Genomic DNA, 144,179 nt, shown 5'->3' on the forward strand with positions numbered 1-144,179 from the left:
ACTGTCGGGTTATATTTATGCCCTTTCCAAATATCACCTGTTCTCTCAAGCATCCAGTCCAGCATAACCTTACATAACCTTTTCCAGGTTGCTTTTAGAAAACACTATGTGTCTGTTCTTAGCAAAAAATCCTCCCATGTGTCTGCTTCAGTATAACATCCTCTCATAAGACAATTTCCTGAAGAGCATCACATGATACAACTGTGTGTCCAAAGAAACCAGAATTTTTCACTTCACCTGATTTTCCCCAATCATTTCATAATCATAAGACACTCCTAACTTATTATCTCTCCTTATCATCGATGAGCCCAATTTAATTTTTCTATCCTGCTGATAGAAAATCACCATGCTTTCTATCATTTATAAGACTATCTGAAGTCACTTTAGTCATTGTTGATTTAAATATCTGATGCCTCATCACACTAAAAATGTCATCTCTGGATACTGGCTATCAGACATAGCTTTGTTAGGAGAGTTTTGTGAACGTATGAAATCATTATTAGTAGAGAACCAGCGCTAGATGTGCTCGCTTTAAGAAGGAGAAGAAAGGTAGCCCATTTTCTGTATCCGTTCTCTCCCTGAAGGACATCTGGGTTCTTTCCAGCTCCTGGCTACTATAATTAAGGCTGCTACAAACATGGTGGAGCATGTGTCCTTGTCATATATTGGAGCATCTTCTGGATATATGCCGAGTAGTGGTATGGCTGCATCTTCAGGTAGAACTATTTCCAATTTTCTGAGGAACCTCCAGTTTGATTTCAAAATTGTTGAAGCAGCTTGCAATCCCACCAGCAATGGTGTCTCTCCTTCTCCACATCTTCTCCAGCACCTGCTGTCACCCGAGTTCTTGATCCTAGCCATTCTGAGTGGTGTGAGGTGGCATCTCAGGGATGTTTTGATTAATGACTAAGGATGTTGATACTTCTTTAGGTGCTTCTCAACCATTCAAGATTCCTCAGTTGAGAATTCTTTATTTAGCTCCATACCCTATTTTTAATTGGGTTATTTGGTTGCCCCAATGAAAGGGGATGCTGTAGGGGTGAGTGGAGGAGTAGGTGGGTGGGTGGGGAGCACCATATTAGAGGGAAAGGGGATACTGGGAAGGGGGACAATATTTGAAATGTAAATCAATAGAATAATAAAAAAAATAGAAAGGAAAAGAAAAAAGAAATGCATGCATACAAGATCTGGAATAAGTAGGTCTCTGATTGGGAGCCCTGACAGGGAAAGCACTTGGGTATCAGGTTAAGATACTGACCTCTAGAGCACCATCTAACAGCCAGTGCACAGGAACAAAACTGACCTAGAGAGTATAAGGAAACAGCATGTAAGAAAATATGATATTATGATATTTTAGATCCCAAGTGAAAATGTGGTTCCCAGTTAGTAATTTTGGTGTAGGATTTGAAGAAACTAGTCATTTTCTGATTACGTTTAGAGGTGATAGAAATGTATACAGACCACATAGATGTTAACATTCAATCCTTTTTTTTTTGTCTTTCATTTTTATCTAAAAGTAAGTAATAATATGTTTTTAAAAAGACCTGTAAAGTAGTCCCTCTTTGCCCTAAATCAATCCTTTATAGTTTTCCATTATGGATCTTTTAAATACAAATTTTGTCTCTTTCTTATGGAAAACTCATGTCCCACTGTTTTACAATTGTATTCTATAATATGATTTTAACTATGGGGGCACAGAGAAACACAGCAACCCCATTAGCAAGCCTTTGGGGAGGTAATTACTGATGTAATCAAATGAATTTCTATTGTTTTGTTTTTGTGTTTTGTTTTGTTTTGTTTTGTTTTGTTTTTTGTTTTTTGTGCTAGGGATCAGTCTCAGGGGCCTTGTGCATGGCATGGTATTGCTCTTACCAATGATTTTCATCCCTATCCTTAAATATTTTCTTTTCTTAAATAAAATGTATTAACTCATTAAGTTTTAAGGAATTTAGTTTTGAGAATTGTTACCCAGCTAGACATACTTAATGAGTAGCTGCCAAAAGTTTTGTAAATAAAAGAAACACAATTTGGCAAGATTACTTTAAGAATGATATACCCAACTCCTGACTATTTGAAGAAATATTTTTGAATCTATTATATGGATTTTATCTAAATGCATCTTGAACATGTGCAAATATAATTATATGCAAACGTATTATCATCAATATGTTCTTAATTTATTGTATGTAAATAAATGCAAATCATAGCATGCAAAATTTGGAAATCACTTGATTGTTTAGCTATTCATGATGAAACACTCTGGGTCCAATATTTCACATGTAATATTATTATCTGAAGCAATATAACAAAAGGACTATTTACAAACTACCATATTAATTCAAGCTGTGAGCAAGGGCTGGGAGTATAGGCCAGTAGTACAGCATTTGCCCATTATTAATAATTCCAAGCATTTGATCCTTGGGACTGATAAAAGAATGACAGAGGCAGAAATTACTATAGAGCATCAGGGTAAGTGGCAGCTTCATTGAGGAGTGAGGCTTTGTCTCTCCTTCATTAGAATGACAGATTTACTTATTGCTTTCTCCAGGTAAGAGGCAGGAGGGAAGGGAGGCAGGAGGCAAGAGAGGCAAGAGACAGAAGTGTTTTGTTGGTTTGTTTTTAAGAGTGGCTACACACATGATAGACAAACACTTAGGAAATCTAGGGTTTCACCCGTAACTGCAACCTGCTTTGGGTTGGCTGAATTTAAGTGGCTATTTTTCTTACACATTTTAAAGTTCCTTCTTAAAGAGTTTTTTCTTTCTTTCTAACTTCTGCTTTTGCCCAGGCAATCTGCCAAATGTTAATAAATTTAGTGAGGTCTGACAAGTCTGTTTATATATTTGTGAACTATGAAGATCAGGGGGGTCCTGAGGCTGATATGAAAAGAGTGTAAGGTGTCACTTCAGTAATTTAAAACACATTACCCGATAGTTATTTTTGCTCCTAATGCTATTGTAATTGAATTTTATTCCTGCTGAAAAACAAGAATTTCTGGTTTTGAATGTGGATAAATATTTCAAATATTTTTTTCATGTATGTCTTTGTAGAGTTTTTTCTTTCCTTCATTTTTGTATTTTAAGCAACTCTTAATGATATGTATCTTTTCTGAATTATTGTACACTTCATTTTGCATGAACAGCCAAAATTTGTATGATGAAGTATTTACCTGTTAGAGAGACATAAATGAATCACATGTAAATCTACGAGCTAACATAACTTTGTAAATGTGAGTTAAAGAAAAGATTACATGGAAAAATCACACTTTAAAATTATTACATCTATGAGGATTTATTATGTGGGAATGGTTTTACTACACTGCTTTAATACTACTATAAAATATATTTATGCAATTTATACTTTATTACTCATAAATATCCACCAAGTAGGTAGAAGGAGTGTCATGAAGCTGCTGAGAGAGTGGTACTAGTGGGTACTGAGAGACTGAGACACAGCAGTGGCAAAGTGCAGAGAAGGGCTGTGTGCATCTCGATGGAAACAGTGCACTGAACCACTAACAGGGTTAGTTCATTGGCTTGTTATGGGGATAAAATGATACAGTGTTATATAACGGTCTTTCCAAGTTCTTGATATATAATAGCTTGCCAATAGATGGTAGGGTCAGCATTGAATCTAATTGACACCACTATGGTTTTTAGTTCATAAACAGAGACAAAGTAAGTTCTACTCTGCCTGTTTGTAGGTACACATGTTTACACAAGTGTGCACATTGCGTGTGTGTGTGTGTGTGTGTGCGTGTGTGCAAATGCGTGAGTGTAAGTGTGTAAGCCTAAGGTAAAAGTTCCTATATTCTTTAACCCTTCATTGCTTTACTTTTTTGAGATAGGGTTTCTCACTGAACCTGGAGCTCAGGAATTCAGCCAGCTAGATTGTGCAACAAGACTCAGAGATCCACCTGTCTTTCCCTCGCCAGCGCTGATTGGGATGTGTGTACGATTCCCGACATGGCTGATGGGATGCTGAGCTCATTTTCTCTTGTATGACACATGTGAAGGCCACGTCCCTAGCCTTCCTTTCTTCCTCTTCTGCTCTTCCTTTCTCTCCTTCTCCTCCTCTTTTTCCTGTCCTTTCCTTCCCTCCTTCCCTCCTTCCCTCCTTCCCTCCTTCCCTCCTTCCCTCCTTCCCTCCTTCCCTCCTTCCCTCCTTCCTCCTCCCTCCCTCCTTCCTTCCCTCCTTCTCTCCGTCCTTTACTTTTTGTTCCTCCTGTCCTTCCTCACTTCTTTTTCCCCTTCATACGGTTCCTCATTTTCTTTGTCTTCTTCTCTTGCCTCCCCCCACCCCCAGATCGCTCTCCTCTTCATTTTCACTTCTCTGGTGCTAAGAATGAATCCCAGAGGCTCACCCATGGTAAACAACGCTTTACAATGGAACTACATCCTCAGTCCTTAGATTGTCACCGTTGATAGACTGGATCATGTTTATGGGGCTGTATTTTCAGCTAGACCTAGTGGTTTGAGAAGCCATGTGAAATAGACAAGGGCTAAGAATGGTTAGTTACAGAACTGCTGTTGTACGTATGCTATGACTTAGTAATAGGTTTATTTGCTTATGTTTGTTTATTTATTGATTGATTTCGGAAAACAGAATTATGATGGAATTTGAGGTCATCATGAGGGAGGATTTTTTAATGGTACAACAACTCAACAACAGACAAAATTGTACAAAATGATAATGATTTTCTTGTCTGTGAAGAAGAAATAGCAGAAAAACTATGACTACATTGGTTGAAGGCGTCAAAAGCAATGGATTAACTAGGATGCTGCATTCAATATTTTATTTCAGTATCTAAGCAATCTGTGGAACCATTTACAGAATTCTTGAGAAAAACCTCAAGGTGACAAAGAACGTTGTGAGTGATTGGGCAACCAAATTATTGACTAAGACAAGGAACACTTCTAACCACCTAAGAGATAGAATCTTTCTTACTATCAATGCACATACTTCTGCCCAATTTCTACTTTCAATTCAAGTTCAGAATTGAAGAAACCCCCTCCCTCCCATCTCTAGGCTGCAATGCTCCCATCTCTAGGCTGCTGTGCTCCCATCTCTAGGCTGCTGTACTCCCATCTCTAGGCTGCAATGCTCCCATCTCTAGGCTGCTGTGCTCCCATCTCTATGCTTCTATGCTCTCATCTCTAGGCTGCAATGTTCCCATCTCTAGGCTGCTGTGCTCCCATGTCTAGGCTGCTGTGCTCCCATCTCTAGGCCTCTGTGCTATTTTTTCCTTCATTTACAGGTTCATAGCTTGGGTGTTTTGAATTTTTATCTAACTTTATTTGCGTTATAATCCCAGATTTGCTGTTTGTAGTCAAAGTCAACCCTCATGTTAACTGGAGATAGAAATAGCACAAATCACACAAGCTTGTTATAGAGAGTAAAACCATATTGGAAAACATGATATACACAATGGGTTCAGAAAAGAATCTGAATTGAGAAGTTTTTATCTATCATCTAGAATTGATTCAACTAAATATTTCCCAAAACTTAATATGAGAGGTAGCCCAAGAATTTCACATACATATTTCTTACATAAGTGAAAATGGCATTTTTAGCTAAGGAAAATAGTATAAATATAAATAAGTGGAAAAGTATGGATATTTGGCTATTATTGAATGACAATGTTTGAATTCTAGGAAAGTTGAAGAAGAAAGAAAGAAGTATAAACCGAGCTATAATTACTCAACAGTTAAAGAAAATAGTAACACAAAATTTAGAAAAACCTTGAAATAGTAATATGTCCATATGCATATATATTGTATACACACTTTAAAATCTCTACTCAAGTTATCATGTCTTGGTAGAATATATTTTCCTCTGTGAATGGGGATTGTGTCTCCTATGTCTTTAAATGACTTCATATCTATTAGTACATATAGTACACAGTAAATACAATTGTCATTTCCGGGCAGGTGCAAAAATTGGAGAATGATTTATGCTTGTAATAAGATATATAAATACAATAGTCATTTTAGGCATAGTAAATGGGACAATAAGGATGGAGAGGGGGAAAATACTTTCAATTACTTTGCACCCACAGGTCCTGAAGGACCCGACAAAGACTATTTTTTTAGCTGTGCTTGCCAGACTTTATCCAATTGCTAAAACCACTTTTTCTGTTCTTTTTAAATAAATGATATGTTCTTTTTTTTTTTCTCTGCTACATCAACTTTTCTATTACATTTTGCACAAGCACTTTGGAGCTACATCCCAAAGGAGGCTCTGGGAAGCCTTAGGGTATCAGATAAACTTGTACTGGAGGAGTGCCAGCAGCATAAAAGTGTCTCCAGCTAGGATAATACAAGTTGTAAATTCCTCCTTCCTAAGGAATCTCAATAGATAAAGGACAAGTTAGTTTTGCAACTTCCCTTTTCAATGATACAGATCTCTGTCTTTCAAAATAGCACTATTGTTTGCTAATCTTCTTACAAAGTCAAGTGTAATTTTGGGGCTTTCTCCAGATCTCTTGAATAAACAGCACATTGCAACACGTTTTTTCTCAGAGAGGCTAATGCATCATTGCACAGGCAAGGAAGAGAATGCTGGGGGCAAAGATTGCCATCAGAACCAAATGAGGACAAATCATTTCGTTAGAAGAAACTTCCTCAGTGTATCAACCACTCAATTGAGACTACATTTAGCACTAAGTATATAGCATAGAAATTGCTAAAATCTGGAAAGGTACAAAGAGACAGACCACTCAGGGAGGTAGGGCATACACATTACGTTTCCAATGTTGTGGGTACAGACAGCTACAAATTTGGTGTCCAAAAGGAACACAACTATATCATCTTTGAATTTTTTGCTTTTAAATCTGATGCTGTTTGTATCAGGATAAAGTCAAGATGATTTCCAGAGAGAATTCATTCCTGGAGGGTGTGTGTGTGTGAGGGGGTGGGGGTGCGGGGCGTTCCCGACTCCCTTCCAGCCTTTAGAAGCCCACAGCATTCAGTCTGTGGCTACCTGAATGGGCACACATGGATTGCATAGGTGCTAGAGTTTGGTCCCTGAGTAAACCTCAAAAGTCTTATGTTAAATTTTTGATCACCAGGCCAGTGCTTTGGAGAGATGGTGGAAGCTTTAGAAGTACAGTACAATGTCTTTAGTTCCCTGGGAATGTCTCCTGTGGTGGAGGGAGTCATGGGGCCTGGCTCTTCTCTGTTTTTCACATGCTCTCCCCTGCAATGTGCTACATTGCTTTTAGGTACAAAGCAAAGGTCAATGAACTGGAAGGTTAAAAATTGTCAGTCATTTATTTAAGGTGTTTTTGTTATGACAACGAAAGCTGGCAAACACATAAAGATCATTTCACAACTGAAGTCACCTCTTTTCACATGCATGCGAAGTCATTTTTGGTGTGTAAGGTGTCATCATTTGGGAATTAGGGCATGGGTTCCTTTGGGAGGCATCATCTAATACAACATGCAAAACTCCCTGTGAAACCATTAAACATTGGCAGGGTACTCCATAAATATTTTGAATCCGAATGAATATAAAGATGTGTGAAGTAATAAAGACATAAGAAGAGTATGTTTAAGCTCACGTACACTGTAACACTTGTAGAAAACCATCTGACTCATGTGTGGGTTCAGAAATATCATAAAACTATTTCAAGTCCTAAGATATAATGATTTCATTGTAGAATTTGTAACGTATGTGTACATGTTAATGGCTTTGGAACAATCAAAATGAATTCTAGTGTCCAATATTAATATCTTGTAAGTTTTGGTATTATAAGCCACAGGCAAAGGAAAAATCAGTCTTTTCAACGGATTGTCAGTGGGTGTATTACCTACACTCAGGAGAGGTACTCATGTCAAGCGGGAACTGTCCAACACACAGTGAACTCTATGGCTTTTATTATGGACATGGATCTTGGATTCTGCCCCGAATCTACATAAGAAGACAAGTATCAGAGAGTCGGAATCTTTTAGAGTTCTAGGAAACAAAGACTTTTTGTTTTTTTTTAATTAATTAATTAATTTATTTATTTATTTTTGCAAACTGACAGATCTTAGGTAACTTAAAGACCTAGGTGTCTACTTTCTGGTAGCAGGCTACCCTTAGAGTCATTTTTGATATCATCTAAACAGATTTTATTTAAACACTCGTGTGTGTGTGTGTGTGTGTGTGTGTGTGTGTGTGTGTGTGTTTGCCTAAAACTAAATAGTAAATTTACTGTTTCTGTTTAGTTTAAAGTCTCAACCTTCCTAGTGTCCGTTTAGTTCAGTTCCTCTTGTTGTGGTGACCCCCAACAATAAAATTATTTTCATTGGTACTTTATAACTGTAATTTTGCTACTGTGATAAGTTGTAATATAAATATTTTTTGAGATAGAGAATTGTCAAAAGGATCATGACCACATGGCAGGTTGAGAACCATTGGTTTAAAGACAAACACAAAATATTGAATAGGTGCCTACTCAGGGTCTACAGAGTTGTTTTAGCATTCTATTGCTATGGAGAGACATCATGGCCATGGCAACTCTTATTTAGAAAAAGCATTTAATTGAGGCTTGTTTATAATTTCATAGGTTTATTCCACCCATTATCACCATGGTGAGAAGTATAGCTGTATGCAGATTGACAAGGTGCTGAAGAAGGAGTTTAGAGTTCTACATCTGGATCTAAGGGGAGCCAGGAGGTGAGAGAGCAAGAGGGAGAGGGAGAGGGAGAGGGAGAGGGAGAGGGAGAGGGAGAGGGAGAGGGAGAGGGAGAGGGAGAGGGAGAGGGAGAGGGAGAGGGAGAGGGAGAGGGAGAGGGAGAGGGAGAAGGAGAGAGAGAGGGAGAGGGAGAGAGACAGGATCTAGTACTGGCTTCTACTTTTGAAAAGCTCAAAGCTCATTTGCACTGACACGCTTTCTCCAAAAATGCTACACCTCCTGATCCTGTAAAATAGTGCCATTCCCTCATGACCAGTTATTTGTAGTTATAAACCTACATTGGTATAGTTATGAACCAACACAATAATTTTTGGTAGTTGTTAAGTTATACTAGACACTGTTCTAGGCTCCTGATTACAAGATAAAACATATTTATTCAATCACATACTCTATAGACAGTAGTGAGTTGATGTCTTTTGAATTAAAAAAAGTTAACATTTTAGCAATGTGAAACAATATGAATGTTTTGGACCAAGCATATTATTAATAAGACTGCATGGATGGAACAAACACAAACATTGTTAATTTCTCAATACCCTATTTTCCTTAAATAATTTCAAGAAAATAATTTTAAATTCTGGTATAGTGTCATATACCTTTAATCTTAGCTCTCAGGAGGCAGAGGAAGGTGGAATCCTGTGAGTTCAAGTCAACCTGAGCTACCAAGAAAGTTCTAGGACAGCCAAGACCACAATAGTGAGAACCTGCCTCAGAATTTAAAAAAGAAAAGAAAGAAAGAAAACATGATGACACTCATCCAGGAAAGAGGTCAAAACAAGGTTGGGCATACTCAAAATGTTATTATGTTGTAAAATTATCTACTTAATAAATTTTTCATTAGCAATATTTCATATAATGGATTTTTGTTTCTTTTCTTTTCCTTGACATGAGTTAATGTATGGACACATATGGAAAACCTAAATCATACTTAATTTCACGTAAAATTTATTATAATATTAGCAGACATTTTGGATTAAATAACTGTAAAACACTAAGGGATTTCCCAATACCACTATGCCAAAATCATGTCTTCACTCTTTATTTTAAATTAGGTGTTTTTTACTTGAGATATCTTAAATGTTTTAGTATTTAAAATAAGTCTAATAACTAAAACCGAGTGCATCCTAACATGTGTCTCTTGTGTTTTGTGTGCCTATTCTTTGTAACAAAGAATTACAATTATATTTTTATATTATAACTATAACATGCATATCTCTTGCAATTGCTGTTATTGTAACTTTTCAAAAGAATACAACAAATTAATCTTTTAGATTTTCTAATTAGTAATTGGTATACTTATAATTATGATTTGAACCATCTAGTGTTGTTTTTACATTATCTTAGTATGTTCATTAACCTGTAAATAAATCTACAACAATAATCATTAACAGACAGGAGTTGAAACTATACATCATGGAAAAATCCTAAATAAAAAATTAAGTAAAGTACTCTTTTTTGATAAGTAACACTCAAGACATCCTGACTTGAAGTATGTAATAATATTGAAGAATTAACTACACATGATAGACCCTTAGCACAGCTTTCAATGTGAGATATGCCTGAGAGCTTCATGGCTTGAGTTCTCAAGGAGAAATCTGCAAACTTTCATATGTATATCAAAATGATAATTTATTTAATCAACTATGCAACAAGAGGTTGTTGTGCAAATTCAATTAAACATTTTGTTTATCCAGGCAACGAATTTTTTTAACCCAAGTGTGTGTGTGTGTATGTGTGTGTGTGTATGTGTGTGTGTGTGGGGTGTGTGTGTGTGTGTGTGTGTGTGTGTGTGTGTGTGTGTGTGTTTGTGTGTGGTGTGTGCAGGTTTGTTTCTGGAGTTAAAACACAGCTAAAATAGGCACTGAACTACCGAGCCACATCTCCTGCCTCAAGAAGGTTTTGTTTTGGTTTTGAAGAAAGTTATAATCTAGCCCTTTTCGTAGTGGGTGTTCTGCTTAATGTCATTGCCTATCCAGTATACAAGGCGTGATTCTGTGTTAGAGGTATGGTGTGAGAACATTTGGCTCAGTTTCCTTTTTTTTTTTTTCTCTTTTCTTTCTGGATTAGATTAAAGCTTTGGGAAAGGTACCTCATCTGTCCTTTATACTTTACATTTTCTAGAATTTTGATATTTCCCCATAGCTTTATTGTGACTTGTAAAACAATGTGAAAGGTTAAATTGTTTAACCATAGTAAAGTTAAATAATTAAAAGGCACAAGAGTTTCAGATACCATGGATTTCTTTTTCATATCCAATGTCCCATGGCTAGAGAAAAGCAACGTTTCCAGTGGATTTGATAGTCCCTCGGTTCTCTGCAGTCTCCATAGGTCCAAGGAAAGCCAATAACCTTGAGCTCAAGAAAAAGGTAAGAAGTTTGTCTAAGACTCTATCACTTACCATGAGGACTTGAAGGATTATAGATTAAAGGACCCTTGTGCAAGCTTTTTATAAACCTACAGTACTGCCATGAATTATAAATCAAATGTAAATTCAGCCATTTAAACATGTACAAATATTAATATGTTATATAGGACCACACTCCACACTGTCATCACATGAAATAGGTCATAAGTAATTGCAAGTGCAACCAATATATCAGATGAATTATGTACAGTATAACATAGTGTCTCTCTCTGTGTGTGTATGTATGTGTGTGTGTGTGTGTATATATATATATATATATATATATATATATATATATATATATATATACATGTGTGTGTATGTCGAGCCTTTTCTCTCAAGTTTGAAACATAACTCCTGGTGCCTAGTGCCATCTGGCAAATGGAGTTGCCCTCAGATATCCCCAAGACCACAATAAATATGCAACATGTACATATAGTGAAAGAGAAACCTCAATTTTATGACATGGCTTTTAAGATGGAAGATGAATGGATTAAACAGTTGCTTTGAAAACTCCCTCACTGCAAAGACCGCATTTTTAAAAAAAATTTTTTTTCTAATCTTCATTGGATTCTAAAGTCAGACAAAAGAAGGCAGTTTTCCCCGAATTCTTGTGTTTTACTGATATTCCTGGGTTCACATGCCAGGTGTGGTGTGCTTAGGGTTTATAACATTCTGGTACTTCAGATTTAACAAAGCAACCAACACCTGGAAATACATAAAAGCTGGCCTCTAAGCTCAAGGTGATGAGTGTTAGTTAAACTAGGCCCTCTGGATCCAGGGAACAGTCCCACGTGGCTCAGAACACAAAACCTAAGAGGCAGCATCAGAGTTTAGTTTCAGCTCAGATTTCCTTGGGCTCTCACTCCTGTCTTCTCTCTACTCCCAAAGGCAAGCAAGCCTCAAGCCATGCCTGTTTTAGAACAACCTCTCCATATGTACTATGGTAGCATTGCTTCGTAGGTATTAGTGAGTCATATGAAAATTTTCCTGCTTAAGTTTATTTAGCACATTTCTAGAGAAACAGTGAATCTTCCATTTTTATGAACGTGACAATTGCTACCCTTGATGACATACTCCAATTCTTCCTGTCATTTTCCAGGAGGCTATATTGTGGTCTCACCACAAATTCTGCAACAAATTTCCTGAGGGTGTGGCCAAAGTCATCGGGGAGTTGGTCAGTGTATGAGTTGATTGAGTAACCAGTAGAGTTCTTTTAGAGATTCATCAATATTGAACTAATTAAGAATATCAACTTTGCTTTAAGTCTATAATGTGTCCTAAAATCCTGTCACTTGTTTCCAATTATGCCATGTGTTTCTTCTGTAAAGCACAAAGACTTGCCATGTTCTTAACTCTCAGAGACTGCTTGACTCTAAGCATTGTATCACATTCCTCAGTAGGCAGGTGTTTTGTGAAAAATAGCTATTTGAAAACATTTCTTTTCTTGTGACTATGTTCCCAAGGCTTGTATCTCAAATGAAGAACTTGGCATAACTTCCAAACAATTTGTTCTTTTCTGTCCCCGTATCTTGGTGTTGAGTAAAACAGTTATCATTGTTCCTAGTATCTAAAAATATGACAGTAAGTATTGGATTTCACATTACAATGATAAGACCAAACACTTATTAGTATTTCTGGGTTGTTTTTATTTTGATTGTTCCTGTGATTTCCCATCTTTTCTTGTCATAGGCTGGTTGAGCCAATAGTCACATTTAGACTGTATTTAGTGAACTATCCCAGAATTATCAGTATTATATCCAGGGATTCTATGAAATGGTGAGTGTGCTGGTTCATTTTTTTGTCAACTTGATACAAATGTATACATATTTGGGAAGATGAATCTGAATTGAGAAATTGTCTCTATTAGATTTACTCATTGGTAAGTTTGTTGTGCATTTTTCTTAACTAATGGTTGCTGTCGAGGGCCTAGTTCACTGCTGTCAGTGACACCACTTGGCAGCTGGTCCTGGGTGGTATAAGGAAGCAGGCTGAGCAAGCTATGGAAAGCAAATTGGTCAGCAGCTTTCCTCCATGACTTCTCTTTAGTTCCTGCCTTGAGTCCCTTGGATGATGGACTATAAGCTACAAGCTGAACTAAATCTCTTCTTCCACAGTTGCCTTGGGTTTTTATGTTGATCACTGCAGGAGAATCTTAACTATAAGAGAATATTCTATAACCTTATCATCTACTATCTACTATGGAAATTGTTAACCATACATGTGGCCATCGTACATGATTGGAGAAGCGTTTTCTTTTTTCCCTTAATTGTTACTACTTAAATCTAAATCCTAAACTAGCTTGTATAAATCCCACAGGACTATCTACAGCTGGAGAGCTGGAGATACTTAACTAAGTCTCTGCATTTCAATAATTTCTAATCGATGCAGCATTTCACGTGCCTGCATCACGTGCCTGCATCACGTGCCTGCATCAGACTGATTTATCCTTTGGCTAAAAATGTTTTGTGATTCAGGGTCGTAATGAGTTTTGTAATGTTTCCTACAGCAAGAGTGAATCAACAGAAGTTATCCAACATTGAGGTGTAAGTGAAAAACAACTCCAAGTGGCAGGAAAAAAGTAAATAAATGAGAAACCAGAGGGAAGGTGAGCAGTGCCACATGTATGTGAGCACATGAAAGAATTCACGTGCGTGCAATGGTGAGACTTTAAGGCTGGAAGGAATGTTGGGAATCTCTTAATATAGAGTCTCTGTTGTTTTGCTTCAAACCATGCTTTATAAAATATTTAACCTAAACTGAGTTGCTTTTCATAACTAAGTCTGTTTCATTATTTGTAAATTAATGACATAATTAATATGTTTCTTAAATATACATAACACCTGCCCCCCCCATTTTCCCTAAAAAGAAGGAAGAGTAAGATAATAAGTAGAAAGTGCTTAGTTAGTCCCTATTAGTAATATGCGGTTTTGGTGATAGGGAGGCTCAGTATTAGACTAATTGTAATTATCCACTAATAAATTTAATAAGTGCACCAACTAGAATTTGAAACTAGTCATATGAATCTAAAGAGGGCCAATCAAAACATGGTATACACCTGACTCTTATTCAGTGGGATGAGTTTGTTCATATTCAGGAAACACAGTAGTGTCTGAGACCACAGGATCCATGACATCACAAGTCTAGCTTGTTGAGGATCATCTTTATACACAAATCACTTGTGTTGACAAAGATGGCCTTTCAAAAAAAGATGGCAGCATGTGTGAATTGTTGTCATTGCCCGTGCTCCAGTAATTTGAATTAGGACCTCACACATACTAGGAAATCACTTTACCAAAGATCTATACTCCTATCCCAGGCTTGTGTTCAAAAAGCGTAGACAGCCTGTAAAATGTGCACTAGTATATACTTTTTCTTTCCATCCATCTAAATTACATGACAAACAAGAGAGCTCAATATCAGGAGAGGTTTAGAATAATATTTTATGACAATAGGTATCTTTCATGTATTTAAATAATTTCACAAACTATGGCATGTAAGTTGTTATTTTAGAAACTCTCATTTTAATGTAAATAAAGAAAATATCCAATAAAGTAAAAAAAAAAAAAAGAAAACCTCATTCAATAAAAAAAATCACAAATTTGAGGGGGTTATAAAACTATGAACAGTTGGCAACTAGCATGGAAAGGGGAAGGCTTTATGATTAGAAAAATGGTAACCTGGCAGGCAGAAGAATGGCAGTAGTAGTAATTTATTACATTTAGGTAATCCATTATAGATTTAGAGACTTTTATGTGATTTGTACATGTGTTGAAAGGTTTTTTTAGATATGTGATCTTACTACGTTCAAAGGCTTGTCTTGAGCGCATAGCTTCCCATGAGGCTGGGACATTAATATGGCCTAGAATGTCTCCATGTGTTCAAATATTTTCATACCAAGTCCTTATCTGGGGACTGCTTGTTAAGAATTAGGAACTGAGTCTTTGTTGAAGTAGATGTATCTCCTTGGAGGAGGGGTACAACTGGGGGTGGGCTCTGAGCTTCCAAAAGCCTACATCAGGTCCAGCCTCTCTCTGCCTGTTGCATGCCTATCAGGACTTAAAGCTCTCAGATATTGCTCCAGCACCATGACTGTGTGCTTCCTGCTCTTATGATAATGGAATAGCCCCTGAAGCTGTTAGCAAGTCTTCAATTAAATGCCTTCTTTTATAAGAGTTCTCTTATAAAAGAAAAAATTATCTCATATTAATGGTAGCACATGCCTTTAAGCCCAGAACTTGGGAGGCAGAGGCAGGTGGATGTCTGTGATTTCTAGGGCAGCCTAGTGTACAGAGTGAGTTTCAGAATTATCAAGGCTACATAGAGAAACCCTTCCTGGAATGTCCCTCTCCCCATAAAACTTTATTGGATATTTTCACAGGAATAGGCAGAACTAGGACAGCTCTGTACCTTTTGTAATTTATTATATTGAACGCTTCTTATATATACAGTTTTAGGCTGAATTTGGTTATTACAATCTTGATCATGAAATCCTAGCTACCCATGAGGCCAAAATAAAGTTATTTTTCCTATAGATTATGGTCGATCTACTTGAAACTAACACCTGAGTATTTACTACTTTGTCACCTTGGACAATTCACCTGAATATAAACAGCTTTCTTAAGCTTCGTTGACTATGATATGGAGACTATAATGGACCGTCTTATGTTTATCCCAAGGTTTATATACAACAATATGAGGACTTAAAACGTTTAGCATGTACTAAAAGATCAATGAACATTAGCTAAGATTTCAATGAAGAGGAACCAATACCTTGTCAGAATAAAATGAAAGGAATAGGTAATTTAAAATAGATGTGTGTTTACTGTACTTACTGACAATTAAATTTATGAAAATATACATGTTGCTCTGTCTTATTTCAAGTTATTAAGTACTAATCTTTTAAAATTGATTTTATTAGTAGATATTAATTATATATAATTGTTTTCATTATGACATTTTGACATAGTATATTCTGATCAAATTTACTGCCAAATTATCATTTTCCTGTCCCTTTCCTTCTCTTACTTTTCACCTTTCTCTTCCCAGAGAGTCATCCTTCTACCTCTCAAGGTTTGTTTTGTTTTGTTTTGTTTTGTTTTTCTCTTTTTGAAGTATGGGGTGACCTAATGAGCATCATTAGCATGGTTCACAAGAGGAGTGTGGGCAACCACAGAAGAAAATGTAATTCCTTCAGCAACTATTAACTGGCCATAGACTGACAAGACCCTGAGGGAGGGCAAAGTCCTCATGAGAGAAGAGACAAACAGAAACACAGATCACATCAGTCCATTCATTCTACCTACACAATTTACGGGGAAACTGCTTCCTAAAAATCCCCTTTACTTTCCAACAAAGCTCTAAATATGTTATAGGGCAACTCAGAGTTGTGGTCAGCAGTATATTGAAATTGAGATGTTTTAGCAAAGGTCCATGCACTCATTAAAAAGTAAACTAGATAATAGGAAAATGGGCGGGAACCTTTTTTTTTTTAAAGCGTGTTTGGATTAGCTTTTGTATGCAAAAGTGGTGAAAGGATAGAGCAATGGGAAACAGTTAATAGAAAGTATATCCTTCAGCACTGATCTATCTTCCAATGTTCCTGGGTTCAAGGACAACCATCTGCAACTCCAGTCTGTAGGCAATAGGCATGCAAGTGGTATACAGACATAAATGCATGCAAAACACTCATACACATAAAACTAAAAATCCTTCAAAGAAATTCTCCTTCATTGCTAGATTCTCCATAGTCCCAAGGACTTATCAACCTAGCTTCTTTCTTTTCTTCCTTCTCCCTCACCTTCATTTTCTCTCCTCTTTCTTCTTCCTACCTCTCTTTTTTCCTTCCTTTCCCCTTTTCCTGCCTTCCCCTTCTCTTTCTCCCTTTCCCCGAACTTTCCCCTTTCTCTTGTCTCTGCAGGTGGCTGTAGCTATGCTGGAGGAGGGTGAAGAGATCTGCCTTTGCTGGTGGAGGTGGAGAAAGGCCACCCTATTACTGACTTTCATCTTGCCCTTGGGTACCTCTGTATGGCAGCAGGCAACTCTCCAGTAGACAATGTCTCACATTCTGTCGACTTTCCCTTTCTCTAAAGAGGTATTAGTTCCTTTGGGTATCTATCTCAGAAATACAGAGGTATCTATTCCTCAAAATCTATTAGAGACACAGTACTCTATCTCTGACACATCAGAGCACCCTCCTGGTGTTGTAATAAAAGGAGAAGTCTGGACAATGATCTCACCAAAACGTGATACTCATGGATTTGAGCACCCCCTGCTTCCTCCCTCCCTGAAGACTGTGTGATGCTGTGGGTGTGTGTAGGAGAAAAGAGGTTAAGACGTCATTTAGGAATTAAAATAGTCCAACGGGTCTCAAGTGAAAGTCTTAGTGCATACATACTGACGTGTGAACATGTGTAACTGTACACAAGGTCAGAAAGACCATTATCTATTTGCTTGTCAGGGAGATGCAAAGTGCCATGTCTATCCCTTAAGAGAAATTATCAACACACACATCAGAAAACAGACATTTGAAACATTTATTTGGGATCCTTTTGCAGTGGTTTGGGGTAGCTCTTCTGAGGAAAGCTGCCATGCTGAGCCCACTAGACTGGGCAATTTTCTGGCCTGAAAACCAGGGTGTTTTTGTTTCTGGTGCTATTTCTTCTCATTCGTCAAGGCCCCACGCTTTTCTTACCTGCCCTCTTTCTACCTGGGCTCTGCCACCCCTGACTTCCTTTCTCTGCTCTTACTGTCTTTAAAATCCCGGGAAACTGGGGTCAGTGTTCATCCCTGAATCTCTCCAGCACTGCAAGCTCGCAGACTATGAGCTGGGGCTCATTTGGCAGAAGGGCTGCTCCGCTCTCTTCTTATGCTGCTTCCCCTTCCTCTTTTCCCAGATAGATATGTAAACACATGCATTTTCCTGTTCAAACGGGGCGAATTGGTGTTCTGCCTGTGCCTTGACTTAGCGATTGGGCTGAGCCTTGCTCCTCCCTTCCCTACTCGGATAGGAGCCACAAGGATCTGGAGCTCCAGCTTCCAAATTGCAGCTGGCCTCGGGCCAGGTGACCTTTGCTTTGTAAGTTTCTTTCTGGGAGGGGGAGTGTGTGGAGGGGAGAGCTGGGATCTGTTGCTTGTTGGGGGGGGGGGGGTTGAGGAAAGGAAGGGGCTGGAAGAGAGTAAAGGGCTGTTGTTAAACAGTTTCTTACCGTAAGAGGGAGTTCAGACCTAGATCTTTCCAGTTAATCACACAACAAACTTAGCTCATCGCAATAAAAGCAGCTCAGAACCGACCGGTTTGCAACAGGATTCTTTCAGCCCGGCATCTCCTGCAGAGGGATCAGTCTGCTCGAACTGCAAGCATGATGTGGGGGACCAAACTTCTGCCGGTCCTGTTGCTGCAGCATGTCCTCCTGCACCTCCTCCTGCTTCATGTCGCCATCCCCTATGCAGGTAAGTTTACTTCTGCTTCATGGAGATTGGGGTTGCTTTAAGTCTCCTTCTGACCTTGCTCTTTCCTTCCAAGAAGCTCTCTGCCCTATTTCCAGCATCCTTTCTTAATTCCATGTGTGGTGTGGGCTTTCAAACCTCTCATTATGCTTTCTTTTGACATTCCTTTTCTGTTTGAAAAACATTTAAAATAATTAAAATCTCTCAGTGATACCCCCACCCCCCACCAGGCCCCACCTCATTTAGCCAAACAGTCCAAAATTATGGGATAGGAATGAAGTGCTAACACTGGCTGGAACTTTGCTGGTTTGGCCAAGTTTAAAAACGGAGACAGATTCCGAATTGAAGAGAGGAGAGTGATGGTCAATCTAACCAGGGACTCATGATTTCCCCAAAGGCGAATTTTCTGTAAGTGTCCATCCAGTCAACCTTCAGGTCCAAATTTTGACATTATGCAGGTCTTCATTTGGAGGAGACAGATTAAAGCTCTGAGTACATGCATGTTATAAAAATGAAACAGAAAGCTTTCCTTCCAAGCTCCCCTTCTGGGGGTGGGGGTGGGGGTGGGGGTGGGGTGGGGGTAGGGGATGTAAGGATGATCTCTCTTGCTGCTGCAGTGCAGGGAGGAACACTTATGTGATTTGGATTGATGCAGCAGAATTGTCCCCCTGTCTTCCTGGGATTTGCAGATCAAGGAGGAGACTCTTGGACTTGTTCGGATTTCCTGGGCATTTAGGGATCTCATCTGCTGGTGTAGGAAGTTATCTCTTATTATCAAGAGTTGAGGAAACATCTGTATTTAGTTGTATTACTATTGTAGTGGCTGGCCTGGCTTGCCAGTCTGAGAAGGCAGTGAACTTTGGGTAGACACGGAAATAAAGATTGTAATAAATGCACAGCTAGCAGATAGGTGACCTTTTAAGACTGGGAAAATAAAGAAACAGCCTCATGATTTGAGATAAGTTAACTATAATATTTATCACACCTCTGATCGAGTATCTGATGCAATACAAGAAGTAGCTAGTGCTAATAAAAATATTGAACACACCTGTTTTTCTGTGCTGGGAAGTGATTCCTTGTAGAATAAAAGACACTTTGGAAAGGGTCCTTTGAAACCATGTAGGCAAAGATTCTTGAACAAGTGGAAAATAACTTAAAGATATGTCATATCAAGGTTGATATTTACTGTGGCTTATTTAAGAGTGTCAGTCTAAGTTTTAATCTTGGTCCAGTTTGCTGGTTTCCCTTTCCAAAGATTAAAGTGCTATTCCATTGAAGTATGGTTACCTGAGCTGAGCTGAGCTGAGCTAATGTAAGATTTCAGTTCGGAAAACCCAAACAGTAGATCGACCATAGACAATGTCTATTTATTTTTTGGCGTGCGTTACACAGTTTTGGCAGGAGATATACATTTGTAATTGTATTTCACTTTGGCTAATGTTGAAATGACTGCGTTTCCTGAGTGTAGAGAGAGTGGCCTGAGAGTATGCTGGCAGGCCAGGGGAGGCCCATTGGGAATTACAGATAAATGTTATGAATAATTTCTGAAATGGATAATGCTAAAATTGTCATCAAAAGAGGGGCTGCATTTGCTGTGTTTGCAACCATGTTTTAACAGTTTTCATGTTTTAAATAACTCCCATAAAAAAGACAGGTAGCTTTCTTAGAATATGTAATGAGAGTGTGTTGTTTGAATTTTTGTTTACTATTGAACAGTTTGTTGTTATTCATATTCTTCATATAGTAAAAGAATGCTCTGTTATGCTAACAGTCATGAATAGAAGGCATTAATTATATAAATACATTGTTAGGTTTTTTTCAGAAATATTTGGTGTGAACAAGCCCAACAGTTTAAATAGTTGATCTACTATATAGTGTTATTCTCCTTTCACTCACACTAAATGTTCTAAACAAATATTAAATACTCTGCTAAATAAAATTAAGCATTAAATGACTACCTGATGTATATATAGGTCTTGAGGGATGCAAGATTGAACAAACGAGAGAGCAACCTGCACATAGTGCTAAGAGAGACGCTGGAAAGTACAATTTCCAACTTCTGATTAAGACCCACAGTTTTTGATTTATTTGACACACGAAAACTGAGGTTTGAACATCTTAATTTTATCTTTGGTACTGAACTGAATTAGTTCAGTTAATTAAGGAACAGAATTGAAAGGTTTATATCCTAAGTGAATGAATTATGTAATTTTTTTCCTTATACCGAAGCTGGCAGCAACACTGCACTCATCTTAAGCATAATTTTGAAAACTTGTTTGACTATGTTTTAATAACTAACCAACATTTTCAAGTAGCAAAACAAAACAAAATTTCAGTGTTAGAAAATGTCCATTACTGCATATTTGAGAGTTTATAAGTTGAGTGTTCAAGCCACAAAAGGCTAAGAGGTGTGAGGTACCCAAGTCAAGTTTGAGACGATTAGTCACAGCATGAGTGGCACCCTAGTCAGGAGATGGCACGTTGTCTGAAATGCAGATGTAACAAAGTTCAAGAGAAGCCCCAAGAAGATCTACAGATAGCAAGTAAAGGTCACCTTTTAGGGCTGGTTTACTGGTCCCTAGTGTCAGGAGAGACTGTGGTAAGAAAAGTAAGATGGGAGAAAATGGTAGCACTGAATGCCATGCTAAACCAAGTGGTCTCTGTAGTGAGTATTGCAGGCAGCATCTGACTGTTTTGTAGAAACAGGACACTAATAGTTCCACTCCAGGGTGGTTGCTTTCCTTGCTGTGTGGTAAAGAGTTGCAGGCAGAGAAGGAAAGAGGAGACACTGAACAGGATGGGGCATCTACAATAAGGAATTCCAGAAAAGGAAATAGAAAAGGGGAAGACTTCAAAGCTCACCATGATCAATTTATTCTATATAATATCCTAGAGAGAAAAATTATGTTGCTTCTTAGCTGCCAATACTTGATCTAAATCTACCAAGTCTCCTCTGTGTCATTGTCTTCACTTACCATGAGGTTAGCTTCTCCTAGGGGGAGTACATTACTGTCAGAGTGAAGTCTGAATCCTAGATAATAACAGTGGAAACTGCAGCATCTTTTAGGGATCCTTGTCTTTAGGGGTTAAAAATCTCCAGTCACAAACCATTGCCTCCTCCCTTCAATTACTTGTAGACTTTCATCTTAACATCTTGCCAGTTCAAACTGTTAATCACGAATCATGTGGGTAGTTTTTTCAGTTATGGGGAACCAGATTCCTGCTTTTTCCACACCGTGCAAATCCTTGCTTTGCATGAATTTCCTTTGAAGTCCATGGTTCTTCCACACAGAAGAAAATATATGAGGTACTGAGAGAAGCGAGTGTGAGGCCCAGGGACCAGAGGGAGAAATGTGTCTGTCTTCAACCACCTTGATATGTTTGACCCTGTTTTCTGTTTATAGCTTTTCACCAGAATCCTGATGGTCTCAGTTCTAAAATAGAAGACTTCAGGTTCTTCGAGAAACATAATTCCAGAATGTTTTCCTAAGCTCGAGAAGAGAAAGGAACATAATTTAAAATATTGGATAGCTAGACAAATTTACAGTGCTTTCTTACCCTTTGATTTTATTTTAATATTCTTGTTTATAAACTTGAGCTAACAAACACATTAAAAATAGTTGACACAGATCTGACCCAAACATACTTCTGATTTTTTTTTCTGCAAATTAAGATTTAATTTCTTAATTGCAGTAAAGCAAGCATCAGTTGACACTGGCTGAAGAGATAGTGAAATCTATTTTCAGCAAAAGAGTCTTTTTCAGATGCTGACTTTGAATGACTTCTATTTTGATTTTTTTTTCTCTTATTGAAGAAGTAATTAGTTTTATAGATGCATGAATTAAATGATGTATAGTAACTTTGAACATTATAGTTTTGAGTCATTAGTTACTGGTCTAGTATAAAGTACTGAGTTACAAGGGGAAGCTCACATGTCCCAGTGTGGAGGGATGCTTGGTATCTGGTTGTGATTGGTCCATATTAGCTCTGAAGTGCTGGCGTTTCTACTTACTATGCAATAAAGGGAGATTAGGGATTTATTTAATTTTCTGAATGTTTTTTGATCTTTAGTCATGGAACACTTATTAGCAAGCAAGAGTAGCTTGTTTTATGAGGCAAAACCATACATTAACACATTTCAATAGGACAACTGAGGATCTGTGAAACTAATCAGAGCCAATAACTGCAGAGGCCTCTTTCCTAGGCAACAGTTTTCACGCTCACTTTTATGGCTTTGACTGGAGGCTCTGTTTTGAATGATAATTACCAAAATGCCTTAGGAACTTAATGTTTATCATTAATAATTTTGAAATTATTTTTATGTTCTTATTTTACACTTAGACACATACAAAAACATACATAAGACCAATGCCTATTCTTAGCTGGCAGAATGGCAGAATTCATCTATCTATTTGTCTGTCTATCTATCTATCTATCTATCTATCTATCTATCTATCTATCTATCATCTATCCATCCACCCATCCATCCATCCATCTATCCATCTATGTATATATATATAATATATATACATATATGTATAAATTATATGTTTATACATATATGTATATGAATTGTATATATTGCCTATATTGTATATATACAATATTGTGTCTATACACTATGCATATATATATACAATTCATAAATGTGTTAATATTATATATGTTATACACACATTATATATATATACATATATATATATATATATATATATATATATATATATAGTCAACTTTGGATAAAGTTGTTTTAAACATAGATTTTTCTCAATGTATGCTCCTATCACAGAAAATATTTAAATTTATAAGAAATTTTCATACTGTGAAATATTTAGGAGTGCCAAGGAAGTCATGAGATAAGGTCACAGAAAGAGAAACTCATGAGAGAAATTTATATCCCTCTTTAACAAGATTTTGTGACAGTCATGCCAATCTTCAAAATATGCTTTCCTCTGTTGTAAGAAAAACAAGTTACATCAGAAGTTAAGTGATGAAACTTTAAAAATAATACCAAAATTCTAAGAAAAGTCCATTTTATTCCAATTGCTAATTGTATATTCAATATTTACTTAAGATTATAGTTCAAATAATTCTACTTAATCTAACTTTTCTTTTACAAATGAAACAATTGATACCTTGAGATTTCATGTAAATTAAACAAAGTCATTTGGCAAGTCAGTATAAATGCCATTTTACTATGATTTTCAGTGATATGGAACAATTTGGACCCCACACTTTTTAATATACTACCAATAACACTTAAGGACATATTACAAACTATTAACAACATGCCTTGAATAAGATTAAATAACATAAATAACATAGGCTAGTTGGTTAAATTTGTACGTCAAGTTTTTTTTAAGTGTAATCTCTTATATCATAACAGTCGTATCTTATAGGCCAAGGACAGGCATCGCTCCAGGGATTGGTACCAGACTTTTGGAGACTCTGTTATGGAGTTTTGCAAAGAAATAGGAATTTAAAGAGTTGCGTGTTTTCTCTCTTTTATTGTGACTTCAGGTTAGGATAGACATTAATGAGCAGCATCTGCATGCCTAGTAAACTAACTGGAGCCAGTCGTGCCTGGCAACCAGAGTACAATGCCATTCTTGATACGTATTTCACTCTGGTAGCCATGTTTCCCACTTTTCTGCACAGAGAGCTGCCTTTCCTTTTCTTGACACATTTCACCACATGTAAAGACCAGGAATGCATTTCCTGCTGTGGCATCCAAGCTTCTTTTCAGCTGATAGCTCTGAAGCAAATCTTCAGGAAATGTTTATAAATCACATTTCCACATACATTCTTAGCAATTCTTAGATACAAGATGACATTGCATGTGGTGATGAGTGTTAGCTCCAAAGCCGGGTCTCTGCCTTTCCAACCTGAACTCACTGGAGTGGTTAATTAATTTCTCCCTATGTCTTTACTTACCTCTGGTTGAAAATAAATGTATCAAACCACCATCGTGACAAGAGCCATTATACCAACTGACATGTAGATGTGTGGCTCCATACTTGTTATACAATAGCTGCAGTCTAATAGATAATTGATCATTAGGACTTTGAATAGAATTACATTGGGGTGCCTTTAGGAAATTGAGAATAAGTGAACATGTTCTTGTTACTTTCAAATTATACATAAATTGAAAAACTTTAGGTTTGTTGTTTCTGTTTTGTGGTTTTATAGTAAGTTTCATGCTACCTAGGGTTCTTGTCCATTCATGAAGAAAAATGGTATTGCTACATTAAAGGATAAAGCTTTACATACATTTGATTTACAATGTTTAGCTTGATCGCAACACAGTTTTATGAAACTGAGAAATAGTGTCCCAAACACTGAATAAATTTTTGTACAAAAATAAAAGGAAAGGAACTAAAATATGTATAGTGTGTTACATTTAAAGAGCAAGCCAGAAGAATTTGTCCACTGAAGAGCTTTAAATGATGTTTTGCACTTGTCTTTGGATAGAGTTACCTAGTTAGCACTGTAACTTGCATAAGAAACCACTGTGGGGAATGAATAGTTTAATTACAAAGCGTCGTATGCTATGCTTCTGGCACTGAAACTTGATTCTATGTTGTCTGGAGAACAAAATTTCTTTAGGGTGATCCTTGTCCTAATTTAAAAATAATTATTCTTTAGGGTTATTTATTCTTTGGGGCTGAACCTTGTCCTAATTATTCAATACATCCTTCATTTGAAGAGACATAGATTAATGAATTTACATAGCAACTATCTGTATTTACATAGTTGTAATGCTCATCTCTCTTGCTCTTATAAATCCTCACCCATATCTACCCTAACCCCCGCAGAGGTATATTGTGTTGTCCTATGTCCTATAAAATCATTATCTTAAAGATGTTCCTTAAGGATTTTTCTCCTCTGTAATCATTAAAAAAACATTTCTTTCACATCGATTCTTTAATTTTTGTATTGATAGAAGGACAGAAGAAAAGAAGAAATACACTTCATGAATTTAAAAAGTCAGCAAAAACTACTCTTACCAAGGAAGACCCATTACTGAAGATTAAAACCAAAAAAGTGAACTCTGCAGATGAGTGTGCCAACAGGTGTATCAGGAACAGGGGCTTTACGTTCACTTGCAAGTAAGTCACCTCACCGTACTTACTGAATGCTTCTCACATGAAGTAAGTATGCAATGGACATACTTTCTCTTCGTTTTTGGTAGTCAACACAACCAGTCCTTTAAAATAAATTTGAGTCTAGCTTTAACTCATTAGAACAGAGACAGAACTCACTCACATGGAGTGAGTATGGAAGGCTCGGAAAACTGTCTTCCAAAGTACACAGTCACTTTGGCTATAAATGGGATTGACTTTCATCTTTATCATCATCATCATTATCATTTTTATTATTATAAAATATTGTGTCTTTTGTTTCCTTCTGTAGCAGAGCAGTGCAAGTGTTTTCTGGATAGGAACTGGGCAGCAGCCAAAAGCTACTGCAACTTACATCATCTCTGTAGGGATTTCAATAAAAGGTGTTGAGAGAATTATATAAAAACCTAGAGTGACTGGTGTCAGCAGCAGAGACTGCTTCAAAGAGGTTAGGGCACAGTGATGGGAAAGGCTTGCTGGGAAGTGATGGAGCCATCGAGAGGCTCCAGTGGCTTCAGGAAGTGAAGTTCTTATCATTTGATAGCTCCCCTTACTACCTTGCCATTGATCTCAGAGGGAAAAGCTTCCAAGTTTGAAAGAGCAAGGTGAAAATTTCATCCTAGTATTCTTCCAAATAGCCATAAGAACATATGTGTCCTGAACTAGGTATGGTGGTGAATCTTATAATACCAAAAACAGTATGCAAATCAGTAGGAGTTCAAGATTAGCCTGGATTACAAAGCCCCCCCACCCCACCCCGACACCATCCATATTTATTCTTGGTTTATTTTCTATTTTCTTTTGTCCCTTAAAAATAACATTGTGTATTTGGGTGCTGGAGAGATGGTTTGATGGTTAACAGCACTTGATGCTCTTGAAGAGAAATGAATTGGTTCCCACATCAGGGACCTCATCACCACCTGTAATTAGTTCCAGAGTATCTGATGTCGTCTTTTGGCTTGCAGAGGCATCTATGCACATGCTCTTACATATACTCTTGTGATAATAAATACAGTGTTAACAAAAGATTATGTGGCTGAAATATATCAGAGTGTTGGGTGTTTTCTTAGAATGTATGAGGCCCTAAATTTTACTCATAGTATTTAAAAATGAGCTTTTTTGTAATAATTTTATTAGTGTTTGATTTTTGCATATTCTATTTTCACAGTGGCTTTTATGAGGATATAGAATTCAGTGATTTTATGGGGAGAGATTCCCATCTAGTCTTCTGTCTCGAAGAAATGAGGATTATGGGTTTGTAGGGAAGGACATGGTCACAGAAGGTCTTCAGAAGGCTTAGGCAGAAGAAAGACTATCTTGTTTCTATTTTTAAATCCAAACTGTCCCTCTCAAGAAGATATTTTCTGGCAATGGCAGTGGGAATTGGATTTGTAAGCTTATCCCTAGGATAATTGTGTTTCATTCTGACTTTTGCGTAAAAGCCTTGAGATTGGCAAAAATAAAACAGGAAAGATTTCTCTCAATCACCATTGGAGCTATGTAAATTTATGGAGACATTCTGTTGGCAACTGGGTTGAAGTTGAGACTTCCCTCCTCTGAGTTTAAGGGTAAAGGGAAAGCAACAGGAGAAGTACAGTTGATTATGGATTTCAGATGCTGAGCTTAAAAATTAGGCTAAGGTAAATTTAGAGAAAAACTGAACACAGGGACTGTCATGGTCCTACACACTTCATATAGAAGTGTACATAATTTGGAAAAATACATTTTTTTCTTGAAGGACTATGCTTTTATATTGTGAAGAAAGCAAAAGTTCCATAGTCTGGAAATTGGGCCCACTTTTGTGGTTGAAATTTCTTAAAAAACAAAGTACTTTGGGACATTTGTCAGTTTGTTTTGGAGAATACTTACAGGGATGGTGGGGACAATGCACATTGACATCTTCCACGAGAACATATGTTACAAACATATTTTTTTTATTGATAATAGCTTTTGAAATAAAATGTGTATTCAGATTAGCTTATTTAGGGAACATAGCATCCTTACGGTTGGATTTCCATTCTTTTTATTAACTTTCACATTCTATGACTTACCAAACAAGGGTATCTATCGTATAGTATGTGACAGTTTCAGATTTTTCTTTCCTAAGATACTTTTTTTTAGGGGGGGGGGGTTGAGACAGGGTTTCTCTGTATAGCCCTGACTGTCCTGAAACTCACTCTGTAACCCAGGCTGGCCTCGAACTCAGAAATCAGCCTGCCTCTGCCTCCTGAGTGCTGGGATTAAAGGCATGTGCCACCACGCCTGGCTCCTAAGATACTTTTTAGGGGTGGCGATTTGCCTAATACATTTTTTTTTCTTGAAATTTTCTTCTCTGTTTACAATGTATCTTGGTTATATTGAGTTCCAGGACTTCCCGGCTCTTCTCAGGGTCCCCAGGCATCTTCCTGCCAAATTAATTTCATTAAAAAATAAAACCCACTGAGGTCAATTAGTGGTACTTATCTATGGGCATGGCTGTGGAAGCATGGTCAATCTACTAGTGACCACACTCCTAAAAGGAAAATGAACCTTTCTCCCTTGTCAGCCATCAACTGGCAATAGTGCCTCAGGTAAGGGCACTTTGTCAGGAGTTATCATTCCATGCTGGACTTGTCAACTGGCTTGGTCTTGTGTAGGCAGGAGCAGGAGCTGCTGTGAATTCCTGTGTGGACAAGCCAGGTTGTGTCCGGGGACAGCATTTCACATTCCTCCTCCTCAGCCTTCTCCTCTTACCTTCTCCCCTCCTTTTCCAGGATGTTTGTTGAGCCTTGTGGGGAGGGCGGCCAGGTTCCTGCAGTTCCTTATTCTCTATCCTTTTGAGTCTGTGCATGGACCACTGCCTGCTTCACTAAGAAGCTGCTCCAGCTGAGAGTGAGAGCACCACAGAGCTATCTGTGTTCAGAGCCTGGGTACTCGTCCTAATGCATAGTAAGGAATACCACTGCAGCTATTTTATTTTATGGTAGGATCTAAGTCCTTATCCATGCTAGGAAATCTCCCCCATTGTCACATATTCCTAGCCATTTTACATTTTGATTTGAGGCAGTGTCTTGTGAAGTTGCTCATGTCTGCCTTGAACTTACTCTGTAGCCTATACAGGCCTTGAATACATTTCTCCAATCTCAGCATCCCCATAGTGGGGATTACAGGAGTACATCACCAAACCCAGAAGATATTTCATTTTAGAATATATTTGTATGCTTAAAAACTTTGGAAGCTACTTATGATAACTCAACTAAATCATTTGCATATAAATACAAACTTCCAACTAACTGGGACCTTTTAAAAAATAATAAAAGCCTTTAGAAAGAATCTAGGTGGTTGTTGTATGTAATAATTTACTTGTTGAAACCTTTATTTTTTTCTATAAGTCATTAAGAAAATGTCAAAACTTCCCACAGAGTCTTGATCTCGTTTTCTAATCTTTACCTACAAAATCTTTAGTTTGTCTTTCTTTGCTCCTTTGAAATAGGACACACACACACACACACACACACGCACACACACACACACACACACACCACCCTTCACTGTATTTTCATATGTAATAATGCCACATTCTATATGTCTTCCTTGGAAAACCATGTACTCATTTAAAAAAAACTGTTAGGTTATTATATTCCTTATTTTCATTCAGCTCTCTTTTTCAGGGCCTTCGTTTTTGATAAGTCAAGAAAACGATGCTACTGGTATCCTTTCAATAGTATGTCAAGTGGAGTGAAAAAAGGGTTTGGCCATGAATTTGACCTCTATGAAAACAAAGGTAACTGCCTTCTTCCTAAACATTCAATAAAGAAATGAGGGATAAGATATTCTTGGTACTCCTTGCCACCCAGGTCTTTGCTGTGGATGTTTTGGTCAGATTCTGATTTGTGCCACAGTCATTGAATAAGACTGAGGAGACTGGAGCCTTGACAATATGATGACTGTCAGTGAAACAACTTAGAGAAAGGAGATGCTTTCTGGACTTCCCTTCAATTAGTTCCCTCTCCCTCGTCAGCTTGTCTTTTGTGCATGTTCTTCATATTATAACATGTCATTTAGGCTACTAGATCAGGGTACCTCATAATGTGGCAAACTGTAGGATTAAGATAGTATTTAAGTTATAATGACTTAGTATAGCTCATGTCATAATGGTTGTTGATAACAGAGCATGGACATTTGGAGGGAATAAGTTAAATTCATATAAACATGCTTAAAAACTGGTTTGAATGATGAGCTGGAATTGTTAATTTATCAGTTACATGGTGTCATATATGAATGATTTGGTATATGAAGTATTTATATAATTTAATAGCAAAACTATATTAATGAGATAATTATAGAATAGTAAATATACATTTTACAAATTAAATATTTTACCATGTGAAATAGCAATTATGAATTGAATTTAAGACAATAATCCTTTCTTATTTGTTTTCTTATAAGAACCTATTATTTCCCATTGAATTAGAATATAGATGCCAAATATAGACATTTTATGCCAATTGCATGGATATTTAAATAGAAGCTAATAGTAGAAAATAGGAAAATTTTACATATCTAAACAATCCCACACATCTGAAGTCTAATTAGTGATCAATCATGAGTCCTTTTTAATTCAGTCTTCTTGTTGGCTAGCTGCATATCCTATTGTCTGGTAGCTAACATTCCCCTGGTTAGAATTTACATTATGAACTAACCAGTACCCTGGAGCTCTTGACTCTAGCTGCATATGTATCAAAAGATGGCCTAGTCGGCCATCACTGGAAAGAGAGGCCCATTGGACACACAAACTTTATATGCCCCAGTACAGGGAAATGCCAGGGCCAAAAAAAAAAAGGGGAATGGGTGGGTAGGGAAGTGGGGAAGAGGGTATGGGGGACATTTGGGATAGCATTGGGAATGTAATTGAGGAAAATATGTAATTAAAAAAAGGTGGAAAAAATAATTTAGTTACTTTACAAACTGAGCTGTTAATAGATTAGGGGGAATAATAATCCAATGTAGTTATACTATGCACACACACACAGAGACAGAGAGAGACAGAGAGACAAAGAGAGACAGAAACAGAGAGACAGAGACAGAGAGACAGAGTCAGAGAGTTAGAGTCAGACAGAGACAGGGAGATAGAGATATATTGAGAAAAAGAGAGGGAGACAGAAAGACACACACAGAGAATAAAAGAACAAAAGAAAACACACCCACACAATTTTACTGAGCTAGATAAGACAAATCAGTCTTATTTTTTTTATTTCAGAGTTTAAAATAGATTTTAAAAGTTACTTACATTTTGTTTTTAACATTTTCTTAGGTTTATTTATTCAATCAAGTCACCATGGCTTACCCGTAGCTTAATCCAAGTTAAGGATAAAGAATAACCTGAAGTTAGATTGTATCATGTATTCAAAATAAGAATTTGTGTCTATGTGATGTGTTTGTTTTGTATTATTCTGAAATGTGTTATGTTAAAAATACTAGGAGAAGCTTTAAGCCAGAACTTTCAGTGTTATTGGAAACCGTTTACATAAGTTAATGACTTACAGGCTTAAGTGGATTCTTATTTTATTTCTCCACTAAGAACAGCATGTGTTTCACATAGTTCTAACATTTTTCTCTGTTATTCAATAGACTATATTAGAAACTGCATCATTGGTAAAGGAGGCAGCTATAAAGGGACGGTATCCATCACTAAGAGTGGCATCAAATGCCAGCCTTGGAATTCCATGATCCCCCATGAACACAGGTAAGAACAGCATGAAGAAAAGAGGGTCAGTCAACCTTACCTGTCTGCATATGAACAGGCACGCACTTGTTCTCTAGAATAGCACTTAGCCATCACCACTTAGTCAATAATGTTGAATTACACGAGGCCCAAACTTGCATGAATGCAGGATTGATTGGTATAAGCAGATTTTAACAAATATTATTTATATCTGGTCTAACATTTTTAACCTCAATGTCTCAACTTGTAAATGTTATTGGAAATGAATCTTTTGCCTTTGAGAGGGTACTATGACTTCATAGGGAAGTGATAGACCTGTGATCTCACAAAGGGTGTTTTTAAACCTTGGTAGATCTCAGCTTTGGCTGCTTGTTAAAATGGCCCAATGCAAATCTTGGAAAGTCCTACTACCCAAGATACAAACAGACCAATGAAATGAGAACCTCCCGAGTAGGGGTTGGAATAAGTCTCCAGGATATCTAGGGCTCCTTGATTCCTTCTAAAGTGCCAGTAAAGCTGAGACCCACTAGTCCAGACTCTTTTAACACAGGTTGACCAGTGGTCTCATTTTTATTCTAACCTGTTGCCTAAAGTTTTGAGAAATACTTTTTTCTTGGACACTAGAAAAACAGAATACTTGAAGATCGAAAAAGACAATATCCATAGGCTTATGATATTTTAAACATCATGGAGAAAATCATAAACATTTTATAAGCATTAGCGAACTCAATGTGTCCATGGTCTCCAGATCTACTTTCCTAATCATTTTAGTAAGAACTCAAATACTTTAAAACAACTTTACCTGGTTAGAAGCTTGATTAGAAGGTTTAGTTTACCATGTTCAAGGACGGAGTAGACAGTTAAATGGACTAGTTCCTGCATTCCTTAAAGAAATAGCACAGTGGATAGTTTTATGTTCTTAGTTCTGGGTCATACAGTGGTGGTAAGGGGCATTAACTTAGTACAAGTCTGGTGAGTTTCATACATCCAGTGTGTGTAGCAACCTTTCTTCACGAGATTGTGCTTCTATTCATAATATACACGCTGTGATATTGTCTGTAATAGAAAAAGATCATATTCATTCCTTTCTACTTTTTCAAAGCATATATTTGCAAAATGATTGATTTTGTTTTAGCAAGCAGATATTAATTAACCAATTGACTCGTGTATAAATAAAAGTTAAGTTCTTCCATGCTGTAATGAAACCTTTGGCCTTTACCTTACGGAACCTAGCCAGTGACTATCCAAGTTGGTGAGTTCTGTAGTATTTCAGTAATAGAAAGCAACATGTTTCCAATTTGTTAGAACAGTTATAAATAATACCCCTGAAACATTGAATTATATCTAGCTTAGAATGCAAATAACACAACTAGTTTTGTTCTCCCTTAGGGATGTGCATACTGAAGAAAACCCACTGGTTTCATAGGTAGACCTAAATTTTCAAAAACAAAGGAATACTACCAAAATGAAACATGGAATTATATCTAGCTTAGAAAGCAAATAATACAACTAGTTTTGTTTTCCCTCGGGGTTTGCATACTGAAGAAAACCCACTGGTTTCATAGGTAGACCTAAATTTTCATAAACAAAGGAATGCCACCAAAATGAATCCTCCCTTACAGCAGGAGAGTGTGCTGGACTCCCTAGTACAGGTTTCATTTCAATCCAAATTCACTACCAGATTATTAGTAAATGTGAAATAAATCTCCCTGGGAACTAGCTTTCCTATCCAATCAGGTATTTTGCCAAGGAACATTTTCTTGTAATTTAGAAGTATACAGTGGAGAATATCTTGTATGTTATTTAAATACGTTTTTATTTAATGAGAGCAATATTTAATTTTCATCAATTAGCAGTTATATTAGAATAGCTTCATAACAGTTTAACTTTTAAATTAGGTGCTAACTAAAGATTAATTTTATGGGCAATGGAAAAAGAAACATGTTTTTGTCTAGCAGAGTGATTTATTGTTGACTGTCTAAATAGAAATATTTTATAAATGGCTTAATGGAAAGATGATGATAGATGTTGAAATTAGTATAAAGCTTAACAGAAAAATCAGGTGACCCGATACCTGCATCTATACCCTTCACTGGCCTCCTAGCATTCATTAGTGAAGCAGATGATAGAATAGATCAAGTTTCCTACAAATACAGTTTATATTAAAATAGAGAAAAAAGGAGGGGGAACACCCAGAAGATCTAGTTTATGGTTTAGAATATATTTGGATATAACCCAGTTTTAAGTATTTTTTTTCACTTATCTCTCTTAAAGTTTGCTAACAGCAAGGACAGAGATAAAAATAGCATCTGTGTGAATAACAGCTCAGTACAGGCCCCACAGCCTTGCACAAACCCTTTGCGTAACACATTCTCAAAACATTTGTCTAATGAGCACCAAGTGGAAGAGTGAGCGAGGCTTCTTGCCCTGGCTGAACATGGGATATTGAAGATAATCAGACTGAACACCTTGCATGTAAAAGAAAGGCAGCTGGTTTGAGGAAAAGGTAAAAAACACCACATAATGAGACGAGAAGCTGTTTAGCCTCTTTTTCCGAAGGAAGAATTTGATGTGAATTGATTCATAATTAGAAAAGCAATCATATCTCTTCTCTTCATTTTCTGATTTCACCTTCAGTGAGAATTTATTTATTTTTCTTTTTTTGGTTATCTTTGGTTTAAATTTCTGTTTTTATTCTCTGATTCTTCCTACCTATATATTTTTAAAACAAAACAAAACAAAACAAAACAAAAAGAGGAACAAAAAAACTATGGCATTGCTTTTTCACAACATATTTTTTTTCTACTCTAAGTCTCACATGTAAATCCTACCTCCATCTCTCACTCTCTCTGGAACAATAGTCCTTTAAAACTCTAGATAGCGAATAAGGATATATTAAACATGATCTTAGTCACTATTTTATTTTTATTTTACTGGACAATTTCATTTTATGGTTTGAAAGTTTTTTTCCTTTTATTGAAAAGAGATGCTTATTCTCACACATTATATTCTGATTAAGCTTTCCCCCTCCTCTCAGTTCCTCCTCTTCTTCCTCCATCCAGTTCCACACCCTGTCTCTCATTGGAAAACAAACAGGCTTCTATGAGATAATAATAAAAATAACAAAATAAAATATAATAAAGTAAAACAAAAATTATCACATCGGAGTTGGACAGGGAAAACAAACAGAAGGAACAGAGCCCAACAGAAGGCACACAAATCAGGGATCTACGTATTTGCACATTTGGGAATCCCATAAAACACTAAATTGGAAATATGTATATGTGGAGATCCTGGTACAAAATTGTGCAGGCCCACTGCATGTGGCCTCAGTCTCTGGAATCACTAGTGTCATAAGTAAAATAATTTTAATAAATAGCTGTCTGGGGAAATTCATTCTCACATCAGCCAGGTGATGTATCCATATGAGACAATGATTACGACTACTTTCTCTGAATAGATAGTTACAAGAGAATTTTCTTAAATAACTTTGACTGATGAGTTACTTCATCAAATATACAAAGCAAATGACAGATTCATTTCTGCTAGAGAAGTGTCCTGTTACAAATTTATTATAACATTTGGGAAAGTGCCAAAAAATGAAGTAAAATATATTTTAGGCAATAATACAAACACAAGATATATACACAAAATTCTAAATGATGTGCTATGGTAAAAAAAAGAAAAATGGCTTATCTTTTAAAAATTGATTCTTCTTACACCTCTCAAAATTATCATCCTAGCTTCTGTCAGTCACACGACCTAAGGTGAAAGACTCTTTCACCTTTTGTCTTGCGCTAGGATACTTCTGTGTCACAGAGTTATATTAGATTTTCAGATATTTTAGGTGTATATATTAGGTTGATCTCAATACACCCCGTGACCACATGACCTAATGCTTTATTTCTATGTCTTCTATTTAAAATGCTGATGAAGCAAGGGTATAAAAAACTTTATTGAGATATACTTTACAGTTGCTTAATTCTTACAATGCTAGTGTGGTTCCTTGCACATGTTTAGTAATATTGTAGAATTGACTATTTAATTTTGATCACTGATTTATTTGTTGAAAAAGTCAGAAAGTTCCTTAGTGCTCTGACAATAGCTTTCCCTTGCAAAATGTTGCTTGGACTATGATTTCAGTATTCCTTCTGTGGTTTAGCATCTCTATTTTTAAAAAAAGATTTTCTTCTTATTTTCCTTTTTGATTAATATATCATAACTTTAAGTGTAGCATGCGATATTTTGATCCACACATATGACCAGTTCAGGATAGTTAGCATATCCATTTCCTAAATAGAATGTCACAGGAAAGAAAACACATTTGAAACATCTTTACTGAGAGATCTTTTATCTTTGGATTCATGTAGAATTCTGAGGCTAATAAAAGTAAAAACAACTTTTAGCAAAAACCCAATTAACTACTTAATATATGATTGGGTTCAAAAGTTTTACCTGTATTGCCTATTTCGGAATGCTCCTCCCTGATGTTTTTGTAGCAGAGAAATATAGCATCCAATATTGCAAAAAAAAAAAAATAAAATAAATAAAAGACGTTCTTTCACCTTTTCTCTTGCTGTAGGATACTTCTGTGTCACAGAGTTATATAGATTTTCAGATATTTTAGGTGTATTTATTAAGTTGATCTCAATACACCCAATGACATACACTTGTGTGTTAAAATTGAGAACACCAAATCTTGATCTCAGCCATCATCAAAAATTTTTAAAGAAAACAAGCCATTTGTTTCTTTGTTATGATAATAGCAATGGGTAGAGTGTGCTTGATTATAGTTAATATGGTTGGCATTTGTCAAGTGACACCTACTCATCATCTCCTAGTCCTTTTCAAAACAACCATATGAAGTCTAAGTTGTTACAAGCTCAGGGTTTTCCTAGTGAGCTAAGGCTTTGGGGCAGTTAAAGTATGTGCTGTGGTCTCACAAGTCATAATGGGAAAGAACTGAGAGTGGTTTTTAGGCTTATTTTGTTCCTGGGTCCTTTATGCATTCTATATCATAATCTTTTTCTCAGTTGTGAATATTTATGTGTGTGTTTGAGGGGAGAGAGAAAGAAACACACACACACACACACACACACACAGAGAGAGAGAGAGAGAGAGAGAGAGAGAGAGAGAGAGAGAGAGAGAGACAGACAGACAGACAGACAGACAGACAGACAGAGACAGACACAGAGAGTTCCTCATGAGGAGCAGAGTATACAAGCATTAAATGTGACCCTGGATCATCAGTGTAAGGGTGATGTGGCGAGCCAACTGCAGAGATGGCTCAGTGTTTCCTAGGTAGCCTTGTCTGAGCATGTGTTGGTTGTGATTGGATTGTTGAACTAGTACTTTATAAAACACAATTGTATTTCAGAATATTTGGTATTGAGGAAATTCAGAGGCTAGTAATTATTAATTTGACTTGGGATATAGAAGTAATCAGTGAGCTAATGCTTTGGAGGGCTTAAATTAAGGGCTGGGTAAATTAGAATAAAATTCAAGTATTTTAAGAATATTGGATAATCGAAGTACAACTACATGAGATAGAAGAGTTTCTCTACTTTTGGGAAAAAGCAGCTAGTATAATTACTAGGTCAACACTAACGTTGCATGCTCTTATACTGTGATGATTATCATTTTAAAACTAGCTTTTTGCCTTCGAGCTATCGCGGTAAAGACCTACAGGAAAACTACTGTCGAAATCCTCGAGGGGAAGAAGGGGGACCCTGGTGTTTCACAAGCAATCCAGAGGTACGCTACGAAGTCTGTGACATTCCTCAGTGTTCAGAAGGTAAATGAACCTGAATATCACATGGGGTGCTACCCCGACGTGTAGAACTGTAACGTGTATTAAAGGCTAACAACTGTGAATCAGTTACAATGACTACGCTGTTCATTCAAGTGCAAGTATGGCTAGTTTTGGCGTGTTCTCTCACATTGTGTCACAAATCTGTGGTCGGCAGATTCATGTAAGATTATAGAGCCAGTCACCAATGTGAATGTCACTTGCAGCTGGGGTCATGTTTCTGGGAAAGGAACTATGGGCCTGTACCTTAAGCAAGCCTACCTCTCATTCTGCCCCCATAGACCGCCAGGGAGGACCTGGAGTCTAGGCCAACCTTTTGGGGTCACGTATAAGATATCTTGCATATCATATATTTACATCGCATTTCGTAACTGTAGAAAATTACAGATATAAACTTTAATAATTTTACGGTCAAGGATTCCCACAACATGAGGAACCACTGACCTAGATAAAATAAGTCATTTTGGTGCTGCTTATACAGCATCTGCCTCTGAAGAAATGGGATTAAATCAGCTCTGATGTGTCACAGCCCAGGCTGTATAGATTCAAGAGACAATATGTCAGGGCTCATTGAACTCAGCATTTCCCTGTGATTTTGGTGAAATGTGACTGCAACCAAGGGTGAGACATGATTGAAATACAGTACCATTCAAAACGATATCTGAGGAGATTAAGGCTTGGATCCCAAAGTGCCTGGAAAGCCAGCACCTGAGCCACGTTCTCACCTCTTGCACATTGTTTTCAGTGTGAAAGAGTTTTATATTTGCTTTTGCACTGGAACACTGAAAAAAAAAAAAAAACCAGCAAGCTGCTAGAGTGACCATTTTGGCATTGTATACAGTTTTATTTTTCTCAGTTATTTGGCGGTGGATTATGCTGGGTTTTTCAGTTCTGTGGAAACTCCTATGATCTCACAAATTCAAATGAAACACAGATTAAATTATTTTCAGATTTATTAGGGTGTTGAAGTACTTGGGGAAGAGGCTTCTGGAACCCTGTCCATTTTTACAATAGGATATCATACCTGTTTATTAATCAAGTATTTTCTATATCTTCCATGAATATCCATTTCATATCATGTTTCTATTTATCCCTTAACAAGTAAAGGCATTGTTAGCTAATTATGGAGAAGCTGATTATGTTTGTCATTGGTTAAGTTAAATCCTTGACCTCATGTGCTACAGATAGTTTGTCTCTGTAAATTCTTACTCTCCACTCCATGTCATATTCTGTTCCCTCCAACACCTTCATTGTTTTCTTTTCTTTTAAAAATAATAAACTTATTTGTGATAACATTATGAATAAGTCTGTTTTGTATGACTAAGTCTGTAATTCATATTTGACTCAAAATTACACATGAAGAAAATAAACCCTTACTTTCAGGGAAATCTCTACAATCATGATTTTCTGAGACTGAGAATCTTTGGCAAGTTTATTTATTGGTTTTGTTTGGCGCGAGAAAGTATTTCTGAGGGCAGGCAGCTTTTAAAAACTATACAGCCCAACTCCTACATTACCTTCACAGTTCTTAATGGGTTGTGATTTCAACACTCCTTTTTTATGAAATACATTGACATTTATTCTCAGAGGTAATGTTTAAAAAAATTTCTAGAAAGAAGTGTTTTAAAACACTCCCATTTTTAGTTATCCTTAATAGAATGTATTTCCTTAAAAGTCTTAATAATTTGAGGTCATGATACATCTTGTAGAGGAAAACATTGTTCATTAGTGTGAAAGACATGTGATACTCTTGGTCACCCTGTCACTAAAAGTTGCAGATAAGCACAGAGTTCTGAGAACAGGAGAATAAACCTTTAGGAGAAATGAATAGATAACTGCCCCATGGGCTAATCACATTCCAGGCAACAAGAGTTGAACGGTAGAGTTTTAAATTTGATCTAAAATGAGGCAGGATTTGTATGTATTTTAATGAAGGGAATTCAAAATAAGCAGCATTGTCAATACACCCATGAGCAATAGGGATGTTACAAAGAATAAAAACAATATACATATGATGTGAATAGAATTAGGAGAAAGAACTCAAAATCCATTGCTTGGACAATATGATGAGTTGGCTGTCTCTGTTATTCAGTTAAATTTATTAATTATGAAGCAGCAAGTTAAAAGATTACCCCATCATGAATGAGTTAGTAATTATCAAATAGCCTTATACATTTGAAATTAAGTAAAATCCCATGATAAAATTTTGTTTTGTATTTTTTAAAAGAGGGACTTAGGCCTCTCAGAAGACGTGTTCATTTTCTTTACCACCAACAATGGGCTTGCCTTCTAAAACATAACATTATTTTCTTTCAAATTGTTCCTGTATCCTGTGTACTATATCAATTTTTACCTAGATTTTAATGCCTAAGAAAATCTACTTTCCTAAAAACTATTACTTCATATACTTAGAAGTTTCGAATAGATCACAAGGTGCTGCCCCGAGTCAACAGCATCAGTATCTTCTGAGACCTTATCACTAATAACCTAGCCCAAACCTGCTTAACAAGGATTTGACCTTTAAAGGTGATTTTAATGCACATTAAATATGGAAGCACATTGATCTACCACATTCACTCTGGAAAGTAGTCATGTTATATGGTCATTAATTTCATCTATGTAGTAATTTTTTCCTAATGCTATTAAAAATCTAAGTCTGAAAATATTTTATAATAATTCCCACAGAAATGCTTCCCAGAAAATAATTATATTCAATTTTATTAGCAGACATATTATTACAAACTGCAGAAACCAGTTATGAGTAGTACATTACAATGGAATTTGGACATTTGGGAGGCTTATGTATTATGTGAAACTAAACTTAGGTAATCTACTTTTTTTTTTAACTAAATACAAAGGAGCAAACAACAATAATGAATGCTGCACCATTTTCATTGAAAACATCAAACCTCACTTCCCCTTAAATAAATGGGGATCACTAAATAAATTTATTCCATTCATATAGAAAACTACACTGTGGTGAGGCATAGCCTATATGGAGCCCTTCAGTGTGGAAACAGCATGGTTAGCCTGAACATCCTCCTTCAGCTCTCACAACACCCTCGTTTACAGTGCAGACGCTTCCTGATTGTATCCTGGGCAATCTTCATATCACATGAAAGGAACTGAACTGGTCCCTTGTCTTACTTCAGAAACTATCCTATATGAGAAGAAAGTAGATGAACCAATCCAATGTAGAAATCATATATTCCGGACAGTGAATAGTTAATGTCCTGTGACATTATAAAAGTAAACATTTCAAAAGAAAACATCATTCTCGAGTCACATATCAAAACATTCCCAATATTTAGTAGGCAAGAATTCAGTGGATTAATTAATTATAACATTAATATCTTTCCTCACTTCAGAGAAAGTTAGATGATCAGTGCTCACGAGATACAAATGATGTGTGTGGGGAAGTTGGCCGGATTCGTAGGCGAGCCAAGCAGTGATTTATTCCGCAGGATGCTTGCTGTGCTACAAATCAACCTTCTGTTTGAGAAATCTCATTTGCAGCTAGTTGATGTGACTCTGTTCTCAGTGTGACTTGAGACCAGCCAGAGGTGAACAATTAATTAACCCACAGAATCATCAGTATGATCCTGCATAATTAGATCAGCTTATACATTTTTAAAAGAGTGGGTGCGCGGAGTTCAGTAGCAGGTCATCTTCTCTCCTAAGGTAGGTAAGAATGTTAGCTTGCCCACCTACTCAGCATGAACATTTACTAACAGAATGGAGATGTAATTATGTATATAAGTTTAAGTTGTAGCAGACCAATTGTCTGGTCTCTTAAGTATATCAATTCTTAATGGACTGTTATAATATAATATATACTCAGTTGAAGTCATAAGATCTTGTATGTGTTCACATGGCAAGTTGACAGAAAAGTACTATTCTATTCATGATATAGACATTGAGATCTTGCACAGTAGTTCATGAGGGAACATTCTGTAATTGTCTATCTTATATGTCCAATTTTGATGTATTTTAAATAATTATCGGAAATTAGGTAACATTCTGTCCTTATGCTAAATCTGTATGGCACTAACTTAAACATATTTATATTACATGATATATTCCATAGGTATTACTTTATACTGCTATTTATGGGTATAAGATCCCAATTTAAAATTAGAATGGTATATACGGCTGTATGATCTTTAAAATAATGAACTAATTTATTGTCCTTTAAACAGAACAGTGGTCTTGCTTTTGCTACCAGAAACAATTAACATAGCATATTTTAATTTTATTAGTTGAATGCATGACCTGCAATGGTGAAAGCTACAGAGGTCCCATGGATCACACAGAATCAGGCAAGACTTGTCAGCGCTGGGACCAGCAGACACCACACCGGCACAAGTTCTTGCCAGAAAGGTAACATCTCACCAGATCTTGCTCCCATAGATCTCTTTCTTCACCAACTGCTGTTCATTCTGTAACAAAGAACCATGGAAAATCCCTTTCTGTGCTTTCCTTTTGGGACACAGACAGATAATGTGGAATTAGCCTTAGTATTCTGGCTTCCGCCACGCCTGCTGGAGGTTTTGGGTTTGCAGACAATTATCTTGGGCTGATAGGATTTATGAGCAGATATTTGAGCACTGTAGCTTCACTTTTAATTGAGTTGCTGAAGTCAAGAAGATTTTGAGCAAAACTGACAGTGAGGTGCAGATCAGAAGCAGTAGCAGAAGACTCCTCTTGTTTCCCATAGCAATAAACAGACAAAAACAAAACAAAACAAAACAAAACAAAACAAAACAAAACAAAACAAAACAAAACAAAACAAAACAAAACCAGCCTAATGTGGCTAATAAAGTGATGGCTATAGTGATCGGCCAAGCCTTTCAGCAGATAGTATATTACTAAATACAACCAAGTCCCATCTGGCGTCTTCCAGATACCATGTCTAATACCTTAACCTAGTTCATGCCCACAAAAAGAATGATAATACAAACAATCTGCTGTCTGCTTTAACTTCATATATTTTAAAATTGCTAACAGAAACATTTATTTCATGTGAAATTTATGAATTAGAAGAAGAAAAATGGAATTAATTTTATAATAAAAAATTAAGATGAAAATAGAGTAGTCTATTTCCATCTTCCTTTGGAAATTGGTATAAATTGGTTTTTAAATATTTTCTCATTTTGTTTGTTTATTTCTTTTTTTTGTTTTTGTAAATAGAATTTAAACTCTTTTTCAAGAATGCATGTCACTCCTTTTAAGTAAGAACAGAAAGGATATGGTAGCAATTAAATTCCAATCACCAGTTCAGGACGCTGCGAATTTAATGGGAGGTGAGATGTGGAGAAAGTGGTGTGATGGAGTTTGTCTCTGCTCTGGTGGAGGTGAGGGCATGACCTAGCGAGGCTCCATTTCCAACACTGAGCTGTCATTAGTAGCAGAGCTATTCAGTTTGAAGTCTAAGCCTGCCCTAGAAAAGAACCTGCTCTTTTAATGAGCATTCTACACAAGGTCATGTTTATGGAATTTGTCTTTAATTGCACTCTGTGAAAAAAGAGATGCAGTTGGCGATCCTAACTGGTAGACAGGTCTACTAACATGGACCTAACATAAGAACAAAGAGGACCCTACTGTATCATCTATGGAATGTGTCAGTTAAATTGGGCAGTTAGGGACTGGCAGGCCCTAAAATGGTAAAGGATGGAAACTTGTTCTTTTTCTAACTCTAGCATCCAAGCTAAATGGAAAACTATTCTGTGACTTGAGGGTCGTGCGGTGTTTCCAGGCAGATTTACGTGACACTTTTCTTGGTGTGGTTTGCAGATATCCCGACAAGGGCTTTGATGATAATTATTGCCGCAATCCTGATGGCAAGCCGAGGCCATGGTGCTACACTCTTGACCCTGACACCCCTTGGGAGTATTGTGCAATTAAAACGTGCGGTAAGTTAGAGTCAAATTTATTGCTTCCTTTTCCTCTAACAGGCTGGATCTAAGCAGTCTTTATTAGGGAGATAGGTTAACAACTATTTTATTTGGTATCTATCTTAGTGTGCACATATAGCAGTTGTTTTGAAAGGAAGACGTCCGCCAGTGTACAGACAAAAACACATTTATACCAGTGTACAATGATAATATGCTTGCAGTTTAATGATGACAAGAAATTAAAAAAACAAAAGTTCAAAGAGAGAGAAAATGACCAGGGAATATGTAAACTGGTACAAAGTTCTTATGTCTGTATCCACTTCAGAGTTTCCCACCTTCTCCTGGATGCCTTCTCTCCCAGTTGTCTCTGAGTTAGAGTTGAGAGCAAACCTCTATTTGACAAAGGCAGACCCTGCCATGGGAAAAACTATGCCTCACTGAAGGTTCTCACAGGTGACCTTAAACTCTAGAGGATGGTGTCGTCTCTCTAGCTAGTGTTGAATATGGCCTACATTTTGTTTCACCTTGCTGTACCCCTAAGCTCTGCTTCTGGATGCTGGCCCTTAGTTAAATGCTCATGACACAAGCTAAATATCTCATCTTCTTCCTTGTGATATCCCTTTCAATTTGTGAATGTTGTCCTCTCTCTTATATCCAATCCATGTTTTAACTCTTCTTTGGTGTTTTACTATGTAATAATAATTAGATAGAGACATGCTTTTACATTTTTTCAGCTTTACTATCAGTAGAATTGCATACATTTATGAAGATGTAATGTAAATTGGCTTGCCAGTTTAAAGTTATGTATTGCTATAGAGATATATAAGGAAATGATTTATATGAAATCATGTACCTGCACCCAGCATAACACCAAATTATGAGGTTCATGGGTAGATATTTGGATGTTTCCCTGTAGCAGCTTGATGAGTAATGTTTTCTAAATAAGGCTTACAATATTATTCAGAGTGCTGAACTGTCAGTGTAATTTTTAGACACACTAATGAAATATAGCCCCTGGGCAAGTCAGGAAGGCAACGAGAAAGGACATGGCATATGTGAAATGATCACTGAATCTGGAAGCCTCTCAGCTGATACACAGTGTTCCAGCGAGATTGAATCATCTGTTTTGTCCTTTAAAAATTCTAAGATGGCTCTTATGACAGTATTGCTCTGTAGAGACGGGATTAGTTCCACCCATTGACTTACTTAATCATATTCAACCTTCCATCTTTTCAGATCAGTTAGCTACAATGCACCAATTGTTTCTCCTTTATTGTTCGTGATCTAGGCATTATTAAAATCTTTTCCTAGAACATGGAGTAGTAAACACACATATGAGTGCCCAGAGAACCAACCCGTGATTGCACACTCACCCCATATAAATACACTTTGACATGTACACTCATATACATACACATTCACCTTACGACTGGTACAGGTGTCCTGGCAAACCTGAGTGCCGCTGTCCTCAGTGATTCTAACTCAAATCATAAGGGTATTTTAAAAGGAGTTTGGAATAAGAAATAAAGAATGTTACTGTCATTATTTTTCTTTCCTACTTGTTGGAACACAAGCACTTATCTAATACAACTTGAATTTTACTATAATGCATTGCCTTGACTTTTATAAATACTAGAGACACTGATAAAATATATTTGAGAATACATTAAACATACTTGTGACATTATCAATATGGGTTGTTAATAATTGTTTTTCTCTAGGTATAATATAGGCACATAATGTATATATATGCACTTGTGTGTATCCTATAATCACAGGAAATTTAACAATTTGATTTTAATATAAAGTTATTTCGGAGCAATGTAATGCAGTGAGAAAGAAAAGACACTCCCACAAAAAGTACATGACTTACAGGCTATGAAGGAATAGAGTATAAATTAATGGAACAGGCTGTGAGATGACAAATTGGGAAGGATGTGAGCAGTATTAAAGACATATAATGTAAAGTAGATATGTCACTTCATGAGGATCTAGAAATGGCAAGATGATGCAGCATAGTTTCCCCAGGGTGTTATACAGATGCTCATGTGAAAGCTATTCATCTGAGGTGAAGGATGGGGAATGGCTACATTCGAGGGGATAAATCTAAATGCACTCTTTTGTTTGATATTGGGTAATGCCATTAGTGACATTGGCTGTGAGGCAGTGTCAGCTAACAGACAGAACACAGGCTCTAGCCCCTTTATGTGGGTTTGGATTTGCTGAGCAACTACTACGGGTCACACACTTCATTGTAGCAAAGGATAAAAATGAGCCTGAGATGAACAAAATTCTATGAACACACTAAATCTCAGAGCTTTAGTATGAGCTGCAAAGCATAGCCGACACTGTCTTGATAGAGCAATTTGTGACTTTCAGGATCATTATTTGAATGATATTTCCTTTTCTGATGAATGAACTTCAAATTAGTGCCTGTCACTTCTTTTAAGCGTTGTTCTATAGTTAGCATGTCCCTGGAAGTGAAGGATGGATGTTGCTCTCTGTCTGTAAACTTGTGCTTAGGTGCTCTACAGAAGGCTTCTTTACCTTCTTTCACACCATATTCTTCACAAAAGCATATCTCCATAAATGTCAGACGTCCACAAATATTCCAGCTGTATAAGTTTTGAGAGTCACACGCATATGAAAATTTAAGATATTACAAACAGATAAGATTGCAAATCCTGGGCAGTGCCTGGATGGACTATCAGGTTATGCTTTTCTCTGGGGCAAGTTTATATTTTAAATGTTTGTTCTGTATATTAGTCATAAATACTATGAGTGGAGATTAATTGTATCAGCTGCTGCATCAGTCTGTTGGTGCTTCTGAAACTCCCTCATGACTAACATCCTTAAAAAGCTTCAATGATTGTTTAAGTCAATTTACAAACTTCTTGGAAGGAAAGGTGCTTCTACTCTGCCATTGGGTTTCTCAATGTATCTCTGTGGATTATGTAAGCCAATGCTTTCTATATTAGAAATTAAAAGCATGTGAATTAATTAGAAATGGTGAAAACACTAGATAGCAATACGGCTAATTTTAATAAGAAAATTTGTAATTTTCAGAAATAGAGAAATCTGTGGTATGTCTTTGTAAATTAAAAATTCTTTTTTTTATCAAATTCCTTAGTGTCATCTTAAAAAGAGGCAGCTGTGCATGTTTGCTGTACCTTCAATCTTTTGGGCACAAATGATCTTAGGGTACAATTGGGAAGATTGTTTTGGTTCTGTAGGCACCTGAGGATTGTCAGGTATAGCTGAAAGCACTTTTTTCTTGTGTTAGATCATGGGATGTTGACTTGTTTCCTTAGAGTGCATGGATTAGAATATATCTATCACCTGTCACCATTGATCTCAATCTGTCACTGCAGGTAACTTACCTATGTGGTGACTTCTACTCTTAAGATGTTACTCTGAGTTTCTTCATTACTCTTGCAGTAGGCCCTATACTGTGATTTAAATACTTATTTGTTCGCTTGCTACAATCATTTATCTAGTTCATAATCTAAAATCCTAGAATAATCCTAGCCCTAGAATTCTCCACATTTTCTGTTTGATGCCTCACCTAGGGGTGTCTGCCTATTTGTCTGTGAATTTCTCCATTGGCGGTTTTGATACATCACTCTCCTCTTTAAGCCATAAAGTACTGTTGTTCATCATCTGTTTTTAGACAAATGGTTTTCTGAGTGGAGTTATCACTCTGTTCACTGCTGTCCTCTCCAATTTTCTTCTTCCCACTACAAAGCCAGTGATGCTTTCAAAATTCTGGTGACATTATTTCTGATCATTAAGCTGAGCTGTAATATACACACAGAGGTGGGTGAGGAGGTGGGGAAGAAGGAGAGAAGGAGGGAGGATAGGAGAGAGAGAGATACAGAGCAAAACAGAGAATTCTCAACAGAGAAATGGTAGAGAAGTACTTAAAGAAATGTTCAACAACATCCTTATCTAGAAAATGCAAATACAAACAACCCCTTTTGTACCTTATACCAATCAAAATGACTAAGATGAAAAACTCTAGTAATAGCACATGTTGGTGAGAATTCTTCCCCTAACTCTTCTATAGGGGCTCCAGATCAGATTTGCATCTGTCTTAGTCAACTGCTGGAAGAGCAGCTCAGAGACCAGCCATGTTAGGATCCTGTCTGAAAGCACAACATGGCATCAATAATAGTGTCAGGATTTGGTGTCTGCCCATGGGATGGATCCTAAGTTGGGCTGGTTACTGGATGGGCTTTCCTTCATTCTCTCCTCCAGTTTTTCCTTACATTTCTTTTAGATGGGAACAAATTCCGGGTCAAAAAAATTGAAGGTAGATGGGTGGCCGCTATCCTTCTACTGGAGACTCTGTCTGTCTACTAGAGGTGGTCTCTTCAGGTTCCATCTCCCCAGCATTGGGCAGTTTGGCTATGATCATCTCCTTTGAGTCCTGGGAACCTCTCACATCCCAGGTCTTTGACTTTCTAGAGGTTTCCCCATGGCTGCATGATTGCACTCATTCTCCTGGCCCTCTGGGCTTCTCAAGGAGCCCTATACCTTATCCTGCCCACTTTCTTCCCTCTCCTCTCCCACCAAGCCCCCTCCCTCCCTTTGCCTCCCATAATTATTTTCCTTCACCTTCTAGGTAGGAAGTATCCTCATTTGGGCCTTCCTTCTGGTTAAACTTCATATTGTTGCTCTGTGAGTTGTATTGTGAGTACTCTGTACCTTTTGGCTGATATCTACTTATTAGTGAGTGCATACCATGCATGTACTTTTGGGTCTGCTTTACCTTGCTTAGGATGATATTTTGTAGTTCCATCCATTTGCCTGCAGAATTCATGATGTCCTTGTTCTTAATAGCTGAATTGTATTCCTTTGTATAAATGAACCACATTTTCTGTATCCGTTCTACAGTTGAGGGATATCTGGGTTGTGTTCAGATTCTGGTTATTATGAACAAGGCTGCTCTGAACATAATGGCACACGTGTCCTTGTGGTATGGTGGAGCATCTTTTGAGTATATGCCCAGGAGTGGTATAGCTGGTCTTCAGGTAGAACTATTTCCAAATTTCTAAGGACCCTCAAGATTGATTTCCAGAGTGGTTGAACCTATTTGCAATCCACCAGTTGGGGGAGTGTTCCTTTCTCTACATTCTCACCAACATGTGCTATTACTTGAGTTTTTCATCTTAGCCATTTTGATTGGTGTAAGGTACAAAAGGAGTTGTTTTTATTTGCATTTTCTAGATAAGGATGTTGTTGAACATTTCTTGAAGTGCTTCTCTACCATTTCTCTGTTGAGAATTCTGTTTTGCTCTGTATATCATTTTTAAATTGGATAACTTGATTTTTGGAGTCTAACTTCTTGAGTTATATATATATATATATATATATATATATATATATATATATATATATATAGCCTCTGTTGGATGTGGGGCTAGTGCAGATTTTTTCCTAATCTGTAGGTTGCTAATTTGTCCTATTCTTGATCTTAGAAGCTGAGCCATTGGGAAATCCTGGCCCTTCCCATTCCCCCTGTGCCAATGAGTTTGAGACACTTTTTCTCTTTCTCTTCCTTCAGATTCAGTGTATCTGGTTAAATGTTGATTTTTACAAGATGATAAATATGGATCAATTTGCACTCTTCAGACCTCCATTTAGATTAGCACCATTTGTTGAAGATGCTTTCCTTTTTTTGACTCTATGGTTTTGGCTTCTTTGTCAAATATCAAGTGTTCATAGATGTATAGGTTTATTTCTGTGTCTTCAGTTCTATTCCAATGACTGAGCTGTTTGTCTTTGTATCAATACCATGCAGCTTTTATCACTATTGATCTGTAGTTCAGCTTGGGTTCAGGGATGGTGCTTCCCCCAGAAGTTCTTTTATTTTTGAGAAACCTTTTCACTATCCTGGGTTGTTTTTCAATATGAAGTTGAGAATTATTCTTTTCATGTCTGTGAAGAATTGTGTTGGGATTTTGATGAGAATTGCCTTGACTCTGTAGATTGCTTTTGGTAAGATGGCCATATTTTCTGTTAATCCTACTGATCCATGAGTATGGAAGATATTAACATCTTTTGAGGTCTTCTTCAAATTCTTTCTTCATGAACTTTAAATTCTTGTCATACAGATCTTTTACTTGCTTGGTTAGAATTAAACAAAAATATTTTGTATTATTCATGGGTATTGTGAAGGGCGTTGTTTCCTTAATTTCTGTCTCAGCCAGTTCATCATAAAGGAGGCCTACTGATTTTTTTGAGTTAATTTTATATCTGCCACTTTGCTGAAGCTGTTTTTCAGCTGTAGGAGTTCTCTGGTGGAAATTTGAGTTTCTCTTATGCATACTATCATATTATTCACAAATAGTGATACTTTGATTTCTTCCTTTCCAATTTGTATCTCTTTGACCTCCTTTTGTTGTCTAATTGCTCTGTACATGAATTCAAGTAGTACATTGGGGAGAGAGAGAGAGAGAGAGAGAGAGAGAGAGAAGCCCTGTCCTGTTCCTGAATTAGTGGGATTGCTTCAATTTCTCTCCACTTAATTTGATGTTGGTTGTTGGTTTACTGTATACTACTTTTTTATGGTTAGGTAAGTGTCATGATCTCTTCAAGACTTTTATTGTGAAGTGGTATTGTATTTTGGCAAATGGATTTTTGGCATCTAATGAGATGATCATGTGATTTTTGTCTTTGAGTTTTTTTTTTTTTATAGTGGATAACGTTGATAGATTTTTGTATATTAAAGTGTCCTTCAGATGAAAACTACTTGATTGTGATGAATGATGGTTTTGATGTGTTCATGGATTTGGTTTTTGAGAATTTTATTGAGTATTTTTTCATCAATATTCGTAAGTGAAATTGTTCTGAAGTTTTCTTTCTATGTTGGGTTTTTGTGTGGTTTAAGTATCAGAGTAACTGTGGCTTTATAGAATGAATTAGGTAATGTTTCCTTTGTTTCTATTATGTGGAATACTTTAAGGAATATTGATATTAGCTCCTTTTTCACAGTCTGGTAGAATTCTATACTAAAATTATCTGGCCCTAGGCTTTTTTTTTTTGGGGGGGGTTGGGAGGTTTTAATGACTACTTATATTTCCTTAGGGATTTTTAGACTGTTTACATAATTTACCTGATCTTGATTTAAATTTTGTATGTGGTATCTGTCTAGAAAATCATCCATTTCATCTAGAGTTTCCAGTTTTGTTGAACATAGGTTAACTTTTTGAATTTCTTCAATTTCTGTTGTTATGGTTAACTTTTCATTCCTGATTTTGTTGATTTGGATACTATCTCTGTGCCCTTTAGTTAGTTTGGCTAAGGGTTTATCTATCTTGTTGATTTCCTCAAAAAATCAGCTCTTGGTTTTGTTGATTTTTGTTAATCATTTTGTTTGTTTTTAATTGGTTGATTTCAGCCCTGAGTTTGGCGGTTTCCTACTGTCTACTCCTCTTGGGTGTGTTTGCTTCCTTTTGTTCTAGAGCTTTCAGGTGTGCTTTTAAGTTGCTGGTATAGGATCTCTATAATTTCTTTATGAAGGCACTTAGTGCTATAAATTTTTCTGCTTTCATTGTGTCCTGTAAGTTCAGGTATGCTCTGCCTTCATTTTTATTGAATTCTAGAAAATTCTTAATTCTTTGCTTTATTTCTTTCCTGATCAAGTCATCATTGAGAAGAGGGTTATTTAATTTCCATGGGTATGTGGACTGCCAGTTGTTATTGTTGTTATTGAAGTCCTACCTTAGTCTGAGGTGGTCTGACAGAATGCATGGGATCATTTCAATATTCTTGTATCTATTGAAAATTGTTTTGTGTTTGATTAATGATCAATATTGGAGAAGCTTCCTTGGGGTGCTAAGAAGGTATATTCTTTTGTTTTAGAGCAAAATGTCCTGTAGTTATCTGTTAAATCCATTTGGTTCACAACTTCTGTTAATTTCACTGTGTCTTTGTTTTGTTTCTGTTTCAATGACCTGTTTATTGGAAAGAGTGGGGTGTTGAAGTCCACCACTATTATTGTGTGAGTTTCAATGTTTGTTTTGAACTTTAGTAAAGTTTCTTTTACAAGTATGGGTGACCTTTCCTTTGTGTTATAGATGTTTGGAAATGAGATTTCATTCTGACTGAATTTTCTTTTGATGAGTCTGGACTGTCCCTTCTCATTTCTTTTGACTACTTTTGATTGAAAGTCTATTTAATTGAATATTAAAATGGTGACTCCATCTTGTTTCTTGGGACCATTTGCTTGAAAATCATTTTTCTAGCCTTTTACTCTGAGGTAGTCCTGTCTTTGTTGCTGAAGTGTCTTTCTTGTATGCATGAAAATGTTGGAACCTATTTGCATATAAAGTCTGTTAGTCTGTGTCTTTTCATTGGGGAATTGAATCGATTAATGTTAAGAGATATTAAAGACCATTGATTCTTAGTTCCTACTATTTTTGTTGTTAGAGGTGGTATTATGTATGTGTGATTTTCTTCATTTGGTTTTGTGTGTGTGTGTGTGTGTGTGTGTGTGTGTATGAGATTATTAATTTCTTGTGTTTTCTTGGGTATAGTTACCCTCCTTGTGTTGGACTTTTGTTTCTAGTATCCTCTGTAGGGCAGAATTAGTAGAAAATATGGTTTAAATTTAGTTTTGTCATGGAATATCTTGGTTTCTTCATCTATAGTGATTGAGAGTTGTGTTGGGTATTGTAGCTATGTCTAACATCTGTGGTCTCTTAGGGTCTGTATGACATTTGTCCAAGATCTTTCTGGCTTTTAATGTCTCTCTTAAGAAATCTGGTGTAATTTTGATAGGTCAGCCTTTATATGTTACTTGTCATTTACCCCTTACTCCTTTTAATATTCTTTCTTTGTTTTATATATTTGTTTTATAATATTGCATGAGAATTTTCTTTGCTTTTTTCAATCTATTTGGTGTTCTGAAGGTTTCTTGTACATATATGACTGGTCATCTCTTTCTTTGGGTTAGGGAAGTTTTATTCTATGATTTTGTTGAAGATATTTTCTGTCCCTTTGAACTGGGAATCTTTATACTCTTCTATTACTTAGGTTTGGCTTTTTGAGTGCCCTGAATTTCCTGGATGTCTTGGGCTAGGGAATTTTTATTCATTGTTTTTTCTTTGACCAATGTGCCAATATCTTCTATGTTATCTTCTATGCCTGGAATTCTCTTTTCCATCCCTTGTTATTCTGTTGGTACTCCTTGCATCTGTAGCTCCTGATCTCTTTCCTAAGTTTTCCATCTCCAGGGTTGCCTCCATTTGTGATTTCCTTATTATTTCTATTTCCATTTTTATGTCTTGGACTGTTTTGTTCAGTTCCTTAACCTGTTAGATCATATTTTTCTTTATTTCTTTAAGTTATTTGTTTGTTTCCTTTTTAAGGGCTTCTATCTGTTTACCTGTATTTTCCTATATTTCTTTAAGGGAGTTATTTATATCCTCCTTAAAGGCCTCTATCATCTCTATGAGGTGAGATATTAGGTCAAAAACTTATTTTTTGGGTATGTTAGTGTATCCAGGGCTTGATGTGGTAGGAGAACTGGGTTCTGTTCATGCCAAATTATATTTCATTTTGTTGCTTATGTTATTGTGCTTGCCATTTACCATCTGGTTATCTCTTGTGTTAACTGGCTTGGGTGTCTTGCACTGGAGCAGGCCTTCTTGCAGGCAGGTAGAGATTTGTGACCTGGAGGGCAGACAGTGCTGTCTCTAGTTAGGGTAGGTGTCCTGTGACCCTTGTTAGAGCAGGTCTCCTGTGTCCCTGTGTATTTGTGCCCCTGGTTAGGGCCCAGCTCCTGGGAGACAGGCTGCCTTTGGGGTCCGGGAGCAGACAGGCTATCTGTTTTTCTGGTTATCAGGGATCTCACCTGTTATGGCAGATCTTCTGGGAGACAGGTAGGTTGTGGGGTCTTGCGGGGGCAGGAGACCAGTCAATCTGCCATGGGTTCAGCTGAAAGTGCAGACCAGAAGCCTCTTCAACATTTTTAATATCCTGAGTGATCTAATAATCTACCGGCTTTCTCTCTAGGAGTTCTTCTTTTCTCTTCCATGTCCAATGTTTTGTTTTATTTCATTTTCTTTCTGATATCTCATATATTTTGAATTTTCATGATAATTTCTTTTCCCCTAATGTTCCTTCTGCATTGCATAATCATTTTCTCTCTTTCCTTCTCTAATATAAAGCCATACCTTGTGTAAATTTTAACTTAGCCATCATTTCACCAATACTAAATCTTTTACTTCCTTCCACTTCTCTTCCTCCTCCTCCCCCTGCTCCCCCTTCTCCTCCTCTTTATCCTTCTCTTCCTCCCCATTTTTCTTCTTGAGATGAGATGACACTATGTAGTTCTGGCTAGCTTAGAACTAACTGTATAGTTCCAGTTGGCCTAAAATTGAGACATTATCTTCCTTTACTACCCAACTGAAGGTATTACAGGTCTATTTCATTAAGTATTATTTTCATTATCATTTCTAAATTTTTTATGTAACTTGGTCAAATGTTGATTTATGAATTACTGCTTTACTATGTTGGTCTGCTTGCCTTAATACTCTCTATGTAGACTTTCTGAATACTAGAATTAAAGATATGTACCACAATGCCCAGCTAAATAGTTTCTCATATCCTTTAGTACATATTTACATAATCTAAGCTTCTCTTTTTATGTCCTTAACTAGCCTTAATATTTCACATATTTTAAAAAATTAATTGCTATTTTTATTCTTTTGCCTGACTACTGAAATCTGGAGGCTCCAATTAAACAGAGCATTTGGCTATTGCAAGAGTTTAATATGAAGTTGTTGATGAATGAAGGTTGATTCTTAGGCACTTGGGTTTTTCACTTTCATTTTAGGTTTGTTTCTTTCGTGATTCTGTATTTACACATAAATAAGGCCTAATGTATTGTTCCCCATTTTTTGCTATGGCCTAAGCTCACCCATAGGCTTCAAGGTTTTCTGGGCTATTGTGATTTTGCTGCTTATTGGCTTAAACAATTTTGTTCTGGCCAGGCGTGGTGGCGCACACCTTTAATCGCAGCTCTTGAGAGGCAGAGGCAGGCAGATTTCTGAGTTCGAGGACAGCCTGGTCTACAAAGTGAGTTCCAGGACATTCAGGGCTATACAGAGACACCCTGTCTTGAAAAAAGCAAACCAAACCAAAACAAAAAACAAAAACAAAAAAACAACAAAACAAAACAAACAAAACAATTTTGTTCTGGTCTTCTCTTATGTCATGTTTCTTAATCTCTTTCCTTTCATTTTTCTTATTTAAACTTGTAGATGATTTATATTTGAACACAGTTGTTTTAAAAATGTGTGCTGCCCAGGTCTCTCAGGCATCTATTTGTGGCATTACAATAGACTGAATTTTATGATCCCTACATTTAAATATTGTACCTTTAAATCCCCACATGATTACATTTTGGCATAAATATTTTAAACAGGATTTAATATTAAGTAAAGTTCTAAGAAAGGGCCAAATGCTAGTGGGAGTCATGGTCTTATAACAGAAGGAAGAGAGTTTCTCCCTCTGTTTCTCTATCATGTAAAGTCAGGACAAGAAGCCAGCTATCTGCAAGCCAAAAGGAACCTTCATTAGGAACCAGTGGACTAGGACATTGGTCTGGAACGTCTCAGTCTCTAGAACCATGAGAGAATAAATTATATTATCTAAACTACTGAGTCATTGGCACTTTCTTATGACAAAACAGCCATCTATAACAGATACGAAAAGCCTTCCTTGTGGTAAAACTTAATATAAGCCTCTTTTATAAAAGAGTATCATTATCTTTAAAACTTCAGTGTATTCAGATGCTGGGAAAATATTTATGACAAATTGCTTTTCTTCTTAAAGAACTCTGACTGTTTCACTGAGTTTTATTGGAAGTTCAAGGCCAAAGTAGAGACTCATAGAAATAAAAATTGTATTATATTCTCAGTCAGGAAAAAAAAAATCATGCTATCAATACCCTTCTCAGGGGAAAAGTCTTTTACTTGGATGGCTTTTCCAAGTCATCTTCTAAGAAATAATATTATAGAATTGAAGACCTTTCATGAATGCCTTGTCTCCTGTGTATTTTGTACCAAAAAAGGCTTGGACAAGATCCAGGGCAATGTTTCAGTACGAATACTGGCTTCACATGGAGAGCAAACGTGCAAGCAATTTGAGGTTTGTACTTTGGAGGTCTTTACTGCTTTCCCATGTCAACTTTAAAACAAGAAGCTCTTTAAATTTACAGTGAGTCTGATCCTGCCTTTTGTGGTCCAAGGAGCACAAGTCCTGTTGACGGGAGGGTGGCTTTATAGACTGTACTCAAGTCTCTAGGGCCCATCAGGAGGTGAATCCTGGGTTTCATTGTTCCTCAGTAGCTATGTTTATGTAGCTAGGAGGTGGGATGAACTCCAGGGCATAATCAGAGATTTGTCATCTGTCATGTTAAGCAATTTATTCTTAACTATTATAAAGAGAGAGAGTGAGAGAATAGGAGGATGCAGCTTGCGAGCTTCACCAGGGTCAGTGAATACGAATGATTTCTCTGCAACTGTGAGGGCCCAAATCTGTATCCCTAGTACCCATGTAAGAATAGGACACCTGCTCTTTTTCTCTGAAATCCCTGCTGTGTTTTTCTGGTTTCTGCACACATGTACATGTTCAAAGGAGAGGGTGTCAGGCTGCTGCTCTGATGGAAAAATCTTTATTTTTTTTGTCAAGAATTGTAACTTGGGAAAGGATTGTGACTGTAAGAGTTTTCTTGATTGTATAAAACTTACTAAGTCCCCTTTGACACCCTCACTCTCTAGTCACCATTCCTCGACATCCATTAAAAACTAGAGTTTCTCTGCAAAGATTTAGCAAGATTTCCAATGAGAATATTAATTAAAAATATTTGTTTAATGACTTAATTATTTGTTGAAAATAGAATTTTTTTTATTAAGTGCAAGCTGGCCTTGATCTTATGAGCCACCCTATTCAGCCTGCCTAAGGCTGGATTGCAGGTCTATGCCACCGTGCCTGTATTGTATTGCTCTGTTATTAGTGATCTGTTTCTACTTATGCCTGTCTGGGAAAAGGTGCTTGCCTTAGAAATTAGATAAGTCGATCAATTTTATCTAAAATTGTCTATTCAAACATGAAAAATACCTTCAAATATTCTGGCAACTAAATAATGCTGCATTCAACCCAATGGGAAAAAGTGAACGTTCCAAGAAGCCCCCACCGGGTTTGATGGTTTTCTAGCAAGACAATGGACATAAAGTATTTCCAAACAGAAAACTTTGTGTCAATCATCAAGGACAAACATTTCTCTTCTCCTAGGCCAGTGAGGAGTGTTCAAATGACTTTCCATCTGCTTCTAAAGCCTGGCCATCACTAACCCCCCTGGCAAAATATTTCATTTGTGGGGAACTCTCAAAAGAGTTCCTGCTATGTTCAGTGTGAGCTTAGTATACATACTTGTAAAAGTATGTGTGTGGGGTGGGGGGGGAGGGGATGATGCATTTTAAAAATGTGTTGTTTTATCTTGAGCTGATCAGCTTTAGCAGATATTTGGCTTTGTTGCTGGTCTTCTTTAACTCTTAATATGGCTGCTAAAGACTCTTTCAAACTTTCTTCAATGCAAGTCCCATGTTGAAAGATTAAGTACAAAGAAATGCCTTTCTTAACATTTGACAGCTCTTTCCAAATCAATTACCATGAAGCGTTTGTTTTACTTCTGCGCCAGCTTTTGGTATTTATAAAGTAGGACAGTAAAAGGAGCCTGTCTTATTAGACTTCAGAAATAAGTTTTTGTATTTGAACAGTAAGTATGTGAGCAGTGGCTTCAAGCATTTATATCACAGTTAAATGCTCTGTAAACAGATCATTTATCATGGATAATATTTATCATTCATCAGATAATATTTATTGAACTGCTTCAAAGAGTCTCATAAGAAGTATTATTGACTAAATTTCCTTAGTTACCCTAAGTAGTTGTAGGAATACATCTTCATCATCTAAATTATTTATTGTATGCGCTGCAGAATTATGTAGTTCTTAATGAGGTCACTTCTAGTAGTTGAATGTGAAATGAAATAAATAATGACATACTAAACCTGAATTTAATATTTACCAAAAATATTAGCTTTGTGGTAAAAAGTAGGACACATTTCCATGAAGTTAAAATAAAAACCAAGATATTCAAGATTCTATACAGTTACAAATTCTTATTAAATTAATAAGTACAATGATAATTATTCTTTTCATATGTTATATCTTTTTGTTTAATGAAACATTATATCTATTTGATGTAATATTAGTTTTTCACATATAATAATTCTAAGATTTTAATTTTACTTCTAAATTAGAATATATTATGTTATACATATATACACATAATTTGTGTGTGTGCACATGTGCGTGTATGTGTATTACTTAAGTCTGAGACAGTTCAAGATGTTGAACAAAATGGCTTTTATCAAAAGATCATTGCATGATCATTTGTCATAAGGAAGTGCTGGAGAGTTGACTTCTGAATTTATTAAACCAGTCAGAGCTTTCTACATTTTACTTTTGGGGATGTTTTGAGGCAAGGTGTGAGCATTGTTCAGGCTGGTCTCAAATCGTGGTCTTCCCTGCCCAGACTTCTGAGTGCTGGGCTTCCTTGTGTTCATCCTCACACTCACTCTGGCTTATTTCCACTTAGCCTTTATTGAGAGAACACTCAATGCAAAAAGAATGTTTGCTTTATGGAAAAATTAATTTTGTACATAGCAACTGATATATATACATACATATATACCATATACATACATACATGCCATCTGCACACATGCATGTATATATATGATATATGCTTGTTAAAAAAAAAAACTAGGAACAACTCAATTTTTTAAAATTCCCAAAATCTGCTTGAAAAGAAAATAATATATCAATCTACACAGCACTTACCGTATAAAAGAAAATTATTGATGATTAAATTGTTCAATCTGTATGTAATGAGGAAACTTGTCTTTAGGAATGACATTGTACTCATTTTAGAAAGAACTTATTTTAATATGTATCTCACAGAGGTATACGGAAGTAAATATCTTCACAAAACTTCATGAAAAAATCAATATAGATTTGAGGTGAGAGGAAAATAGGAGTGAAAATAGAAATGAAATGTTAAGCTAAATTTCTGAGTCTATTTAATTATCATTTAAACTTTAGAACTGAATGGAAAAAAAAAAAGTCCTTGGCATTCCCAATGCACGGGGCACTGGAAGGGCGACGGCGTGCTGAGCAGTTTTCTTTATGCTCATGTATATATATATATATTTTTTCTATCAATAGCTCACAGTGCTGTGAATGAGACTGATGTCCCTATGGAAACAACTGAATGCATTCAAGGCCAAGGAGAAGGTTACAGGGGAACCAGCAATACCATTTGGAATGGAATTCCCTGTCAGCGTTGGGATTCGCAGTACCCTCACAAGCATGATATCACTCCCGAGAACTTCAAATGCAAGTGAGTAGGTTTCAGGCAATGCTGCAAACTCCAGCAGATGCCAGGGAAATGAGGAAGACTGCTTTCGCTCCCTCTCTCAGTATTACAATGTAGCGGCCTCCGTGTACTTCAGGGCAAATGGGCTCAGTCTCTTTTTGTTTTTTTTTTTTTTTTTCTGGCCTCAAATAAACATTTTTTTTTTTTGGTATTTTGTTTTTGTTTTTGTTTTGTTTTGTTTTGTTTTGTTTTGTTTTGTTTTGTTTTCGAGACAGGGTTTCTCTGTGTAGCCCTGGCTGTCCTGCAACTCACTTTGTAGACCAGGCTGGCCTTGAAAAAATCTGCCTGCCTCTGCCTCCCTGGGATTAAAGGCGTGCGCCACCACCGCTGGCAAATAAGCAATTTTTAACATGTATTCTAGGTAATGCTGATCTAGAGGGTTGACAAACCATGTTTTATAAAACACATCTCTAGGTTCTTCCTCATTTCAGTTTTGCTTGTAAAGACTTATGTAAGAAATCAATTTTTTATGATAACGGGTTTCAGACTCGATCCCTCTCAAGGTTTCCTATTTGTATGAAGGCAAGGATTACATTTTCTTTCTTTTACAGTGAGGTGCAGTTTGATTTCTATCAGCACTTCCTTCAAATTGCTAAGTTTTCAGCCATAAAAATCTGGGAACAAAATGATTTTCAGTAGTGTGCTTCCAATTATTTTTGGATCTGTGTAAATAATCAGAATTATCTTAATCAGTCAAATCAGAGAAACTGGCTTCTAGTATTAATTACATTGTGGACTTGAGCCTTCCCCATAACTCCTTGCCTACAAATTGTCTTGTAGGATAGGTGCAACAATACTGTCATTTGTTTTTAAATTGTATACCTCGTTGGAAGAAGCTTTCCAAAGTTGCTTTTGAAATTTAAAACATACATGCCATGCACCATGGCTTGGCTGAAACAGCACCTATAAATCACCTATATTGGTTTTATATAATTGGCTTTTAGTAAGACAAAATGACAGCAGAATGCGGAACCCTACACTCTAGTGGCCCAACCGGAAAGGAGATTTGTGGGTATGGATATGTGTGTGCACGTGCTTGTGTTCATTTATTAGCTCGCTACTGTTGAGGGAAATATTTAAAAAGGTGGGCTGGCACCTTCCTGTGTGCTAGTGCCAGCACCTGGGTGTTCTCACTGAGCTACCCTCTCCAGCTTGCCCCTGCTGCGCTGTGTTTCCAGCTCTCGTTTGCTTGTCCTTGGAGCTGCTAGTTTCCTCTCCGCAGTCTGGCTCTGTCCCCCATTCTAGTAACCAAATGGAACCGTCAACCTTGTGGTCACATTTCACAATACCTAGTAACCTGGTAAAATAAAGAGTCTTAAAGCTAATAATTATGGTTAACAAATCAGGTTTATGTATCAATAAAAAAAAATCACAATTTACAGGATGCCAGTACAATCATTTCAGAGCCAATTGATAATGATAAAAGCTTCATCCCAATTATTCTAACCTTATGAAATCATCACCTCGATCTCCATTCTTCTCTCCTCCTTTCTCCCCTGCAACTCTTAGCTCTGCTTCCCTTTTCCCTGTACAATCACTGGCCTCCTTTGCACTAATGTAATTGGACAGGGAAAATCCTGCAAGACACTACTTTGTGTTCTGATTTTCTTTTGACGTTATTTTATAAGAACATACATTATACTTGCCATTCTGGTTTAAATTCTCTCATGTCCTTCACAGAAATCTATCCTCTATTCCTCAGCCAGTATATCACAGCTCAGCACTTAACTATTGGACTAGCAGAAGCAGCAAAAGCAAGGACTGATCAGTAGAGAGGACAAAGACCATGCCGGTGCCAATCCCATGGTGTTATCTTTTGTTTGTTAGGAAAATGCAAATAAGAAATTGTGTTAATTTGCACACATGCTAACATGGAAGGGGAAAGTCCCATGGGGCCCACTCCTAGGCAGAGAACTAAGTCAAGTAGTGAGTGCCGAGAGGGAGAAATAGCCTTACCCACGGAGGAGCTTTCTGAAGCTTGACTGGTTACCCAATACAAAATGCTCAGGTCTGAAACCGTATTCACAGGAACAACAAAATGGACTCGGGAGTTTATATTTATATTTGTGCATACATAAAATAAAATCAAAGAAAAAGAGGCCATCAATTTGAGAGTTCGGTGGTGACAAAGGGAGGCCTTGGAGGGGCAGGACATAAGAGTGGCTGGAGGATGGAAAGGGAAGAATAAAAATGATGTAAATATATTTTAATTTAAAATGTTAGAATAAGTAAATGCATAATATCAATTAAAAGTACTAGCTGCTAAGCAAAACTGAACATATGAAAATACCAAGTTAATGTTTATCTATGAAGAAGAGAGTGGTTATAAGAATTTATTTGTAAATTGCTTACTTGAAACTGGATCATCAGAAATGAAATTCTGTATCTTACTGGAATTTAAATTCTTCTTTCTTAACTATTTGACTACAGTAGCTTGGCATAAATTTCTCTCCAGAGTCTGAGCTACTATAATACTAAAAAATGTGGCACAGTGTTCTGCTCAGGAGATTGGTTTTCTATTTTTTTTTCTTTCCAACCTAGTAGAAACAGGAATTGTGGTTGGAATCTCTGTTTCCAATAAACCAGATTTGCCCACATACATACAACATTGTCACTGAGCAATGGCATTTAGAATGAGTGCACATGAATTATGTAGTAATCAATACACTTAGGGAATTGTAAATAACTCCTCAACTAAGCATATCAAAACATAGAGAAAATCTAGGCAAATCTCAATATTTGTTCATGTCTATTCTAAGACAATCTGTTAATTTTAGGGATTGATTCTGACACTAGGCCCATAAAGACTTTTGGCAGCTTTAGGTTCTCTTAATTACCTTGCTTTAAACTGAAAGTGCAAAATAATACAACTGAGTAATTGTGTAGTTAATATTCTAAATTTATGTGGATTATTTGAAAAATATTATGTATACTTTATATAAGCATAACAGTTTAAATGTAATTTTATAATATTTTAGGGGATATAAAAATTTATTTATATTTTCCAGTGATGAACTTGATAAGTGCAGGGGTTTGGATATGGGTTGTTATGTAAATCTTCCCACGTTATGACTAACCATTGGTCATATTTTCTCAGACACTTTAAGAGCTTGTGCCAAGATCTAGTCTGACAAGATAGATTGTTACTTCTTGATTTCCTGGCTTATGCCTCAGAAATTTGTCTGTTTCTTGTGTTCCATTTGGATATTAATGAATTTGAAAGGCTCTTAATTGTACTGACATAATTTCTATTCTTTCTGGATGTTTATGCATGAATGTTTCTACATTTTGTTTAATATGAACTTTATCATAAGAAATAAAGATATGGCTGGTGAAGGAGCTTGGTAACAGAATTCTTGTAACTGAAAACACCTTATTTTGATTTTCAACACCACAGTAAATAGATAAACATACAAATAAAACAAATACAAAAAACTTTAATAGACATCTTAGACTAGGGTACTCTACATCTCTAATTAAAACTCTGACTAAAGATATATATGACCTACATTGAAAACTTATACTACCATTAGTCATATGTATTATAATTAAGTCTTCATTGCATAGTAATGTTTATTAAGATAATAAGTGACTTCTGAGAAAATGTTTCTCAGAAATATATAGAGGAAATATGTACGAAACTACATGTATCAAAGAAGTAGATAAATCAAGGAAAAAGATGTATATTTCAATGTTTGGAGAGTTTCAAAATCCATTTTAAGTAAGAGAAGTGGATATTAGTAAGTTTTCTTCTACAAAGAGAATTATAATTTTCCCTATTATTTATATATTTATTATATATGTTAAATATATATAGTAGGAGTCAAACTTTGAGAGTGAGTGAGGAGAACTGAGGGCTGCTGCCTCTATGGTCCCTCAGGCACCATTGTGCCTGGAAAACTCTGAGGTTTGGAGGACAGTGTTTATTTTACTACCCTGGGGAGTGTGTGTGTGTGGTGTATACAGAGTCCCACGTTATTATCACTGTTCTAATCCAAACCATTTGTACATCTGGGATACTAGAATGTAGTAGAGTTAACTTCGACAGGCGATTTACCTTAACATGTTTCCTCTCAATAGGGACCTTAGAGAAAATTATTGCCGCAATCCAGATGGGGCTGAATCACCATGGTGTTTTACCACTGACCCAAACATCCGAGTTGGCTACTGCTCTCAAATTCCCAAGTGTGACGTGTCAAGTGGACAAGGTAATAGCTGACATTTTGTAGTCTGGGCATGATTAAATCCAGGGGAGAGGATAGGGGAGGACACATTTGATTTCTTGTTGAACTGTTGACTTACAAGGAAGATCTTGGAGTCTGAATGGTATGTTTTATATATTCATTCATTTGAAAATTCATTTAGTATTTATTTAATCATGTAGTTAGTTAGCCATTATTCAAGGGAGGGTACAGTTCTAGGGACTGGCTATAAAAGATTGGTACCCCTTAAACTAAATGCCTGACTCCAGAGAACTACATTCTTCTATTTTTGGTTATGAGTCTAGCCTTTGACAGCTGAGGCATTTCTACTTTTTTGTGGGTAGAAATCTGTAACATGTAAATGCTAGTGGACTAATATGTAAATTTGTGGCCAAATAACAGAGAGAAAATGAGCTGCAAGTGAGAAGTGAGAGGCGTTACTCTCTTGTGTTTCCGTGGTTAGGGAGGACATCTGTGTATAGTATAGGGAGATTTAAGGAAATCTAGGAGGACATTGAGCTGTGCCCTCCACTCATACATGTATGAAGCATTCTAGGAAACAAAAAAATAGAAGCAAATAATGTCATCTGACCGTCACCAGATGAACAAAATGGCCACTAAACAAGGTTAAATTGTATTGGCCTTGCAAGAGCTCTCAGGATTGATGAAGGGTTGTTGTGAAGTTGAGAAAGTATGTTATCTGACTTGAGCCTCAACTGTATCGTAATGGCTGTCTGAAGGAAGTAGAATTTTGGGGGTGGCTTACAGAGAAGAGGGCCAATGAAGTAGTTTCTCTAGATCCTACAAAAGACAGTCACTGCAACCTGGGTGCTAGTGAACTTTGTTGCAGGGTTAAGGGAAAATGCAATTGACTTGGAAATACAGGTACCGTAAGACAGCTGATTCAGGGAGCAATAGTAGATGGATTGAGTTCACTCTCCAGAAATCATTAGTCAGTGGTAAATAATAATGTTGCACTCTGGACACATATTGATATGCAATAAACAGAATTATACTCTTAATGATCATATTCTGGTTCGTCTAAACTTAAAAATCATGGCCATTTAAAAAATAATGTCCACTTTCTGTCTCAAAGCTCTATTTCTTAGGCTCATTGGCCTATATACTCTGCTTTCCTTTTCATTTTCTCCAGTGGCACTGTTACGGAGCAGTTCTGAAAACAGAGTGGTAGGATGAGTCAAGAATGGGGTTCTTTCAGTCAATTTCACTGTGAGTGAGATTTAAAGGTCAGCTGGAAATAACGTTAAAACCACTAATTAAGGGACATTTGTTAGGATCCGAATCTTCTGCATCCCTCTCTCAGTCACTAGGACAGTTGATGATACTGTGGTAGAAAAAAAATGAACACAACGGTTTTTTAGAACTTCTAGTTTTTACTGAGTTGTTTTTATACACACAGGAACACCTACAACAGAATCTTGGAGTAGAATATGTAAATATTTTGTTTGGTGATCAAGTAGATGGTATTGCTTCTCTAATATATAATAATATTGCTTATCTAATATATAATGATATATATATATATATATATATATATACTATCTCATAATATCTAATCAAAGACCAAAATTAACTTTAATGAACAACATAATGTGCTCAAATTATCCAACTAGTAAAAGCGAGACTGACTTAAACTCTCCTAACAACTTTTATATTTTTCTATCTTTTCACTATTTAATTAATCACAAACATATTAGATAACAAGAAATTCAACTGATACATGCAAGAGTCTGCTACACTCTACCAGGAACACTCTATGAAGAAAGCACAAAGCCACTACTTAGGAAATACTACCAGGCAATTCATCAGTCATGAAATTTGCTGACCTTTAGGCTAAATATGCTACTGACAATATGAAGCTATTCCTTCCTATCTACCAATCAATCAATCAATCAATCAATCAATCCATCTATCTCTCTATCTATCTACAATATATCTATCATCTACTTATATATTATCTATATCTACTTACCCATTTATTATAAGTCTACCTACTATAAATATTATAAATCTATATTAGAAGCCAATTATATATCATAAATTTCTTTATCTTTTTCTACATGCACACACATGTAAAGCAATCAATAAACACATATACTCATTTTACCTATCCTAAACATAAATTCTGAAAATATGATCACAATAGTTAATTTTTAATGAAATTTCTATCCCTTCATCCCAATGAAGAGAGAATATAATGTGGAGAGCCAGACTACTTTTCATTTGAAAAAGTTTTACACAATCTTGTGTGTATAAAAATATAGAATCAAGCATTTATAACTTAAGCATTTACAGCTAATACATCATAAAATTCATTTAAATATATTTTGGGTATATATGTTTGCTATTATTAAAAATTAAATGATTTTTATATACTAATTAGATGAATGATTATTTTTACAAAAATCAAATCTTGAATGAATATTTGATACTGCAAAACCCAGAACAACATTAGTGTTTGTTGGAGTTGGTTGATATTTTTATTTTATAGTGTTCCATGTTAAAAATACCTTCAGAAAAATAATTAGTACAAAAAGGCAGATATAAGTTTAAGACTGTTTTGGAAAATTTTACTAATGATATTCTAATCTCAAGAAAAAAAATCAATTAACTACTTTATGAAATCCAAGTTAGGAACTCAAAGCACAGTTGAAAAATAAGCATTTAACTCCAAATATACGGATTTACTTATGTGCTGAGTGACAGACAGGAAACATTCTTTATATTTTCTTATCTGTCATTAAACTTACATTTTCAAAGGAATATAGATACTTGGTATGTACAGTGAAAGCAATGGCATTCACAGCATACATTCACATCAGATCTGAGCAGAGGTATTTCTGTCAGTTGTTGGCACTGCAGTGACATGTGAGAGAAAATGTGCATGCAGCATGTAGCATGTGCAGAATCAGCGCTTCCATGTTGTATGAAGTACCACAGTGAACTCTGACAAAAAGAAGATGCAAGGGGCAATTTAAAGGGGCTTATGTTGGTTATTTGAGCATTTTGAGCATCAAAAGAAATAAGAGGAGTGAAATATATTTTAATATATGTGTATATATGTATTTTATATATATGTATAAACATTTATACACATGCATGTATATTCATTTGAACAGTAATAGAATCTACAAGCCTTTATATATATACCTCTAATTCTACAATTAATTCCTACCTGGAGATATATATGAATAGGAAAATTACTAGAAATAGAACAATAACTATTCTACCTCAATACAGTAATAACTGACTCACACACACACAAAAAACCATCAATGTGCTGCTCAGCATTTTGTGAAATTTGTTTAGAAAAAGGATGGTTACTCATTTTCAAAGTCTGGCAGATTTAGGACCTGTTGCTATTGCTACATACAAAGAGTTTTTTCTTCCCAGTATGTAACCAACTGACCATATGGATCAGCTATGATTCACCAAATTGACGTCATGTCCCCAAGCAGTCACACTCTGAAGAGGACAACTTATTACCTGTGTAATTTTCAAAACATCTTTAACTTGATCTCATAAATGAGAAAATAATCAGACAAAATGAAAAGAAAGAACATTTGTACAACAGCTGTCTTTAGTGACTCAGCTTGTCACCATCACAAGAAACCAAAATCTAAACAGAAGTAACTGACAGTCATAGATTTTTATGTTGTTTCTCTTGCATATTTTCTATGCAGTGAAGTTTCAAAAAAAAAAATTCTGGAAACTACAAAGATTACTTTAAATCTTTTTATTTCCTTGGTGTCCCAAAGAGTTGCCTGCCTGCTTGATCTTTTTTTTTTTTTTTTTTTTTTTTTTTTTTTTTTTTTTTTTAATTGTGAGGGGTTTTGGAATCAAAAGTGGACTAAGAATAGAGAGTTTGTAATCTGAGATATTTCTCATTAATTCACACTGATGCTAATTTGCGCCTTCATTATTATGTTGCTTTTGATGTTTCTACATGCTTATAAAATATTTATCCTTTACAATAGTACTGAGTTCTGTGTATCTTATGCCTAGATTGTTATCGTGGCAATGGGAAAAATTACATGGGCAACTTATCCAAAACAAGGTCTGGACTTACATGTTCCATGTGGGACAAGAATATGGAGGATTTACACCGGTATATAAATTTCTTTCTTTCTACTTATAGTGTTCTGACAGTACTAATGTGTTTATTCAAACATATACAGCTATTTCCTTGTATTCTTTAACAGAGGGAGCCAATAGAAACAATAGATTGATTCTGACTCATATCTTTGTTCTCTCTATAGCAAACTTTTAAGTATGTACTCTAAACAATATATGTGTTGGACACTTAATATTAGATCTGAACCATAATAGATGCTGTAGGGAACAAGAAAATATAGATAAGTAGTTAGATACCAAATTCCATAGAGTTTGTAGTAACACTGACAAAAGCTTCAGAGAAGGCAACAAGGTAGTATAGTGGCCAGGTGAGGCGTGATGATGTTAATTAAAATAAGACTAAGAGCAGTTTGTGAAATATATTGTAAACAATCTTTTCATATGTACGTGTACACTAAATATCCTCAAATTCTATAGAAATACAGTCTCTCTAGTAGCTGTAATGTATAAAGCTTTAAAATCATTATGGAAATATACTTGTAACTTAAGAAAATATTTATATCCTTGAAATATACATATTTATGTTAGAAAATTTCTTAAAGAATGTGGAATCCACATAGTACTAGAAATAGTATCAGCATTTGTAAAAACATAAATGAACACTAACATGTAGTTTTTACTTAAAACAAATTGCTAGTAAACACTCACATGTATACACACAAGACCCATAGAAAAGTAAGATAGTATTCTTTAATTAAATGCTCACCACACAGCTTTTTACATTATTTTTATATTGCTTTATCATATTATTATATCGAAGGTATTTCTGTTGAAAATACAAAATCAAAGATTCAGAGAAGTTAAATCACTTCAGGTTGTATTTTAAATGTAAGGGTCTCTTCTAGATTGTTTGTAACAGTGGCTAAAAGTTTTTAATTAATTGACTTCACAAATAAATAGGAATGGGATATTTAATGTTCTTATACAGGATGTCATTATGTGTTCCATGCTGGCATCTAGCTCATGATTATTTACAACTCAACTTTGAAGTTTCTGAGATTACAGGTGTATACCACTCTATCTGATGCTAACCATGCTTAGTTAACTGTATACCACTCTATCTGATGCTAACCATGCTTAGTTAACTGTATACCACTCTACCTGATGCTAACCATGCTTAGTTAACTGTATACCACTCTATCTGATGCTAACCATGCTTAGTTAACTGTATACCACTCTACCTGATGCTAACCATGCTTAGTTAACTGTATACCACTCTATCTGATGCTAACCATGCTTAGTTAACTGACACTAGCTTTCTTAGTGGAGGAACAAGTAAAAGTAACTTGAAGACATTGTGGAGGAAATTGGTGAATTACTGTGTTTCATAGTAGCATTTGGCTTAAGAAACAATTGCTAGGAGGAGGTAGACAATGGTAATGAACTTTAAAAACAGTCATTGGTTCCAATACCACCTCTACTATTCACAAGTCATGTGACCTACAATAATTAATCTTCTCTTGGGTTCTTTGTTTCCTCAAGCATAATAAGAATAACATTGTTTTAGATCCTTTCTTATAAGGTCCACTGAGGACAGCAAAATCAAACCTGTGGAAAGCACACTGTTTTGTTTTAGTCTAGAAAGTAAACCTGCAGTTGGAAAGATGGTCCAAATTTCCATGTGCAAGCTCTTTCCAGTTTTACTTTAAATCATGTTTAATTACATTCAAAAATAGTAGTAATTAATAACAGAAAACATTTAGGTACAGTTTTTAATGACTTGATCAGAATCAATTCATTAGATGTAGAACTTGACTTAATTCATATTCCTGAGACAAATGTAAACAAAGATCTTAAAAAATGGTGATAATCTTATAGAATAATAATTTTTCCTTTGAAGTAAAAGTTAATGTATAAGTTGGAAAAATTTGTTACTCAGCTATCTGTCAAAACACTCTATTCTGCAGGCATTAAATCAAACATTTGAGAATTTAATTACCAATTTATTAATAATTTTTTATTCATCATGACAGTTAGTTGCTAGTGATTATTTTTATGCATTAGAAAAATGAAAATGTATTTTACAGTAGTTTGCACTTTCAATCTATTTTATAATTTTATCTTCAAATTCTATATACTGTGCTTTTAGGTATGCTTGTCTATTTTATGCATAATCTTTTATTTTGCACTATGAATGTTATATAGAATCCAGGTCAGAAAAATCTCTTACAATTATATAAATATACTATTTATGGAGCGATATTTCAAATTCACTAAACTTCTAAACTGAAGGTGTGCTTCCAAACTTTGAGAACAGTAGCCAAAGTTTACGTTGGATATGCAACAAAAGAGGTGTGCTATGATCATATCTACTTGTGTCATTTTATTTCTCTTGGCTGGAAAAGACACTTCCCAATGTTTAACTTGTTTTTATAGTCATATCTTCTGGGAGCCAGATGCTAGCAAATTGAATAAGAATTACTGCCGGAATCCTGATGATGATGCCCATGGACCTTGGTGCTACACGGGGAATCCTCTTATTCCTTGGGATTATTGCCCTATTTCCCGTTGTAAGTACATGTCATGTACTTTTTCAGCTGGAATATTTCAAATGTACTATATATCCACGAACAAAACCTCTTCACCAAAGATTACAGTGATGTAGGACTCTGCAGTTGATTCCAAAAATGCCATTCTCCAGAGAGAAATACACACAGTCCACAGTTTGTCTCCTTTGTCTATTCTCCTCCCCTCTCCCTCTCTTCCCCACCATTCCTCTCTCCTCCCCACTCTTTCCCTCCCCTCTCCTCTCCTCCCCTCCCCTCCCCATCCTCTCCTTCCCTTTCCTACCTGTCCCCTTTCCTCTCCTTTCCTTTCTTTCTCTTCTCTTCCCTGACCCTCGTATCTATCACTTCTTTTCTACAGTAGAAACAATTGTGCTTATTTTAAAATTTTCTTACTCTGCAAAATCTTTCTGCTCAAAATGAAGTAATAAACTGTCAGGGGGTTAGATGAAAGACTCATCCCAGCACCAACATTTCCTATGCATCCCCTGCTTCTAACAGAGCTTGTGGTGAACTTTCTAATTCTACAAAGTCTGTGAAAAGACCTGAAATCTTCTTTAGCAAATTACTGAAATGCATGGAGGTTCACCTATACTTTGTAAAATATATTTTAGTATTAGTATTGAACTTTTGTATTACAGTTAACAAGATAACATTGTTAAATAAGTGTATAAGTGTAAGTGGTAGGTATAAAGTATCATTTACTATACTTCATAAAAAGTGGGGTGCTGTATATTTCATATTTAATGAAATATACCAATGCATGAAAATGTGAGAATTCAAGAGCAAATGATAAAAATTAGCCTTTTAGAATAAGTACAGTTAACAAACAAATGCAAAGACCTTAAAACTAACAAGAAAGAAGGATGAAATATCAAGGGAAAGAGTTTCTAAATATGAAATGGCAAATGACAAAATTGATTATTGGTACTCAGTAAACATATGGACAACTCTGTCTTTCAGTGCTGTACTTCTTTGTGGCAATAGTGTCTACAAGCCAAAATGAATGCGAGTGTACATCATGTATATGCATGATGGTACATACACACACACACACACACACACACACACACACACACACATGATTAGTAAAAATACAAAAAGTTGTGCTGAAGAAATAATGCCACTTTGAGAAAAAAAATCATCTTTAATATTTGCAAAATTTCATGTTGAGTTAGATGATTTTTTTCCAGTTAACTAGAAGTGCAATCTTATTTCAGGATATAGGGAAATCAGTTATAATAATAAATAAATATCTCATATTTACAAATAAGTTATAATTTTGTTGTTGTATTTTATGCCCTCTGGTTATAGTCTTTCCAATTAATTAATCTTTTCTAATAATCTTTATTTTTCCTGATTATTAATTTCATATCCTAAAAAGCTGTCCCAGATAACTTCCATGCTTCATCACCAAAACATACAAATCTACTTTACCAGAGGTTAGAATAAAAAAAGTATTTTTAAATTAATTGTCTTAGTTAGGGTTTTATTGCTGTGAACAGACACCAAGACCAAGGCAAGTCTTGTAAAAGACAACATTTAATTGATGCTGGCTTATAGGTTCAGAGGTTCAGCCCATTATCAGCAAGGGGGGAGTAAGGCAGCCTCCAGGCAGGCATAGTGCAGGAGGAGCTGAGAGTTCTACATCTTCATGTGAAGATGGCTAATGGAAGACTGGCTTCCAGTCAGCTAGGGTGACAGTCTACAGTGACATAGCTACTCCAACAAGGCCACACCTCCAAATAGGGGCCAAGCATATTCAAACCATGACATTAATATAATAGAAATTGTTAATCTTTTGTAGTTCTGGGCTCCAGCCCAAGACTACATGCTATACTATCACTCTTCTACCAACATCCATTCAATCTCTCCTTTTTCTAAACACTCATATTGCTTCCTTGTATCTTTCAATAACATTCTTTGATTAAGAATAATAAAGACTTATATAATATACAGTCATGGAAGAACAAAGAAAATATCTGTTCTTCAAAATAGACCATAGTGATTTCTGTGTTAAATCTAACTCAACTTTGAACAAATGTGTAGTTCAGAGGAATTAAGGACTTGTGGCTTGACTTATAAACTTAAGGTAAGCAGAAATCATGAATTTCAAGTGTTAAAAAACAGATATTTAGAAAAATACCAGATACCAAACTGACTTTTGCAAACTAAAATCATCAAAATGCTGTTGAAAGTTGTCAATGTGTTGCTAGTGTTTGATTAAATACTGTTGCAAATAACTCATTTTTATTTCAATGTATACTGAACATTAATTGCAATAAATATTTTCACACTGTCATTTTTCCAAGTTGTATTTATATCCAGGATTTATTTACATTTTCTCCCTGGTGAAAGGCTAATACAATTTATCTTTAGAAGATTTGAGTTCTTGTTATTTACTTAACCTCAGTTACAATATTCATCACTTTTCACTATATATTTTTCCTCACAAACATGTGAAGATTTGTGTTCTTTAAAATTACCAAATAGTATCTAGCATACACTGTGGTGTGGAGTTTATCAAATAGGAAATAATGAAGAAATAACTATATGCTTTGTCTATATATATGCACACACACACACACACATACACACACACACACACACACACACACACACCTCTTAATGTATCTTGAGTAAATTGTAGTCATTGAGAATGGAGTAGCTGATTTCAGCTCAATTAAGTAGAAATATCAGTTCCATGGCTCTGTAAGTGTATACGTCAAGCTACTTACTATACTTTTGACTCGTGTTCTGTATTTGCAAAATTCCATAATGAAATCAATAATTTTGCTGGGCTATTGTGAATAGACTCTATAAGAATTAAAATAGTCTTTGTTCATAATTTTAAATATTTATTGAGCTGCTATTATATACAAATGCTTATGTAACATGCTACTTATACAAAATTATTTGTACATTGTTTCTTAATCTCAAGTGATTTGTAGTATGGAGGAAGCAAACTATTATAAAGCACTATAACCTTGCTATAAATATACAAATATATAAAATGGTAATGGGAAATAGATGTTTTGGTTGGAGGCATAAGCTATATTCATAGTGTTTTGAATTTCAGCTGGAAATTTGAACTATAAGAAATGAGTTTTATTCATGTTTTCAATAAGAACCCCTACACTATAGTTTGAGGCTGTTCAGAAATGTACACACACACACACACAAACACAAACACACACACACACACACACACACACACACACACACACACACACACATACTTTCCAACCTTTTTTAAGTAAAATTTATAATCGATAAAATTGTAGAGTGCTTTCCTTTATATTTAAATTGAACCATAGGCACAAGATTCTCTTTTCCTTTTTTTTAAATTAATAATTTTTTTATTCACTTTATATCCCAAGCTTGAGTTTGCCCTCCCTCCTCTCCTCCTAATCCCACCCTTACAAATCTCTCACACTGTCCTCCCTCCCGTTCCCCCCAGAGAAGGGGAAGCCATCCTTGGGTACCACCACACCCTGGACATCCAGCTGCCCTAGTTTTCATTGTTCATTTGTGAGTAGTGGAGCAGATAGAGGAAGGGAAGCGAAGGAAGAAACATGTAGCTAGTGTTCTAGAGGGAGACAAAAACAGCCCAAAACACCATTTTTTCAGTGTTTTTCTTACAGTGAGCAGAAGAACTTACAATATTCAAACGAATGCAGAAAATTACAATGCTAGAATCTTGTTGTACCTGACGTTTCAGTTTACTTGGAAGCTCAAGACCTAGAAAAATTCAAATAATTATTATCACCAAACCATTAATTATTACAAACTTCAGATATAAATTTGTTTTAAGCGTTTCAAACTAAATAAAGACACGGGCATGAAGTAACCAGAGGTGGAACTAACCATATTTAATGTGGAATATACTATAGAACACGTATCTTAATCTTAGTTGTAAAAATGTAAGGGATGAATATCAAATTACTCAAACATGTCAAGTAATAAACTTGAGTAGACCAATGAATATCTTTGCTGAGTTAGAGGCTACACATTGCCTCAGTCCATCTTTGTACTATAAACTGAAAACCTAGTCCCCAGAGGACCCCAAGGGAATACCATCCACATAAAGTAAAGGAAAATGACAGAATTTATGTTTGTCTGTATCTTTATCCACCTATAATATCTCAACCTGGAATTGAACATGAATCAAAACCCTTTCGCGTGCATTAATTCTCTCAAGTACTCTCATAAATAACAATCAAATTTGCATTCCAAAGGTGTCTATGTGTCATTATTGTTTTGTTGCTGGATTATCTGAGCTCAGAGCATTTCCAGGGATTAACGGCCAGCTGGGTCTAAACTGAGCCTAGCTGAACTCTATGCCATCAATTCTGAAGAGTTAAGACATAAAGCTTCAGGAAATGTCTTGTGTCTCATTCATTACTGTTCAAGTATTTCCAAAATCCTAGCATCTTTTAAGCTTTTCTTTATGCAGCAATTAAACTCCAGTAGAAAGTTCATGGAAAAGCAATAAGTCATGGGAGTTCAGGTAGAGTTTTTTTTTTTTTTTTAAACATCTGGAAAAGCTAACATCTACTATATTCTATCAACAAAAATAATTATTTACCCATGTTTTAGCAGAGTTGACATTAATTTCTATTTTCCAAATTCTTGCATACGTTTTAGAAAGCATCTGCATTTTCAATTATCTTCACTCAAGTATAAATAAAAATAGGTTATAGGAAAAAGTAAATAGTTCAGATTGCAGTGAAAATAAAGCAGTCAGTCTACACGGGGTCTTCACTCAAACAATAATAACATGAATGCTAGTATATGGAATGGCCAGGTGTATAGTGCTGAATATCTTGCAGAGAGAGGTGATCTCCTGGTACTGTGTAGAATTCAGTCTGACAAAGCCATGAAGCCACAACCACATGCAGCCTACAAAAGAGCAAAACAAGACTTTGCCCATATTATATCCATATTATATAGTACCAAGAATAATATACTGACAGTGTTAAATAGGAAAAGAGCAGAATAAATTGGAACAATTATATTCTATCTATAATTTATTTATCAATAATGTTAGTAAATTATTCATTTTGAAATAAATGAAATGTCAACAATAGCAATAACACTAACTAATAGATGTCAGTGTCATGGTCTGGTTTTATATAGATGAATCTGTGCACATGAATATATAATTTATCATAATATTTGTTTCTACAGGTGAAGGAGATACTACACCTACAATTGTCAATTTGGACCGTGAGTAGTATTCAAAATATAAGATATAGTTGACTTTCTATGTGTCACAAGTGATTTGATATTGTTTTCACTGAAAGAATAAAAATAGAAAAAAATTACAAATAAATCTCTTGTTTATATGAAAAAATATTTAACACTATAATAATATCTCTTCAAAAGTCAATGTATTTCTTTTCATTTCATGTTTAAGTTCTATGTATATATGTGTGTCTATAAGAGGGGTATGCACATTGGTGCATTGTTCCAAGGAGATCAGAAGATGAGTGTCAAATCCCCTTGAGCTTGTAGTGAGCCACCTGATACAGATGTTGGGAAATGAACTCAGGTCCACTGCAAGATCAGCACTGCTCGCTAAACTATATCACTGGCTTCTATATGTGAACTCAGTTCCTCTATAAGTGCAGTACTGATTACAGAACCATTTCTCTGCCTTCTATTTGCTTTTATTTTAAAGTATGTAATTCCCTAATATTAGATTTGTAGATGTGAAATAGTTTAAAAAATTCATATAACTTTGAAGTATACTTATGCACTTCTAATTTGAAGATGACCATATGCAATACACACACACACACACACACACACACACACACACATCACCCTCCTAGAGATATGAGAATAATAACAACAGAATAATGAGGACAGTTTCATAGTATCTATATTCTTTTCTGCCTTAAAGCTCTTCATTAGCCTTTAAGCATTTAAGCATTAGCATGTAAGGTCTGTTACATAAGACATGATCACATCTGAGATAGTCACCTAATCCTCACACTAAGAAACTGGTGGGGACATTTGGTTTTTGTTTTTCACATATTTCTTAGACTGAAAGGAGTTATTCAAATATTTTGCTGTTTATACAAAAATTAAAACATTTGTTATGCCCCAGGCTGAGGAAGCAAGAGGAAATCTAATCTAGACCATGGAGAGAGTACAAGAGACTAGATAGAGAACCCAACACAGGGTCAAGAAAACATCCATTCCAAAGAGTCTGAATTAGCTCATTGTTAACAGTGGTCTGGTCTTAATAATGCTGTTAATATACAAGTTCTATAGGTAGTAAGGGAATTTAAAATTCTTACCTCTCAAATTCAAAATAATCAATTACAGCTTTGTACTTTTCTCACTTTGGCTATTTCATTGCTTATCAACCTGTGGGTTATAATCCCTTTATAGGTTAAATCACTCCTTCACACGGATTGAGTATCAGATATCCTGCATATTAGATATTGATGCTATGACATAATAGTAGCAGAAGTACAGTTACGAAATATCAGTGAAAATAATTTTATGCTTGAGGGTCAGCACAACACGAGGAATTGCATTAAAGGGTCTCAGCATTAGGAGGGATGAGAACCAATGGGCAATTACAGTGTGTACAGAGATCAGTGAATGAAACACGCTAGTGATGGATTTGAAGAATTTGTTCTTTGTGCTTGCTGACCAAAGCATTGTTGCTATCACTGCAAGCCTGCTTTGTAGTGATAAAGCTTTTTCGTGTCACTCAACAGCAAGGATGAACATAGCAAGTATCTTAGGCTTGATATACAGTTGTGGACTTTCTTCAAAAGGCTGTTTTAATACAATCACACTAGTCACATCTGTCTAGTGATCACTTGACTTAATAAAAGTAAAGAGCTCTGTTTTGACAAATGTTTGATGTGGTCCTGTTTTTTAGATCCTGTAATATCCTGTGCCAAAACAAAACAACTGCGGGTTGTAAATGGCATTCCAACACAAACAACAGTAGGGTGGATGGTTAGTTTGAAATACAGGTAATTATGAGTGATCACAAATCACAATATTCTGAATATTTGTAAAACCGTATTTTCAGCCTATGATTGCAAGAAGATTGCTTCCCATACAAGACACTAAGCTGGGGACCAGGGACTGATTTCTGTCCTTACCAAACTGCATACACTGGACTATATAACAGCGTGTGAAGACTTTTTAAGGTTTAACAAGGCTTCCATTAATACCGATTTCATCTGACGCAGGTTCTGATGAACTAGAAGAAAATGACACAAAAGAGCTAATTTATACCTTTATTTTACCTTGATAGCTATTGTACATATATTAATTTTAAAATCTAGACTATTTTAAACATACATCGTCTAAGATGTTTTTATATAATCACAGAAATGGTCTATTTGTTTTTAGTTTCCAACATTAGTGAAATGAGAAACAGTAATGTTAAAGTGTTTCATTACGGAAATCAATGACTTATTAGAATAATGGGGTGGTTTTGGTTTTTGTAATTTGCTTGGATACAGAATTTTTAATATGTCTATTTCTGAAATCTCTTAAGAATTACTGATATGATCTATGTAAAATCAATATGCAAGTTATATAATAGAGAAACTTAGAACCGTATCATAAAAATTAAGTATCTGCCTTACATTGTTCATATCCTATGTATACTAGTCCACAGGTCCTTTTCAACCCAAGTTCTTAGTAACCACAGCTGTTTGGTTATTTTTCCAAAAATACACTGAAGGGAATAGAAGTTAAGACTCAATATATACTGTCATCTTCCTATGGGGTAAGCCATAAATAACTGCCCCTTCAGCTGAGAGTGTCTAGGATTGCCCTCTTGCAGCTTAAGCAGCTGTTCTCCTTGGAAATGAGAATTGTGGAAAGCTGTAGTCTTTCTACATTTCAGCCAAAAAGAAATTAATTTACAGATTTGGGGAATCAGCAACTAAATTCCCTAGTTCTTAATTCTGAAAAAATGTTTTAACAATTTCCTAGGTGGTTTATTTTCAAAATTATTTTAACTTTCATAAGTGAAGAACCAAAGTACTGATCTTACACTTGGCAATGTGTTCAAACCTAGCTGTACTTTGTCACATGAACCCTAAATGGTGAGACTGAGGGGATAGCTCACTGTAGAAAATAGTGTCTGCAAGGTCTTTAACACATCTAGTGCTGCACAAAAAAACAAACCCCAAAACTATTAAATAATGGCTGAGGAAAAATGGAATGATGTAAAAGATATTGGGCAGTTTATCCGAGTTCTTTAATGAAATCTCATATTTTTTTATATTCAAATGCTGATATTCAAACACTTCCACAGTTTTGTTAATTTAGATTATCCTATATTTTCAACATATATTGTAGACGGATAGAAGCATAAATATATTCACTGGAAGTATATACTGATGTGTAGTGACTATATTTTCTCTTGTAAAACTTGATGTCCTAAAATTTAGTCACATTGGAGAACAATCATTGATGCCACCATCACCCGATATCACCAAAGCACTGTAGTGTGTCTTTTTTGGTTTTTCAAGACAGGGTTTCTCTGTGTAGCCCTGACTGTCCTGGAAGTCATTCTGTAGATCAGGCTGGTCTTGAACTCAGAAATTTGCCTGCCTGCCTGCCTCTGCCTCTCAAGTGCTGGGATTAAAGGCATGCATTACCACTTCCAAGCTTTTTTTTTTTTTTTTTTGTACTGTTGTGTGTCTTGTTCCAACTGAGTAGATTATTTTCATTTTCCTTGACAATTCATTTAGTTTTGATGAATGAAGCCATTGGATAACTAACTGGGCAGACAATATTTATTTTGTTTGTTTTTCTGCTAAGATCTTACTTGTAATTTTTACTTATCATAGAAATAAACATATCTGTGGAGGATCATTGATAAAGGAAAGTTGGGTTCTTACTGCAAGACAATGTTTTCCAGCCAGGTAAGATGACTATTAAAGCAACACTTGTTTGGGGTATTTAAATGAGTCTTCTATTTTGACTTTGATATCAAGCATTTATTTTTTACAAGAATCTAATTAAAATCAGTAAAGCAATTCCTTTAATTTAAACTAAAAGCGTGGTCTGTGTGCACATGTGTGTGTGTGCGTGCGTGCGTGCGTGCGTGCGTGCGTGTGTGTGTGTGTGTGTGTGTGTATGTGTATGTGTGTGTATAGTTGCCATGTCTTGCATGTTGAGGTCAGAAGACAACTTGTGGGAGTCAGTTTTCTCCATGTGGGTCTCAGTAATCAAATCGAGACTGCCTTGTCAGCCTTTCCTTTTAAAATTTACTTATGAACATTGGCTGCAGTTATATTTCCATATTTAGTGCTAATTCGAGGTTTTCCTGTTCATTCAGTTAACTGTTTTTATGATTGGCTTAGTCTTACTTGGGAAAATGAATTTTTTAAAATTATGTAAACAAATCATGCCCCTGCTTCCCATTTGCATTCTTCATTTCTGGGTAGAAACACCTTTCTTGACAACCAGCAGGCTTCCTTGAATCCCTGCATTGCATTTTGTAGATAGAGACAGCATTAGGAGTAACTTGGGGGTAATTTCAAAGGAAATTGCATCAGCAAGGATAAGGAGACTACACTTGGAGCTTGCTTCTTGCTTCTCTTCTTATCTCTTGTTTTGGAAAAATCTTCAATCTTAGTGATAAACTGAATATATATGCTGAAAGGAAATGATATGTATAATCATATTATAATTCGTGTAAAGGACAAGAGGATTTTAAAAATAGGCATCTTACTTTATAGCAAATGTAATAAAACAGTCCATAATCATAATCATCTTTTTAGAGTTTCTTCAACTTCAAAGCCTTTCCTGTCTCAGTACACCTGTGGTGTTCAGAATCTCTCTGAACAAATGTGTTGTTTTTTTAATGTACTTTGAATCAAAATTTAAATGCAGGTGTTATCATTACAAGTTAAAATAACAATATAAATTAATAATACTCTACAATTATAAAGTATAGTTTGCATGTTAATTTTCTAACTAGAAACAAAGACTTGAAAGACTATGAAGCTTGGCTTGGCATCCACGATGTTCATGAGAGAGGCGAGGAGAAGCGCAAGCAGATCTTAAACATTTCCCAGCTGGTCTATGGTCCTGAAGGCTCAGACTTGGTTTTACTGAAGCTTGCTCGGTGAGTTTCTCAGATTTTGTGTTTTAATGGAAACTAGATTTACTAAAACGTTCAGCTGCTTTTCTTTTTCTGTTGCATGTATGTTTATTATCTTATATATTATGGATATATATATCTGGGTCCATACATATCTATATATTAGAAAGAGATGTCATATGATTTTCAAATAGCAATAAGTAAATTTGGTGCAATATTGTTACACTAAAATTGAAGCTTAATAAGCAATTTTTTTACTTCTTAGAAAAATCAAAGTAATAATTTTATACAGTGAGCATTTATTATATATAATATATGTATATATGTAACACACACATACATATATATGTGTGTGTATATATGTGTGTGTGTGTGTGTGTGTGTGTGTAAAAACCAAGTGTAATATTGCACATACATTGCATGTACATGTACGTTTCTTTAGAGTTTTACCCCTATACAGAATACTCACACTATATTTTGTCTTTTCAGACCTGCAATCCTGGATAACTTTGTCAGTACAATTGATTTACCTAGTTATGGTTGTACAATCCCTGAAAAGACCACTTGCAGTATTTACGGCTGGGGCTACACTGGATGTAAGCTAATTTTTAAGACATGAGGCAATAGCTATCTAGCATATGGAAGTTTTATGTTTATTTCTTTTCTTGCCTCTACTCACGCTCATTAAACTGTCTGTTTTTTTGGGCCATTCCAGTGATCAACGCGGATGGTTTATTACGAGTAGCTCATCTGTATATTATGGGGAATGAGAAATGCAGTCAGCACCATCAAGGCAAGGTGACTTTGAATGAGTCTGAGTTATGTGCTGGGGCTGAAAAGATTGGATCAGGACCATGTGAGGTAAAAATCATACAAACAAATAAATACAAGTAGTTTAATGAAGTACATTACTGAATGCAGGCAGGTACATCCGTGCTAGAAACCCAGAACTTGGGAGGCTGAGGCAGGAGGATTTTAAGTTACTGTCAAGAGTTTGTCTTAAAAAACAATGTCATATTTTCTTGTTCATTTTCTGTTTATCTTTGTCAAATCAAGATACTTGAAAACCAACCTATTCCTCTAAAGAAGTGCAGAAATTGCCCTCTATAATTTTTGTTTATTTCTTTTATTTGACTTGTGAACAGGTCCATGCTTCATTCACAAAACAAGCAAAACCAAAAACTAAACAACAGCAACACAAAAATGCTAAAGGCATTTATTTGTCTCTAAAAGGGATGCTATTCAAAGTCCCAAAGTCTCAGAGGAAGCTGTGCTTGCTAGAAGTACTCAGACTAATTTTCTAGTGTTTTTCTAAGCTTGTCTATCTTTGTGAGTCTTTCAATATGAACTCTATTATTAATATTGAGAAATACACGCTATGGGTAGCACCCTTAAGAAATGTGTTATTCATATTTCTAAAAAAGTTCTATTTGTTTTTAAATCAATGGTCAATGTTAGTGACTTTAATAGCTTGATTATTTTTATTTGTTAAGCAACTGCTCATACAGTTTGACAGGATTCCCATTCTTGTTTAACATAGACAAGCTGCTAAGCTATCATTTTAGATATACCCCAAATGGGAGAAGTATCTTCTCAAGCCTCATAGCTGTTGGATACTGGAATACTTTGTGTAGTAAATTCAATAATAGTGAAATAGTTAACATGTAAAAGATTATATGTCCTAATGTAGAATATGAGCACACTGAAATGTATGCATGGTATACATATATGTGTGTGTGTGTGTGTGTGTGTGTGTGCGTGTGTACCATATCTTTCTCTGAAATTTTATTCCTGAAAAGTATGTGTTTATTGAAGTCTGGACAGCTGCTTCAAATGATAAATATAAATAGGGGTTTATTTCTTTCTAGCCAGTGAGCATTATCATGGTATAATGAGAGGGATATTTAATAAGGAGGGAAGATACCTTTTTAAGTCAAAGAGTTTTATGAATCAAACTCAGGAGTTTAGAATCACATCAGGTTGTGGAATCCTCTAGGGGAGATGCAGGTGCCTCATTACTCATGACATGGGAACTTGAAGTGATTGCCTTCTCTATCATTATCATGTTTCTGTTCTTAGTTTTCATACTTTCCCTTTATATTATTTGTCCTTTCGTCACTTGTTTACAATTTCTACATTCATGGAGCAGACTTAGTTTGTTATCACTTTCAAATCTTCTACAGAAGGCAACCATCATCCTGAAGGGATGCATGTTCACATAAGACCTTTCCCTCCTCCCTGCCCCTCTCTTCACTTCGCCTTCCTTCTCAGCTCTATCTATCATTTGGTTATTTCATCAGTCAAGAATATTTGAATAGAATGTCCCTCAATGTCAGTATTGTAGAAGTAGCATAGCATCTACTCCAAAGAAAGTAACTTTGAAAAATGTCTGACAGGTGTCACTGGTGTATTATTCAAACATCAATTTTATTACCTTATGAAATTTTGTAAATAAAAGACTTGTTAAAATAAAGGAATTTTGTTCTGTTTAACATTTGACTTCATGGCTACCTTAATTTCCCTATGAAAAGTATCAATAGTTCCTTCTTTCACACTGCATGCAGGCTTAATGCCCATCAAAGCCAGAATAGGTTGTCAGGTTCCCAGGAATAGGAGTTATACACAACTGTATGTCACCTCCTATGAGTGCTGGGAACCAACCATGAGTCCTCTGAAAGAATCTTCTTAACTGTTGACCAACACATCAAAAGCCCTGTCCTGTGACAGTGTTCTTTTTTTAGTTGGCTATTTTATTTATTTGCATTCAAATTTTATCCCTTTTTCTGGTTTCTCCTCTGCAAACCCCCTATCCCATCCCCCTTACCCTGCTTCTATGAGGGTGCTCCCCCACCCGCCTACCTTGTCCAGCCTCATCATCCTAACATTCATCTACACTGGGACATCAGGTCTTCACAGGACCAAGGGCCTCCCCTCCCACTGACTGACAAGGCCCCTTTAGCTCCTTCCATCCTTCCCCTAACTCCTTCGTTGGGGTCCCTGTGCGCAGTCCAATGGTTGGCTGCGAATACTCACATCTGTTTTGGTTAAGATCTGCCAGAGCCTCTTAGGAGACAGCTGTATCAGGCTCCTGTCAGCAAGCACTACGTGGCATCAGCAATAGTGTTTGTGTTTGGTGTCTGCATGTGGGATGTATCCCCAGGTGACTGTGTTCTTAAGAAGCTGCATGGCATATAAAAGTGATACAGTAAAGTTATAACAGTAATGGATAAAAGTGTAGTATGAATATATCCATATTCATTTAATCAACCTTCATATAGTCATATGCATACAATATATATGTACAAGTTAATTTTTATTCATTTGTGAGATGCCTTTACCCAATGATATAATATTGTTATCAAATAAAAGAGCCATGGAATCATAGTTACTTTTTAGAGAAATATATAAATTATAACTATATTAACTACTGATATCAACTGTGAATAGAAGAATATTTCATGTTCAGAAAATAATTTCTAAATTATATAGAATTATTGTTTTAATGATACGAAATGATAACTTAAATTGTTCAGATAATGTGTGAAAGGAAGGATGTTTTATAAAGAAGAGAAAGTTTAATGGAGTTTAATAAAAAATCATGAATTAAATGTGAATTTTCTTTGCATTTTATAACTCTACATTTTTCAAATGTCAATATTGAACAGATACCAAGTATAGACACCAAAATAAATATAAAATTGACATTATTGAATGACTATACCTTTTAGCTACAGATTAACAGTGCATGCCATTGATGATTTATTGATTTTCACATCCAAAATAATTTGTCAAAATTATCTTTTCTTTTTAGGGAGATTATGGTGGCCCACTCATTTGTGAACAACACAAAATGAGAATGGTTCTTGGTGTCATTGTTCCTGGTCGTGGATGTGCCATCCCAAATCGTCCTGGTATTTTTGTTCGAGTAGCATATTATGCAAAATGGATACACAAAGTAATTTTGACATACAAGTTGTAATAGCCATAGAAGAGGCCAGTGTGTTTGAAGCATCCATGGATACATGAGGATTTCCAAGACTTCAGGATCAAAATGTCACCTAAAACAATCCTAGAACAACTACTTGAGTGTTGTGAGTGTTCAGATACTCATTAATATATATGGGTGTTTTCTGTTGTATTGTTTGTCAGTGTCCTTTGTAAATGTTCAAGTGAATTAAGGTACCTGCAAGTGCAGTAACATATCTCCTGAAGATACTTGAATGAATTAAAAAAATATAAATTTAGAGTTGCTAGATGCTAAAGTTTTAAAGAAAAAGGTTAATTAATCACTCTATGCTGCTTTCCAGGTTAATATCTTAGTGATGAATAAATTGTATGTTAAACATTATTTTAACCCCACCAAAACAATTTATACATTGTTTTTAAATTGTAAGTCTATATTAAATTATATTACATTTCATATGCCATATGTTATAATTCATTAATTTTTTTGCAAGATGTATCCTCTAAATACTGGCACACAAACATCAATGGAGGAAAGCACATGCCCATATCACATGGTGAGTTCACATGCAGCATATATTATAGTTTAAACCATGACTTATCTAGTATACTCTCTAAATATTTTGGGCATATGTATCTATACTTCTTCTAAAATTACAAGTTTTGAATGATCAGTGAGAATATTCAGGAAAGGTACAAGATATATACATACATGTATGTATATGATATATGTATATGATATATGACCGCCACTGGACAGTGTTTAATGTGAGGACAGGATCCATAGGACAAAATGACTAGCTTTGTTGTTTATTTATATTTATTATCCTAGTTATTTTGTGTGCTTTCTAATTCCTAAAAAGCAAAACATAATATGTATATTTGTATTATTTCTTTCCTCCAAATCTGGGCTACTTATTTATGCAGGATATTGGTAGATCAATCTTCTTAAAACATCTATTCAGTTGTCAAATGTACATCTTAGTGAAGAAATTCAAAAGTGTCTCTGTCTCTAAAAATGTATTTATATGGGTTATTTTTAAAACTTGCTGCTGCAATTGGCTTCTAGTTCATTCTTCTTAAATTTAAAAAGATTAACATACAATATCTATACTGAAATACTTTGTAAATATTCTTTCATTAAATTTTACTTTGAAATAATTTTTCAATGCAAATACTTTTCTCAATCTAAAAATTCTTAGCCTTGGAATAATAGGAAAAATATGAAATGAAAGGAAGAACTAGTTTTTCTAAATTCTTTAATTCAATTACTTTAAAAAGTATAATTCTTTCTGAAAATCAGGTATGTTATAAAGACATTATTATATTATCTCATTCCTTTTAACAAAGTTCTTTCCTAATGATATGGAATATTCATTTAAATTTTATAACCTGTATGTAATATTCAAATTATATTTATTAGTCTACTTGCCATGACTAGCTAAAACATGTGTATTTATCCAAAAGTAACATATTAAAAAGGAACAAGACAGCTTCTAAGATTCTCACAGTATTCATGTATAAATTAGGAAAGTTAAAAGTTACTGTTTCGGGGTTTTAAATGTGAAGGTTCACATTTTCCAGATGGGATTCTCTTTATCCAAATAATACCCCAATGCATTCCCCAATGTGTTCCCAGTGAAGACACCCAGAAATTCTTCCATGAGCTGTGCCATGTGTGTGTATATGTCATATATATGCATACACATTTGTATGCGCATATGTTTGTGATCACATAGGCACTATGTTGAGAGACTCGGTGAATGCTGGTTCATATCATTTTACCTTCACTTAACATTTCTTTCCCTTTATAATCCACCATTTTTATGAAACAGAAACTTAAATTTATATTATTAAAATATTAATACTTTCATAGCATCTTACCGAATTATCTAAATTTTAGTGCTACATGTAAATTATATTGATAAAGCTATTATGATCATTGTAATGCTTTAACGATACTTCTTTCAGTGTATTTTTTGTAAGCATCCATGAACAGAGAAACAACAATTACCTAGAAACAATATGCAATCAAATTTTCAGATACTTTGGAATCAGTGTTTCTAAATTTTTTAAAGAGGTAAACAAATACCAAAAGTCACCAAAAATGGGACATGAAGCAACTCTCCTTATGAAGTTCCTTTGCAATAGGGCAAAAAAGATGGCTTTGATGCTGAACAAGGTCTGTAGTGTCTTACTTGGTAGGAGAGGGTATATTTATCTTGTTAACAACACTATGTACAGGATGGCCTTCTATGAATAAAGTTAAGAAAGAAAAAGGAAAAGAGAGGAAATTTTCAACTTATCTAGAAATCTATATTATATTGTGTCAAAGACAAGAGGAGCTTTCAAAGGCTGGTTTTGTTTTGACCAAGTAACAGTTAGACACTGTTATAATTGTAGACATTTTCTTATGTCTGCAGGAATAAAAGAGTAAAATTAGCCATATGCCTCTGCTGTGCAGAGGGATGATAATTCTTTTGTATATTCTTTAATGTTATTGTAAAATATAAAGTAACTTTTACCTATTTGCTGTGGGCAGGTCCTCAGTGTAATAGCAAGTCAGTCTACGGCATTAACAGGCTCTTGCTTGCTATCTAAGTGTTTCAAGCTACATGAATGTGAAACACTGGAAGGCAAGAAAAATAACCATAATGGCATATGTTAGCAAAACTGTATTTCATTTATTCCTGTGGATATTTCTTGCTGGTACCAATGGTACTGTACAAAGTGAATGTTCCAGCCTTAACATCCCCTGGAAAGAGCACTGTCAAGAACTGGGAGTCCTGTCAGGCATGTTCTTGTTTCTAAGTATTTTTCTTTTTAGAAAATAAATACTAGCTTTGTAACATAGAGGAGACTGAAATAGAAAATGTCAGTACTATATCATGTTCAGTAAAAGCAAACCTACATTGATTTATTGAAGTGCAACAATCACTACTTCCACCCACTGTGTGTATGCAACCACACATTTACATTTATAGAAAACTCATAAAATAAAAAGGATTCGGGTTAAAACAACATACTTGCATCTTCCTAAGTTTTATTTGCAATGAATGGTTCTTCATAATTAAGTACAAGAAAAAAATGTATCTTTCAAAATTCAACTTAAGTTTGTACCAAGAATGTATTAAATAAGAACACATGAACAAGCCAAACACAAAAATGTTAAACTGTCCTGCATCCTTGCCTCTTGACAGTGCCGCTCTTACATAGGTTCACTCTTGTTTGCACAGAAGGCTTCTGTCCTTTGGAAGCTGAAAACCGAATACTGTGGCTATGGTGGCTTGTCAGCCTGTATACAGAGGACAATGATAAGCTGCCAGTTGAGTGGGATAGCTGGATGCTTACCCCCAAAAAGGAACACTGTGGTGATAACTTGTATTATACATTCTCTGTAGTTAATAAAGTTGTTATTTTTATAACCATGATTATATTATTATTCTTAATAATAATAAAATATTTTACCAAAATGTCTCCTTTCTCTTTTATAATTCCATGTATAGACAAATTTGTAATTGTCCTAGGATTTTAAATTGGCAAGCAGCAGTAACGTGGATTTATTGACAGAAATGTCATGCATTTTGTTATGAGAAATATAAAATGTCTATATAAATCTACATAAAAATTATATTTTTTCTGACTTCTTTCCGTGGCATGGTCAGGTGATCAGAAAATCATTAATACCTATGTTTTTGGAAATCTCAAGTGAAAAATTGGATTATATTGTACATTGTTTAGATTTGCTAGAGAGCTACTTTGCTATATTTTGCAACTGTATATAAAATATTAATGTCACTGACTTTCTCATACAGCCATAATTTATAAAATTGCTTTAAAGTTTTAATTAAGTTATGGCATCTTTACAGGACACTCAATAATTTCATAATACATATGAATCCAAAGAGCTTATTTACCTCAAACTGGAAGACCTAATTATTAATATTCTAGTGAGAAGCCCTGAAACACCATTGATTATTTCTAAGTTTACCATACCATCTCTCCCCAACCCAATGATTGAAAAAGCAGGTACTCTTACATAGACCCTGATTTCAAATGATGAATCATATATAACTTGACAGATGTAGTCAAACAGCTGATCATTTTAGTGATTATGCTTAAAATAGAATGTGTACACTGGTTCAAATATCAGTATAATGTTTAAGCACGTATACAATGAATTAAAAGAATTCACTTTATTCTATAAAAGTCTATCTCATGTATTATTTTCTTTCAAGTAAAGAGTCCTTAAAGCTTCTTCAAGTAACGGCATTTAATAATTTTCTCAATAGGAGAGCAAACTTCCTAAGGAAACTTGGAAAGTTTGGGTTTCTAATGTAGCATTGTTTACTGTTCTCTATGGTGAAGCTCTAATTAATCTCTAATCACTAAGACTTATGATTTTACAGCAATTATTTACATGTTTAAAGAATAATAACTCACTCATGCTTTTTTGTAAATGTTCCTAGATCTATTTTCATTGAGGGGTTAGTATTGAAATTTATATTTAGTTGCTGAAATAAAGTAATATCTTCATATGCATTTTAAATTTTTATTTAGTATTTGAGAATTTTATATGCATATACAGTATATTTTCATCATATTCACAACCCTCTCAACTCATCCTAAATCCCTTCATATCCTCTCCTAACATCATGTCATTTATTATTATGACCCACTGAGGCCAATTAGAGCTGTCTATGTGCACATGTATGTGGGGCAGTCCAGCAGGGCCAAGTAATTAATCCTGATTTGTCCAAGACCCTAAAGAAACCCCTTCAATCTGCATTCCCTCCATGCATTGGTCCAGGAGTTCTCTCAGGGTTCTCTGTCATTAATCTCCTAACAACACCATCCTTCAACTAAGCAGCTCTAAACTAGCTCTCCACACCCCCTTAATCAATGACAAGCTTGTCATCCATAAGTAACTGCCAAAGTTTTACACTAAAGAGCCTGTGATTATCTTTTGCTGTTCACGTTTACAAATATTCCTGTTGCATGTGCTATTTTTGAAAGAATAAATTCATTGCAAGTTAACGGTGCATTTGTAGTGATGAAGGGGAAAATTGAGAGTGTGATGAATGTGTTCTTGCCTAAAGTACAACTAGTGAGATAGAAAAATAATAGCAATAAAACTCATTTTTTCATAGAACTTGAAAGAAATAATATATTATTAATTAATTGTGGATTAACTTGTTGTTTAAAGAATAGAAAACGACATTTAAAAAACAAATTAGCAGTATAGCAATATAGACTGAATCTGTCTTATACTGCAACTCCAGACTAGCCTTGGATCTTTAACTCTCTAATATTCTTAAATAACCAGATTTTTACATTCACTATTTTCAGACATTTTCAAAAGTAATCTTCATGCCTGTGTTCGCTAACTTTTCTCTTATATCACTAAACATTCAAATTTCACTTTGGGCCTTTGTGTCTACATCCTCATTACCCATCTACAAGTCACCATCTACTCACATAGCGCTTGCCCCTTCCCATCCATGTGCAGTCATACATGACTATACTGGGGAACTCCTGCTCTACTGGGCATTATTTTTTAATGTTCATTGGGTTAGTTTATGCTTTATAAACACGAACAACATCTTGTTTGTAACACTTCTATAGTCTTTATTTTTCAGAGTGGTAAAAAATATAATGGTGGTAAAAATAGTTTATAATCAACAATATAAAATGCAATATCTTTTTAATTTTTTAGATTTTGATTAATTAATTGATTGATTAATTAATTAATTTACTTTACATCCTTACATCCTGACCATAGTCTCTTTTTTTATTGGATATCTTATTTATTTGCATTTCAGTATTATCCCCCTTCTTGGTTTACCCTCTGCAAACCCACTATCCCTTTCCCATTCCTTCCTGCTTCTATGAGGGTGCTCCCCCACCCACCCAACCACCCATTCACTACTGCCACACCGCCCTAGCATTCCCCTATGTTGGGGCATCCCCTCCCATTGATGCCAGATAAGGCCATCCTCTGCTACATATGCAACTGGAGCCCTGGGTTCCTCCATGTGTACTCCTTGGTTGGTGGTTTAGTCCCTGGGAGCTCTGAGGTGGGGGTTTGGGGGTTTGGATGGTTGATATTGTTGTTCTTCCTATTGGTTTGCAAACCGCTTCAGTCCTTCCCCTAACTCCTGCACTGGGGTCCATCTGTGCTCAGTCTGATTGTTGGCTGCAAGCATCCGCTTCTGTATTGGTCAGGCTCTGGCAGAGTCTTCCAGGGGACAGCTATACTAGGCTCCTGTCAGCAAGTGCTTCTTGGCATCAGTAGTAGTGTCTGGGTTTGGTGTCTGCAGATGGGATAGATCCCTAGGTGAGGCAGTCTCTGTATGGCCTTTCCTTCAGTCTCTATTCCACTTTTTGTTCCTGCATTTCTTTCAGACAGGAGCAATTCTGCGTTAATTCTGGGTCATTTGAGATGAGTGGGTGGCCCCATGCCTCAACCAAGGGCCATGCCTAACCTCTGGATATTGTCTCTACATGTTCTGTCTCCCCTGTGTTGGGTATTTCAGCTACTGTCATCCCAGTTGGGTCATGGGAGCCTCTTGCTTTCCTGACATCTGAGACTTTCTAGTGGCTATCCTCAATTCCCCATCCCCCACAGCTACAAACCTCCATTCAAATTTCTGACCCTTTGTACTTCTCCCACCCCCTGTCTCCTCCCACAGCTGATCTTGCCCCCCCCCCCTTTCTACCTCCCTCTCCTCTCTCCCTCCAAGGTCCTTCCCTCCCTCTACCTCCTATGAGTATTTTGTTCCCCTTCTAAGTAAGACTGAAGCATACACATTTGGTCTTCTTTCTTCTTGAGCTTTATATCTGACCATAGTTTCTCCTTCTCTTCTTTCTGTTCCTCGTCTCCCCACCCCCACCTAGTCCTCTTTCTTTTCTCTTTGGAAAAGGCAGTCCTCCCATGGATATCAACCAGCCTGGGTATATCAAGTTGAAAATTCAGTCTCCTTTTAAAGGCTTAATACTGTTTCCAAGAGATTGCAATATGTTTAAAAATTGTGCAATTATTACTAAGGGTTATAAATCTTAAGGCTTACATTTAACTGCATCATTTGTACTTGAATAAGTAAATGGGGCTATTTCAAATGACTTACAAATTTTAAATACTACATGTCACTTGGAAAATATTTTGTGTTTATTAACTGATACATAGAAATTATGTGTAGTATTTACAGGCAAAGTGTGATATTTTGACAGTGTGCACATTGGGCAATGTTAAAATCAGAGTAAGTATATCTCCTTGAACCCACATCATTTCTCCATAATTGTTCTAACGTTTTGAAATAAGGCTTATTTTGGATCATTTAGTTGCACACCAGAATGTCTTGCTTTCCCCCTTCTCATTCATGCATGGTCAGAGTTGGCCTATGACATTACTGGGCCAGGCTTGCTTTATTGGGCATTATTTTTAATATACATTGGGTTCCATTTAATCTGTGGATGAAATGTTATTTAGTACCTGTTGGCCAACGTATGTCCATCCTCCAACTTTACCCAGATTCTGGTATCCACTCCTGTATTCTCACTGTCTGTGAGCTTTAAAAGCTGCATCTGTGAGTAAGATATGGCCTTCCTGTTTCTGGCTTATTAATGATCACCAGTTCTACCCTTGGTGTTGCAAATAGCAGGATTTAATTAATTTTTATATCTTAATAATATTCTACTATGTTTATCTGCCACACTTTCATCATAATTAATGGATAACTAGATTACTTTCATATCTCATCTTGAATGAAATGTGCTGAAATGAATTTGAGAGTGAGGAGTCCTCGTTAGCAGGAAGATTTCATTAACAATAGGGGCATTGCTGGATTGTGTGGTTGTTCTATTTTAATTTCTGAGTAATTTCCTTCTTGCTTTCCACAATGGCTGAGCTAATGTACACCAGCATTCCCCTTTTCCTACCCTCTAGCTCTTGTTTTGCTTTGTGGGTTTTTAAAAGTCATCCTTATGGTGAAATGATGGCTCATTGTAGTTGAATTAATGTTTCCATGATGATTGGTGATGTTGAGCATATTTTTATATATGTGCTGTCCATTGACCTCTTCTTTGTCGAGTGTCTGCTGACTGCTGCTTTCTGTTTTCTAAAGATTGGGCTATTTCCATGCTTTCCACTTTGCTGTAGTCAGCTGAGAATTGTACATACTGTAAGTATTACCTGCAGGTCACTTGTGCAGTTTATACTTATTTTCTCCAGTACTGTGAGCTGTCTTTTCCATGTTGATGGTTTCCTTGGCTGTGCAGAAGTTTTTTAGTTTGTCATTCTATTTTTATAATTTTGTTTTTTTTTCTGGTCCTCTTTTTTTTTCTTAATTGAAAAAAACATTTCCAATTGTAATGTGTTGAAGTATTTTTGTTATGTTTTGTTTTAGTAGTTGAAGAGTTTTGGGTTTTTGTTTAAGTCTATAATACATCTTAATTAAGATGATAGCAAACCAGGGCCTGAATGAATTTGGATTGATGAGCAGATAGGATGTAGTTGTATTTTTCATATGAATGTTAACAGATTGTTTTCTAATACCTTTTCTCAACACGTTAAAAAAAATCAACTCAATGTAGACTTGTGAGGTTAATTTTAAGATCTCTATTCTGTTTAATTATTTAGTTTCTCACTGTATTTCAAAATTATAAGTTATTATGTTTTATAATTTCTAAAAATAATACATTATGTTTATTGTAAAGCTGATGATCTCACTGTGGTAAATTTTGAACTCAGGTAGTATAATTCCTTAAGCTTTGTTCCTTTCATTAGGGTGAGCTTGGCATTTTCTTTCTCTTTTAGTATAAATTTTAATTGTTATTTTTTTTCTAGATACGTGAAGAGTGTCAGTAGTATACTTTGACATCAAAGTAAAATTGTGTGTGCTTCTATGTTAGTCAATGCCACATGTGCTTGTGTACCGACAGAGTCCAGAAGGGGACATTATATCTCCTGGCGCTGGAGTTACAGTGCTCATGAGCCAGGGGATGTAACCTCTGGTTCTGTAGAAGATCAGGATGCTCTCTTAATCACTAAGCCATCTGTCCAGGCACATTTAAAGAATACAACTTCATTCCATCTGTGAGCATGGGATGCCTTTTCATTATTCATTTGTTCAGCATTTACATTGTGGAAAACTTCTATTTTTTTGTTACATTTTTCTCTTTTCTTAATTTTGCTACTAATATAAGTAGAGTGTAAAAATTTATTTCTTTGATCATCTGCTATCAGTAACTAGAAGCCCATTCAAATTTTAAATATCAGCTTTGAATCTTGTAGCAGGGCTCAAGTATATCAAATACATTTCTGCTTCTCATAATGATAATATTGATTTTTCCATTTATTGTATTGATATGGTAGATCATATACATTGTTTTGCATGTTATGCCATCCTTGGAATAGATTACTGTCAATAATTTGTTGGATTTGGCTTCCTAATGCTTTATGGTTTCTGCATCTATGCTAATCAGAAATAATTTTAGTTACTTTTGTGTGTGCTTGTCTAGTTTTATTATTAGAATAGTTTTGCACTGAGATAATAGTTTGAAAGTATGTTCTAAAAATGAGTAATTATTGACTGTAAAAAGTTTGTATTTTTCAGCAGTGGTGGCATGTGCCTTTAACTCTAGCACTTGGGAGATAGAATTAGGCAGATCTCTGTGCGTTTGAGCCCAGAGAGAGTTGAAGGACAGCCAGAGCTATACAAAGAGACCCATTCTCAAAAATGTTTATACTTTTCTATATGTAGATTGATTTTAAAAATAAATATTGGGAATTCAGTTTTATTAGTTTTATTTTTTGAAATAATTATAATAGTTTTTGTGTTTCCAGTCTTCCCTTTAGCTCTTTCCATACCCCCCTCACTCTCTTTCAATTTCATTGCCTCTTTTCTTTTTTAATTATTAGATATTATATACATAATTGGTTTGTACATATTTCCAATACAATCTTCTCAGTCTATGTATTACTATTGTATATATACTATTGTGTATATTTTCAGGGCTGATTATTTGGTTTCTTTCAAATCAATGGTCTTTTGTCTTAGTACACATGCATGTGAGCAAACACACACAAACACAAGTGTGAGCTATTCCTGGTTCTGGAACCCTAGCAAACTATCCAGTCCTAGGGGAACTGGATTTTTGTTTGCTAATAACTAAAGGTATGAGGTTTTGATTATTTGTTTGTTTGTGTTTTATTTTTATTACTTTTTAAAAAAATGAACAGGATTTCCTTTATTTAGATTATGTTAGGTACATTCTCCCATCTGGTATTTCATATGAAGGGTTGACTCTATTACCCGGAAGGGTGAAATCACAGTAATTACTGCAAATATTCTTAGTCAACAATCATGAGAGTGTACTCATTGCTTGTGTGTAAACTCTTCATCCAAGAAGCATTCCACAATTTCATAATGCCAGCAGCATTGCTAGTTAATTAACAAAAGGTTTTCATTTGATGATATTTTAAGGTAAGAAAAATTATCACTGGCAGCACGTTATAGCAAGGGGAAGGGATGGAAATTTTATATTTTTTTTCCATGTAGTTTATAGCTTTTAAAATATGTTCTCAATTGTTCAGACCTGTGTTTTTATATGTCAAGATATCTAAGAAAAATCCTAAGTTAGAAAATATATAAAATACATCCTATGTTTTCATAATATTTACATCTATCAGCCATATTATCTTGCTCCCTACATATGTACACTAACACCAATTTATAGTTCAGTATTACTGAAAAGTAGCACTGAGAAAATCAATAGTTAAAAATAATCACAAAAGAAAAATAGCAATTTTATGAAAAAAAAAAGACTTTAAGAAATAAAAATGCAACCAAAGTTCTCCAGACTGTGGAAGAGAAATATTATTTAATATTTTTCTTGGGTTGTTCAAAGAGTCACTGTAAGAGGAAATGCTCAAGGTGCTGGTTGATAAAGTAAGAGTCTCTCAAACCATCCTGATGACAACTTAATCAGATAGTTTAGGTAACATTTCTGAGTTGTGAAAGCTGAACTTATTATACAAATGAACATGGAAAGTCATAGCACCTCTAATGCTAGGCATTCATAACCGTGGGAAGTAGTTAATTACAGTTACATTTTACTCAGAGTGACCTTTCATGAACCATTTAAAAACCCTCACTGTTGCGCAAGGTGGGGAGTGGGAGAACAGGGACTGTGACTTAATTAATTAATTAATTAATTAAGCAAAGCAAACAAACAAACAAGCTCACAGCCCCCTCACTGAGAAAGCCATGTGTTCTGGGATTAAAAATGTGTGAAGACACACAGATGCCTTGTATTCTACTTTATACAGCAGTAGTTCAGATATTTTGGATTCTGAAACATATTTTTAAAGCTCCAAGAGACTGATTATATAGGACAATATTTGTAAAACCTCTGATAAAAAAAAATCTCATACATTCAAGACAATATTGCCTTTCAATTTTAAGTAATGGGGTTCTACAAACTACAATTTAGCCAAATTCAATTCATACTTACTGAATGGTTTCAGATTTCAACTCTTCATAATCTTTAATATTTTTTAATAAAAATAACTTCTAGGAAATGTATTTATTTGACACAACTTCCCATATCAATCTTTTCTTTGCTCATTTCCTCTTTTCTTACCAACTTGATATTTGTAACATCTATTATAACTCTTCTGTCACTTATATTATTGTAAAATTAATTACTCCAGTCAGAAAGTTTTCCTATTTTATTACCACTAAAGAATTTTTAAAAAAGTTTGCTTGTTACCATTTCACTCGCATATACAATGTCCCTATATTTTTTTAATTTCCCATTTTTGAAAATAGAGATATAAGAAAAAGAAAAAAATGGTTAATATATTAAAAAAGAAGTGGGGAAAAGTATTTTAAAAACTGCAAGTGATCTGACTCCCGAGAGAGAGAGAGAGAGAGAGAGAGAGAGAGAGAGAGAGAGAGAGAGAGAGAGAGAGAGAGAGAACTGAGTGGGAGTGGGGAAAGGCAGGGGAAAAGGGAATGTGATCAGGTATTGGGGGTTGGGGAAAACAGAAAAGAAGCCCTGAGGGCCAGCAGAATGAATGAAAATATTCAACTTCAGGGCTTGGGGGGAGGTGGGAAGACCCCCTAGAATGTACCAGAGACCTGGGAGGTGAGAAACTCCCAGGGAGGTCAGACCCTGCAAGCAATCCTCTCCTGTATGATGAAATGCCCAACACTGGGGAGATGGAATATCCACCTCCAGGAGAAAAAACGGGGCATCAAGTGGAGGAATGGGGCTGGCATTCCACAGGCAAATATTCTGACCCAGAATTGCTGCATCTAAAAGAAGTGTAGGGACAAAAAATGGAGAAGAGACTGAGAGAAAGAATGTCCAGTGACGTGCCCTGCTTGGGAGCCATCACAAGGGGAGGCCAGACTCTATCGCTGACACTATGATGTGCTTACAGACAGGAGCAGGGTCAAAAGACCCAACAAGCAGGTGAATGAATCAGATGCAGATACTAGCACCCAACCATTGGACTGAAGACAGGGACCCCTGTGGTTGAATTAGGGAAAGGCTGGAAGAAGCTGAGGAGGAGGATGACCAATAATAAGACCAGCAGTCTCGACCAATACCTCTGAGATCTCTCAGACATTGAGCAACTAACCAGGTAGCATACAAGTGTTGGTTCACATTCTCTCCCCTCCCCTCCCCTTCCCTCCCCTCCCAACACATATACAGTCTGACCTCAGCGAGAGAAGATGTACCTAACCCTTGAGAGACTTTAGGCCCCAGAAAGTGGGGAGGCCTGGTGGGGGTGGGGTGGGGACATCCACTTGAGACACGGGAGTGGAGGAATTGAATGATGAGGAGCTGTGGGAGGGTGGACTGAGTGGGGGGTGGTAATGACTGTACTATAAATAAAGTAAAAGTAATATTAAAAAAGCAAGTGATCTGAAAAAAATATTTATAAAGATATATCACCCAAAGAAAGGGAAAAGTCAAAAAAGTTCAAAAAAGTGTTGCTTTTTGCCAGGCTTCCTTTTTTTAAATTTTATTTTATTCATAGTCACTATGTTTCTCCAGTATGCTATTAACATGTAGTATGATGAGTCACCCTAAAGCTCAGTATGTAAAAAGCATAGCATGTGCATGGAGTAATCTAGTCACGATGTTCTATTTTTATAATTTTACCTCCTTTTGATGTCCTTTTAAACCTCTTAAATTCCTCAATGATATTTTTCCAACTTTATTGAGGTATGATTGACAAAGAAATACATATTTAGAAAGTAAAAATGACCGTTGACATATGTATACACCATGAAATTAGTATAATAAACTATTACCATAGCTATCACCTTCCAGTGTTGACATTTGAGCAGGTGTGGGAGATTGTAATGAGAACATTTGTCTTCTATGCTCAACAACAGAGTGTTTAAACTATAGTTACCATGCTTCAATTAAATCTCCTGTGTTTATTCATATTATGACTGCAAGTTTGTATGCTTTGAGCAAAAATAGAGTAGAACATAACTTTTCCTTTAAAGGCTTTCTTACCTTCAAAGAGCTCAGCATCTTTCCAGTGCCACACCCTAGAGCTAAAAGATACCTGGAATTTCACCAAGGCAGCTGAACTATCCACAGGACCGTCCTGCTGGTATGCTCCCTCAGTTTTGATCTGAATGTGTCCAAACCTGAACCTCAACTCCCACTTGTTTTCAAAATTTCCAATAAGAATTTTGCTCTTATAGTACTCAAAGCAGAATCCAGAAAACAACTTTTCTCCTGTGTATGTCCACTTTGACATCACCCAGACAACAATTACACCTCCTCTTTATGTCATAAATCATCCCACATGTCTTCCTCTCCAGTGGGGCCACCTTTCTCAAGCCATGATTTTCTTCTACCTTAATTAGAACAATAATTTTAAGACTTGTTTCTGAACTTAAATCCATCTTTTATCCAAGTTTAATGTACAATTAAAAATATTAAGTCTGTCATTTTCTAATTAAAAATTCTTGAATAGTTACCCATTGGTTGAACAATAGTTGAGTAAATTGTATCTGTCTATCAAACTGATCAGTCACCCTGTCTGCTTTTACCCACAATGTTACAGTTTCCATGGATACCTTCAGTTCTGGCCATTGACTGAACTCCTTTCCTTAAAACCTTCACATTTGCTACTCTTCCTGTCTGGAATTATCCTTCCACCCACAGTTTTTGCCTGACTAATATCGAATTCATCCAGCTTAAAAATCACCAATTATCCCCCACCCACCTTGCTGAGTCAATTACACATTCCAAAGTATGATGCATTTCTATTTCAGAACAATTACCTCAGTAAATTTTTTGCATAGATACATTTTTTCATATATACATTTTGTTATTATTTGAACACACAGATCACACACAAACTCTACAAACACTAAAAATGTTTATTCTACTAAGCTATAAGTTCTCTAGGAGTAGAGGCTAGGTCTGTATTTGTCTACAAGTTTTTTAGGACTGGCTCAGAACTACACACAGAAGTATTTGCCACGATTTTTCTTTTACTTCAATCTTAAATGTATCTTAATCATATTTACTGTTTAAAACATGGCATCTACATGTTCTTTGGTGGTCCCTGGAGTGGTGCTTTTCACTGGCTTCTGTCATGGTTCTGCTTTATATCAACACATAAGTACTGGTCTCCTACTGTGACCATGTAAGGAGTGGGGACACAACTGTAAGTAAACAAGTCTTGGCTCTTCTGTGTCTGAAAAAAATATAAGCCTGTGAGACAGAGATAGAGCAGGAATGTGAACACATTAACAGACAACTGAAAATAGCTGATGGGCATGGAGGGACATTTAAAGATTTATTTATCTATTTTATTTATTTGTTTGTTTGTTTATTTATTTTTACTCTTTTTGAACTGATTCTTCCGTAATCTTTGAAGATTGTCATAATCCCAAATCATGAAAATTTGCATATTTATTTTATGACTACTTCTATCATCTCAATAATAGCTCTTTAAGTGGTTTCAGAGTTCCCTATTTTTAATTTTTCACATATCCTCAAGTTTCCAGATTTCTAGCTTAAAGTCATATCTCTCCTTCTTTCAGTTCCTGCTAATTAGAATTAAGATCTATGTATGAAACTAAGCTGAGGATGAAGATAGTATAATAGCAATACATGATACTTCTCTGTGCTGCCTAATTGTCAGGCATTGTTTGATCTCTTTCAGTCATTACAACTTCACATATGCAGATTCAACAATGTTACCTTTTGATGAAAAAAAAGTCTAGTAATTTACAAAAGGAACATTTAGGAGTAGACTCTCAAGCAATATGAAATACATTTGCTCATTTTGTTTCTATCATTGCAAACAGTTAACATTTAATCAATTGTGTGTGTGTGTTCTTTTCTTTTTTTTAAGTTGAAAGGGGACTTAGCTAAAGAACATACTATCATCCAACAGGATACAAGCAAGAACACGTTCAGAGATCACACTGCCTTTGGAGAAGGCCTTGCTCAGTGGTCAATGAAGTGTCAGCTTCAGGAGCTTGGCCTCTTCTTCCTTAAACATGACAAGTGGACATATATGGAAAGATCATGCCCTTTATTACTATGGTGTGGACAGGCAAGGTCCATCTAGAAAGGCAGTTTTCCTGCATCTTTAATGGGAAAAGCATAACTATTGAGAAAAGTAAGAGCCTTATGAGATTTATTAAGAACTATGCAGAAACAAAATAATAGCATTCTTAGTGTTCCCATTAAGAACAAAGCTTTAGAATTCTGAAAAAGAGTAATAGTTTCTGTCTTCATTACAGATCATGCTATCACATACAAGAGATACCTTCAAAGGATATTCAAATCTTTTACATACAGTTGCATTCCAGTGCACTGCCAGGAATTGTTGACAACTGAAAATGCAAGCTTTTTATTTCACAAAGGAAAAAAAACAAAAAACAAAAAAAAAAACCAACTGAAAATTATCACTTGGCCAGGATCATACAGCCAGAGACAGCCAGTACTGAAAAAAAATAAACAAAACAAAACTATAACTTCTTAAATGTAAAATGTTAGCTTCATTATTTACATATTCTTAAATCATATGCATAAAATATATTGTACTGAAATGTTATTGAAACTATAAAGAACTTTTGTGTTTTGTAAAAATATGTAGTGAACCAAATATAAATCATTTTCTAAGGAAAGAAATAAATAGAACGAGTGTATTTTACAGAGTGATATTTTGAGCATGTCTTCTAAAGTTCACTTGTTGCAAAGATATTTATTTGTTTCTATATTTATTTATGGACAAGTCTTGGTATATGGTTTTGCTGGTCTTGAACTGAAGATCCTTTTTGTTAGCCCCTGAAAGCTACAATTACAGGTGTCTAGCACTAGGCTTGAGTCTATTGGAAACTTAATCCTTGGCGGAAAATGCTGCAAGACAGGAGCTTTATGCAGTCACTAGTTAATAAGAATTTCTCCACACTTATTAATGTATTAATGTGTTGCTGATCTTATATAACTTTGTTTTTTCCTCTTGCTCCCCTTCTCTCTCCTTCTACCCTCTATCTCTCTTTCTCCCTTGCCCCAGCCTTTCTCGAAGGCTTCTGCCATGTTGTACACAATGAAAGGCTCTTACCAGATGGAGTACCTCAATCTTAGTCAAACTCATGTGGAACACCAACCCAGGTGCAATTCTAGCAAACTCCCACACCAGAAGCAAGCCAGGGCTCTTCTGCATTTGGCTTTGGCTCCCTTCCTAGCACAGTTTGTGATCTGTCTTACTCTCTGACTGGGGAGGAGATCCTGGAAGACGGATTCCCTTGCAGAAGTCAAGTTGAAATACAGAGCAAAATGCAAGGTAAAGCCCAAGCAACCAAGAAGTAGCATAGAAAAGAAAAATGAGCATAGGGCCTTCCTTTCTAACCCCCAGGGAACTTATCCTGCTTGGCTAATTAATTTAGAAATCTTCGGAGGCACCTGATTGATGGAGAGAGGTGACATATATTTAAAAACAGCTTCAGGAGACTGGTTGAGTGTACAGCGTTTGTGGTGCTTTTACCAACCTAATTCAGGAAGATGATGATCTGTTCTTAATATGAACATTTGAAACTGGATCTGTTTTTCATGAATGTAAGGCCATGTATTAAGAGTAAAGACTTCTAATCCACTGTAGTGCCCAATTTGAACCTTCAAACTCTGTCTCCAGGCATCAGATGTTCACATGCCTAAAAATCAAATCTTTCCTTAGTCTAAACCATAGTCTCTCTGTCTCTCTGTCCCTCTGTCCCTCTCCTCTCTCTCTCTCTCTCTCTCTCTCTCTCTCTCTCTCTCTCTCTCTCTCTCTCTCTCTCTCTCTCTCTTTCTGTATAAACTTAGATGTCCTGACCATTTCAAGTCTGACCACTGTATTCTGTTGTCCAACACACACAGTTGCATTATCTTGTCTTGAATGCTTTTAACACACACAGTTGCATTATCTTGTCTTGAATGCTTTTCTGTTCCAGAATAAATAAAGAGTAAAATGCTGTTTTGTTATTATCATAATAATGCAGACTTCAAGTTAGCCAGTTAAAACCTTAGATCCTTCTCATTGCTATGCCTGGAATATAGTGATTTTGGAACTCAAAATCTTATAGTATTTACTTAGAAAGACTGACTTTCTCTCTACCTGGATGTTTGACAGGTAATTCAAAGAAGGTAAGTCAAACCTGGACCAGACAGTTCTTCCCCTAACTTAAGTTTGTCCAATTCTAGTCTATTTTCCAATTTGCAGAGCCTTTTGGAAATCACCAAAACTAGGAACTGTGTCTAAGCTCTTCAGTCTCTGGCTCATTTAATTCTTTTCCTACTGCCCGTTATTAGTTCAGCTCTCCTGACACTTTCTAACTAAACCTGGAAAGCAGCTATCCTTATTCTTATTTGCCTCCTCACTTTGTTTGAAATACCTTTATTTCTCTCATTGCCTTGTTATTCTAAAAGACAGTTGTACAAGTTGCTGCTTCCCGAAGTTAAACTGCTTCTTGCTGGAAGAGTGATTCATTTAAAGAGCACACATGACAAGAGAATCTCCATTTCTACAGTCCTGTAGCCCTTCATCTGCCTGGCGACAGGGTGACCTTAGAGAACTCACCCTGACCTCCTTTCCTTCTAAGTTCCTTCTAAGTAAAGAGAGAGAGAGAGAGAGAGAGAGAGAGAGAGAGAGAGAGAGAGAGAGGGCATAGCACTTCCTTGAGAGAACACTGATGGTTTCTGGCTGATGTTTGTTTTTATTTGTGCCTGTGATTTTTGCCTCAATAACTTTCCCAGTATTCTGTCTTCCAGACTTCTGTCTAGCATCTTCTTCACTCACTGCTAAATCCAACTTGGGTTTTCAGTCTGATCCTGAGTGGCGCCTTCTCCTGGCTTTTACCCCAATCAGCTGTCTGACTGGGTCGGGAGTTTCATGTACAGTTTTAACAACCCCCTGAAAGCTAAACATTGCCTAGAGCTAAAGTTCTATTGCTTTGAAAGTAGATTCTTTAAGGATAGCCATGTAAAAACAGATGAAACAAACTTAATCTGCCCCACAGTCCACAACAGGGCTGAGTAAGTGAGTGAGTGAGTAACTTCATGCTTGAACACTGTTGGTATGAGGCTCTTTGGGCAAGGATCTCACTAGCTTGGGGCTTCAGCTTCTACCTCACAGTTTGCAGAAAATGCTCACTAACCTCAAGGAAAGTGGGTATCACCTGTAAACAGCAGGTTCTCATACATCAGCCCTGTCTTCAGTAATGTAAAGTTGAGGACAACACACACATTTAATGTCTTTTAAAATAGCCCATTTTGATTAGTCATCAATATTTAGGATTGACACCACTTATATGTTGCCTGAATCCACATATATTTTTCTAAGTTTTTACTGTTTGCAAAGTTAAGTAGTTTTTAGGGATTAGGCATTTTACTAAGAAAAAGAAAACCTGATAGGTGTAACGTTATCCATCTGAGTCAGATTTGGTTACTAATGAAAAACATTTCAGAATAATAATTTGATTGCACTCTTATTTAACAGCAATTTGGAGAAGGCCGTCCAGAGTTGGCATATATAAACTTGTGGAGTCAAGAGGACTTAGATTCTATTTTGTCACTTTACTACTGTAAGCATTCTATTTTAATACATGCTTAAAAATGACTTCTCAAGCTCCTGTCATAAGCCTGGGCTCCAGAAGACAGGAAGTTGACTACCCAAAACCCTGATCGCCATCCTTTGGTGCTCAATTCTCCTTGTCAACTTGATTGGATTTTGAATCAGCTAGGAAACCATGGCACACCTGTCTGTGTTTATATGCACATGCTCAAAGAGGATCTACAGAACGAGGAAGACTCACCCTGGATATGCAGGATGTCATCTATGTAGTAATAAGAGGGAGAGAAAATAGCAAGCTCTGGCACTTCCCTCTCTCCACTCTGAGTTGGCAATGATGAAGGCTGTGATGTTAGCTGCTAGCAGGACAGCTCTACCAGGAAGACAGGCCCCATATCTGCCAGCAAAACAGTTCTTCCAATGAAAAGATGACATAAACCCCATTTTTCCCTATTTAAGTACTAAGGCCTGATTTCTAAAAGAAAGCCATAGTTAGCATCTCCAGGAACAGACCATAAAATCCAGAACAAGGTCATAAAATCCCCTCTCAAAGAACATCCTGGGGATAACCACAGAAATGGGGAAATATCTCAGAATGGGCCATCTGTGCTGGATAGCCCCATCTCATCCTATGGTTAAACATTCATGATATAGGAATGCAGACCACTGACCACCTGTGACACCCTAGCACCTACCAGTGAAATTTTAGATTACCTAATCCTTCTGTGGAGTTCCCCAGATTCCCTCTAAAAAGGCCTCTGCACTTTTGTTCTAGTCACTATTTCAAAGAATGGTTGACTCTCTGGATGCTCATTGTTTCTACAGAATAAACACTCTTTGTCTTTGCATACTATCTAAGTCTGGAGTCTCCCTTCTGCAATTTGCATACCCTTATACCAGCAGATAGTTCTTTCAGGTGTTTCTCACAACAGCAAGAAAAATGTTTTACTGACCAAAGCCTGTCCTCTTAGCCTTTCCTGATGAAAGAGCCCCGGAAATATTGTGGAGTCTAAAGTCAAAGGTGACAATGGATTTAGAAGATATTAAATTCTGTGATTAAAAATATTTTTTCTCACCTATATAGGAGTACTTATAACGTTTACAAGAAAACCTACTGTATAATTTTCTAAACCTACTGTATAATTTTCTCTTTGTCTAGCAGCCCATGTATGATTAGAATAGTGAGACAACACTCTATTTCAGCATAGGGATATTGTTTAACATAAAAATATTATTGAACTTATTTAATAGCAAGAGCACTGTATTTAAATGACAAAGTTAAGCTGTATAACCAAACAAATAGATATTTGCACTGAAAGCCAGTATTCCTTGTGATCCAAAGTAAGTGTGGATACATTTAACAAGGAAAACTCACACCACCAAATCTCTTCTCTTCTCTTCATGTTCAACTGACACACACACACACACACACACACACACACACACACATACACACACACACACACTACAAACAACTCTGTATACCTTCTGTGAATAAAATGTACACTCAATTGATATTTTTTTTTTAAACAAGAACAACAGCAAGGAAAAAAACCACTAAACAATATTGCATTAAAAAGGGCAACACAGCAAGTCATCCCGACAAAACTGTTGTCAACATCTGGTCATCAGCAGTCAGAGCAACACTCATGTGATAGCATGATACAATGGAAAATTCTGGAAAAAACAGCTGCAGTTTATACAGGAAGGAAAGTCAGAACAATTTTTATTTGTTTCTAGCAGTGACTTAGATTTAAATTAACATACTTACACACCTGTTACTTTAAAAAAGTAATTTAGAAAAATACTACTAAGTTATATAAAATTTTTCTATGTGGATTTCCACATATTAGTGAATAAAGGGTTTCATTTACAGTAGCCAAATTAAAACAAAACAAAAGGAACAAAAATAAAACAAAAAACCAACAACCAACCAACCAACCAAAACCCCAAAATGCCCAAACAAAGTAGTCTACAAAAATACCATTGAGTTAGTTTTATATTTATCTTCTACTGCTGGGCATGTGGTGTACCCTTAAGTGTGGTTTATATACCTTGTGAAACTCCATTGGTGAAAACCAATTCTTGCTTTTTAAGCTGATGTCAATTACAGATAGCTTCTAGTTTAGGAGTGAGATCCTGGGTCTACTTCCCTTCTAGGTGATGGCATTTTGGCTTGCTGCCACAGGCTCTCTGAATTTATATGTGCTTCAACAAAGAAAAGTCTCCTGGAGTTGGTTCTTTCCTTTTACCCATGAAGTCTGTAACTCCTGCCATCGAGTTGGAGGCAAATGCTTGGAAACCTTGCGACATTTTACCTTTCATACTTTGTATCTATTAATTTATCATTCTCCTATTTTAATCTTATTCATATTTTCTTAGCCACTTGAACATAGCTAAAACTGCTAATCTCTGTTCTTAATCTAGTAAATTCAACGTCTGGACTTCATATGTATGGATTATATTTAATTTCTTTTGCAAAAAAATTTAAAAGTATAAACTGACAGCTTGGGATATTCTGATCCAAGCTTTTGTTTGCTTTTTGTTTGTGACCAATTAATTCTATATGGCTTGTAGTTTTAGCCTGTGTACCTACTACAATCTTTACAAGGCTAGATTAGTGATCAGTTGATGATTATATTGGGCATTTTAGAGACATCCAGAACTAGCATTTGCTTAAGGCCTCCTTGGGTATGGGCTGGTACATTCCGTTTGCCACCCAGCCAGGCTGTTGACACCTCTGCCTAATTCTTACCTTCTATTTTTGAAAAGCACCAAGATCAATCCAAGATTAGCAAATCAAGACCAGTTCAGCACTGAGATGTGCACAGGCCTTCTAGGTTCCCGGTGATATGATAAATACGCCTTCAAAACATCTCATTTTCAGAGGAAAGGGATTTCTGAACAGAAAGGCACTAAGATTAACAGTTGAGAAATCAGACCCCATGAAACTGAAAAGCTTTTGCACCACAAAGGACACTTTCGTTTAGGCAAAGTGACAGCATACAGAATGGGAAAAGATTTTTAACAACTATACATCTACTAGAGGGTTAATAATCAAAATATATAAGAAAGTAAAAAGAAAAAAATTCCAAGATGTCCAGAAAACTCTGTTTAAAAGTGGTATACTGATCTAAAAAGGGAATTCTCAAAAGAGGAAATGCAAATCTCCGAGAAACATTTAAAGAAATGTTCAACATCCTTAGGCATCAGGGTACATTGAGATTCCATCTTACATCTGTCAGAATGGCTAAGAACAATAAACAAGTGACAGCATTTGCTGGTGATGATGTGGAGTAAGGGGAACTTATCCACTACTGGTGGCTGTCCAAGCCTGTACAGTCACTATGGGAATCAGTGTGGTGGTCCCGCAGGAGGAGAGGAATTGCGCTATCTCAAGATACAGCTACATCATCCTTGGGCACATATCCAAAGAACATTTATCTTAACACGGGGACTCTTTCTGGACCATGTTCATTGATGCTCTACTCATAATAGCCAGAAATTCGAAAACATCAAGATATCCTTCTTCAAAAGAATGGTCAAAGAAATTGTGGAATATTTACACAACAGAACAGTACTCATCCATAAAGATATGCAATCATGAATTTCATAGGTAAGTAGATGGAACTAGAAGAAAATCATACTGAGTGAGATGGCTCAGACACAGGAAGACAAATATGGGTATGCATTTGCTTATATATGGATATCAAATGTTATTTCAATGATAGCTAAGCTACAAGTCATAGAGTCACAAGAGTTAGTTATCTTGATAGTATAGTATTGGGGGAGGACAACACTGATCTTTCAGGAGAGGGAGAAAAGAGAAATATAATAGAATGGTATGGAAGAATAGGGGGACTGGGGCAGGAGAATTTTGTGATTTTGTGGAGAGGGAGGGGAGAGGAGAGAGAGAGGAGAGAGGAGAGAGAGAGGGAGAGAGAGAGGAGAGAGAGGGGGGAGGGAGAGAGAGAGAGAGAGAGAGAGAGAGAGAGAGAGAGAGAGAGAGAGAGAGAGAACTAAGGGCTATTTGAGGGTAGTATGGAAAACTAATATAGTAGAAAGTTTCTAAAATATATACATATGAGAAGGTGATTAAAATGAAATTGTCAAATAATGGGGGTACTACAGGTTCTTTGTGTATATATTACGGCGTCCAATTTAGTGTATTTATAGGATTTCTGATGCAAAGAAGTGGACCTCTGTTTCTCTTGGGCTTTTATTTTCTGCTGTTTGTTTGTTTTGCCTAATTTAAAATATTATTATATCTCATTTTATAATTATTCCAGAGAAGCCTCTTGATTTTCTAATGAGAGGTAGAAAGTGCATGGATCTGGATGAGAGAAGAGGTGAAGGAACTGTGGGGAGAAAAAAGAGGAAAAGCAAAATTAGGATATACAATGTGAGAACAAAATCTATTTCCAATAAGAGAAAAAATAATAAATAAAGCTTTATAGTTAGCTTGTTGTTCTCTTCATTAGTTGCCAATTGCCTCAGGGAGCAGTGACAGTAGATGTTTGGCTATAATTATCGCTAACAAATACCTTACTAAGGAGGTGGGGCACTTTTCACACAAGGTAAGTGCGGTCCTAAGTTACAGTGAGCTTCCCCTTTCAAAAGCCAGGGAATTACCATAGGTCAAATCACCATCACCATCATTGCCTGGTAATGACACTTTATAGGCACCATGATGTCACTTCTCTGACAGTGACGTCCAAGCTGCCAGTTCAGAAAATGTGATGTCGTCATGGAACTAGAAATTAGAGGAAGTACTGGAGGTATAATACAGCAAGTGAGAATTCCACGAAACTCCATCCTTTATTGAGATCCATCTGTTTCTCTTGAATAAGTGATATTTTAAAGATCTTGCATCAAAAAAGCAAAATAAACTAAAGCAATACCTAATCTCTGATCATTAAATAGACTTCATATTTCAAGACAACTAAAGAATTGCTCATTTTCACATTATGTTTACTAGTGTTTGCTTCTGTATGTGTACCACATAAGTGGCTGGTGCTCTCAAAGGCCAAAATCGGGCATCTGATCCACAACAACTAGAGCTAGAGGTAGCTGTTAGTCACCATATGGGTGCTGGAAACGACAACTCTGTCCTCTGTCAGAGCAGTACGATCTTTTAACTGCTGAGCTGTCTCTTCATCCTCTCAGAATATATTTTTAAAGTAATTTACTTCCATATAATAATGTGTACTATCATCAAAATTTAAGTATGTTTGCTAAAGACAGTATAAAACAACCAGTATTTATTGACTGGTTCTCTGTGACAAACTCTGTACTAAGAAATGAGTCTCAATTTCACATTTAATCTTTTCATTATTCTATGTATGTTCTTTAGACTAACAAGGAACCACATACAGTGAGAGGTACCGAGCGGTGTGCATCCAGTCTGTTTGCTACAGATTTCCTAATCTCACCCCATCACAGCCTCTACTTTATTTTTATTCTTTAATAGCACTGGAATCAAAGCTGTTATTTTGACAACATACTAATGCCCTGCCCTATCTGCGTTATCTCCCTCCTTGTTCTTAAGTGTATATATCTAGGACATTATTCATGTTTTACTTCTTGAGATTTATAAAAACTTCTTGCAGCAAAATAAAAGACCATTATTCAAAAATGTAAAACACAGCCTTGCTATGAGCTACAGCATTCACTAACTTAACTTGCACACATTTAGTGAGCAGCTATTGTGTGTTTGGTATTTCCTAAGACTGAGAACACTGCAGGTACTGAGTCAGACAAGGCAGAGGAGACTAGAATGCCCAAGAAATATGCATGCCACACAGGGAGGGAAGGTAATATGTTTAGAGACTTTTAGAGTCACACTAATGGAGGGCTGTGTATCTAGTGAGTGCAGGGCAGTGGAAGATATTTATACTTGGTTTTAGAAGCAGACAAAGACTAGTCATAGGGCAGTGTTTGGTCTGATTTTTGACTCACTCAGGTTGATGGAGCAGCCTACAGGATGGTACATGGCCAGTTGCCAGGGAGGAGAGCGCCTTGAGAAACTGACCAAGAGTCAACTCATATGACCTTTGTGAGTATCCCATTGATAGGAAGGACTGACATAGCCAAGCCTCCACCAGGAAGTGGACAGTGGTCCACCCCTCAGGGCAGCACAGGGAGCATTTGCAAATAAAATGACCTTGACTGATAATTCCAGTTTAGGTTTCATAGTTTTCTGCGACAAAGTTTAAGTGATATCATACCAAATATATTTTAGTGTAACTAAAGCTTTTCTTTGTCACTGAAACTATCAGATAAGCCAGAGAGATAGAATGGGCTCTGATTTTACTCAGGAAAGAGAAACCTTTGCATTAAAGTTAAGGCCCTGGCCACTTTTTGAAGATCTTTACAAAGAAGCAACAGTCTTCCCAGCAGATAGCCTAACTCTAATCTCCAGCAACACTGCAGGGACTGAGGTGGCCTTACAACACCAGAAGTCTTTTGGCCTTTCATTTTGGCTTCTTCAGACAATACAGCTGACATATTTTCTCAGCTTTATTTCTAAGCATAGTTAGAATTCCAATGTGTCCAACTACTTCTGAAAGTGGTTTCTTTCTTGTCGTGTCTCCATGGAATAGTTATTCCATGTATATGTGTACTATAAAAAGAAGAAAGCCTTTGTATAGGCTTCAGACAGCAACTGATAGGAACAGATGCAATGACCCACAGCCAATCAAGAGGCAGAGCATGTGGTATCCCAGGCGAGACAGAGAGGAAGAATTATATGCGGCACAGGGGTCAAAGATACCTCAAGAACATGGCACACAGTATCAGATAACCAGGGCTCATAAGGGCTCTTGGAGACTAAAGTGAAAATCATAGAGCCTGTTATAGTCTGACCTAGGTTATCTACATATATGCTATAGCTGCATAGAAAGGAATTCTTGTGAGAATCCTAACAGCAGAATCAGGGGCTGTCTATGACTCTTTTGCCTGCTTTTGGGATAATTTTTCCCATATTTGGTTGCCTTGCATAGCCTTGGAATGAGGGTTTGTGCCTTGTCTTATTGTAACTTGTTATGCCATGTTCGTTTAATGTTGTCCCTGGAGGGCCTGCTCTTTTCTGAAGAAAAATGGAGGAGGAATGAATCTGGGGGAGATGGGAGGTAGGGGAGATGGGAGATGGGAGAGGTGGACTGGGAAGAGAGGAGAGAGGGAAAACTGTGTTTGGGTTGTAATACATGAGAGAAGAATTGGGAAAAAAACAAATGAACGAGCAAAAATACTAGGATGGATCCAAGACGGTATTCATGCTAAGTAACACCATGACAACATGTTTGATCAGTGTATTTCCAAAGCCCACAAGAATTCTTACATAACTATCAACCAGTCACCATATGCAATCTGAAGTAGGAGTCTATGGGCTGAATAAAATTGTATCTTTTGCATATTTGACTAAAATTAAAATTCAAGTAGGCAAAAACTCTTAAGAAAAATGATTCTGATTTTAAATTGTCCTGACAGGGACAGGAACTCTGAATTAGGCCAGGGTGTGTCATGAGGGGAATTTATTGAGTGTATTGTTATTTTGGAGAGCAAGACCAAAAGAATAATAACTTCTGTACACTAGGAAACAAGCCCAGAAGAAAAGTATTCAATATGTTTATCATAACATATTTATAAAGCACAAACACAGAAGTAGCTTAAGTATTCAACTTCAGAGTAGTTTAATAAATGATAAAAATCTACAGATAAATTTTGTGCTATAAAAGCATGTTATATTGCAGAGGTTACATGTAGAACTGTTTGGCATTATATATTTAGTATATTGTATATAAATGTACAAATATATAACATGTGTAAAACAGTACAATAAAAATGAACAAGAAAACTGCAAGGTGGGAAGTAACCAACATAGCATATATAGCCACAGGATGATGAGAAAAGAAGGGATTTAAAATCATTCCTGTGTGCTGCCTAAGTATCACTTTATCATGTGGGCACAACCACATTAGTGGAGAAACACATAGGACCTCTCCGTTTGTCAGGAAGGATTTTATGGTCCCCTTTAGAAAAGTAAGGTTTAATTGATAGAGAATAGAAATCGAACGTGATGTATTAGATTAGCAGAAAATTTGACTTTGCATTTTTCCAAATGTTTCCTCTCAGCTGTGGGATTATCTAAGCAGAAAATATAATGTAGACAAATACAGTGTTCGTGACTTTTTAAAACAGAAAGTGTGAGTCCTCACGTATGGGAGGAATGCTTTTCTCCCTAAATACTGCCAATGCCTCTCCCCACAACCGAGACTGAGACACTTTATGACTCCATATTAATCCATTTCGTAATCACGAACATTCAATTCATCATTTAAACAAGGCACAAAATTTCTCTCCTAGTTTTGAGTCTTGCAAATAAATCCCATGGAGCTGTAGATGCGATAGACCGAGCTTAATTTAATGCCATTTATCACCACAGCTCCAGAACCCCTTTGCTTCTAATTCTGAGCAGAATAAAGGGAGACATTTATCTTCATTTACGTAGCTTTAAGCCCCACAGATTGCCTCTGTTTTTCACGGACAGCAGAAGAGACGCAGCCAGGAATCCTAACTGAGCAGAGGCACACTTCCACCCGACTCTTGCAATCATCCTCCTTGGACTTTCTCACTGGCAACTTTGTCTTCATTAAGCCAAAGTCACCACCTATGCTTGGCGTTTCTGTATGCTAGTATCCTGTGCATAAGGATTTGCCTTGTTTTCTAGAACTGTCTTTTGTATGTTATTGGTGTAAGATAAATGTATATCCTGGTAAGGGGTGTGCATGTATGTAGTAGCATTTTGTATTTATAATAAAACTGTGACACATGCTCATGACTATGAAAAATGCAAAGAATATAGCACAACTGAAACAATTATAACATCACAGAGATAACCTAATTGTATTGTGTCTGGCTTTTGCATACTGTTTTATTGATGTAATAACTTATGCTTTCTTTTCTAAAATGAGACTGGCCTACACATCAGTGCCATAAGACCAACATTCAATGATCACATTTTTAGAACATTCCATCGTTTATATCTGAAATTGTTGCAAAGGATCATTGTATACAGAGAGGTAACATTGACTTCAGTGCTGTTATTTTGTGCACATTGGTATAGCACACCTTATTACTGCCACTGGGGAAAAAAAATCAATCATTACTTAATCCCTGAGACTTCCTTTTGGAACTATCAAATAAGTATTCTTTTGGTCTTTTCTTAGAAAGAAAAGCAAATATCACTCCTCGTATTTACATCTAAAAATCAAAAACAAGCTAACCAAATTTATTGTGTGCCAAATTTTATATAGCATATATACTTTTCAAGTATAAATTATTCTTCTTCATAATTCATATATAGTAAAATATTTTTTAACTACTATCATGTACCTCAAGTGTGTTAACTTCATCCAGCTGTTCATGAAAGATTATATATTATGAATAATTTACAAAAGAGAAGAGAAAATGTATTTCCAAGGAACAAAATTAAGGGCATGCAGAATTTGAATATATATATATATATATATATATATATATATATATATATATATATATATATACATCTTTTATTTTTTGCACTAATTTGTTTATTAGGAATATTACTTGCATCTTATTGGTTCACATTTTGTGTTTCAGAACCTAAAGTTTAATCCTACTACATTCAAGGATGTAAGAGCTTTCAGCTCTATGAAGTAGTTAAATCTCATATCCCCAACAGTGTTTAGAAACAGCAATTCACTTGCCCACTGGGCTCCAATGTCATCATGCAGAAGTAATTTTCATTCCTCAAACATGACACACTTTCACAACTCTGCATATGCTTTCTCAAATGTCACTCTGCCTTTCTTTACACATGATGAGCTTGTCTTAATATGTTATGTCTAATTAAATTGTCATCACCTTTGGGAATCTCTTCTAGACCTCCTCAGAGAGAATAACCACTTTGTTCTGTGATCCATGATAGCTGTTTAGATATCCATTGAACATTTTATGAATCAGGATGTGCTGTAATTATACCTGTTTCTACCAGAATACAAAAGTCTGGAAAGTAAAATTCTTGGTTTAGGCTTCTTCTTATCTTTACCAATCATTCTGTTTGTTCTGCAAGTAGTCAGTGACCACAATATGAGAGCCAAGTTAATACAGTGGAGGAATCATTCTGAGGCCAGCTTCTGACTCAGAAAGCAGAGTAATAATTTGCTGCTCCAGGCGGTGGTGGCACACACCTTTAATCCCAGCACTTGGGAGGCAGAGGCAGGCAGATTTCTGAGTTCGAGGCCAGCCTGGTCTACAGAGTGAGTTCCAGGACAGCCAGGGCTACACAGAGAAACCCTGTCTTGAAAACAAACAAACAAACAAACAAAAAAGTTGCTGCATCTAGAAATAGAATAGTGATTGCCTTTTATCTAAATGCATCTTGATCTTTTGGAAGGAGTTTTTTACTACTATGGATAATACTAATTACTAAGGCGTATCTATTTATCTACTAAGTGGCTATTTTGAACCATAAGATTACTTTGGAAAAGTGGTATTGTGGGATAGTGTCTCTTTCTGTTAAAGGACAATTTAGAGAAATCAGCATGTATGGACAGAGTTCACCATGGACTTAGCTCCAAATGAAGCATGGTGTTTTGTTGGATTCGAACAGAGCCAGACAAATGTCCCCTGGCTTAAAAAAAGGCCCAATGCTTGGTAAAATTTCATCAACCTATGCTGTTTCTTTAACCCTGCAGTTATGTCAAACCTGACATTGAATAATCTCTGGTGTCTCTCTTACTGGATTATTCCACTGTTTAAGAAGTTTTTGTTTCAAACTAGTTTACTTTATGATTTTTGGAATGGAGTCTTTCCAGTGGGAGAAATCAGAAATCCGTTTCAGAAACAGCCTAGATTTGTAAGTTACTTCCCTCTTACAAGCAACTCCACTGGTGTGCACATAGTTACACTGTCACGAAATTCCTTTCAAATGAACCATTGAATCCTACAAGCTGAAACCTAATACTTGATTAAAAACAAGATTATATTTAAGTTTGAGAATTCTAAGATCATTACTAATCGATTAATATGCTATTTAAACTTCCTAAGTTCAGCTCTTCCAGAATGTAATAGAAAATAACCATTGTATGTAGGCACAGTGTGGGCTTTCTCTCAACAATAAATGAATCATCATGGAAGCATACATTATGCTAACAACAAATATAAACATTTCCAGCTTGGAAAGGTAATCCTTTGACTATAATCTGGTGTGGACTAGAGTTTCCAGAAGAACCAACATTCATTCGCTGATCTGTAATTCTAGACTGTATGTTGGGCAGAATCAGTTTTTTTCCTTCAATCTTTTCATATCTGACTGTGCTAAATCCATTCCTAAATTTTCTTCAAGCTTGATCTAATTTATAATCTGCCTGATAAAAACTGAAATATACTACAAACAAAAATAACCAAACAATGAAGTTACTATGATTTAAAGGAGGTCTGCCTTGGCTAGGTCTTCTGTTTCCTCTTTGTAGACCCTAACAGAGCTTTCTGTTGTCTCTGGCGCTCTGTCTCTATGTCTCTTTTGTCTCTGTTTCTCTCTCTCTCCCTCTCTCTCTCTCCCTCTCTCTCTCTCTCTCTCTCTCTCTCTCTCTCATTTCCCTTTTCTACGTTTTCCAGTAGAGTCTGTTTCTCCCATGTCTGTCTAACTGAAGCTTTTGCTTCAGTAACCTATGTCATACATGACTTAATTTAGGTCATTACTGGAGTGTAAAGGTCTCAATGAAAATCCACAATATCACGAATTCTTCCCAGTTTCTGTTTTTCTCCTATAGATTTTTGACTGTGTCATTCATTTCTCCTTGCCTCTTTGTCCATCTAGAACAATAAAATACAGTTTACTTGGCACTATATCTCTTTGCTCATTACAACTTAAGCTTCATGAATGGATATTAAGGGGTGCACAATTCTATAAGTAGTACTTGAAACAAAGACAACACTCAATGTGTATTTACCAAACCACTGAACAAATTAGACAGACCACATGGTGATGTCCACGCATTAAAAAAACACTTTAGACAGAATTCGACTTTGGATTCTATAATGGCAACTAAGCTTTTAACACTGAATTTGCTGCTGTTTTGCAAAGAATGATGCCACCTAGAAAGCCATATGCTATCTGGAAAAAGAAGTTAGCTTTAATCTGTAGTTAATTAAAAGAGGCTGTGATCACTTTTCTTTTGCTTGACTTAATGTTATCAAACTCTGTGAAAATCAGATTGCCAAATGAATGTTATCTTATTCCTGAAGATGTTGAAGCTTCCTTCATTCTACCCATCTCAGTCTTACGTAACAAGACTGATGCAACACCTCACCTTGTGAGTTGCAAAATTTGATGTTATTGAAGCTGGAACAGTGAAACAAGACAGGAAATCCTGTGTAGTGTAATACTTTCCTATCACATAGAAATCTAGCTGCTGAAATCTCATTGTTCACATGACATAAAATCTTATTAGGCCATTCACTTCAGAAAATCATTTCTTTTTCTTTTTTTGGGTAGCCACACATTTGATTATGTAAATAAAGGATTTAGGCTCATGCTGAAAATGCAAATCATGTTATCTCCCAGGAGAATTTATAAAAATCTAGAGTTGATTATTTCTTTTTTTTTAATTTTTACTTTATTTTATTGGATATTTTATTTATTTACATTTCAAATGTTAACTGCTTTCCCAATTTCCCATCCAGAAATCCCCTATCCCATCAACCTTCCCCTTGCTTCTATGAAGGTGTTCCCCAACCCACCCACCCACTCCTGCCTCCCTACCCTGGCATTCCCCTACACTGGAGCATCAGCCATTCACAGGACCTAGGGCCTCTCCTCCCATTGAAGTCCAACAAGGCTATCCTCTGCTACTCATGCTGCTGGAACCTTGGGTTTCTTGTACTCTTTGGTTGGTGGTTTAGTCCCTGGGAGTTCTGGGGGTTCTGCTTGGCTCTTCTGCTCTTCTTGCTATAGGTTGCAAACCCCTTCAGCTCCTTCAGTTCTTTCTCTAACTCCTCCATTGGGGACCCTGTGCTCAGTGCAATGGTTGGCTGTGAGCATCTGCCTTTGTATATGCCAGGCTCTGGAAGAGCCTCTCAGGAGACAGCTATATCAGGCTCCTGCCATCAAGCGATTCTTTTCAATAATTACACTCTGTAGTGAATCAATCTTTTGAATAAAGCATGTCACAATGCCATCCTAGATCCAAGAGATGAGGATGATGCCACCTCTTGAAAGGAAGTGTTCAAATCTCATAGGCAATATCAGACCAGGCAGTGGAGTTATTTTCACACTCAAATTATTATAATCACAAAATCTGAATATAGAAACTGGATCTAGAACACTTAATATGAACATACACATTTCAGTTTCTCTTTTTTCTTTAATTATAATCTCTACATTTGGAATCAGCTATTCCACTAGAGTGATGTGAATGTTGTAAGTGATACTGAAGTTTCCATAAAACTAAGTTCTTACTTAGCAGTGAAAAGTAAGAAGAACCTTATTTTTTCTCTTCTAGGCATATATATATATATATATATATATATATATATATATATATACACACACACACACACACACACACACACACACACATATATATATATATATATGTGTGTGTGTGTGTGTGTGTGTGTATCTTGTCATTTCAATGTTATCAGGGATTGGTTGATTATATCAATATTGATTGAGCATAATTTAATAGACCACTGTCTTAGTTCATTTTGTATTCCTATAACAGAATACCGAAGGCTGGATAATTTATAAAGAGCGAAGGTTTATTTAGTAACCAGTTCTGGAGGCTAAAAGACTGTGATCAAGTGGCTTCATGTGTTGACATCATACACAACAGAAGCACAGGGGGAAGTAAGGGAGCATATATGAGAGGAGGAGACAAGGTACTAAAAAGCAATTAATAACCACTCTTAGAAGACCACATCCATTCCTATGAGTTCTTAGCCAGTTTCCCAGGGAGCCCAAAGAGTAAACTAATCTCACTCAAATGTACCACCTTCTAATAAGGATACTTAGCAACCACATGTACCATGGGGTTTAGGGAAGACAAGTTACATCAGAACAACAGCAAGAAGCCAGCTAATGTGTGATGCCCTTGCTTCAAGAATGGTGAAGCTAAGAATGCGCTTCTCGACTAGATGGGGAAGAGAACTGATGGGAAGACAGTACTAACAGCCATGCCTTCTCGGCTTCACCTCTTGAGACCTCTGCCATGATCGCTGCAGGTGTTCTAAACGACAGAGTCCATTGTAACATCTGCCAGCTAATAACATTTAGTGTTTCCTCATGGGCTTCAGTTAAAAACATAGAGGGGTAACACACACACACACACACACACACACACACACATGAGAGAGACAGAGCAGGGGGGGCGGGACTCTTCTCAATGTTACATATACATAAGTATATCTTTCCAGTTTCTAATTTATCTCCTTTTCTCTTGATTATCCAAATAAACCACACACTTTGACCACAATGAACTATTTGTTTGTGTGTGACACATATGTCTATGCAATACTTTCCCCAAAGCTTCATTCAAATTTTCTGCATTAATCCAGATTAATGTCTATCAGCCTTGTTAGTTCATAGATCTTTCTAACAACTAATGACAACAAGTAGATATCACTCTCAAGTTATAATGTCATTTTATGATTAAGTACCCTTTGTCACACACATTAATACAATGCCTCTTCCATTTTCATTTCTGCCCACAGAGAATGAAACATGGTTCCTGGTTACTTTTTAGATACCTTATGTAAGATACCTTAATAAATTCAGGTTTCTTCATATATTCTGTGCTCATCTCTCTCCCATGATCCCCACCAAAGATGCATTCAGATTCCTGTGTTGTTGGATAGCTGCCTCCTCTGGAATGTGTTCTTTTTCTGTCCTTCAAATGGTCTTAACCACCAGTGTGCACCATGCCTATGAAGTTTTGGTACGGTACTCCTCTTCTCTCCTTTTTAAGCTAAGAAACTAATTTTGAATGATTTTACCACAGAGAAATGGTAAATGTAACACTATTTGTATGTGACACAGTGACTATATATTGAATGTCATGCAGTCACAAAATATACATAGTTTTATGACAATTTTTAAAAAGTTTCACATCTTCCATTTTTATTGGTTATTCTATTTATTTACATTTCAAATGTTATCCAGCTTCCCAATTTCCCCTCCACAAGCCCCCTATCATCTTTCCCCCTCCCCCTGCCTCTATGAAGGTGCTCCCCCACCTGCCCACCCAACCCTGCTTCAGTGCCTGAGCATTTCCTTACCCTGGCTCATCGAGTCTGCACAGGATCAAGGGCCTCCCGTCCCAGTGATGCTAGATAAGGCCATCCTCTGCATATATGGCTGGAGCCATGGGTCCCTCCATGTGTACTCTTTGGTTGGTGGTTTAGTCCCTGAGAGCCTTGGGGTGTCTTGTTGGTTGATGTTCTTCTTCCTATGGAGTTGCAAACCCCTTCAGCTCCTACAGTCCTTGCCCTAACTTCTCCTTTGGGGTTCCCGTGCTCAGTCCGACGTTTGACTGTGAGCATCCACATCTGTATTGGTCAGGCTCTGGCAGAGCCTCTCAGGGCACAGCTATACCAGTCTACTGTCAGTAAGCACTTCTTAGCATCAGTGGTAATGTCTGGGTTTGGTGTTTTCAGATGGGATGGATCCCTAGGTGGGGCAGTCTCTGGATGGCCTTTCCTTCAGTCTCTGCTCCGCTTACTGTCCTTGCATTTCCTTTTGACAGGAGAATTCTCTTAAAAACAACATCACTATTTCAATCCTAAATTAATGGTAGAATAATGGTGACTGAACATTTTACATTATTCAGTCTTCATCCCTATCCGTAAAATACTGAAAAAAATCTTGTGGAGTGCAAAGCTAATTTATGAAGTGAACTCCAAATGCCAATATTGACTTACTTGTGAATTATGCACTCCTTTTAGAAACATTCGTTGCTATCTTTGAAATTAAATATCCGGTATTTCCTCTCTTGTCTCCTTCTAATGTATCCTCTTCCTCGGCAGAGACAGAGCACTCTCTTTGTTCTGTAACACCACCAGCGCTCTGATGAATGAGTCCAGGCTGTGGTTACATTTGCTCTTATCTCTTTTGAAGCAAAATATCTGGCAGCGTCTTATCTAAACGTTAACAAGTGGAGATAAACCTCGGTAGAAAAGTCTCTGGACTGCATGGCTGTAACAACAGCAAACTATTTAAACTAAAAGCAGCTGTCTGATCTTTTTTCCTCTGAAAAATACATCTAAAAGTAAAATTCTCCCCAAAGGATGACAATATAGTTTTCAATCAAGTGCAAACATTACTCTCCTGGACACTTATCTGTGATGAAGATAGTTCTATGACAAACCAGCCCTTTTGGTTTCAGAGCTGGCATGACAATTGAGTGAGATACTTTGTTCTATCCCACCAGCAAGGTGGTGGTGATGCTGCTAATGTAGCTCAGGTTATTTAGCTTGGAGACATCTCTATTATTTTTCTATTAATAAGTCAATTTGAAAGATTTAAACTTATGTCCTTGCACTCAAATTTTTTTCCAGAAAAATCTCAGGATAATTTCTTGCTTCTGAATATAAAAAGGCAATTCAAAAGTCCCACTACCTTTTTGAAGAGACCTATAAAAATGCATTATTAATAAAGAGAAAGAATAAATATTGTGAATGAAAAGATCAGCTAACAAATGTTTCTCTATTATGAGGGTAGAGTCTCTATTTTAAATTGGAAAACCATCTTTTTTAATGTGAGTCTGCTTACTTCCCTTAATTCAGTGTTGTGATTCAGTAGGAAAATGTACAAATGAAATGAGTACTTTTCTTAAAACTTATTCTTGGGAATGCTAATAACATTTTTATTCGCACAAACATTATAGTGATACAGATTAAAATATATACCAATTTGAATATGTTCCTGTTTCTTTCCCTTTTTTCTTTGTTTCCTTCCTTCCTTATCACAACAGAACAATTTCCCAGTTGAACTGAAATTATTTTCCTTCACAAACAAGTTATTTAAAACATATGTATTTTAAAGCAGTGCTTAATGTTTTGAGATTATAATAACATCATTTAGCCCTTCCCTTCCCCTTCCCCTTCCCTTCCCTTTCCTTTCCTTTCCTTTCCTTTCCTTCCTCCAAACACTCCCATGTACCCAGCCCCTTGGTTTCTTTTAAATTCATATTATTTTAAAATTAATTGCTGTCATATATATGTTTGTGTCTGTGTGTCCCTTAAAGAATACATACCACCCACTTAGGCTATATAATGCTATTCGTATGTATGTTCTCCGGGATGGATGGCCATTTGGTCTTAGGTAACAGATTTGTATGCTTTTCCCTGGGGAAAAAGTTTTTCCTGCTCTTCTACCTACCCTTAAGTTGCCTGTAGTTCTTAGTCTAGGGCTGCGACATCATGATCCCCTCCACCGCTTCTGTGTTAACATGTCTATTGGTGTCATCCTTGTTCAGGTCATGTTTAGGCAGCATATTGATAAGACTTCATAGGTGTATCTTCTTTGACATTTCTAGGAGACAGAATATCCAGACAGTAAACTCCCTGGCCTCTGGCTCTTATAATCTTCCAGTCCCCTTTTCCACAGGGAGCTCTGAGCTCTAGGTGCAGTTGTGTTGTAGATGCATCATTGGGACTGGAATCTATACAAAATAGTGTTTTAGAAGCCAAGATTAATTTAGACAATTCAGACTTAAACTAGGAGTACACTTCTGTGACTCTAAGTCTGACGGAATCTCTTCTCAGGACTTTCAGAGACAGGAAGGCATTGATTTAAAATTACCTTCCTGCACGCTTTCATTCTGGCTTCTTAAGACACACATTTAATCCTCAAGTTAACAGCAAAATTTAACTTAGAATCAAATGTGGTTTTATTTAGCATTCAGAATGTGAAGAGTCCACTCTGCACATGCGAACAAGTAACTTTTACACTAAGTTTCTTGGATAAATTCAATGTCCCTTCTCAGTTAATCATAGTGGATGTTATGGTAAAGAACGCTACTTGATTTTTTTCTTTCTTTCAGCACAATGTAACCATTGAGGACGTGTATTGTGCCTAGGATTGTATATTATCTGTACATTCAGTTTAGCTAGTATAGGGACTTAGAGCAGATGAATTTAAGTCATTACAGTAATCAAATTAGTATTATTACTATAATACCAATTATTGCTAATTAAATTAGTATTATTAGTATTACTTCTTTGTTCAGCAAACACATCCCAGTTATGATTTTACACAGTGCAACTTCAGTGTGATATATCATGATCGAGGAATAACATACCCTTGATTCATCTTCCTGGGCAGAAGTTACTGAAACATAGCTATGAGGGAACTAAATTTATGTGGTAAAATGAAAGCCAGAATCATCCCTCAAAGAAGAGACTTTGGAATTTATTATCTTCGTGTTGAAGCTGTTTAAGGAATTCTCTTAAATAATGCTATGAGGAATGCCAGCCTCACTTTTTCTGAACTTCCCACTTCCAGTCTCTGAATTAGCATGATCTCTGTAGCTATTAAGTGTATTAGTGCCTTCATGATGCTGTTGAGATAGGAAACATATTGCAAATAAACACTTGCAGGGCAATTTTGTGCAACTGAATTGATTCATTAGCTTTCTCATAGTTCTTCCAAACAGTTAAAAAGAAGTTTGAATAGAACAAGATACATTTGGTAGTTATGGTACAAGCTCTGAATGAAACTAAAATTGCACCTGAAAATATCACAAATTAGTTATTTTCCTCTGCTTTCTTAAAATACTGTGACATTCTTTGAACTAATCAGTGAACAGAAAATAACTTATGTAAGGATTGATTTTAATTTTTTTCATGCTTTTTCCCTGTGCAATTTTAATTGATTTTTAACGTTGTTGGTAATTTTTAGTCTGTATATTCCTGAATCAGATATATTAAGATAGAATGCCAAGCATCATCCTTTCAAATGTCCATCTCCTTACTTGCTCTAGCTATTTACTTCATAATTAATAGTTTATGTCCTTGTAGATTATCTACAGATCAGAGCATCACCCTTAGTTCCTGGCTGTCATTTGATCATGCACTTATCTTTTTCTTTCTTTCTTTTTATTTATTTATTATTATTTTTTGTTTTGTTTTGTTTTTTGAGACAGGGTTTCTCTGTGTAGCCCTGGCTGTCCTGGAACTCACTTTGTAGACCAGGCTGGCCTCGAACTCAGAAATCTGCCTGCCTCTTTCCCCCACCTAGTGCTGGGAATAAAGGCGTGTGCCACCATGCCCGGCTTTGATCATGGACTTATGCTGAGTTCAGGCTTGGTGACTGACTTAGCATCAGACTGTCCACTTTATATATTTATTCTCTAATAAGTAACTATTTAAACAATAATATTGTATCTTTTGGAATTTTAAAATTAACTATTACCTGAACAATTATAATAATTTTATATGTGTGTATATATGTGTATGTGTGCTTGTGTTTGTGTAATTTTGTGAATGATATTGTATGCTCTATAATTTAATGACATGAAGAATAAATTTGAGGTTAAGTTTTGGGAAATGTGTCTTTTTCCAGCTAGATTGGAGTACTTATGTTTTCACATGACATACTTATTTGCCTTTTTGGTCTAAGTATTATGGAAAATGTCGTCATATTTTCAACTTATTAGTAGTAATTTCTTTTGGGTCTTTAATTGAAAGCATTTTTGTAGCAAATATTCTCTATTCAAAAATCTTTTTTTTGTGTTTTTGAGTATATATGTTGTGTGTGGGTATGTGTGTGTGTGGGTGGGTGGGTGTGGGTGTGCAATTTACACGCATGTCATAGAGCATATGTGAAGTCAGAAGACAAAGCTAGGTGTTAGTTCTGGCTTCCTTTCTCTTTTTGTTTGAGACAGAATCTCTCGTGTTGACTGTAGCGTGTGCCAGGTAAATCTCAGGAGAATCTCAGGATTCTCTGTCTCCACTTTCATCTTGATGTAGCAATACTGCTTTTATAGACATGTGCTAATGTGTCTGGCTTTATGTGGGTTCTGAACTCTGAGTTCAGGATTCAGGCCATTAGGCATGCACAGCAAACATTTGACCCACCACCGATCCCTTGCAGCAGCCCCTAATGCTAAATTTTATAACATTTTCTTCATGTTCTGTAAGCTTTTTTTTTTCTCTACCCGAACCCTTGTGGGAAGACAGTGACGTGTACAATTTAACAATTTAAGATAAGAGAAGTTAGTGAACTGACCAAGCCAGCTCAGTCAGTCAACAGGGTATCAAGGGAGGGAGGGAGAATTGAAAAGAAAAAGACAATTTGACAGCATTATAACGTGACTCGAGCCAGTGCTGAGGCTGAAGTGGGCTTATTTTTTCCCCAGTCAGCTTTTATACCATTCTAGGTACTTGCAGAGAATAGGGTCAGTTCTAAGATCAAAGACAAAGTAATCCAACAAGGTAATAAACAAAGAGATCAAACAAGGCGTTAAACAAAACCCCCTGTTCACTGGTTCTAGGGGCTTATCAGGATAACTAAGATAAAAGGAAAGTCACACATTTCTAGGCAGAGTTTACCTTGAGCTTTGTAGTAGCCCAAATGTGAATATTCTTATCGGAGCCTACTTCCTTGAGCCCAGTGACAAGAACTTGCCAAATTTCTATAAGTGGCACCAAGAGCTCTCCACAGTGAACTAGTGAAACAAGCAAGAAATGTTACAATATTTAACATCATTTTTAACAGTAAATATAACTACCAGTGAAGCTATTTGCTCTCTTCTTTTGACAGGGGAGAAAGTCTTTGACTTAAAAACATTTAAAATTACAGTTCTTCTTAGTTATTGTTTCTTATGTCTATAATATTTAGCAAAATGGCGAATAGTTAGGTTTTCCAATGTATTTGTTGAATTTGCTAAGTTTCATGTGGAGTTAAAAAAAAAAAAAAACCCGTCTTGTTTTTCTTCTGTGGTGTGTATGTGACATAAATATTTAGGAACAGGGGACCCAAGGCCTCTCTGGAACATACATCTGCTACTGAAGAGCTCCAACCCATGTATCACAGGTCTTTTCTTGACATATGGCACACTAGGAAGGAATGTTTAATACAAAAAAAAAAAAAAAAAAAAAAAAAAAAAAAAAAAAAACCAAGAAAAGGGAAACCCCTAACAAACATTAAAATGGTGTGTACATAATAATACAAGAATGTCCCATTAAAGGACTAAAGGTCGCTGGAAGCATATCTGGAAGACATATGGAGAAGACAGCTGCCAGCTTGTACATGAGGTTAAACAGATTTACAATATCTCCAGAGCACTCCCCACATGTTAACATCAGGTCTTCTAGGAGTGATTAATATTAACAATATTAAAACGAAGAAATCAAGTGGTTTTCTTTGGAAAAAGTCAGTGTTGGCACATAATTTCTAAATTAACTCCAAGTGTTAAGAGTGTGTAAGAGATACATGTTATTTTCAGTAGCAACCAAATAATGTCTGGAAATAAACTCAGATAAGAAATGAAAAGTATTAAAAGATGGTGGCTATGCCCAAGCAGAAAAGCACCCATCCCATCTACCTGTAAACTTAATTCTTTAACATTTCTCCACAATTGCCTGATAAGGAGTATGATAAAAGCAAAATGAATTTTAAATGAAGCTCAAAGGGTCTAACATGCAATTATGAAGGCTATAAAACCTTAGTTATCACAAGAGACAGCTACATCTGGGTCTTTTTGGTAAAATCTTGCTAGTGTATGCAATGGTGTCAGCGTTTGGATGCTGATTATGGGGTGGATCCCTGGATATGGCAGTCTCTACATGGACCATCCTTTCATCTCAACTTTGTCTCTGTAACTCCTTCCCAGGGTGTTTTGTTCCCACTTCTAAGGAGGGGCATAGTGTCCACACTTCAGTCTTCATTTTTCTTGAGTTTCATGTGTTTAGGAAATTGTATCTTATATCTTGGGTATCCTAGGTTTTGGGCTACTATCCACTTATCAGTGAGTACATATTGTGTGAGTTCCTTTGTGAATGTGTTACCTCACTCAGGATGATGCCCTCCAGATCCATCCATTTGGCTAGGAATTTCATAAATTCATTCTTTTTAATAGCTGAGTAGTACTCCATTGTGTAGATGTACCAGATTTTCAGTATCCATTCCTCTGTTGAGGGGCATCTGGGTTCTTTCCAGCTTCTGGCTATTATAAATAAGGCTGCTATGAACATAGTGGAGCATGTGTCCTTCTTACCAGTTGGGGCATCTTCTGGATATATGCCCAGGAGAGGTATTGCTGGATCCTCCGGTAGTACTATGTCCAATTTTCTGAAGAACCACCAGACTGATTTCCAGAGTGGTTGTACAAGCCTGCAATCCCACCAACAATGGAGGAGTGTTCCTCTTTCTGCACATCCATGCCAGCATCTGCTGTCACCTGAATTTTTGATCTTAGCCATTCTGACTGGTGTGAGGTAGAATCTCAGGGTTGTTTTGATTTGCATTTCCCTGATGATTAAGGATGTTGAACATTTTTTTCAGGTGCTTCTCTGCCATTCGGTATTCCTCAGGTGAGAATTCTTTGTTCATTTCTGAGCCCCATTTTTAATGGGGTTATTTGATTTTCTGAAGTCCACCTTCTTGAGTTCTTTATATATGTTGGATATTAGTCCCCTATCTGATTTAGGATAGGTAAAGATCCTTTCCCAATCTGTTGGTGGTCTTTTTGTCTTATTGACAGTGTCTTTTGCCTTGCAGAAACTTTGGAGTTTCATTAGGTCCCATTTGTCATTCTCGATCTTACAGCACAAGCCATTGCTGTTCTGTTCAGGAATTTTTCCCCTGTGCCCATATCTTCAAGGCTTTTCCCCACTTTCTCCTCTATAAGTTTCAGTGTCTCTGGTTTTATGTGAAGTTCCTTGATCCACTTAGATTTGACCTTAGTACAAGGAGATAAGTATGGATCGATTCGCATTCTTCTACACGATAACAACCAGTTGTGCCAGCACCAATTGTTGAAAATGCTGTCTTTCTTCCACTGGATGGTTTTAGCTCCCTTGTCGAAGATCAAGCGACCATAGGTGTGTGGGTTCATTTCTGGGTCTTCAATTCTATTCCATTGGTCTACTTGTCTGTCTCTATACCAGTACCATGCAGTTTTTATCACAATTGCTCTGTAGTAAAGCTTTAGGTCAGGCATGGTGATTCCACCAGAAGTTCTTTTATCCTTGAGAAGAGTTTTTGCTATCCTAGGTTTTTTGTTATTCCAGATGAATTTGCAAATTGCTCCTTCTAATTCGTTGAAGAATTGAGTTGGAATTTTGATGGGGATTGCATTCAATCTGTAGATTGCTTTTGGCAAGATAGCCATTTTTACAATGTTGATCCTGCCAATCCATGAGCATGGGAGATCTTTCCATCTTCTGAGACCTTCTTTAATTTCTTTCTTCAGAGACTTGAAGTTTTTATCATACAGATCTTTCACTTCCTTAGTTAGAGTCACGCCGAGATATTTTATATTATTTATGACTATTGAGAAGGGTGTTGTTTCCCTAATTTCTTTCTCAGCCTGTTTATTCTTTGTATAGAGAAAGGCCATTGACTTGTTTGAGTTTATTTTCTATCCAGCTACTTCACCGAAGCTGCTTATCAGGTTTAGGAGTTCTCTGGTAGAGTTTTTAGGGTCACTTATATATACTATCATATCATCTGCAAAAAGTGATATTTTGACTTCCTCTTTTCCAATTTGTATCCCCTTGATCTCCTTTTGTTGTCGAATTGCTTTGGTTAATACTTTAAGTACTATGTTGAAAAGGTAGGGAGAAAGTGGGCAGCCTTGTCTAGTCCCTGATTTTAGTGGGATTGCTTCCAGCTTCTCTTCATTTACTTTGATGTTGGCTACTGGTTTGCTGTAGATTGCTTTTATCATGTTTAGGTATGGGCCTTGAATTCCTGATCTTTCCAAAACTTTTATCATGAATGGGTGTTGGATCTTGTCAAATGCTTTTTCTGCATCTAAGGAGATGATCATGTGGTTTTTGTCTTTGAGTTTGTTTATATAATGGATTACATTGATGGATTTTCGTATATTAAACCATCCCTGCATCCCTGGAATAAAACCTACTTGGTCAGGATGGATGATTGCTTTAATGTGTTCTTGGATTCGGTTAGCGAGAATTTTATTGAGGATTTTTGCATCGATATTCATAAGAGAAATTGGTCTGAAGTTCTCTATCTTTGTTGGGTCTTTTTGTGGTTTAGGTATCAGAGTAATGGTGGCTTCATAAAATGAGTTGGGTAGAGTACCTTCTACTTCTATTTTGTGGAATAGTTTGTGCAGAACTGGAATTAGATCTTCTTTGAAGGTCTGATAGAACTCTGCACTAAACCCGTCTGGTCCTGGGCTTTTTTTTGGCTGGGAGACTATTAATAACTGCTTCTATTTCTTTAGGGGATATGGGACTGTTTAATGGTCAACTTGATCCTGATTCAACTTTGGTACCTGGTATCTGTCCAGAAATTTGTCCATTTCGTCCAGGTTTTTCAGTTTTGTTGAGTATATCCTTTTGTAGAAGGATCTGATGGTGTTTTGGATTTCTTCAGGATCTGTTGTTATGTCTCCCTTTTCATTTATGCCGGGGCCTAGCAAACACAGAAGTGGATGCTCACAGTCAGCTAATGGATGGATCACAGGGCTCCCAATGGAGGAGCTAGAGAAAGTACCCAAGGAGCTAAAGGGATCTGCAACCCTATAGGTGGAACAACATTATGAACTAACCAGTAACCCGGAGCTCTTGACTCTAGCTGCATATGTATCAAAAGATGGCCTAGTCGGCCATCACTGGAAAGAGAGGCCCATTGGACACGCAAACTTTATATGCCCCAGTACAGGGGAATGCCAGGGCCAAAAAGTGGGAGTGGGTGGGTAGGGGAGTGGGGGTGGGTGGGTATGGGGGACTTTTGGTATAGCATTGGAAATGTAAATGAGCTAAGTACCTAATAAAAAATGGAAAAAAAAAGAAAAAAAAAACCTTAGTTATCTACATATGACTTTTATAATCTTAGCATATTTACATTCTTTTAATGCCTTGTGTGATTTTTTTCTTAATTTCTTTCTTTTTTCCTTCTTCTCCCACTTCTCATTTATCTGGACTCATTGCAAAAGCAATTCAGGTGTTTTACATGCATATAACCCTACATTTAGCAGGACTGTTTTTGTGGCCTAACTAGCAAAAGAAAAACTGTACTGATCACATTTAATAAAAACTATTTAGTAGAGAAGTATGGGTTTACAGGCTAAAGCAAGACAGCATGACCACAGAAACAGCATTACAAGGCAGCCGCCATTCTGGAGCAAGAGGGACAACGTTGTGGAAACACACACACACTCATATATATAATTTTTTATATATGACAGAAAATAAAGTTAAGAAGTTTAGGAGGAAATTTTTTCTTAGGTATACATTTGAAACTTTTAAGCCCCTGATCCTAGTAGTTGGAGGAAGGGAGTCTCAAGACCATGAAAAGAGGAACAGATTTCACCCTCAGGAATAGGCAGGTAGAGAAGCAGGCTGTTGAATGACAATACAGTTTCTTTGGACTTGGGACAATTGGCAGAGTGATGTCAGCTGAGGCAGGTTCATGCTGAGGCAAGACACATGGTAAGACAAGATCTGTGGAGGACACTTAATGTTTGGAAGGAGTGCAAATAGGACTCAACAGACTATGAGAGGGGTTTGGCAGACCTTGGTGGAAGAAGTACCTCTGCTATGATTCTTGGACTTCCCTATTTGCTGATCTTCCCTTTGTTGAGAGAGGCACAGCAGAGAGCTTCTCCTGACTTCTTGTCCCTGCTAGCCAAAATCCCTCCTGCTGACTCAAGCTGATTAGGCTGAGGCCTGGCTGTTCCTCCTGACATTACTAAACTTGACTGCTGGTATACCCATGAAGTGTTTGGGAGTGGATTTGAGCTGCCTCTGCCTTCCTGTGAACTGAACTGAACGGTTGTTTTCCTGACAAGGTATATAGGATTTGCTCCAAAGAACAAGTTCTAAACAGGTCCACTTCCCCTGTATCCTTTTTTTCCCACTACCTCTGGTGGGTTAAAGGCTATAAGGGAGGTTAAAGTGTTTAAGAAACATCATTAAAAATAGGGTTTGATAACTTTCTTGAGTTCTGTGGACTATATCCTGGGTATTTTGTATTTTTTTTTTTTTGGCTAATATCCACATACTAGTGAGTATATGCCATGCATGTCATTTTGGGTATGAGTTATTACACTTTTAGGATGATATTTTCTAACTCCATCCATTTGCCTGCAAAACTCATGATATTCTCATTCTTTTTTTTTTATTACATATTTTCTTCAATTACATTTCCAATGCTATCCCAAAAGTCCCCCACACCCTCCCCCCCCCACTCCCCTACCCACCTATCCCCATTGATGCTCTCATTCTTAATAGCTGAGTAGTATTCTCCTGTGTAAATGAACCACATTTTCTGAATCTATACTTCTGTTGTGGGACATATGGGTCGTTTCCAGCTTCTGGCTATCACAAATAAGGCTGCTCTGAACATAGTGGAACACATGCCTCTGTGGCCAGTGAGGCATCTTTTGGGTATATTCGCAAGAGTGGTATTGCTGGGTCTTTAGGTAAATCTATTTCCAATTTTCTGAGGAACCTCCAGATTGATTTCCAGAGTGGTTGTACCAGTTTGCAATCCTACCAGCAATGGAGGAGTGTTCCTCTTTCTCCACATCCTCTCCAACATGTGTTGGCACCTGAGTTTTTGATCTTAGCCATTCTGACTGGTGTAAAGTGGAATCTCAGGGTCGTTTTGATTTGCATTTCCCTAATCACTAAGGACTTTAAACATTTCTTTAAGTGCTTCTCAGCCATTTGAGCATTTCTGTTGTAAATTCTCTGTTTAGTTCTATACCCCATTTTTTAAATTGGGTTGTTTGCTTTTTTGATGGGTAGCTACTTGTGTTCTTTATATATTTTGGATATTAGCTCTCTATTGGATGTGGGTTAGTGAAGAATTTTTTCCAATCTGTAGATTGCTGATTTGTCCTATCAACTATGTCCTTTGACTTACAGAAGCTTTTCAGTTTCATGAGGTTCCATTTATTAATTCTTGATCTTAGAACCTGAGCCATTGGAGTTCTGTTTAGGAAATGCTCCCACCCCCCACCATCCTGCCCCCCACCTGGGCCAATGAATTTAAGGCTCTTTCCCACTCTCTCTTCTACTAGATTCAGTGTATCTGGTTTTATTTTGAGGTCCTCGTTCCACTTGGATTTGAACTTTGTGCAAGGTGACAAATATGTATCTATTTTCATTTTTCTACATACAAATTGTCAGAAGGGCCCAGGTGAGGATGCTTTAATCCTACTTGGGAGAAAGAAGAAAGCAATCCCAGGGGGCAGAGAGAGGGAGGGAATCTAGCTGGGAGAGGGGACAGGGAGCAGAAGGGGTGAAAATGATCATGTATTGGGGAAAACAAGAGTGAAGCCCTGAGGACCATCAGAAAGAATGGAAACAGGTAACATCAGGAGGTAGGAGGTGGGAGACCTTCCAGAATGTACTAGAAACCTGGGAGGTAAGAGATTCTCATGACTCAAAGGGAGTCAAAAGCTCAGGTGACAGTACCTTGGATAAAGTGATCTACAGTGGAGAAGAGGAACTTGTAGAGTCCACCTCCAGTGGAGGGTCAAAAAATCAAGTGAAGGGATGGCATTGCCATCCCACAGTCAAAAGCTTTGACCCAGAATTGTTCCTGTCTGAGGGAACTACAGGGACAAAAATGGAGAAGAGCCTGAGAGAAAGGAAGTCCAGTGACAGGTCCAAATTGGGATCCAGCTGAAGGAGAGGCCCTGGGGCCAGACATTGTACACTGATGCTGTGGTGTGCTTGCAGACAGGAACCTAGCATGGCTGCCCTCCAATAGGCCCAACAAGCAACCAAAAGAGTCAGATGCAGACACTAGCACCCAACCAATGGACAGAAGCCAGAGACCTCTGTGGTTGAATTAGGGAAAAGCTAGAGGAAAATGAGGAGGAAGCCCCATGGGAAGACCAGCAGACTCAACTGACCTGGCCCCTGAGATCTCTCAGATACTGAGCCACCAACAGAAAGCATACACCAGCTGATATGAGGCCTTTGACTGTAAGACCAACTCAATGCGTTTCTTAGACCCCTAGAAACGAAGCCCAGGATGGTGTTCTTTGTTCTTTTGCCTTCAGACTGAGAGATGAGCTGTAATTCAGAGCTATAATTCACCATCCCTATTTTTACGATGTTTACTCAGCATCCCCATTCTTTGTGGTCCTATCCTCCCCTCACTTTACGGTTTATTCTGTAAAAACCTTCAATTGCAACTGCTGGGGGTCGATCTCCTCTGCCCCTGTGTGGGTTACGAGCTCTGCCTCAGCATGCTGATACTCAAATAAACCTCATGCGATATTGCATCAAGAATGGTTTCTCTCAAGTTATTGGGGCGTCAGCTCATCCTGGGACTTGAGGGAGAGTCTTCCCAGAAACTGGGGGTCTTTCAGTTGGGAACTCATCGGGATTTTGTGGCCACCCCATTTCTCAGAGACCCCTCTTGGATTTAAGATTCTGTCTTTGTCTATGTCTTTGTCTGCCGGCTGAGTCTGAATTCAGTACTTTCGGTTCGGTTTGCAGTCATCCACGATCGTGAGAGCAAGGAACTCCTTGTCCAGATGGAAGGGAGGGTTATAGACAGACGTGTCAGTGGATAACTGGCTGCCACGCTGGGTGACATCCCAGGAGGTTGTAGGGAGCTCCAGGGACACCTGGAGATTTCCCTTATGGGTGCAGAGTTGGATCCCCTCTGGAATGTGTGTGTGCTAGCCAGTGTCCCTGTTCTGAGTGTCTTTTTTTTTTTGTGAAACGAATGTGCCCTTGTTGTTTTGGTTTGTTTGTCTGTGTCTGTCCTTTGTTTCTGAAGCACGGGGCAGTCTGAGTTTGAACCATCTGAGTTTATTCTGATCAGCCTGAGTTTTGGATTCTGATCCGTCTGAGTTTATATTGACTGACCTGAGTCTGGTTTAAAAATTGCCTTGGGGGATGCCCGTCTGAGGGGACCTCCAGCCAATCTGAATGTAGGTAGTGATACTGTAACCCTCTTGTGGAGAACTGGCCATCTGATTCAGAGACTCTCTGGGTCATTTCTCTAGTTTTGGTCTTTGTGTTTGTTGACAGTTTGTGTGCTGTTTGTATTCTTTGTGATTAAGATGATGAGATAGACTATGATGACACCCCCCCCCCCAGTTTGACTCTTAACCATTGGACTGAAGTTAGGACTAGAGCCCATAACTCTTAATAGCGTTCTCACGCCCGGCCAGGAAAGACGCAACAAACCAAAATCTTCTGCGGCAAAACTTTATTGCTTACATCTTTGGGAGCCAGGAGGGCAAGCGCCCAGCGCCCAGCCCCAAAAACGAAAGCCCCTTCAATAATGAAACCGAAACCCCTTCCCTATTTAGGAGAGTTATATTTCGCCTAGGACGCATCACTCCCTGATTGGCTGCAGCCCATGGCCGAGCTGACGTTCACGGGAAAGGTAGAGTACAAGTAGTCATAAAATACCCTTGGCTCATGCGCAGATTATTTGTTTACCACTTAGAACACAGGATGTCAGCGCCATCTTGTGACGGCGAATGTGGGGGCAGCTCCCAACATCTCCCCCTTTCCTTTTAATAAGAGCAAATAGGCCACCCAACTAATGAGAGTGGAGATAGAGGTCAAATCCCCAGTGTGTAGGTAAAGGAGCCATGTACAGGATTAGCTCTTAGGCTCACAGGCTTTTACCCAGAGCAACCCTGACCTGCTCCCGTGTCGTTTTTCCTGGGGGAAGGGAACTAGGACACTGAACCTTCATGAAAGATGACGTATCTCCCTAGAATAGGCTCATATATGCCGCAGAGCCTTTCTACTGCAGTGCTTAGCCGTGCAACTCTCTCGGGCTGCTGAAGCACACTCACTCTATCCCGTGCAATGAGTCTAGCCTCGTGAGATGTAAGAGCTGAGTGGCCAGCGACCTATTGCCTAAGCATAGATATATCAGGGGAAGCTCCATGTTCTAGTCCTGCAAGCGCCTGGGCAATAACCACCTTGTCTCTCCTAGTTTGGGCCTTAAGCTTACAGACCAATCAAAGAAGCAACACTAATCCACAGCAAAGTGTATCTCCAAATAATATCAATCCCACCCATTCTTTAAAGAAAGAAAATGCTGAGGAGATCCAATTGGGTAATCCTTTGGTCAGGGACAGGTCCAAGCGCGTGGAGTTGACCTGAAGTCTCAATTCCCGAAGGATCTGTTCAAATTCAGCCGTCCAATTCTGTAACATATACTGAAAAAGACTTTTTGACAAATTAGCTGCCCTAGTAAATTTAACATACTGAATGGAAATAACACACAATCCCGGAAACTTTTGTTCACATCCCTGCTGAGTTATTTGTCATAATACATCTAGTTGTATCTGGACAAGATCTATGAGTTGATTAACCAGCATGAGACCTCTCTGTATCTTGACATTAGCTGAGGCCTGTTCATCTATGACTGTAGTCACTGAGGCTGACAAAGTGTTAATGGTGTCAGTCGTCTGGACCTGTCCAGACAGAGCCAAGGCTGTCTGAATCAAGGCCAAACCCAGTTCCCAGTTAGTGGTAAAAAAGCAGGAGAATACTTGAGCATTATACATCACCGTCATTGGGAGTGGAAATATCGACATTATCCCCCAACGCTGCTCTCTTTTTATTATTGACGCCCTGGACATCACCAAGACGAGGGACATTAGTATTCCCTTGGTCAGTCTGGATTTTTCGGGTGAGTCTTTCTGGTATCCAAAATGGGTTGTCTTCATTCTGTGGGAAAACACAGATAGCTCCCCTGGATCTTATCAAAATAGGATCCGGGCCATACCATTTATTATCAAGGACATTTTTCCATTTAACCATCTCATTGGGCCTATCTGGCTCTGTACAATGACGTTCAGCCGCAGTATGGCCATGAGCATCAATATTTAAAAAATTGAGTGTAAAGAGTGCCAAAGACACAGACACTCTTGGTGCTCGGGGTAAAATCTCTTCAATTCCCCTCTTCTGTTTTATAAGATAGGTTTTGAGGGTGCGATGCGCACGCTCAACAATACCCTGTCCTTGAGGGTTGTATGGAAGTCCAGTCAGGTGGGTCACGTCCATCTGACGGCAGAACTGTTGGAATTTTTGAGACGTATAAGCTGGTCCATTATCAGTCTTAAGGAGTCTGGGTTTCCCCCAAGCACTCCATGCCTCAAGACAATGTTGAATCACATGTGAGGCTTTTTCTCCGGTTAACGGAGAGGCAAACATGATGCCAGAACATGTGTCAATGGACACATGGAGATATTGAAGTTTTCCAAAGGAAGAAACATGTGTAACATCCATTTGCCAGACCTGTAGAGGTCGAATACCGCGTGGGTTAATTCCCACATGAGGAACTGGCAAGAACTCACAGCAGCTTTGACATTGAGTAACAATGTCACGGGCTTCTTTTCTTGTCAAGGAGAAACGACTGCGTAATGTTTCAGCCGTCACATGAAAATTGTTATGAAAATTTCTTGCAGCCTCTACCGGGGATGATAGGGCAGCAGCCACCACTTTAGTGGCCTTATCTGCCAAATCATTTCCCAGAGCCATGGGGCCAGGTAGGCCTGAATGGGCTCTAACATGAGTAATATAAACAGGAAATCTTCTAGATAACAAAACTAATTGTATTTGCTGAAAAATATTGGCAACTCTACTGGAAGGCTTAATCACTCCAGCCACTTCTAAAAGATTTACTGCATTAACCACATAACAGGAATCTGACACAATATTAAGGGGTTCTAAAAAGGTTTTTAAAACTTCTAAAACCACTAAACATTCTACCACTTGAGGTGAATTTTCATTATATTGTTTGGATACCACTTTACCATTAGCCACATAGGCACCTATGCCAGTTTTTGATCCATCAGTATATACCACAATCCCATTTTTAAGTGGGTTTCTTACTGTTATTTGTGGAAACACAACAGATTGATTTTGGGCAAACTGTAAGATTGGATGCTTTGGATAATGGTTATCTATTTTTCCTGAAAAGGAGGTAACTAAAACTGCCCAATCATTAGATGTGGCTGCCAAGGTTTGAACCTGTGCAGCGGTATAAGGTACAATTAAAAGATATGGACTTCGCCCAAAGTGGGTGATTGCTGCTTTTAGACCTTTAAGGGCAAGCTGTGCAATTGCATCAGGATACCAATCTATTATTTTAGCTGGGGATACGTTTGGATGGATCCACAACAATGGCCCATTCTGCCACAAAACTGCAGTTGGCAATTGTGCTGTCTTAAAGACACACAAACTGAAAGGCTGCGAATCCTCAATACGTTGTAATTGTGCATTCTGTAAGGCTTTTTCCACTTTTTGTAAGGCCTGGTTAGCAGCTAGAGTAAGAGTCCTAGGGGAGGAGATATGAGGATCTCCTTCTAAAATACCAAACAAAGGCCTTAACTCAGCGGAAGGAATCTTTAAAAAAGGTCTGAGCCAATTAATATCTCCCAACAGCTTTTGAAAATCATTTAAGGTATGGAGGTGATCTCTTCTTATCTCTACCTTTTGGGGCACAATCTTATCTGGGGACACCACAGAGCCCAAGAATTGTCCTGTATCAGAAATTTGGACCTTTTCTGTGGCTATCTGTAAACCCCACTGACTTAAAGTTTTAAGTAGAAAAGGATATGCCTTTTGTAGCATGGTAAGGTCTTTATGGCACAGGAGGATGTCATCCATGTAAAGGAGCAAAATTAAAGAGGGGAATTGTTCCCTCACTGGCAAAAGAGCTTCTTGCACATAAAGTTGACACATAGTAGGACTATTGGACATTCCCTGTGGTAAGACCTTCCATTGATACCTCTTATCAGGTTCCATGTGATTAATAGAGGGGATGGTAAAGGCAAATCTGGGCCTATCCCTTGGACACAAAGGTATAGAAAAGAAACAATCTTTAATATCTATAATAATTAAATTCCAGCCACGTGGTAAGGCGGAAAGTACAGGGAGACCCCTCTGTACTGGGCCAAATAAGTTCATTTGCTCATTAATGGCTCTGAGGTCATGGAGCAGTCTCCACTTTCCTGACTTTTTCTTAATTACAAAAATTGGAGTATTCCAAGGTGAGGTAGATGGCTCAATATGGCCTAGTTTTAATTGTTCCTCTACCAGTTGAATCACAGCTTCCAGTTTTTCAGAGGATAGGGGCCATTGAGGAACCCACACTGGATTCCCCGTTTTCCATGGTATGGGCCGTGCTGCCCCAATGGCTGCTATGGAAAACCCAGACCCTGTCTGTCTTGGTTTCCATTAGGTAAGATAGGCTCTATCCTTCCCTGTTCTTGATGTCCTAACCCTTTTCCTTCTTTATAACCCATCTTTGCCATGATATTTTTTGCTTTAGTTGAATACCCTCCCGATGGGGCGTTTTCATTGGACAAAATAAGGCCCAAATGCTGCATAATATCCCTTCCCCAGAGGTTAACCGGGAGTGGGAGCACATAAGGTATGAATTTCCCTTGCTGCCCTTCAGAGGATTCCCACGTCAAGGCAATGGAGCTTATAGTGGGACATGATTGATATCCTAGGCCCTGTAATGAATGAGATGACTCTGTGGTGGGCCATGCTTTGGGCCACCAATGTGTAGAAATTATACTTTTATCTGCTCCGGTATCAAGGATGCCTTCAAACTCTTTTCCATTAATCTTAAGGCAGAGCTTAGGTCTATCATTTAAAGATACAACCAAATAGGCAGAATCATTTCCTGAGGAGCCCATCTTCTTTATCTCAGGTCCTGCAGATTTTTCCCTGGTATTATCAGGGAGGAGCAGCAGCTGAGCTATCCTATCTCCTTTACTAATAGAAAAAACGCCTTTAGGGCTTGAGCACAGGACCTGTATTTCAGGGGAATGTTGACAATCCATAACTCCAGGGTGGACTACTAAGCCCTGTAAGGTGAGTGAACCCCGGCCGAGAATAAGGCCCATGGTTCCCGGGGGCAAGGATGGTATAGGCTCCACCGGCACCGGCTGAATACTCATTTGAGGCATTAGTAGGAAGTCGGAGGCGGCACGCAGGTCCACCCTTGTGGGTCTTCCTGGGTCGCCTCTCTGACTGCTTCCTGGGTCCTGACAAACCGGTTCCCATATCTTTGAGGGCCCTGGGACCGAGGGCCCGATGACCCGTTTTTTGGCACATAAGCTGATTGACTATCAGGTGGGGGAAGGACTCTGCCCTTTATATCCCTCACAGAGCGACACTGGTCAGCTCTATGATAACCCTTGCCACACTTAGAGCAAAGAGTGAGAGTCCCTCCCTGTTTATCTGGAGCTCTGCAATCTTTCTTAAAATGCCCAGGCTTTCCGCAGTTAAAACATGTCCTCTGATTATTTCTGCCCATGGAGCGGTTTTGGGATTGAAGGATGGCAGCCGCTAAACCTGCATTGCTGAGAGGTCCCCCAAGCTCTCGACAGACCCTGAGCCAGTCTTGTAAGCCTTTGTTCTTTCTTGGGGCTATGGCCGCTCGGCACTCCTTTGTGGCTTGCTCATAGATGAGCTGTTCTATCAGAGGCGCAGCTTGCTCTGACTCTCCAAAAATACGCTCTGCTGCCTCTGTCATTCTGGCCACAAAATCTGAGAAGGATTCCTGAGGTCCCTGGATTATCTTTGTTAACTGCCCAGTGGTTTCACCTGCTCGGGAGAGCGCCTTCCAGGCCCTAATAGCCGTGGAGGAAATCTGGGCATAAGCTCCCCAATGGTAGTTTGTCTGATCAGCAGAATAAGCTCCCTGACCCGTCAACAAGTCAAAAGTCCAATCTCTCTGCTCTGGAGTCAAAGCAGCTGCGTTTGCTCGGGCCTGCGCTTGTGCAGTTTCATGCCAAAGAGCTCTCCATTCCATATATTTGCCCATACTAGGGAGAGCGGCTTTTACAACCGTTTGCCAGTCGGCAGGAGTTAGTGCCATGCCGGCAAGCCTGTCTAACTGCACCAAGGTAAAATTAGCATTGGTTCCGTATTTACGGACCGACTCGGCGAGTTCTTTAATTTGTAAGTATTCTACCGGAGCGTGGACACGCCCACCCTCGGCTCCTTCAAAGACTGGAAATGCCTGTTGTATTTTCCTTTGTTCCTCTCTGGGAATGAATGAGTCTGCGCACTGCCTCTCTGCGCACTGCCTCTCTGCGCACTGCCTCTCTGCGCATCTCTCTGCGCATTGCCTCTCTGCGCATCTCTCTGCGCATTGCCTCTCTGCGCATCTCTCTGCGCATTGCCTCTCTGCGCATCTCTCTGCGCATTGCCTCTCTGCGCATCTCTCTGCGCATTGCCTCTCTGCGCATCTCTCTGCGCATTGCCTCTCTGCGCATTGCTGACGCACTACGCAGGGCGGGGGCTCCGCATAGGGCGGACCTTGAAACCGACTGCCGGGAGGTTGAACAGTACGCTGGCTTTCGCCAGCCGCTTTTGGCTTTTTTCTTGACCAATTAGCTGGCTGGTAATGGGCTGCTTCTTCCTCCCAGTCTGTTTCCTCAGAGGAGAATTCTTCATCTGCTTCAGAGCTACTAAGAGCTGGCTTCCTGAGCTCATCTAGTGACGAGTATCTCCTAGAGACCTCCGCTAATCGATCTTTTTTCTTTTCTTTTTTCTTTTCCTTCCTTCTAATCTCTCCCCAGGTATTCTTACCTGACCTAAACTTTTCCTCGGGTTCAAGACCCTTGGAAAGGCCTGTATACTTATTTTGTGTACCATATTTTCTCTTTGCTCCTACTCTCTCTCCCCGCTTTACTTCTGATAGATTGCCCTGAATTTCATCCAGAATTTTCAGCCCTATCTTAATCACCTGATAACATGTGAAAAGGAACAAAAGGGCTCCTAACATTAGAAAAAATTCAAGGCCAAACATTTTCCACTTTACTTCTGATAGACTGTCTTGAATTTCCTTAGAAAGTTCAAGGCCAGGCGTACCTCGTAAAGCTGTACTCACTGGTACTCTCGTTCCCCAGCTGAAAAGTTCTGAATTCATGCAGTTGAATCCTTCTTAACAGTCTGCTTTACGGGAACCTTTATTACCGCGACCCGCAGTTCTGGTTCTGGAATGAGGGATCTTCCTTGTGCCGGTCCCGAGTTTTCTTGTATTTTTTCGTCCCGGATTTTTTCTCGTCCCGGATTTCAGCACCAATTCTTAATAGCGTTCTCACGCCCGGCCAGGAAAGACGCAACAAACCAAAATCTTCTGCGGCAAAACTTTATTGCTTACATCTTTGGGAGCCAGGAGGGCAAGCGCCCAGCGCCCAGCCCCAAAAACGAAAGCCCCTTCAATAATGAAACCGAAACCCCTTCCCTATTTAGGAGAGTTATATTTCGCCTAGGACGCATCACTCCCTGATTGGCTGCAGCCCATGGCCGAGCTGACGTTCACGGGAAAGGTAGAGTACAAGTAGTCATAAAATACCCTTGGCTCATGCGCAGATTATTTGTTTACCACTTAGAACACAGGATGTCAGCGCCATCTTGTGACGGCGAATGTGGGGGCGGCTCCCAACACATAACCTCTCTGTGGAGATCAAGAAAGGACCTTGGCAGACTTTTTGTGCCTCTGAGTGGCCAACTTTTGACATTGACTGGCCACCAGAGGGAACTTTTGACTTGACTAAGCCATTATCTTTCAGGAAGGACCAAGATTGTACCCTGACCAACAGCCATACATTACAGTAATGGCAAGACCTGGCCCAGAAGCCAGGCTCCCGTGTCCTTGCCTTCCAAAAACTCATGGAAGAGAAAAAGAAAAAAAATAAACAGTATCAGTTGGTCTTTGGAGCCCTGTACCTATAGTTAGGAGTCTAGTGTGGATGGAGAAGCCCTGCTAGGAGCTGATTGTAAATGCTGCTCTTAAAGGGACCAGCAGCTTCTCAGGTTCTATGGTAAGGGAACTGATGGCTGTTTTTCCTAAAAAAAAAAATCTCTGTGCTTATGATTATTGGATTCATCAGGTGACAAGGTGCTCCTCTCTTGAAATTAAAGCTAGAAAAATTAAGAATTTTGTTCTGTTTAAATAAGCAAATGTATGTAGTCATTTCATTTTTGTTTCTGAATAGCTTTAAAGGTATAAATATATTTTATATGTCTTGGTCATAGATTATTGGCTCATAAGTTATTGGTTATGATTAAAAATTTATACCATTGGTAACAGAAAGTTGGCTTAAAACTGGTAACTCTGGGTTGGAGTAATTTAGAACTACAACATGCAGCATGAGACAACCCAAGGAAATAGGTCTCTAAAGATACGCCTAAATTGGGTAATACTCTATGTAATTCTTATCCTAGCAGCCAGACTTATAGAAGATAGGATTTAGGGCAGTGTCTCTTTGAAGTGTTGGGGGCCTGCACCTTCTTGCGTTTGTGTGCAGGAACAGGCAGCCAAACTTCGTAGCAAGTAATGTTTTTGGTGTTGATTATTAAAGAGATCAGATTGTTTACACAGTTAAAATTGGGTTTTGCTTCCTAAAATTGTGGTTGTGCTCTGGTGTTACAAGAGAAATCAAAAGTGAAGACTTCTCCCAAATTGGAGCCACCAGCTAATCCATTGGTTCCACTACCTCCCCCTTATCCACAGCCTCAACACCCACCAGAGGGCCTTTGATATGCATTGTTTTAATTAAACAGTTGCATTCCCCTGGTCTGCACCAGTTCTAAGTCAGCTGCTAGGTGCCCATTGAGGCGAGGCTCCGAGTGGAAAACCGTGGCGGGGGGTGGGGGTAGTGGGGAACACTGACACAGAGGTCCCGGTACTCCCCTCCCCGGTACTCCCCTCCCCGCAGTGTTCAGGCTGCAGAACCCCTGGGGTGGGAGGAGTCTGACCCACTGTGGGAACACTGAGCTGGAGAGTGCAGAGTCCCTATGGACTCCAGTGGACCCGCCCAACCTATAACACCTTCAGTACTGTCATTTTCCTCTGCTGATTTTTATAACTGGGAAACTAACCACCCCCTTTTCTCAGAGGATCCTCAATGCCTCACAGTGTTGGTGGAGTCCCTTATGTTATCTCATCAGCCTACTTGGGGTGATTGTCAGCAGATGCTGCAGACACTCTTCACAACCAAAGAGTGAGAGAGAATTCTGTTAGAGGCTAGAAAAAATACCCCGGTAACTGACGGGCGGCCTACACAGCTACAAAATGAGATCAACATGGGATTCCCTTTTACTCACCCCGGTTGGGACTACAACATGGCTAAAGGTAAGGAGAGCTTGAAATCCTATCGCCAGGCTCTGGTCTCTGAGCTCCTCAATACAGCTCAGTAATTTGGCTAAGGTAAGAGGTGTATTACAAGAGGGAGACAGTTATGTGATCTAGTGAAAGAGGCAGAAGAAAGAGAGGCAGGAGGCAGAAGAAAGAAATATAACAGGAGGGATCATAGACAAGAAAGAAAGTTGACTAGAATTTTGGCTGCAGTGGTAGGAGAAAAGAAAAAAAAAAAGACAGATCCTAGACAGACAGGGAATCTGGGCAACAGAAGACCAATGTGCTTAACATAATTAAGTGAGTTGGGGTACCGAGCCTCAGCTAAAACGGCTCAGCTATGTCAGACTGAAGTTACTTGTTTGGGATACACCCTTCGAGATGGTATGCAGTGGCTAAAGGAGGCCAGAAAAAAAAAAAAAAAGACTAACTCAGATTCCCACCCCAACTATACCAAGGCAATTAAGAAAATTCTTAGATACTGCTGGCTTCTACAGGCTTTGGATACCTGGGTTTGCGACCTTAGCTGCCCCGTTGTACCCCCTAACCAAGGAAGGGGAGGTGTTGGTGTGGACCCGAGATCACCAGAAAGCCTTTGAAGAAGTTAGACCCTGTTGCCAGTGGGTGGTTTTCTTGCCTGAAAGCTATTGCTGTCGTAGATCTACTTGTCAAGGATGCTGATAAGCTCACTCTAGAACAGCAAATAACTGTAGTGGCACCCCACACTCTTGAAAGCATTATCCAATAGCCTCCTGACCGATGGATGACCAACGCTCCTATGGCACATTATCAGAGCTTTTTGTTGACTGAACGAGTGATCTTCGCTCCCCCTGCTGTCCTCAATCTCGATACTCTACTGCCTGAGACTGATGACTCTTCACCTACGCATCACTGTACTGACATTCTGGCAGATCTGAAGGATCAGCCTTGGCCTGGGAGTCCGAGCTGGTACACGGAGGGCAGTATCTTCCTCGTTGAAGATAAGGGGAAGGCTTGGGCAGCAGTGGTGGACAGGAAGCAAGTGATCTGGGCCAGCAGCCTCCCTGAAGGGATTTAGGCCCGAAAAGCTGAACTTGTGGCTTTGATACAAACTGTACGAAAGACAAAAGGGAAGTCTATCAACATTTACACTGACAGCAGGTATGCTTTTGCCACTGCACAGAGCAATATACAGACAACGAGGGCTGTTGACATCTGCAAAGAAAGACCTAAGATGCTATGGCTAAAGGGAATCAGATGGCAGACCTAACCACCAAGCAGGCAGCCCAGAGTGTTAACTGTAGCAGAAAAGTCCAAAACCCCAGGACTCCAGCAGCAGTACACCCTGGAAGACTGGCAAGAAATAAAAAGATAAACCAGTTCTCTCGGATCCCAGAGGGGACTTACTAAACCTCAGAAGGGAAGGAGATCCTACCTTACATAAAGGACTAGAATATGTCCAACAGATGCATCGTCCAACCTACCTAAGAGCTAAACATCTGCAGAGACTGGTTAGAACATCCCCTTATCATGTTCTGAGATTACTGGGAGTGGTTGACTCGGTCATTAAACTTTGTGTGCCTTGCCAGCTGGTTAATGCTAATCCTTCCAGAATGCCTCCTGAGAGAAGACTGAGGTCAAGCCAGCCAAGTATGGTAACAAGTACTTATTAATGTTTATAGACACCTTTCCAAGCTGGGTAGAAGCTTTTCCTACCAGGACTGAGATGGCCAATGTGATGGCCAAAAAGATCCTAGAAGAAATCTTCCTGAGATTTGGGATACCCAAGGTAATCGGGTCTGATAATGGACCTGCCTTTGTTGCCCAGGTATGTCAGGAACTGGTCAAGATATTGGAGATTGATTATAAGTTACATTGTGCATACAGGCCCCAAAGCTCAGGACAGGTAGAGAGGATGAATAAAACCATTAAAGAGACTCTTACCAAGTTGACAGTGGAGACTGGCACTAATGATTGGATTGTTCTCCTACCCTTTGTGCTCTTCAGGGTTAGAGACACCCCAGGACAGTTTGGACTGACCTCCCTATAAATTACTCTATGGGAGGTCCCCATCCACTGGTAAAAATAGCCTCTGTACATAATGCTGACATGCTGCTTTCCCAACCTTTGTTCTCTAGGCTCAAGGCGCTTGAGTGGGTGAGACAGCAAGCTGGGAAGCAGTTCCAGAATGCCTACTCAAGAGAAGGAGACCTGCAAGCCCCACATCACTTCCAAGTTAGAGATTCAATCTACATTAGATGCCACCATGCAGAAAACCTTGAGATTCGGTGGAAAGGCCCTTATCTTGTACTCTTGACCACCCTAATTTCTACTCTTATGGGACCTCTTTCGATTTTGCTTCTGCTTTTAATTATAGGTCCATGTGTGTTAGAGAGAAAGAATTAGTGCAGTGCAGCTTTTACTTTTGAGACAACAGTACTATGCCCTAAAAGATCAAGTGCATCAGGGAGAAGATAGTGTCTAGTTCCAAGATTAGAAATGCTAACAAGTAAAAGTGGGGAATGAAAAAAACAAAAAATTCTAGGTCCATTTTTATGATGTTTACTTAGCTTCCCCATTCTTTGTGGTCCTATTTTCCCCTCACTTTATGGTTTATTCTTTAAAAACCCTCAACTGCAACTGCTGGGGGTCAATCTCCTCTGCCCGTGTGTGGGTTATGAGCTCTGCCTCAGCATGCTGATACTTGAATAAACCTCATGCAATATTGCATCAAAAACGGTTTCTCTCGAAATATTGGGGCGTTGGCTCATCCCATGACATGAGCGAGAGTCTTCCCAGAAATGGGGAAAAGTTTTTTAATTAAACATTCTAAATGTCACATTCAACAAACTCTGAAGAGTTTGAAGACTTTCTACCACATACACATGATTTAGTTACTTCTTTTAGGCTTAACTTTGAAAACATATACAGGAGACTAAATAAAGCTTATTCCTGTGATTAATTATTTTAGTACTTAACAAGGCTACAAAAACAGTTCTTAACACATTAAAGAACTTGATAATTTATAAGACAATTATTAACTTGCATGTCATCTTAAACAGTTTATAATAAGTTAGTTGCTTTTTATAAGATTACAATTTTGCACTTTATTTCTGTTAGGTTAAACTTTAAAAATTCATTCATTTTTTTTTTATAAAAGTTGAAGGCCAAAATTGTTACAGATTTTACAGATTCTTTAACCATACGCAATTAATTTACGAATCAATTCTGATAAAGACTGTTCACATAACAGTTTTAAAAGATTTGT

General features: G+C 37.1%; 1 protein-coding gene, 1 long non-coding RNA gene and 1 pseudogene across 6 annotated transcripts; 1 reads left to right on the top strand and 2 right to left on the bottom strand.

Annotated features, from left to right (window-relative positions):
* The first annotated feature begins 18,012 nt into the window (after window positions 1-18,012).
* On the top strand, window positions 18,013-83,957 carry Hgf (hepatocyte growth factor). Of its 5 annotated transcripts, none has more exons than NM_001289458.1 (19): window positions 18,013-18,162; window positions 18,391-18,536; window positions 25,477-25,642; window positions 29,305-29,417; window positions 31,265-31,379; window positions 37,010-37,152; window positions 41,427-41,547; window positions 42,961-43,079; window positions 58,362-58,536; window positions 62,653-62,780; window positions 66,801-66,903; window positions 69,306-69,439; window positions 74,624-74,662; window positions 76,338-76,434; window positions 78,274-78,348; window positions 79,410-79,556; window positions 80,022-80,128; window positions 80,248-80,393; window positions 83,344-83,957. In NM_001289458.1, exons 2-19 carry the CDS (start codon window positions 18,446-18,448, stop codon window positions 83,509-83,511), a joined length of 2,187 nt encoding a protein of 728 aa, NP_001276387.1. In that variant the 5' UTR covers window positions 18,013-18,162; window positions 18,391-18,445; the 3' UTR covers window positions 83,512-83,957. The 5 variants fall into 5 exon arrangements, with proteins under 5 accessions (NP_001276387.1, NP_001276388.1, NP_034557.3 ...); NM_001289459.1 differs by having other exon boundaries at window positions 18,402-18,536; NM_010427.5 differs by having other exon boundaries at window positions 18,419-18,536.
* Window positions 18,377-31,605, bottom strand: Gm31113. Its single transcript, XR_389763.3, has 3 exons — window positions 31,420-31,605; window positions 21,509-22,019; window positions 18,377-18,703 (listed from the first exon to the last, which is right to left on the bottom strand). It is a non-coding gene; the product is annotated as a predicted gene, 31113 (long non-coding RNA).
* A 49,584-nt stretch (window positions 83,958-133,541) lies between the features above and the next one.
* Window positions 133,542-137,842, bottom strand: Gm52773 (annotated as a pseudogene).
* Between the last annotated feature and the right edge of the window lie 6,337 nt (window positions 137,843-144,179).

This window comes from Mus musculus, chromosome 5, assembly GCF_000001635.26.
Source record: "Mus musculus strain C57BL/6J chromosome 5, GRCm38.p6 C57BL/6J".
Taxonomy (NCBI): domain Eukaryota; kingdom Metazoa; phylum Chordata; class Mammalia; order Rodentia; family Muridae; genus Mus; species Mus musculus.

Bases quoted from the DNA above. Each gene is read 5' to 3' on its own strand.
- Hgf (NM_001289458.1), top strand. From the start codon at position 18,446: ATGATGTGGGGGACCAAACTTCTGCCGGTCCTGTTGCTGCAGCATGTC. The intron at 37,153-41,426 runs GTAAATGAACCT...TAATTTTATTAG, and splicing joins CATTCCTCAGTGTTCAGAAG to TTGAATGCATGACCTGCAAT. The intron at 41,548-42,960 runs GTAACATCTCAC...TGTGGTTTGCAG, and splicing joins CACAAGTTCTTGCCAGAAAG to ATATCCCGACAAGGGCTTTG.